Raw genomic sequence first — 108,085 nt, forward strand, 5'->3', positions numbered from 1 at the left:
TAAAATTTTAAATTATATTAAATATAAAAATTATATTAAAAAAACTAATCGTATGTGTTTAGGAACAAAAATCTAGTAATTATAAAAAAAAACTATAAATGAAAAAGAATTTAAATTTAATTGTCAAAAAAAATACATTTCAAATCTTATGATTACCGAGAGAAATTAAATAAAAAATTAAAATATAAAAAATGGAACAAAAAAAATAAATCTTAAAATTCATCATTTGTGAGAAGGAAACAAAATGCAAAATTATAAATGTATAAATATACTTTTATATATACATAAATATGTATATTATAAAAACAAAAAAAAGAAATTAAAAATATAAAATAAAATTTAAAAAATTAAATAAATACAAAAATAAATAAAAATAAATAAAAGTTCTAATGTGAATCTGTGAAAAAAAATAATCTTGTTTTCTCATTTACTTTCTTCTAACCCAAAATAGGGGTAGAACTCATATTGCGTTATTTGTTTACTAATTCCTTTAAAATTCCGAAATAATTACACGATCAAGAAGAGTAATTGTCACTCAATGTTTTTAGCCACTTAGTATTAGACAATTGTCTCGTATACTAATATCAGCAAACAAGCTATAGGAAATCTTGTTTCTAAAATCCGGATGAATTTGATGATTTTCTAAAATTTTAAAGAAATAAATTAGAAAAATTATTTTGTAAAAGAAAATAGAGCATTTTTTTATAAAATATGTACTTCCCGACAGAACCAATTCATTGAAAATATTAAGCATAATATTTTTAAGTGTACCTGAAACGAAGGAAGAAAACTGTATTAAATATATTGAGAAGTAACAAGAATTCTTTTGTTACCACAAACTAGGTATATTCCTTATCTATTGTTCATTAACGGGTTTAAATCTCCATAAATCATCTCCATAAACACTTTCAGATTCAAATTAACCAGATTAATTCGATTCGAAACTGCAATGAGCAAATAAATTTTTTTTCGGATTTCATTCTCGTAATTGCAAAAATTATCGGATTGCAAAGGAAGTTTTTCAATTTTTTTGCATTTTTGCCATCACAGCTACTGTCTTATTCAATTTCACTTAAAAACCGGCAATGAAACTACATGTGATGAAAAATATAATTTATATTAACATTTTCTAACAGACATTACGTACATTTGTATTTCTGTTAAAAATATTATTATTTCAATTTCAAGGTGAAATTAAGATCATTTTCAATACAAAAACTGCCTTAAAAAAACATGCAAATATAAACAAATGTTCAATTTTATTTTTGCAACTTTAATTTATTTCACAAACAATACACACTTCCCATGGCATAAAGCAAACCTTAAAAAAATCACAGCAGGTAATGTTAAACAATTAAAATTATTCGAATAAGGTGTGAGTAATAAGAAAATAACATAACCAAGAAAAGAGAAATTTTGAATTTTATCTCTCTAAATATTTATCAAATACGTCAGAAACAGACATGTGAGATATGTATATCTGTAACACTCTCTTATCAAAATATTTCTATTTAAGAATAGATATAATTTGTCTCTTATTTCACAATGCAACAAACGGCATACTATATACATATATTATATAAAATACATATAGTATTGTTAAATTTTAGGTAAAATTTCAAGAGCAGACATGGTCAAATTATTTCCTAATTTAATATTTTAAAACAAATTGTATTTGTAGAGTAAAGAAGGAAAAAATTAAATTGTAAAAAATTTCGCAGATTCCAACGTAATTCGAATAATGTCACTTTCTTAAAAGAAGGTCGAGTCATAATGAAATATTTTAAAGTTTCTAGCACTACAGCATACATTTTACGGTATCAACTAAAAACTATTGATTATTGTTTAAGCTTTATAGACAGGAAAAGTATAGAAAAACGAGCATATTGGGACAGTTCGGAAATATAGCGTAAGAGCAGAATTCAGCCTTTAAACATTAAACGTAGAGATTTAATGGTATTTCTCAAGTAAAAATGTTAGCAATAATCTTAACTACTTACTTAATTATTGTTAGAATTGACATTAGATATAGAAATGTTACAAATCTTATTCGTTTACTTGAAGAACATATTTACAAAATGCAATAAAGTATTTAATTATGAAATTTTGTTAGAGAAACCACCAAATAAATAACAAAAATTCAAAATTTTAAAATTTTTATTATTAAATTAAACGCTTCAACTGACTTAAATTATTTTTATAATACTCAATATTTAAGTTGAATTGAAGTTCACCATGCCATACCGAAAATAAACCTATGTAATAAGAGAAAAACATAAAGCATTATCAAATAATTTTACCATACCTGTTACTTATAAAGAGATTTTTAATTCGCTCTCACTCAAATTTATGTTTTTATTTTTAATCCGATTTTATAAAGCTGGAATTTAAACTCTCAAACATAACAATAATTTCTCAGTTGTGATTTAAAATTAATACGGTTAAGATGTAGTGTCGTCATTACTACGCTTAATATTAAAATCAGAAAGTTTGGAAATTTTTATTTTTCGTATTTTTTTTTTTTATTAATTTATTTTTTGAACCTTGCATAAAATTAAAAGGTTATCGTCTAGTTAATTTTTGACATCATTTTTGCTTTTTTAATTTAATTGTGTGATAATAATAATATTATTGAGAAAAATTAATAAAATCTTTATAAAAATAAATTGATTTCAGAATTTACAAGATTCATTGAATGAAAACAAAAAACGACAACCTTTAATACTTATTTCGCCTTAAGTGTTTTTCAATAAATACAAACAATATGAAAATAAATTATTTTATTGTGTTAGTCTGTTTTATAATAACAATTTCTTTAGAAACAAGTAAGTTAAAAAAACAAGTATAAGTTGTACTTACATTTATTAATAATCTACCTTTGAGAAATTTTCAATAAACTTGGATAATGGAAGTGATAACAAAATCGGAAAAGATTAGCAATAAAACAAGAATTTGTTGGCTGTATTTTGTTGGAAAAATAACAAATTTCTTATAGAATGAATTGATCAGTTTATGATCACTCTATGCCTGTTATTTCTAACGCAATTTTAAGGTTATGGGTTTGACAAAATGAAATTACAGTCATAATTCGATCTCAAGATTTCACTTGAATCTCGTTTATTTTTTATTGTTAAAATTATTGATTTAAGATTTTTGAGAAAAAAAAAAGTTTTTCTACTAGGTTGTTCAAGTTGCCGCACTATATTTCATTACTGTTAACCGTGATAACGAGTTAACACGAAATTCACAATAATTAAGAATATTAATCGTAATATCAAAAATAATTGCAAAATAAAAAATATAACAATATTATTCATAAATAAAAATTACGTTTTAATAAAATGTAATCATGTCTTTGACTACAACCCTGGAACCTATAATTATATTTGCATTTTAATCCTTAACAGAGTAGAACTTGTATAATTTGTAGGTGCGCGTTCTTTATTTTAAAGACACACTAAGTTTAATAAAAGAATAATAGTTGGGAGTTGTAATAGGTGGTTTTTTGGTCCCGAATAACTGAATTCCCGTATATCAGAGCGTTCTATTTGCAATCTACTCCTAACCATTATTATCATGAAATTAGAAAGCAGGCACTGCTGAATATAATCATAAATTAAACAGAGCTATTACATATTCGGAAGTATTATGGAGCACAATCTATGTAAGCCATAAACCGAAATAAACTTTTCCAAAAAAAAATAAAAAATAATTTAATTAAACTCAATTAGAGAAATTAAAATTAAATTTATCACATAATTTTTCTTTCATAATAATGACGCCAAGTAAAATTTTAATTTGCGATGTTTATTTTTCTGAATTATTAGAACAAGATCAACGATGTTATCAACGAAATAATTTCAAGTTTACTCGCTTTTTTCCAATGCGAAAATATATAGTGATGATGTCTGCTTATAACAAGGCTTTAAACAGAAGCAAGTTCACAAAGTGATTTAAATTATGAATTAAAAATTTCGCTTTTTTATATAGTCATGTTTGATTCCCATAAGTATAGATTAAAGGCAGTGAAAAATTTTGTAAAATTTTGTTGTTACAACATGTTTTTTTTAAAATTCTCCTTAATTGAGATCATTGTAGAGACTTTTAAATTGCTTAATTGAGCACATTTTTGTACATAGTCTATTTATAAAACGTTTGTAAATGAATATTTTTAAGTATGTGAAAATTTAAAGGTGTAGCTTCCGCATAAACAATTGATGTTTTGAGAAATTTTTACATAATTTTTTTTTTTGTATTTTTACGGTTTCAATAGTAATTGCGTTCCATTAAAGGGTATATAAAACTCGCAATGTTCCAGTTAAATAGCACTCCCATCTACAACAGCCTATATATCACTCTATATGTAGCAATCCCCTGATAATATCATTTACAACACATTAAATTTAATTTATATTTTCAGCTGTTCATTGCTCTGACTTTGAAAGTTTATCATATGGTCCAGATGTTTTATCTGGAAAAGTATCTCCAACTGAAAAACCACATGAAACTACAACAAAAAAATCAGGATTTTTTAGTGGAATAAAAAAACTTTTTGGTGGAGGAAAAACAACAACTACTGTTGAACCGCCAACAGAAAAAGCTGTTTTAACAAGTTCAACTACAGCAAAACCAATCAGTACATCAACAACTCCAGCACAAAAACCTAGTCAAAATCGTGATTTTGTTGCTCCCACTGCAAGTTCAAGTAAGTTGCCTAATTTTTTATAATATTTTTGCAAATACACTAAATTCTTGTTTTGAATTTTAGCTTCAACAACCACTACAACAACAGTCAAACCTCGTGTGAATCCCAATTTGCCTACAAATATTGGTGGACCTAGTGGAATAAATCAAATTAGTAGTTCAACAACAACCACCACTTCAAAACCGGATAATCGAAGAGATTATGTAGCACCACCTCGTCCACCTTCTCCTGGTATGCCACAAAATCCACAACAGGCTTCTACAATTACAAGTACTACAACTGTAAAACCAGATAATAGAAGAGATTATGTTGCGCCAATAAGGCCTTCTATTCCACCAAAACCTACAAGTCCGCAAGCTTCTCAAGGAAATGTACCTACATTCCCTACAGCACCATCAAATAGACGTGATTATGTTAATCCCAATATACCAAGCACACCAAAATTCCCTATTGGTACTCCATCACAAGGTCCACCTGCTGTTCCTCCAAGGCCAGGATCACAAAGTCCACCTGCTGTTCCTCCAAGATCAGGAGCACCAAATATTTTGAATGAAAAAGATTTTCCACCACTTGGACCATCTAGAGGCGGTAATCAAAAACCGACAGCTTCTCCGTCTGGAAGTTCTGGAGGTGGTGTGAGTTTTGTGCCACATTCTCCCGGAGCACCTACAAAATCTAGTAATAAAAATCAATTGGCAAAAGATGATGAACTTTCAACTTTAACAGAAAATTTACTGAGCAAAGATGTTAACAATCAAAATGAATTCGTAACAATAAATCTTCAAGGAAAAACAAAATCTACAGATCGGACTGATGAAGCACCTGAAAGGTAAAATTTACTTTTTAGAGAAAGAAAACAAGCTAAATTTATTAAATTTTTACTTAATTAACGTAAACAATTAATTTTAGTTTACTAGATGTTAAAGATCAAGCTTTACAAAGTCCGACAATTGCGAAAATGCGACTTCTTTACAATAACTATGAAGTAGATACATCCATAAATGAATATGTCACACCAATAGAACATAAAGAAGAGAATGATTTTGTAGATGCTATAATGGCTACAAGTGTAATGAGGGCAGCTATGCAATTTCTACAAACCAAAGGAATTGTAACACCAGATCCTAAAACTCATCGAGAATATGTCAAAACGTTATGGTTCACATTATACTCTAGAGGCGGTGGTCGTATTGGAAGTAGTGCATTTGAACACGTTTTCTTAAATGAAATTAAAAATGGCACAGTAATAGGAATGCATAATTGGGTCTACTATTATGAAGAGGAGAAATCAGGAAATGCTGATTATAAGGGTTATATTAGAAAAGTAGATTTAGGGACTGTAAGTTGTAAACAACTTTTCTAAATTTTTGAATATAAATTTTTAATTTTATATCATTTTACGTTTTAGAAAGGAACTATATTGAAATATCGATTTAATTACAATGGATTAGAAAAGTATGCAAATACATTATTCATTGGAACTTCACCTGAATTGGAAATGGCAATTTATACAGTATGTTTTGCTGTAAGAGCCGATCAAGATTGTCCAATATCATTAAATCAACAAAAAATTAATATAGTAACACATACATGGAAATATAGAGGAAAACAATTAATTGGTAGCGCATATCCTGAAATTTAAAATTTTTAATTTATAAAAAAAAAGAAACCGAATAGATACAATACTCAAATTTTGTATAAAAAAATTTAATAAATAAGATCTAAGTATGTATGTACATATGTTACAAATTATGTAATATGCATTAATTAATGGAATATTTAGAAAACTCCCTAAAATTAAATTCATCATCACATTAACACTCTTCAACATTTATGGTTACCTGCATAATTTGTTGATGTTCATAATTTTTCCTTCTGCGAGTGAATAGAACTCTGCGACATATAGGAAATATTCATTATTTTTTACACATTCTTGAAGATTAACAATTTTAAAATTATCAGAAACAAAATTAATTTAAAATATCGAATTTTCTTAATTATTAATTAGCAAAATTTCTTAATGAAAAATGTAGAACGAGTAGAAATAACACAGCGATATCTGCAAATTTTTTTGAAATCAACATGAAATTTATAATTATTTTAAATGTCTATCTAGTTATCATTTAGTTTTTATTACCAAATATTGAAACCATTTTCAAATAGTTCAAGTCTGTTTCATTTTACACATTCATATTTTTACAATGTTTTTGTTTCAATTTTATACCGACCCAACAAAGATAATAAATGAACAAAATGTGCAATGTAGTACTAAATTGTTTAACGATAATTTATATTAGTTTTTAATACAAAAAATATTTACGATATTGTTTACGATATTAAAATATTATTTTATAATTTTTAAATGTTGGCAATATTGTAAATCTTTATGTGGATAATTTGATATTAATTCTTTACTATTTGGACAAATTGGTTGTTGCTTTTGCTAAACTATTTACAGAAATATCAAATATGATTATGCTTCCAAATATAATTTGGAAGCATAAAATAATTTTCATTTCAGCATCTAACTTCCAATTTGTAATTTCCAATCTTACAACCTTTTTAACATTTTAATATATTTTTAATTATTGACAAAATCTGAGATTAAATTGTTAATAAAGCCTGATAACTGTTCACATATCAAACTGAAATTATTCACTGTTGTTCAGACCTTACGTCAGATTTAAATTAATTTCTTACTGTCAAATTTTTAAAAAGTAAAATGGTGACAATTAATTTTTTTGTGAAAGTTTTCTGATCAGTTCACTTTTGTTATGGTTAAAATTTTCATAGAAAAACTTTAAATTTTGACATAAAATCAAAAATGTTAACAGTGTTATCAAATTTTATCATAGATTTAATCTTATATTTTGTCTGAAAACTTTTCAATTTCTAAAATTTCTAAATTTGACAAATTTTTAATATAAAATTGAAATTTTTGCTTTTTTGTACAACTAAAAAATATTTGTTTATCTTTGATAAATATTTTGACATTTTAGACTTCACTTCTTATGTCTGCTTTATTTTTTTTTTTGTTTTAATAGGAATTTTTTTTTCTCTTTGTGACAATTGACGTGACATTGTTCTCCTTTTAAAATTTTTCGAAGTTTTATAACATAAAGAGCTTAAAGGTCTGTAATAAATAAATTTATACATTTTTGTTATTATATTCATTCACAATATGAAATTTCTAAAAGCAAAATAACAATTTTATCAATGGCAACATTTTTCAATATTTACAATAATGACAGCATTTTTAATATTATTTTTTTTTTGACATTTGAGCTGAATATGTACCGTAATCTCTGGTTTTTTTTGTCATTTTCTTATTTTGTTTTCAAACAAAACAATAAGAATAATTTATCGCTCTCTTTTTTTCCTTCAATTTTTTTGTTTTCTGTTTTTTTTTTTTTTGGTTAATCAAATGGTTGCTCTGCTCAGCTTTTTCAGTTTATCGAGAGAATTTGTACGCTGTAGAGTTAAAAAAATAAGAAAAAAGTGATTGGGTGCGTCGTCTAAATTGCACAAAAATTAACTTTTTACTAAAAAAAAGAAAAGAATAAGAAAACTTTTTTTTCTTTCAACTAATAAAAATTATGAAATTATTAACGAATTAATTAATTATTTAAAAAAAATACATTTTTTATATTAAAAATAATTAAAATTTATTTAGTGAATTATCCTTTTACTTTTTCTAAAATTAAAGAAGAAAAAAAATTTTTTTTTCTGTACAAGAGAAAAAAAAAATAGGAAAAAAAAGTGCATATTTCATTTTTCTTTTTTTTTTTCTGTATTCTTAACCATACATACACTCGCACACATTTATATAACTAGCACAGAAATACCAACAAAAACTACACGCTCGAAGAAGAAGAAAAAAAAAATTTTATTTTAGAAATAAGCAGATAAGAAATATTGTGTTAGTGTGGGTGTGTGAGATTGTATAAAAAAAGAAAAAAAATATTTTGTTTAAGAAAAGAAGTGAATAAGAAAAAAAAAATTTTTTTTTTTGTAATTTTATTGGAAAAAATCATAGCCAAAGAATAATTATTATACAAAAAAAAAAAAAAAAATTGATAAAACAAAGAACTCCATTTAAATTATTTTTAAAATAAATAAATTTTATCGAAAATTCGACAAAAAATTATCAAAGTTTTTTTAGAAAAAAAAAAAAAATTCAATTAAAAAATCAAAAAGAAAAACAAGAAAGAAAAAATGTCTGATAACATGAACGTGGTGGACGAAAAATTTCGCAGCTAGCCCAGTGTACAACCATGATATTAGCTGCCTATACTGTGTCTGGCTGGATTATATACACACATTTTTTAACAACATAATAAAATTGGTAGAAAAAATACAAAAAAACAATAATTTTCTAATTTTTCTTTAAATTTTCTATAATTTTAAGTTTTAAAACTTAAATATTTCTATTTGTACCTTGAAATTTTGGAAATTTAATAGAATAATTTAAAATTTAAATTTATAAGAGTAGAAAATATAAGTAGGTAGGTAGGTTGGTAGGTAGCTACCTTACTTTAAATACTTTGTCCTCTTCTGTTCGTTCTGTTTATACATTTATTTTATATTTAAAATCTAAATTTCTTCAGATCTAAATCTGAATATAACCTATAAGTTCAGTTGTAATTATATTGATGTAACTAGTACCTACTTATTAAGAAATTTATCCATTACCATATCATAATTGTACATACATACATAAGTATATTTACCTATAATATAAAAAAATTTTCAATACTTGGATTAAGTATACATAAATGTGAAATAATATATTCATACTTATATTTACTATGTAATATATATATATATATATATATATATTTAACATAGGTAAATTTTAGTATAAGTACATATACCAAATTGTATGTAAGTTGAATATTGTAAAATTTATGAAATCTGAAAAAAACAAATGTGAAAAATAAAGTGAGCTAGTTAGGAAATTTGTCAAAATTATAAATTTAAATTAGCGGCATTACTTAATTTTAAATTTTATCGAGGCGGCATTATACCGATGTTCATATTTTCGTAATTAATAATAATTCCGATTACAATTCTTATTTTGGCTTAACTGGTTTTTAAATAAAATTGGTTATACAAGATGAATTTGGTTAAAAAATCTATATATTATTTTTATTCTGACAATATTATTAAATAATCCAATGGTATTAAATAAAATTTTAATTCAATTTAATAAAATTTTATTAATGGGTAGATACCTACTTATTGTTTAAAATTAAGACCAGGTTTTAAAACCGAGTCAGTTGATTGAATTTGTTTTTTAGAAGATTTTTTAATAAAATTTTATATTACCAGCAGTTTACAGCACATATTTATGTACCTAATTAAAATCTCTGACAGAAGAGTTTTCAAAACCATAACGAGTAATTTAATTTAGGAGTTTTCAAATTTCAGTACTGTGATATCTATAACTAAAATAAATTATTACATATAATATGCTTGTGTATAGCTATAGAATATAAGTTAGGTAAATATACCTAGATAACTCCGCAGAAAGAAATAAAAATTCCCATTTTTCCACAAATCAAAATGTTAAAATCCCCATTTTTATGAACAAACACGCATACTTTGAGCTTAAATGATAGAACAATTCACTTATTTTAAATAAATCTTAGATAATAAGTAAATTAAATGAAAATCTTTTTATGTTATGCTCCCATGATTTATTTTGAATTTCTTTTCTTTCCGATTATTCTTTCAACTTTATTTGACAACCAAAAAAAAAGTTTGGCTTTGTAAATTATTATCAAAAGTAACTTTAGTACAAAGGTGTACCTATTAATTTTTTATGTTTAAGAAAATGGTATAAAGCATAGTTAGAAAATTTGAAAATGACTTTAAAATAAATAGACCATAACAGATGAAATTTTTTTTTACAACTATTTATGTACGTATATGTACGTATATAAAAAAAATTTTTAATTGTATAACAAATTGTAATTTTAAAAAAAAAGGTTATTTTTAATCTAACAAATCATAAATATTAAAAATTTCTCTTATAAGTAAATTGTAACCGGTAATTTTTTCCGCATTTTTGTTTAGAAAATTAAAAATAAAAAGAGAAAAAAACGGGGCTTGTAATTTGACTAAAATAACTTACAATTATTTTCATATTAAAAATGATATTGTAATATTTTCCAGATTTTCAGTTAACTTATAAGCAAGTATATACGTCAGTTTCGAGATTTTTCACGATAAAACTGATCAATTTAAGAAGAATTGGTATATTTAATACCGAAAGGTGGATTTTGCCTAATTACATACATAACTAAGTCACACTGAAAATATGTATAGTATTGTATTGTAAAATAAGTAATTAGGTATGCATTTATGTACCTACCTACCCAAAATGTTAAAGAACATGTAGATAGATCAAAGCACTTTAGAAAATTTGAGAAGTTCATTTACGATACTAACCATATCCAATGATATTTTAGGATGTGTTCTTTTTGTAGTAATAAATGTTCTGGTATTATCGGACTCCGCATAATATCTAAAAAGAAATTGAAAATTTTTTGTTAAGAATTTGATTAAATATGTTTGTATGTGCTAATATCTAGTTCACAATAATGATTAATTCAAAAATTCTTCATTAAAATAAAATTTTAATACTCAAGTAAGTTATTAAAACTCCAATAATCAATCCATTTAATATTCAATTATTACAATTAATTGTAAAAGACTTACCAATATTTGAAAAATTAATTTTTCCAGTAATTAAAAATTAAGCATTTAATTATTATTCATGTTTCTTATTATTTAAATAAGTATTCAAGATAGTATCATACTAAGTACGATAAAACAAATCCACGTACCTGGTACTGCTTACCTAACCCTAACGATTTAAAAGTACATACATTAAAATTTCACAAAATATTCCAATAATTTTTTATTGGAATATTTAAATCTTAATTTAATTTTGTGCATAACTTAATTCATTTTAGTAAAACAGAATAAATATGTATATATGCATATAGTTACTTACTTAGTGGCAAAATAAATAAAATGTCAATTCGCTGTCAAAATTCAAAATAGTTAATATGGTTAATGGTTTTAAAAAATGTCAAACAAATATCTTTTGTACCTATTTGAATAAATATAATTTCATTGCTATTATTAAATATTCTATAATAAAATATATAAAATTTTTTTCTTAAACTTAATATCTTACTATGTATACATATAAGTAACAGGGAAAATATTTAAAATATCCAAATATCTTATACTTACGCATATATATACCCATACTTGATATATATAATTAAGTGACTTATTTAAAATTAAGATATTTTTTGCATATTTAATAATACAAAAATTTTTTATGTTATATATAAATAATTAATTATTAAATATATTAATAATAAATATATTATTAAGTTTTTTGTTTAACTATTTAAGTAGATATGTATGTATGTATGTATACTAATGTATATAAATATATATCTATATGTATACTTAAAAGTATATTGTATAAAGCTATTTATTCTACTCTCTTTTAAAGAATTTTCAAGGTAAATAGGAATATTTAATTTAACTATTTTTAAAAAAGCAAAAAAAAAAATTTTTTTTTTTTGTTTTATTCTTATTTTATAAAGAATAGTATATGTATATATATATATATGGTATTTGTATACATATGTATGAATGAATAACTATGTATACTTGTATATATATTTTTATGTTATTTTTATATTTAATGTTAATAACTCATTTATTTTTTTTGGTTTGTTTCTTTTAAAATATTATAAAAAAGAAGTGCTTATTGTTACAAGCTAATTATAGTTATATTCATACTACCTTCATGCAATACAATATGGTAAGATACTTATATAGGTACAATAGAAGTTATATTTTATTTACTATACAATATTTTCGTATATTGTCTACCTAATGTACCTGCATATACAATATATACCATATTATATAAATAAGTTTTTAGATATTTTTATCCACAACCATGTATAACAGATTTAAGTATAAATAAATTTGGTACTTACCTAACCTTTATACTTTTACCAATGTATTTCAAGTAAAATGCGAACACAAAATAAAAAAAGCCAAAAAAAAAATATCTATACCTAATACCTAGATGTTAAATATGTATACATTTGTGTATATATATATATATATAGATATATAGAGGTTTTCTCCATATGTATACCTTTTTTTTTTTAATACATACATTACTGTTATTCATTTTTTCTACGTACATGTACGTAATACTGTTATATCGTATATTTATTTCTATATATATGTATATAAAAAAAAATAAGAAAAGAAGCGAAAAATAAAAACAAAAATTGATGTCACATTAAAAAAATAATAAAAACCAAAAAAAAAAAAAATTTCTCATCTTGTAGATAACAAGAAAATATTATATAAGTATGCATACATGTATGTAAGGTATATCTTATACTGATACCGTGTGTATACACTAAAAAACAAAACAAAAAATAATAATTAAAAAGGTAAAAAAATAAGAGAAATAAAATACCTTTTTAATAATATAAATAACAAATAAAAAGTAAAACAAAAATAATAATAAATAATAAAAAAAAATAAAAAAAAAATCATAAATAATTGGTGAATAAAATAATAATTTTTTTTTGTTAATTTTCTGGTATTATTTTTTCTCAGTGTATTTTATACATTTTATAGTGTAGTTTATATTACTTATTACTCTTGTATTTAATAAATTATAATTATTGTGTGTACCTACCCCTGTTTAACCATAAAATATATATGAATGTATATATGTACATCTTTTTTTATAGTGTATATTCTTAACACAATACTTAATTTTACTATTTAATTTTTTTTTGATATAATAAGAAAAAAAAAATATAAAAATCTAGAGAAAAATAAAAGAAAATTAATAAAAGTTTGAAGAAAATAAGAAGAAAAAATCAATAAAACAAATAAGAAAAAAATTTTATTAAAATAAATAATAAAAAAAAAAAAAAATCAAGAGAAAGAAAGGAAAAAAAAAAATTTATCAATAATGTCATCAACGACGATGATGCAGTTAGATCAACCCAGTATATTATCAAGGGTATTACATTCCATACCACATGTTAATATAACATTTCGTCATGTTAATGATACATTCGATCCAGACAGTGATGTTTATTTAGAGGTAAGTTATTAAAATATTAAAAAATTTTATATATATATATTTACATATTACATACACTAATATATACTAGTGTAGTATTATAGTTATAAATGCTTTATATGTAATGAGATATAACTTTGTATAACATTTATAAGCAGGGATGTACCGAATAAATTTATTATTAATGCAAATTGTGTATACCTATATGAATGTAATAAATACTTATGAAAGACAGTTAATGCAATCATCCATATAAAGTGGGGAATTTTTTTTAAATATATTAATGAATAAAGGCTTACAGACGCTACATAATGACAAATGCAGCAGAAGTGAGTATAAATGACATTTGCTTCTGTATAAATGAAATTCATAAATCGCTATGCGCTTTCATCAAATTTTCTGCTTTTTGGGAATAATTTTTTTTTTTGCTCTTAATAAATAGCAAATTATATATGTTACTTAATTATTAAAAATAAATAAATTAATCATATTGATATTATGGAATTAGTTAAAGAATATTATAATTGCATAGAGGGAAGGATGTTCTTTGAAATTTCAATTTTTAAAATTTGGATTTTAGAAACTCAAATATTTTTTAATATTTTTTGAGAAACTGAATATATTTTAGCATTAGTATATTTACTAAGTATTTTTGTACAACTATTTGGGGATGTATTTCTTGTCTAAATTATTTTTGAGCAATTAATTTGTGATTAAATGGTTCAATTATTCATTAGTTATTATTTAAATCAGGAAGAATTGCGATTTAAATTTTATATAATTTTATAACAATTTTTTATAAAAATTCCAATGCATTAAAAATTATTATTTTAAACGTTGTAATAAAATAATTAATTTAAAAATCGGTCTTATACGTATTACAATGAAAATGAGTTCTTAACCCTTTGAAATTTTTTGTTCTTAACATATTATTGCTTCGCCATATCTATATAATTTTATGCGAACTATAAACGAATAACAAAAATTTTAATTCAAATTGAAAATGACAATATAAATTCTGATGGCTATGCAATAATCTGACTCACAAGTTAAAAACCAATATTATCTATTGAAATCAAACATGAAGTATAACATGTGCATCCCTTAATTAAAAAAAATATTCTTAAATTAATTTTCTTTATTTGTTTATCTACTTGTATTTGCTTTCTAGCACTGTTATAAATATAGTAAATACTAGGTTATAAATATGTAAAAATACTTAATATTTTATTATAAATTTATTTAATTATTTAATAAAAAACAAAAATTCTAATAACAGAAACTTGTATAGCTATTGATATATTAAATACATCAAATTTTATGTAGGGTAAATTTTATGATAAATTATAGAAAAAGAAAAATGTAATATCAGCAGTCGATCTTATACACGACGAGTATAGTTATATGCACAATAATAATAATAATAATAATTGTGATTCGCAATGCTGTTACAGATAACTAAACATACAAATAAAATTTTTTTTGATTCATTTTTAAAATTATACTATATATATACATTATATATACAACATTGTTGGTTCTAAAATAGAAAGAGATAGAAATATATATATATGTGTGTTAAACCTTGTCCCCATTTTTATGGCTTGCGAATAGTATCTAAAATGTTTTCATAATAAAGAAAAAAAAAGAGATTTTTTTTTTGCTCGTTTGCTTGTTTTTTTTTTTTTGAAATTTCTGCTGTTTTGTGGTATATATAGGTAAATTATATACTTTTGTTCTATTATATATGTATATATATGCAAATATATACATATATATATATATATATATATATATAGAGAAAATTCATTAAAATTTATAATAATATATATTGATAACAATTAACATAATAATTTTTTTTTTTCATATATAATGAAAAATTATTATAATATTGAAATGAGGTTGAAAAATTGTGAAAATCTATATTATTCCAATAATAAGAAAAAAGATTTTCAATTATTGCATACATAATGTACATATGAATACATACTTACATATAATATGCATTCATTTAAATTAAAAAACTATGTAGTTACTTTTATAATTTAAATGTAATAATAATTTTAAAAAATAATCTAAAGAATTAAATAGAAAAGAAGGTTTTTGGTAATTAAGTATTGTAAAATAAATCATGTCAAGCGTATAAGGTAAGTGTAGCTAATACTGACAGTGGCGGTAATGCTGACATATATGAGGTTTTTTATAATTATTAAGAGATTTTCTCTATACAACATATATATATTTTTTTATTTCTAGATTAATTCAAATTATCGCAATACTTCCTTTTATTTAGTTTTGAAATAACTCCAAAATATTGAACATAAATCAGTTTTGTTTCCATAGACATAGCAAAAGTGGGTTGCATTGGAGAATTTCTTATACTTTTTGCTTAATTTTTCCGATTTTGTTTTTATTGTTTTTTGACTTATTTGAGGGTTAAAAATATATGTATTTATATTAAATTAAATATTTTGATTATTTTTTATCTTATTTTATAAGTAATTCGAAGTAAAAACGTTAAATAAATAAGAATTTTAACAAATAATTTCTATCAGTATTAGGAACATCTAAAATTCGACCCTGCTTCTATTACTGACATATGTGTCAGTAATACGTCAAAAATCCGTATTTTTATAAATGCCGTCATTTTTAAAATATTTAAATTTTTATTTTCGTATTTATTTAATTAAAATCAAATTTGAATTTTCTTTCTTATGTCCGAATTCTGACACTAAGAATTTACTACAGGTTCGGAGTATTTTAGCTTTAAAAACTGGTGTCAGTAATACGATCTAAAGAGGGTCAATATTATGAACAAAATTATGTCAGTATAAAGTTTTAATTTTGATATTCATTTTAATTAATTAAAATAATTTCTTTATACTTTAAAATTGTTTAAACTATTTCTGTCGAATGAAAATCGATTACATTTGTGAAAACTTATATCTGACTACGACCTTTTTACCTTTTTAATAGTGATATTCGTCTAACAAATTGTGTGTCAATATTGTATACAATACTGTCAATAAAACAGTACAATTCGCTTTCTAAAAAAATGCTTTGAAATTACTGTAAACGTTAACGTCATAACAAATATCACAACGGAAATGGTTCTCTTTAAATAAGAAAAGGAGTCCTTTTTAATAACCCGAAATGTTGTTCCAAAAATTAAGAATGGGTTGCTCTCGTTACGTACTTAATACACATAAATAGTCTTTGTTAAAGCAAAAAGCAGCTTTAGAATAGGCTTATTAGCAGCTTTAGAATATATTGATATGATTTCTTATAATTTCGTGTGATTGGTACATCATATTTTAGGTATTATTTATAAGAATACATCTGTAGCAAATATTACTTATAATACTTTATAAAAAATTATATAATTTCGAATTAGATTTTCATAAATATCTTTTAAAAATTTTTATTTATTCATTGTTGCATATTAAGACTACTAGCAAAAGTACATTCTACAGTAATAATAAATTCAAATCAGCTGAATTTCACATATTTTTACCTTTAATTCAATAAAAAATATGTTTTTTATTTTTGTTTGAATTATAATATGATAAATTTTTAATTTTTTTTTTTAAATAAAATGAAATATCCGTAGAAATCCAAATTATTATTCCATTTTTATTGAATATTATCATTTTAACCATTTTAAACCATTATTCATATATAGAATATGGATTACAGCATATAAAATTACATTGTCAGTATTAGGAACACAAACTGTCAGTAATAGACACAAACATTTGCGGTTATGTCAATATTAGGAACATTTTTTCTTTTCGTCTATAATCGAAAAATTATGAATTAAAAAATATTTTGATTAAATAATTTTATAAAAAACATTATTCTCAATTATCCAAATTATTCAAAAAATCGAAAATGCGATCATTTATTGTGTCCCACATATAAAATATCTCACGCCAAAGTTGAATTTGTTGCGAAATATGTCAGTAATAGGGACACTTACCTTATATAGTACTTATAGTGAAAATTATAAGTTAAATAAAAAATGAACTCTTAGTTACTTATTTAGAATTATAAAAGCAAGTATACTTTTATAAGTATAATTTTGATTTTTTATTTAAATTTAATTATAAAATTTAGAATTATAGAGCAAATCATAATTACTTTATAATATCGCGGAATGTGGGTAATTATACTTTTAGAATAAGTACAAAAAATTCTAAAATTATAGAGTATTAAAACTATATATAATTAATAGAACAAATAATAAAACTTAATAACAAAGCGTTCTGAAATTGGAGGAAGTATTTATTTAATGAATATTGGCAGTCAATGAAATACATAGAAATTATGATTTGTAGAATCGATAAATGAGAAACTTAAATAAGAAATCCTTGAATTTTGAAGAATCCAATTTAAATACCATTAATTTTCACCTAGCTAGTAAACTTAATAACGCAAGAAATCGGTTCATGATCATCTACATAATATCAGGTATCAGTCCTATGCTCAAGTACCAGCTCTAAGAGCAAAGTAGAATAAAAAAAAAATATTCTTATATCTTTAAGCATAAAAAATTAAAATGGCAATGAATTTAATTTTATAAAATTTTCTTAATTAATTAATAAATTAATAGGTGTACAACATATTATTACAAAAAAATGTGATTATATTCTAATAACTCAGTGATTACAATAATGATTACAATAATACATATATAAAATTAAATATTTTAAATTCAAATAGATACGAGTATATACCTACTTACTTAGATGTCTCTCTATTAAGTAACATTTCTATAATTAAATCTGCAAACATCTCATTGCATCAACATAACAACAACATTTTTATACCAGTACGAACGTATGTTCGAAGGGTATACTAAATTTGCCTTACCGTTTGTAACGCTAAGAAATAACGGTGTTAGATATAGACTCAAGTGTATGTTTTTGATCAGCGTCAAATTCTGAGTTGATTTAGCTTTGTCTGTCCGTCCGTCCGTCCGTCCGTCCGTCCGTCCGAACGATAACTCAAAAACTAATTGAGTTAAGTTCACCAAATTTTCACAAATGATTTATTGTAGTAAGTGCCAGAACCCTATTTAAATTGGACATGATCGGGGTACCGGTTCGGGTAGCTGCCATACAACTTCAAAATTTATTTGGCTATATCTCAGAAACTATAAAAGTTATGGTATTGAAATTTCACACAAACGAATATATTAGTAGGGCCAATATGCCACATAAAAGTCGTTGAAATTACTTGGCTCCTTCTGGTACCTGCCATACAACTTCAAAAATTATTTGGCTATATTTCAGAAACTATTAAAGCTATGGTATTGAAATTTCACACAAACGAATATATTAGTAGGGCCAATGTGTCACATAAAAGTCATTGAAATTACTTGGCTCCTTCTGGTACCTGCCATACAACTTCAAAAGTTATTTGACTATATTTCAGAAACTATTAAAGCTATGGTATTGAAATTTCACACAAACGAATATATTAGTAGGGCCAATGTGTCTCATAAAAGCCGTTGAAATTACTTGGCTCCTTCTGGTACCTGCCATACAACTTCAAAAGTTATTTGACTATAACTCAGAAACTATAAAAGCTGTGATATTGAGATTTCGCACAAGTGAATATATTAGTAGGGCCGATGTGCTTGATAAAATTATCTAAAATTTCTTGGCTCTTTCTGGTAGCTGCCATACAACATCAATAGTAGTTTGGCACAACCAGTATTTTGAATAACACATAGTACTGAAATTTTGCATAAATTAATATGGTAATACGGCAACTTAAAGTCATAGTCTGCCCCATAGTTAGTTATGGCACATTAGTTATTCGCACATAGGATAACAAATTCGTACGGGTATCACAGAGTTGACAAGGTCAACTCTATTTTTTTTCTCGTTTTTAATGAAAAATGCCGGTTTACAGTGATTTTATATGGTAATCTAATAAAATAAAGTAATTGGTTGATATGAGCATTTTTTTTTTTTTTTGTATTAAATTAATTATTTTTTAAGTGCTTATAATTTTATTATTTATAAAATATTCTAAATATATTCATTTATCACATACATAGTTTGTTTAAACCCCATATAGACTTGTTACATATTTTCTACACATATAACCAAACTTATTTAATTTCAATATAAAATTTTCTTAATAAAAATTGCAATAAGCAAAAAATAAAATCAAAAGACAGAATAGAAAGAGTAAAAATGTCAAAGGGAAATGCAAAAAGAAACAAAAATAACAAAAAAAGAAAAAATTCAAAATATTTTTCATACTAAAGTTCAATTACTTTGACTTTTATACCTAGATATAGTCATAAAGTTTGTATGTGTACACAATAAAGTACTCGCATTCTATTTGTAATAGTTACAATTTTTTTTTTTTATTTATAACGTAAGTATACTAACTTATGTACATATATCTACTGTCTACCTACATAAATATATAAATAATAATTGAATACCTTATTTAATAATAACAAGCAACAAAAACAAAAAAAAAAAAACGGAGTAAAAACAAAAAGAAAATAAGAAAATACAATTTTCCCTCCTTTCTTTTTTTTCTATATTTTATTTTTCATTTTTTATTGATTTAACGTTTTACTACTTTATTAAAAGCCTTTATTAAATCCGTTTTTTTTTCTCTTTTTCTTTTTCTCATTCTTTATTCTTTTATACTAAACGAATCATATATGAGCTCTATTTTTATACAAATATACATTTAATAAGTACTTACTATACACACCTACTCATACATACATATATGGGTGAATAAATGTACGTACTCGTATATATAAGAGTTTGCAAGTACACTAGAGTGTAGTGTGACCATTTTCTTTTAAAATCAAAAAAGAGTGCAAAACAAATTATGGCAGCTAACACACATAAACGGTAATTTTTGGTAACTCTTAAGAGATTTTAGATAATTCTTAGAAAACGGTAATTTTTGATAATATTAAGAGATTAAGACAAGTAAATAATAATTTAATATTAAGACAAGTAAATAATAAGGATTAAGTACTTTAAGCCTGATTAAAATAAAAAAATTTTCAAACACAATCCATAGATTGTATAGTGATGATGAATAACGGTAGACTTGATTTAAATTTTGACTTAATTTCAATAATTATTTTTATATTTTTGACATTTTGAAGTTTTTATATTTTTGACAATGACATTTTTGAAAATCATGACAGTGTTGTCGTAAAATTTACAGTAATACAAGGTAAAATTTATTTTCTGGAACTATATCAAAGTTTTATTGTGTTTGTCATTTCATTTCGTTTAATTAACATTAATACATACAATTAGTTTACTCGTATTTCTAGCTTACAAAATTCAAAAACGAATTCCAAATGAGTATATTAACTTCAATTTAGAGAAATATATCTTAGAAACTTATGAACAATAAAATGCTCAAATTTGAATTAACATTTATTATTAAAATTCTCAACAATTATACTAAAATTGTACTAATATACATAAGTATACATAATGTACATATCTTATGATAAAAGTGATTTTAACAGAATTAACTAACAATCAGTTAATTAAAAGAATCATTACTATTTTCTCTTACTTATTTATTGAACATACTATTCTTGGAGTGTGTTTGCTTAATAATATAATAATACGGATGTTTATAATTTGACATCTGTCAAAAAACTGAAATCATTTTATAGTACAAAATATGGCGGCGAAATTTACAAAACTAAATTAATCATTTGTAATTATGTACTTATTTTTGTAAATGAAAAGTTTTGTAATGTAAAAATAGGTAATATTGAAAGCCGATTAGGAATGACAGACAGTTGTTAAAAAAAAAAAAGAGAACGAATTTAATAGAAATAGAATATATGGTCACTCTTACTCTCCATTAATATACTTGCATAGGTACATATATACATACATATAAATTTTTAGTTTCATAAGAAACCCTATAAAAAAAATCTTTTCATGTTTTTTTAATTTTTCGATTAACATTCATTTTGTATTAAATTTTCTCTTTTTTATTTTTTTGTTTCTTTATACTTTCTATTTTCCTTATTTTTTTAACAAGTATTTTTGTGTTTTTTTTTTTTTTTTTGGATGATGGAGTAAAAAAAAACAGAGCACAGAACAGAAAGATCTCTGGGAAAAGCTATCCCTAACATATCTAATAGGTACATACAGAGGTATGTTTGTGGGTATATATATATATATATGTATGTATATTTACATAAATGCAAAAAAAAAAAAAAAACAACAAGAAAAAATATTATTAAACATGTAACTTTTTTAAAAGAAAAGAGAAAAAAAAATTTAAAACGAAAATCAGAAGAAAAAAACAGGACTTCTAAACAGGATTTTTTTGTTTTATTTTCTTTTGAAATATTGATTAAGGAAATTTTAGTTATATAATCATTTAGGACATATTTTTATACTAAACGGACATTTTTTTTTTCCAGTTTTGTACATTTTTATTTTTTATTTTTTTTTTTTCACAAATATTTTTTAATTTATTTTGTTGTTTTTCAAATCAAAAGTGTATTTAAGTATAAAAATTTTCTTTTGGGATTTAAATTCTGGTATATACCAATGATTACATACTTATATAATATACCAGTGATTCTCATACTTATTTTAATTTGAAGAGAAAAGTATACTTAAGTATTCAAAGGTCATTTCATTTGGGAATAAAAATAAATTTTTATTAATTGAAGGAAATTAATTTTTAATTAAAATGCTTTAAAAAATTTTTTAAATTGAATTTTCGATTCTCTTTTTATTTAAATACTTATAATTTGTATATATATATAACTGTATTTATATACTTAAATGTATACGGTCATTTAATATTCAAATATAAATTTAAAATGTTAATTTATATATGTATAGGTACATATACTAAATCGTTTACATATTTTATAACCATTTGTTACATTTTGTATGTTGTTACTAATAATACCAAGTATTCAATTATGTATGAATGTCCTTAAGGAATATTGTAAGTGTATACAATTGTTTTGTGTATTTTTTTTTTAATTTTGGAAAAATTAAGTTACTTAAAATGAATTTTTACTTTAATGTTATATCTACACACAGAAAAAATTTGTAAATACTTATGTATTTTTTTTTTAAATTAATTCAATTCATCTCAGATGCGAGCATTAATGGACCGGGTGCGGACTTGAACTATCATTTTCTTTTGAAATACATATACTTATAGACTATTCAAATTAATTAATTTTAAAATAGATTTACGGAAATCTGAAATAAGTATATGGAAAATACATTAATTTTATGTTTTCTATTTGAAATTAATTATTACTCTATTAATTAGTCATTATTAGTCTGAAAGAATTAAGTAAGACTCGGTTAAGAGCTATTTTCGGGTATTTTCGTGTCCGGAATTTTTGATTTCAATCAAAGGCTGTCAAAAATGCTGTGTTATGCAAGGCAACAATGAAAAATTCTTGAAATTCTTGATGCTCAAGAATTTCTTTTTGGCTCAAGATCCTAGCAAAGATTTTAAGTATGTAAAATTCAAGCAAAAAAGTAAAATTTGGTACCTATTTTTCAACTTGCCGATAGACCTCTTTTTTGGAGTTCGGACTTAACAAGCGAAAATTTAAAATTACTGTTGTACATTAGCTCATATTTCGTCTCTTTTTCAATTGTCACATAAGATTTCTCCCATTTAATTGTCATAAATTGCTACGATTTTTTTGTTACAAATTTTGTTTACCTCACAACACTTTAATCTAGTTTTAACCGCACTTGGATACCACTGAATTAAAATGTTTTCCTTTAAAAATTTCTACATAAATATATTTTTTTTTTCTTTATTTTGTTTTTTCAGTTTTTTTTTTACCTTAAACATAACACAATCAAAAAAAAAAGGGTTAGATTATCTATATACGAGTATAGCATGTATATATCTGAATAAGTAACTATGGGGTGTATAACTACGGTATCTCATTACAAATTAATTAAAAATTTAAATCGACAAAACACAAATACGAAAAAAAAAAACACAAATAACTTAGCTAAGTAAGTATGTAAACGTATATAATTATGTACATATAGAATCTATTTTGAAAATTGGTATAAAATAACAAAACATTAAAAATTCAATAAGAACATTTTAGCATGTAATAAGAACAAGTAAGTATATATACTTAAATAGTTGTACATTATATTTACAAAAAAAATATAATGGGGGGGGGAAGTGAATTACATTTCGGATTAGATGATTATTAAAACGAATTTTTAGAAATTGTATTCACTTTACTTACTTACTTACTTACATGTTTTGTAATTAATACCCATGAGCAAGTTTACATAAAAGTATACTGCACATTTAAAGTATATGTGAGACCCTAATATTGTAATTAAGTATTTTATAAGAATAACGTGTGAAAATATGTAAGGATTAAACTATTTTAATACTTATGTTTTAGTTACAATTTCAAATTAAATAATTAAATTTTAATACTATGGTAGAGAACATGAAATTTAATTTACAAGTATAACTTGTAAGCAATTGTAAATTGTTAACTATTTGCTATTTTTTTGCAGTTTGTTCATATATAAATAAATTTAGACCGTATATTATAAATAATTTTAGAAAAATTACTAAAATATCAATAATGATTTGTGATAATTATAAAAAATGATGTTTAAACATAAATTATAAGTCCAATAAGTACTCATTTAAAATCTTGAAATAAAAGGCTATGTGGAAGGGGATGATATATTTGTGTACTTAAGTATATGTAGCAACAAATACTTAAATATAATCCCCTCGAATACATTCTATATTTTTTTAAGAAGAATTCAAATTGATACAAGAGGGCTATTTTATCTTATATCTCAAATGCACTTTTATATTTCAAAATTTTATACTTAATAGTTCTTGTTATATGCAATTTTTTATTATAATTATCTTTGAATTTTTGTTGGAATAGGGAAATCGAACCAGTTGAATGGCATGCGATTGCCTATCTTTTATTATTGATTTATTATACTTAATGCTCTTTTGAATGTCTGAGTTATAATGTTATTCTTAATTGTAAAAATTTTATTAAATCCTTAAGTAATATAATTTAAAAAAAAATAATCTTGACAGATATAGTCAGCCATTTAACATATATATGTATATATATTTTTTGATAGATTTCTAATTTTAACTCTGGCAGTAAATTTGACAAATTTTCATGCTATAAATTTTTTTATTTGCCGTTGTTTTAAACAAATTATTACATGCCGTTCTAGATATTAAAACATAATTTTTTTGTAATACTTATGAAATTTAGTGAAAAGCAGATGTCAGTTATACTAAACTAATGCCTTTACCAATTTGATAAATAAAGAAATTAATTTCACGGTTATTAAGTATAGGTACTTTTTGCAATCAAATCAAGTATATAAAAAAAACGGACTAACATTTGCCAGTGCTTTTATTTTGAAATTATAATTTAATGGTTGCAAAAATAAAGTAACATATGCCGAATTTATTATGTCATTCTTTTTACTTTCATTTGCTGTCAAATTTTGATTAATGTACTTCAAATTGTTCCGAAATAAAAAGTAAGTATTTACTCGGAAAGTTGTTGGGTTTAAAGTAATGTGAACACTTATTTACTTAATTATTTATAAATACGGTAATACTTGAGTCACTTACAGCATTTTGCCATTATTGTCTAACTACTTTCTATCTTTTCACATGAGTAAGTGTTAAATTACTGTTTATATCGTATACATATAATTTAAAAATGGTGAATAATCACAAAAATTTTTAATAAGCACTCATGTTTAAGTATTTTAGTAATTATCAAGGAGTAATAACAAAGGAATACCATAATTTTTCAGATACTTAATTAAACAAAAAAAAATTTTTTTTAAATTTCCAAAAAAATTTCTCTTCATAAAATATTTGTTATCCTACTGTTTTTATTACACCAAAACCAAATTGTTTTTCTTCTTTTAATTTCAATTTTAAAGACAAAGGATATTTCGAAATTTCAAATATATTTTTATATCTCTTACACCTTTTTGAATAGTTTCTTTATCTAAATTTCAAGGATAACATTGTTAAATATTAAAGTTATCGGTATTTTTTCTCAATTAGTAACGTACTTAACATAAATTTCTTATTTAACAATAAAATTTATAAAATATGTTCAAAAACAATAAATTTTTACAAAAAAAAAAAAACAAAATTTTCAAAACCGAAAAAATACTTACGTAAATACAAAAGAGGACATCTTGAAATTAAACAAAAACTACTTAAAAATGTACGAAACACTGAACATAAATTATGTGTTTGTATTTCGAATTTCAAGTACGTATACCTATTGTAGAAATTTCATAATGGAAGCTAAATTTATGAATTCGTTTAAATTTGTTACGCATTTACGTAAAATATTTATTAAACATATTTCTTTTTAGCATATTTTCGAAATATTTTACGAAAAATGTGCTTTATTACCCTTATTTTGTCAATCTGTTGGTTTGTTTGCCGGCTGGAATTTTATACTTATAGGTGAGCAAGTATATTTTGATTAACAAATTATTTCTTTAGAACAAAATTTTTGCCCATTCTTTTTTAGTTATAGCAGTTCTTACCTTGAAAATTCTGAAAATGTAACTCTTTAAATACCTTAAGTATACTACATACACACCACAAATATTTTATAAATTCGCAAAGAAAGAAAGGATCCGACTTACTTCATTTTTTCAAAGAATGTCATACAGGGTTGCCTATAAGTATGTAGATCAATTAAATCAGTTTGTCTCTTAATTTCTACAATAGTTTTTTCAAATCATGGCAACTCTTTCATTTACGTACATCCTTCTCCAAAGCATTACTTCCGAATCGTTATCGATTTCTTTCAATTTTTACAAAAGCAATTTAAATTCCAGAATTCCTCCTAAAAATATGCAATATAACACGATAAAAGAATTAACTCAAAAGAACATCGTTTCCGGTAATTTAGATCTAATAATCTATGTACTTACGAACACTAGTTCCAAACTTAAATTTTTAATACAAAATACGTTATTGTACAAGCTAAATGGGTTTGACCGGCTACATTCTTTATATTTACGATAATATTCAACTCGCTATATTATATGTACAGCATTCTACACACCTATTTGTACTTATAAGTATATTTTTATAATTTTTATATGCAACATTACACAAACACCTATAAATATTTTTAGGTGTCTGCATAATTATCTACTTTACTAGGCAATTATATTTATTTATTTTTTTTTTAACTTTCTTTTCATAAAAAAAAATTATTGAACATATTTACACTATTGAATATTGCTTATTATGCACAATATTACCTATATATTTAAGTATATATATAGAAAATTTCCTCAATATGCAGCCGGATATTTGTATATATACTTTCTTATGCGCATTTATTTTTGATAATGACCGTCACTGAAAATATTCTTATAATGTTCTCTGAATGTTAAGTAGGTAGAAAGATGATGATGATGATACGTTACTTAAAAATAAAAAAAAAAAACTGGTTAACTAATTTTAAGTTAAAAAATATTTTGTATGTTTGTATACATATATAGAAATGCAATATGTACTTAAGTTATAAACTAAATGCACATTCAAGTTTATTATTATGAGAGCTACATATAGAGTTCATTAGTAAAATAAAAAAATAGGATCCATACAGGAAATGAAACATCTTTTACCTGGGTTCAATTGATTGTGTTTACTTACAATCATACCTAGATACGTTACGTTTATATTTATCCACTGTTTACCTATAGGAGTAAAGCATGCATATGTACAGGAACAAATGTATGTAAGTGACTAGAATTTGTCGATGGAAAGGAAGAAATTAAAAAAATTTTAATTTAAATAATTACTTATTTAAACCAGTAAAAAAATTTTTTTTGTGTTCCATTTTTTTTTTTTTTTGTTTTAGGAGCATAACGATTAGAAATAAGTACTGTGGGATTTTTATTTTCAAAATTTTAGAAAGGCGTAAACATTGTACATTGAACTTAAAAATATTTATAAGTGGTTGTCTTTGAAATTCAGAAAAAAATTAGAAAAAAGAGAATGAAATCATCCTACTTAAAATTTAATTATTTTGAAATTTTCAAAAGAAAGTTATTTACATACTTAATAGATTATCTAATTTATTACTTTGTAATAATTTTTGTTTTATGTATACTAATCACATTAAGGTCTTCGGATGTCTATCGATAATATCATGATATCTCGACGTTGGGGGATGTGGATCGTATTTTATGCTAGTGTCCAATATTTATATGAAGTAGGAAGCGCATATTGCGTGAATTGTTCCTTAGTTAATTCAAAGAAATATATTCGATATTACTTGTATTTATAATAGAGGTTGGATGATTTTAATAATCCGGAAAGTCTTTCTAGCATTTGTTGGGTTCTTCGCCAATTTTTGTTGGAGAACGAGTTTTCGGATTCGTTGCTGCCGATAAGATTCGTTTTCGATCAAGTGTTTAGTGTCATGACATACGATTCTGACTAAACTATGTGGCAACGCTTCGCCTTTTATTAGTTGGAATTAGTAATATTTAGGCAGGTACAGGTAAACGGTATGAAATCGAATTTTTATATTTCGATTGTATTGGGGTTCAATTTTCGAAATTTTAACCACTTCAATACTCAATAGTACTTTCTCTCTCTCAGTTATAATACTACCGTAATACTCTCATAATTCGATATAATATTCCCAATTTGAATTGAGAAGAACTTCATTTTTTATGCTTCAAAACCTCAATTATTATACTTGTAAGTAATGTGAATAACAAAATGAAATTGTAAAGTGCATACTTAATTTTTTTATTTTATCACAGTCCAAAAAATTTTTATTGAAAAAACAAAAGAACAAGAAAAATAAATTCTAATGGTTAATGCTCTTGAGACCGGAAATTGAATTAAAAAAAAAAAAAACAAACAAACAAAAATGTTTTATCGCTTTCAAGGATTTTCTGATAAGAATTTTTTATTTAATTTTTTTTTTTTTATTCAAATTTAACTAATTAAGTAAACAGACAATTCGATTGAAATAGAATTTAAAAATATAAAAAATTTTTATTTAAATTGATTTTCAATTTTTATTGACTTTTATAGACTTAAAAAAAAAAATGAATCATTCAAATTGATTAAATGAAATTTTTGAAAAAAAAAAAAAAAATTATGAATAATAAAAATGAATTTTTTATTTAAAATAAAAATGGGAGTGTATTCAATTAAAATTACATCATTTTAAAAATGGATTTTAAGTGTTACCCTTAAGTATTTCAATTATGTAAACATTGTTTCTTTTTTGTAGAATTTTAATTAATTATTAATAAAATATTCAAGGAAAAAAATTACATAACTTTTGGTACTTGGATTTTAATCGAAAATGTTACTTGCAAGTTGATTGCAAATTATAAAAGTTGTACAGCCAGAACTGAAGCCGCTTACATATTTGGGAGAACTGGATTTTATAAATTCTAAATTACTTAAGAAGACTGTATTCCACAATTATGCTACAAAAAATTGAGTATTTAATATTCTTCGACTTTCTAATTAACCCGTTTGTTCCTGTTCTACTCATTTGAGTACACTTTTTTCCCCAAAAATTTTGATTTTTATTGATTTTTCTTTATAACAAAAATATGTCAATTGCAAATTATTTAGAGAATGAAGAGCAGCATAACTACAAAAAGTGATAGTTCGGCATTAGGGCATTACAAACGCAATTTTAAGGTGACTAACACTCCCGGATATTGCAGTGTTCTATTAAAATTTTTTAATTAATTTAAAAAATCACTCTATTTGTCCATTACATATTACGGTCCTCAAGGTACTTACTCTAGAAATATCATATTTTTAAATATTCAACACTTAAACTGTCCACAATTGTATTTGTTGTAAATTTTTTCCCCACAATTAAATAATTATAAAGCACTTTCATACTTATGACTTAGAAAATGAAACTATAAAAAAAAAATTGCAAATTCTTTTCCATTGATTCTAATGAAAAAAAAAAATAGTTTGTGTACTTTTTTAATAATCGATCATTTAATAATTTTCCCTCCCAGTCCGCTCTCTTTCTTTCCCTTTCTCTTCATGGTTCTGCACGTAATAGTTATGCTCTTTTAACATCTATATAAAATAGAACATAGTTAGATAAACTGTGTGCAATATATTTTTTAATTCTAACCAAAGTAACTGAAGAGGTATTATAAATTTATGTTGTGAATTTTAAGTGAATAACTTATATATAAGTTATACGTGCATATATGCCAGCTATATAGAGTAACGAAACCAGCACTCGTGCATGAGTGTATGTTAGAATTTGGAATATAATTTCTATATATATTTCTATTGAATGAGTTCCAATTCATTAATTCCAATTCCAATTACAATTTATATTTTTTTTTTTTTTATGAATTTCCAATTCAAATTTAAAATTCTGAATAATTAAATCTTAATAACTTTTGTTGAAACCTTTAAACTTCTTGACATTTTCATTGATTTTAATTTAATAAAAAAAAAAAAAATTTGTTTTTTTGTACTTTTGTTAAAAAATGAATCATTTTTTATGTATTAATATATGTAACTGTTATACATAGTTACAAAATACTGTTATATGTATCTAGAATAGAGAAAATATATAAATACAAAATTTTGTAAAATTTTAATGCACTCAGAAAGAGAGGAAAAGTTAAATAGGATTTAATGAAATTTTTTATTTGTTTGAAATTGTTTTTTTTTTGTGTTAATCAGCGAATTGTGATTATAAGTATTTCACAAAAAGTTTTATATTTAAATTAGAGTGGAATTAAAAATTTTAATTGAACACAATATATACATTGTATATATATGCTCTTATAGTTGGTGTAATTTAATTTAAAATTGTTTTTCCCATAATGTAATATCAATAAAGTAACTAAAATGCATTACACGTACATAACGTATGCAAACACACGTACTTTAATAGATTACTTGAATTCAATTTACATTTTAATTTAACTGGGGTTTAAATATAGAATTTAATTTTTTTTCTATTTTTTTATTTTTGAATAAATTTAGTAATTTTACACGGTACTTATACTTATATACAATTTTGTTTTGCAATTTTAAATAAACTATATGAAGGTTAAATTGCAGATTATAGATAAATGTTCAACTGTACTTACAATTAATTAAGTAATTTTTATGTGCCCAGACGGCAATTAATTGTAATTAATTTTCATGTACTTAGGGCTGTAATTAAATATTAAAATTCCACCGGAACAAGTTAAATTAAATATGACAAAAAATTCAAAATTTTAATACAATTGGCAGATATCTAAATCATTTATATACCATATGTCAAGATGACACTTGTGAATAATTGGTTTTACTGGTAAAAATGGTGAACAATATTGACACTCTTATGAGTACAATTGTTTTATTTCACTTAATTATAGTTAAAAAAAGTGATTTGGCAGACGCGTAATGAGTTTTTGAATTTTCTTTGTATTTTCATACTCCTAAGCGGGTTGTATAAAGGGGATAGATGAATAGGAGTGGTGAATTGAAAATAGTGATTTGAGTTTTTCCTGTTAAGGCAGTAATATATCGTAATTTTATTGAAAATCATGAGATTAAAAATTACCTTCTGCATTATCTTCTGTAATAATATAATAATTTGAGAATTGATGTATTTGACATTTGAATGATGAAAGCACTTTTAAGTGTTGCCGTTATGAAAAAATTTATGCGCTTATTTTTTTTTTTTTTTTGGCTGGAATCAATCTTTAATAATTTCTAATTACAATTTTTATAATTTGTTCAGCTTTTATATTTTAATATTTCCATTTTTACAGAAATTTCTTGATTTTCAATAAATCCTTTAATTTTCAATTTATTTTATCATATTCTTAAACCTAAATAATTTCTATATATTTTATACCAATACGTGACAATTATTATAATAATTAAGTGCTATGATCTCAATATGTCAACCTTATTTTATTTTCTATTCAAACTAACAATTTAATTTATTTATTTATTTTAATTATTTAAATAAGACAAAACTTTAATCTTTCATAATAATAAAAAAGCAAGAAAAGGAAAATTTAAATGGTAACACTTATTTTACACATCCATGAATACATATACAAAAATGTATACTTATGTTGTATGCATATGCCATCTAGTCATATGTATATGACCTTTGTTTTATACCGTTATATCAAAAAATAACGACAACACAAAAACAATATAAGTGAAAGAAATAAGTAGAAGAAAAAATAAATAATAAGAACAGAAAAACTATTTTAAGTATGCCTTAACTTCCTTCATTTGCTTGGGCGTTTTGAAAAAAAAATAAAAGAGTCCAATGCAGCAAGCAGTTTTTAGCATAAACACATTCAATATTTTTTTTAAACATCAATTTATTTTAATATAAAATTAATAATATATAAAAAAAAAAATAACAATAATAATAGTAAAATAAAAAAAAATTTAAATTTTAATTAATTTTTTATATTTTTTTTGAAATTTCCTCTTAAAAAGAGAGCAAAAAACAATAAAAACACAAAAAAAAAAATATAAGAAAAAGAACAAAAAAAAAAAACAAGTGAATTTTTTTTTTTAATAAGTAATAAAAGAAGAAGAAGAAAAAAATTGAAAAATCTCTATAATAATATAGGGCAATAGGTTAACAATTTGCAAGTTTTCATATGCCATGTCATATATATACCATAAGTATACACACATTTAAACCTTATATTACAATCATATAAGCAATCAAAGCATGCACACAATTCAAACACAAACAAACAATTATTATTATTTTTTATAGATTTATATTTATATATGTATGTATGTAAAATGTAAGTAGGTATGTTTGTATGTAGCATTAAAAAATGTTGATGAAAAAAAAAAAAACTAAAAGATTTTTTTTTTTTATTTTTGTGATCTGTTAAGTTTACTCAACCTAAAATCCACTTCACTCTGAACTGAAACTACAAAAAAAAAGAAAAAAAATAAGAATAAAATGAAATGAAAATGAAAAAATTGAGAAAAAATAATCAGGGAGAATAAAAAGAAAACAATAATTCAAAAATTCTTCAATCATAAAATATAAAGCGCAAGGATAGGAGGATGATGCTAACAGCAGAAACGCTATACACATACACTTATACTTATATATTTACAAAAGAATGGAAGAAAAAAAATTTATAGATTTTGTACAGATATTGAAATATTTTGCGGATTTTTTAATTTGCTACATAATTTTTTTTTTCCTTTATTTTGTTTTTTGGCCTGTTTTTTTTTTTAATTTTTAAAATTTATTTTATTTTATTTCAAATTCTTTACTTTATTTTTTTCTCTGTGCTTTTTATTTTTTCTCTGTGTTATTTAAAAGTAAATTACATACTTCAAAAAAAAATATAAGATGAATTTTTGTTTTCCAAGTTATTTGAAATAAGAAACTATTTATTATGAAAATTATATGACAAAGAAATTGAAATAAAATTTAAATTATAATTATGTTTTGGCTTTAGAAATTTAGAAAATTTCAAAATCTATTATGTGTTTTATCTATTTATTAAAATTAGGACTAAGTTTTTCATGTGGCATTGCAATATATTGGCTACAAACAAACAATATTAACTAATAAATCAATAAAAACTATTCTTCACTTATATTTAGTTGTTTAATAACTAATTTTTTAAGCTAAGTAGGTGCTGACCGGTTAAATTCTTCAAACTCGAAAAATATGCAAGCGCACTCAAAAAATCGAAAAATTTTTTCTTAGTCAACTGCATATTATAACAATATTATTTAAAAGATTATATACACACTGAGAAAAAAATTCTGCTACAGATTCTGTTAATTCACTCTAACAGAAATTTTAGCAGAAATGGCTACTTAACACAATTAATAAAATGCAGAATAAATACTTCAATTAAACTCAAATTTCAAGAATAAATTTATTTTGAAAATTTTAATTCTATCACACTTAAAATTTTTTGTACAATTTCAAGTTTATATCTAAAATCAAATCACTGTTAACAAATTTTAAATAATTAATAGTGACATGACAACCAAATATTTTTCAAAAAAAAGAAAATTATGTAAATATTTGCAATTTTATATAATAAACACTGAAAATCAAAACAATTTATTTTATACACAAAGCAGGAAATATATCTTCTAAACTATTTGAAAAGCACACTAATACTTAAAGTGTGCATATAAGTAGTATAAAACAAAAAAAAAAACGAGAAAAAAAATAGAGTTGACCTTGTCAACTCTGTGTTACCCGTACGAATTTGTTATCCTATGTGCGAATAACTAATGTGCCATAACTAACTATGGGGCAGACTATGACTTTAAGTTGCCGTAATACCATATTAATTTATGCAAAATTTCAGGACTGTGTGTTTTTCAAAATACTGGTTGTGCCAAACTACTATTGAAGTTGTATGGCAGCTAACAGAAAGAGCCAAGGAATTTTAGCGAACTTTATCAAGCACATTGACCCTACTAATATATTCATTTGTGTGAAATTTCAATACCATAGCTTTAATAGTTTCTGAAATATAGTCAAATAACTTTTGAAGTTGTATGGCAGGTACCAGAAGGAGCCAAGTAATTTAAACGACTTTTATGAGACACATTGGCCCTACTAATATATTCGTTTGTGTGAAATTTCAATACCACAACTTTTTTAGTTTCTGAGATATAGCCAAATAAATTTTGAAGTTGCATGGCAGCTACCCGAACCGGTACCACGATCAAGTCCAATTTAAATAGGGTTCTGACACTTACTACAATAAATCATTTGCGAAAATTTGGTAAAGTTAGCTCAATTATTTTTTGAGTTATCGTTTGGACGGACGGACGGACGGACAGACAAAGCTAAATCAACTCAGAATTTGACGCTGATCAAAAACATACACTTGAGTCTATATCTAACACCGTTATTTCTTAGCGTTACAAACGGTAAGGCAAATTTAGTATACCCTTCGAACATACGTGCGTACGGGTATAATAATCGGTTTCTGATAAATTTATTTCGCACATTTAGAGGAAATAAAAATGAAAGTAACAAAAAAAACAAGAATTTTACAATGATTTGCAAATGAATTTTAATTAGAATATTTATGCAAATTTATGATAATTTTGAATAAGTCATTTATTAAATATTATAGTATTTAGTATGATTAGAAAATTAATATTAAAATAGGAATACTATATACTTACGCAAAAATCATCATAATTTCATTATTACAGGTATAATTTCAATTGGTACATGTATTATTCAATATTTGGTACATTTAATTTTATGTATACCACAAGATATTCCATATAAATTTCCAAGCTCACGCTTTTCACTTCATCTCATCGCAATATTTCAATATTTTTCTCAATTTTAGCTTAGATCGTATCATTATTCTCTTATATTTTACTTTTAATTATTTTCCATTAAAATTTTTTAATATTTCTAGAATTTTACATAAAAAATGAACTTCCTTTCAAAATATCAAGATATTGGATATTAAGATTTCATTCAAATTTCTCTAATACCCTTGTTTAGCATTTTCATTTTGATTTAAGCACTTAATAATATATTGAAATAATTACTGCTTATCCTGTTTTTTATGTTCTTAACTATTTAAAATTCTTATTAAATAAAATCATTATCTACATTTTCTACAGAGTGAGTACTCTGAAGTCTAGAGTCTATAGAAATTTACTTTAAAACTAGAAATATTAATTTCTTTTATCTAAGTAAGTATATACAAAAATATTTACAGTAATTTTTCATTCTTTATTATTTTCTATATTGATTTTTAATACTCAATTAAATTCCATTAATAAATAAAAAAAATTATTAATTAATGACTGTTTTTTTAAAGATAAAAAGCTAGTTAGAATAAAAAGCTAGTTAGAAAAAAAAAACTAACTATAAAGTAATATACAAAACTTGTTGTTAGTCAATGAAATTAAATTTCAATATTATAAGTATAAAAAAATAATCTTATCTTTTTTTTTTCCTATTTATTGAATTAGTTGTGTTAGTTTTACCCATATACACATTGCATATGTTTGTACATAATGTAATATAAAAACTTGCTTTCTATGTATAACACATGCAAACTATTTAAATGAACCACAAGAATTTAATTTCATATTACATGTATTATTTAGTACTTATATCAGAAGGTGTTCTAAATTTGTAAGAAAGCATTAAATAATTAAATTTATGCTTAATATTTTTTAATATTCTAAATTGTTATATGAAAAATTAAGTGACTTTTCTACCATTTGAATTTAATTAAGTGAAATGAAATTATAACACTTACAAAGTTTTATAAAATTTTTAAATAAAATATTAAAATTTATTTTAATTTTCCCATTTAAATGCAAATTTAATATTTTTTATCATTATTCATTATCGTAATTATTATTTTAGAATTTATATAACAGATTTCAATTAAGTATATGTAAGTATTTCACAGTAAACTTTGCAAATTCAGTAATTATCGTAATTACGAGTATACTTACATGCACTAACATTTGATTTCAAGGAGATTTACACTAGGTCGTCAATGAACTCACGCGATTACAGCTAATCCAATCTACAGATTATCTAAGTCGCACGGTTATTGTAAAGAATCTATTTAAATTCCCGATTCCAATTAATCTTCCATATCAAATTCAGCCTCATTATAACTGCTCTGCTTCACGCAACCTGTCTAGTTTCTCCCAGTTTCGCAGAGATAGTGAAAATACTCTCCTTCTTATCCATATCTCGTCTGCTACGACACGTCGTATTTAAGGGCTAAAACTGTCCTACTCCTCCTGAAATATCATCAGGAGCCCACCCGATTTCTTAAGACCGTATATTTCGCATCATTTTTCTTGCCGTTCCGCATGTAAACACAGCTAAGGTCGGTAGACTATAAATAATTTCTGTATAAGTATACTCATTTTCACTGTGTTTATCGGAATAAAAACTCGTTCCTCCATAAGTGTACTCATTTTCACAGTCTTGATGGGAATAAAAACTGCCCCGGAAATATCCATAGTTGAGACACACTTAACCAGCTCTATGAGTTAGAATGCAATTACAATTTGAACAAATCATTTGTTCAGTATTAGATGTCAAAATTTAAAGAGTGTTCCAATTTTAATGTTTAAATTTTTACTTAAACTTTTCCAAATAATTCTAATTCTAAACACACCGACCTAGAAATAAGAGGAGGTTCTTAAAATATAAAAGATTTTTGGAGGCGTTTATCAAAGGCTTAAGTGTTAGTTAATTTTATGCCTCGTATATGACTTTCCCAATCGCTTTAGCACTAACATTTTTCTAAATAATCGTCAATATTTTTTTTACAAATTTTAAAATGTAAGATACGATTTGTCACAATAAATAACCAAGATCAAATTCTCGCTAAAAATAACTATCAAACTATCTTATGAATTTGAAATTAGAACTACATACGTCAGATACATATAGGTAAACACAAATATTTTAACCAAGTGCTTGAGTATAGTTTTAAATTATGCAAAGAAATGAAAAAATAATATTAAAAAATAAAAATATAAAAAAAAATTAATGATCTCAGCCAAAAATAGTTAACATTTTTTTTTTAAATATTTAACGATGATTGTGTCAAAAATAAATAAAAAAATAACAACAAAGAAAAAAAAAACATTTATAAAACTGTAAAAATGCTCTTTCTCATTTTGTTGTTGAAAAGCTAATAATAGCTGTTTTTTTTTTTTATTGTAAATTTCTATACAAGGTAAGATCATTGAATGCCGTCATTTCCAATTATTTTTGATTCAACAAGTTTTTTTTTTTTTATTTAATTCAATACTTTTGATTTCTTCATAAAAAATTTTATGAAATTAATAAAAAATTGTTGTTTTTGCTTTAAAATTACAAAAAAAAAAGTTATTTATGACTTAAGAAAATATTCGATTATTAAAATTGATTTGTAGATTTCATGGCGATTCTACAACGTGACCCCCTAGAATATTTTTTAAACATTCCATTACGCCAATAATTTAAATTTCGTACAAGAATTAATCCCCTCCTATTCTTAAGAACCACGTTATTAGTTCTATGACAGTAATGGAAAAAACCCCAGATTACATTTAGAAATTCAAAGATTCAAACTCGTTTTTGAAGAAATTCGAGCAAGTTTGAATAACTAAAACCAATTTTGTAGAATCTATTAAATTCAACCACATTTTGAATTTCTTAAAGGCACCTCTTTTTGTCACCATAATTTGAAAACAACGGACAATTTTCGAAATTAACCCAAATTAATCTGGAATTTGATAAATTTGAACCCAGGGAATAAATTTGAGCACGATTTAAATGAAATTAATACATTTTAATTTGAGTGTTCATTAAGTTCAGTAAATATTATGATTTCAAAATTTTCAAGAAATTATTAATTTTTTGATTCTTTTTTCGTTTTTTTCACTTACATAATTAAAAAGGTGGTCTTAACATGACAAAATGTACGTATATATATGTATAATATTTATGGTGGTTTTACATTATACCGATAGTTGACCATTTTTATAAAGATATGGAAATTTTGTTTTTGTGATTTTGCTTTTAGAATTAATTTATACATTCACCAAGTTTATAATAAAAGCAGATGAGTCAGTTACTTTTCATAATAATTTTTCATATTGGTTTTGTGGTTTTTAAGTGTTTCTTTTGCCTCTAAAAAATTACTTTATTATCATTGAATTTTGATTTCAATTTTTCTATTGGTTATTTCTGTTTTACAAATGTTCATTGCTTTTGGCAGTACATACTTATTTTCTGCTGTTCTACTTTTAAAATAAATTAAAAAAAAATTAATAATTCGTAAATTTGTATAATCTGTCCAACTGCCTATTTGAGCAATGTTATATTGTTCATATATTTTAAGGCTTGTAATTATGATAAATTAAGGCTAGGATGCACAATTCAGCTTATAAATGTTAATTGCTGAATTATATACTAATATGATATTATTTCATTTTCAATGCTGGGGATAATTTTCAATTATCGAATATTGAATATTGAATATTTTTTCTCTAAATTAAAAATACATATTTTTTAATAACGTTCCATTTCCAACTCTAACAATGAAATTAGTTTATTACACTTTTCCTAGACAATTCAGCCTATCGGTTCTAATTGCTGAATTGTGTTGTAAGGCGGTATTTTTTTAATTTCGTTGTCTAAAACAATTTATGCTATGGTTAGACTAGTAATTTTCATAAGAATTAATAATTCAAGGAAAGAATAACAAATTTATGGTGAAAGATAACAAAAATGACTTTTTAATGTAAATAGGTTCTGACCCATTCTTTCGAAATTTACATAAAGTAAATTACCTCATAAGTATATATGTAAGTTACACAAAGGCATGGTTGAGGTATTCTACAATTAATTACCATCATAATAAGTATACCATCAAAATAACAATTCTCTTGTGTTCAAATATAAAAAAAATGCATTATACAACATTTATTTTTTTTATAATCCTCAGATCAGTAGTCTCGTCGCCATTTTTATTGTGCATACATACATTATGCACATAAATGTAACAAATTCTGACAATGATTTTAATATTTATAAAATTTTAAATGAAAATGTAGTACAATTGTGCAAAGCAAAAAAAAAAACAAATTAAGTAGAATTGTACATCAAAATTTTTGAAAATGTAATTTTAGACTAAACATTAAAAATATGTACAAAAGTATGTAACTAAAGCAAAAAAAAAAAAAAACAAATATACATTTTTGCCAAAAAACAAAAATTCTATAGCTAACAGTAAAAAAAATTTACAAATCATAAAATGAGAGAGGTTTTTTTTTTTGATATTTTTTTTTTTTTGCAGTTGTTCATGTTAATAAATTTTTCATTTTCAAAAAAATTATGTACACAAAAAATACCTTATAAAATATGCCTACCTTGATAATATTTTATGTTTGTTTAAATATATATGTGCAATGTGACATATACACGTACAATATGACATACGAGTATTACACGTATATATAAAAAATGTTAGTATGTATAGTTTATGAATTTGTGCAAGAGAAAGGCTACAAAAATTTATACAAAATTGAAATTTTGGCAATGATTTCACATTTAACTAGAATAAGTATTGAAAATTTGATCCAAATTTAAATCACGTATTGAGGACATAGTAATATTCAATAATAACTGTACATTTTCATACATACAAATATGCTTTCCTTTTTGGTTTTTTGAACTCTTTTTATAAGCTATGAACTAAATTTCAATTAAATTTTTTTATTGAATTCGAACAGATAACTACTCTCTTTTTTATCTTACAGTATTCTAATAAATTGAATATGGTATAGAGAATGACTATACAGATTATTATTGTTGTATGCACTTCTAGGTTAAATTTTGAAAATAATCAAGAATGATATTTGAAAATTCAATTCTATTAATCCCTTATGTTAGAGTAGATCAAACAAGAATTTAGGTTAATAGTGGTAAAATTATGAACTAAAATGTATATATTTCAAAATGTTTAAAATCTAAAAAGGATTTTGAACACATAATTATTATAATTATGATTGTTAAATGATAATAAATCGGATTATGATTTTTGTATAAGGTTATGGAAAACAAGTTTGGGAGTTGTGTTTTAAACAGATTTATTGACTCTTATACTTTGTAAATTTTTGTGATAGTTACTTAAAAACCGAGAACGATGAATAAATATTTGTTAATTGAAATATGGCATAAGAAATTGTTTGTCTATTAAATTCAGAACAATAGTCATACTTATGATTTAAAGACTTATCAATAAATAATTTGTTCAAAAACTTACTATAAATCTTTAAATAGTTGGGTAAAATCCCTAAAAATTATTATTATATGTGCCACGTAAATAATTAAACATAAACATAACGAATGAACTTAAGTAAATGTTAGAAATTTTCTTATCTTAGTACTTATACTTACTTATATATATTTTATTAAGGTTACCAGATAATTGTATTTAACATTTCAAAAAATAAACAACTATAATCATTAAGTAAATAATTTAGTATTGATTAATTTTATAAAAATCAATAACGTACTTTTATAATATAGAGAAAAATTTAATTTTTTAACTCTGTGTTCAAAAATTGCAGTAATACTTTATTAATACACAATTCAGCTTATAAGTTGCAATTGCTGAATTGTATATTTTCGCCTACTTTTTGATCCGAAGAAGTGATATTAGGTATTTGAATGATATCGTAGGAGTTTTGGCTCTGTTTTGTAGAATCAGTTTTTGTAACTTTGTGGGTTTAGCATTATATGAATATATGGTACATAATTGCTTTTATATCAATACTATGAGCTGATCAGATTTTGAACTCGAAACTGTTCGGCTAAAACATCAGGACTATAACCACTATTTCATTGAATAATTGGCCGAATTTTATTGAGTTACAGAAGATCAAATCGGATATCAATTTTTAAATGTAAAATGTTGTTAATTATATATTGTCTAAGTAAGTAAGTAATTAGTGAATAAGTGAACATATTTAAGTAATTATAAACTATAAAATCTCTTTCAATTTTTAAAATTTAATTAACTGACAACCACAATATTAGTTACAATATACTTATATACATTCCTAAACTTATTTAATTTCCTTTTTTCTGTAAAATTTTAATAAAAACTAAAGGAAGTTTATAAATAAATAAAAATTGTCACGTATTTAACTAAGTACATAATTTTTGGTTTGAAATGAGCAGAACATGACCTCTGTATATTAAAATAAACTTTTCACTTAATTATAAAGTGCTATAGGTATAGGTAAATTTAATATTTACGAATTCCTCCAAATTATCTATTTGCTCATAGTGGTATTGTGTGTATCTATATAAATATTGTTCTATTATAGGAATCTATTTTAAAATTTTTAGATATCACTAATGAAATAGTAATGTTTTTAATAATAAATAAGTATAATAAAAGTCTATGAACTATATTTGATAATTTAGGAAACTTATTGTTATATAAGTACACAATATGAAAATGATTCCTTATCAGAAAATAAATATGTATAAGTACTTAGGTATACCCATCTACTATGTACATGTAAGTACAATTTTTATCAAATATAAGTAAATGGTGATTCACGATACACTCATATGTATAAGTGATAATGTAAATGAAAAATCTTATCAGAATATTTGTTTTGTTGTTCTTTTCCTTTTTTTTTTTTATTTATTTTACAAAATATTTACTAAAGTTATCAAAAAAATAAATATTATAATTTTTATTACTAATGATTACTTACTTACGTTAGTATATAAATACTTTAATAGGAATAGCCATTTAATATTGACACACGATCATTTCTCTATAATTTTTTATTTCAAGAGAAGTACTTAAATACAATTCGCCTTTTTAAACTCAAAGATACTCGAATATATTGTAATATACTTCAATAACTTAGTCATCATTGTAATAAAAATTTAAAAGGAGGTGGTCACTTTGTATTTACTTTATTCAATTCATTCAAAAAAAACTTTCAATGAGTGTTTGTTGTTATTTATGGTTGAATGTTGTTTTACCGCCTATGTCTCAGGAAGGAGATTGTATTTGATCACTATTTAAGCGAATATTTCACTCCTTCTGGGCAAAAGTCTTGCAAAAAATATCTCTAGTAAAATAAATCAAAAAGAATTAGCTGAAATTTTCAAATCAGAAAGAATTAGATTTCAAACACCATAACAAAATGGTGATAGAAAAATATTATTACAGTAATAAATGTGGTCATCAGTTATTTCATGAAACAAGCATCCCGGTCGATAAAATTAAACGAATTTAATGCTATTTCTCTTGTATTGCCTTCTGTTTTTATAGTTACTCTTACATGACACCCTTTGCAAACAAATTTCAAATTTCACGTTTTTGTTTTAAATTCCAATAACACTAAGAATTTTAGATTTATATCTGAACAAAAATATAAAATTTAATTCAAAATGACAGAAGACACACTAAATGTATAAGAACAGAACAGCCTTTAAATTTAAAGAAAAATTATTGTTCACACCTCAATTTTTTAAATTTTAAAATATCAAAATACAATATAATTTCAGTTTCATATTACGACAGATTCTTAGAGTTTTTAAATTTTTCCCAAAAATTTTTTATATTAAATTTTTTAAATTATGAGTTCAATGAATCACACAAACACACATAATATGTTCATAAAAATAATTTTACTAAGAAATTTTTTTCCATGTCCCTCTTTCCATTCATTTTCTTTTCATAATTAATTAGACTTAAATTTCAATAAACATTTCATCTCTACATATAAGATAAAGAAGAAATTTTATGTACTTTTATTGTATTTTGTAAAAATGTTAATGAAAGTCAATAACACATTCAGCACAATGTTCTTCAGTAAAATGAATATAGAAAGTTTAATAATTTTAAATTAAATATGAAGATTTTTCTAAATTAATTGTTACAATTTACTATTAAATTTGAGTTTGCTCTACATTATTTGTGAGTAAGAGATGAAATATTAATAAAAATCTATCATATTTAATGTGAAAATTCAGCATTAAAGTCTAAAATTTTATTCAAATACACTTAAATAATTTTGTGAGTGTTAATCTTACTGCAGGGCATAATTATTTATTGAAAACTATTAATAATTAAATTGAAAATTATTAGAAAATTTTTTAACATTGCCAATAAACTTATTTTAAGTAATTTTTAAAATTTTCAGTAAAAAATTTTGGAAAAAATTTAATTAATTGTTGGGATAAACTTTTTCTTAATAATTCTTATTTTCCTACAATGAGAAGAATTATACAATTTGTGGCCTACATACCTTAATAATTCAACAATATTACGTACCCTAATTAATTGAATTTTTTGGTTTTAGTTATAAGTATGGTTATTCTACAAATTTTGCTAGAGTCATGCTATTGTTATACGCTCAAAATGTTAATGACTCTCTTTTTCTTAATTCGATTTTCGTGAAACCATTTTCGTATTTGCAGAAATGGTTAGGTAGCTAAAAACAATTTGTATGGCACTACCTTGTCATTTCTACAAATATGAAAACGGTTTCACGAAAATCAAATTCGTGACCGCTGCAGTATGCGTCCTAGGACGTTAATAAGCATTATTTTCGCAAATTCATAGATGGAACGGATTATTTTTCAAAATAGAAATGCATTTTTTGAATTTGATTGCTTGTATTTTAGCGAGTCGTACTTAAAACTAAAATTAATAATTCCCTCAAGAACAAACAAGGTACTATTTCCTTTGAAATTATTTTACAAGACACTCAAAACTCTTTAAATCAGAAACGTTTTTTTTTTATTATTTTTCATAATAAATTACAATGTTGTAAATCATTTGTAATTAATTTCAAATAACATTTTCATTATTGAATAATTTTTGAAAAGAATAAAAAAGAATCACTATTGAAATATTTCAATTTATTATTAAAAACCTTATTCTAATTATTCACTGTCCTCATTTTCATTTCTTTTAATTTAGATGAAGTTTTCCATGGACAAAATATCAATTCATATATGTGCATATATGTATATGTATGTACATATATTTATGGAAATGTAACTAATATCCCTGACATAAAAAATCGACAACTCTTCATGTTATACCGATAACATATACGACATATATATACGACGTTATACCGAGAGAGTAACTATAACTGAATATAATGGAAATTATTTTAGAGTAAAGTTCATTCAATGGTTATTGGATATTGTTTAAATTAAATTTTCATATTTGTTTTAGTTTAAATCATAATTTTACTTTGAATTTGTAAAAAAACAAAAATTCTGTATGAATAAACAAGTCCGATCGCTTGTTTTTTTTTTTTTTACTTCTTTTTTTGGCTCAAATTATTAAGGTAATAAATCTCGTTATTTTGGACAACATTAAAAAAATATTTATGATTAAAAATGAAAACGGAAAAGAAAGATACACCTACCTATTATTTTTGTTTATTATACGATTAAAATCACATATTAAGGTATATTCGGTAAAACAAGTAGATTTAGAATACGACAGCCAGGTATATATGAAGACGGAACATAAGAAATGTTTATTTTCCTCCTATTTCAATAAATAATGGATGATTTTTTGGTATTAGATTTGTCATGTTTTTAAAATATAACACTCTTTACAGTTTTAAACATCAAATCAAATCAATTCGGTCCATTATTTTCATAAATAATTTTGTTCACCGAAATCATACGATTTCTCTATTAGCTTCTTTGAAGTTGTACGGAATCTCTTATTTATACCGAGAATAGTAGCACCGATTACGACTTGGAAAACAATATTGGAGCATGTGTAGGTGATGATTTCCCAAATGAATGAACAAACATTCACGTTCAATCAAATTAAAAGAGGGATTCAATGGGAACGATTTATTTATCAATTCAAATTTTACATGAGAATTTGCAATTTTTCCGGATTCCGGATTTTCTAGATTTGATTTTTAAAAGCCGAACACTTAAAAAATCCCGCGTTCTATTTTGTTTGTAAGTATTAAATAAATTACTTAATATTTTCATTTAATAAAAATTTTTACATTCTTTTACAAAGTTAAGGAAAAAGAAAAACTTAAACAAAACTATTCAATCGTAAAAAAAAAAAATTTTTTTAGGCTTTTCGTTTTCATTTTTTACTTGCTCTGTTTTTCAATTGTTTTCTGTTTTTTTTTTTTTTTTTATTAATTATAGCGCAACATTTAAAAAAAGCAAAAATAAAAAAAAAAACAGTTTTTAAGAGATTTTCCGTTTCTTCAATTACTTATACTTTCGCCTCACGCCGACTCATAAATTGATTGAAATTGTTTGTAAAAAAAAATGAAAAGCAAAAATAAATGAAATAAAAAACTTTTTCTAATAAAATTTCACACACAATATGTACACATACACGCATGTATGTATACATAAATATTTATTACATATACTAACATTTTTATATGATTTAGTATCACTTTGAAACGCTTCAAAATAAAAAGAAAAAAAAAATAATTGAAAATGTTAGATTTATATGTAGACTAATATTAAACCATAAAATGGAATAAAACCAGACCATGCTACTTTATACAGTGCTAAAAACGATGAGCTACTTTTTAATTTCTTCTTTTTGTTGTTATATTGTTCTTAAAATGATCCATCAGTCCATCTATCTATTAGTGATTTCAATTTAGATTAAAATTTACAAAACGTATATTAAAATATTAATAGTATTCATAAATATATATATTTATAGTTCATTTATACCATAATATGCATTTAATTTTATTAGAACACTAGTTTAACAACCTAATTTTATTTAACATCAAATTTGTTTATTCTAATTCTTATTTTAATAATAATAAATAAGAATAACAGTCAAGTTTAGTTTAATTAACATGCACAACATATATTTAGAAAAATTTTTTCAGTAATATAATTTAAAACGAGAAAAAAAATAGAGTTGACCTTGTCATCTCTGTGATACCCGTACGAATTTTTTATCCTATGTGCGAATAACTAATGTACCATAACTAACTATGGGGCAGACTATGACTTTAAGTTGCCGTATTACCATATTAATTTATGCAAAATTTCAGTACTATGTGTTTTTCAAAATACTGATTGTGTGAAACTACTATTAAAGTTGAATGGCAGCTACCAGAAAGAGCCAAAAAATTTTAGCGAATTTTATCAAGCCCATCGGTCCTAGAAATATATTCACTTGTGTGAAATCTCAATATCACAGCTTTTATAGTTTCTGAGATATAGCCAAATAACTTTTGAAGTTGTATGGCAGGTACCAGAAGGAGCCAAGTAATTTCAACGACTTTTATGAGACCCATTGGCCCTACTAATATATTCGTTTGTGTGAAATTTCAATACCATAGCTTTAATAGTTTCTGAAATATAGTCAAATAACTTTTGAAGTTGTATGGTAGGTACCAGAAGGAGCCAAGTAATTTCAACGACTTTTACGGGACACATCTGCCCTATTAATATATTCACTTGTGTGAAATCTCAATATCAGAGCTTTTATAGTTTCTGAGATATAGCCAAATGACTTTTGAAGTTGTATGGCAGGTACCAGAAGGAGCCAAGTAATTTCAACGACTTTTATGAGACACATTGGCCCTACTAATATATTTGTTTTTGTGAAATTTCAATACCATAACTTTTATAGTTTCTGAGATATAGCCAAATAAATTTTGAAGTTGTATGGCAGCTACCCGAACCGGTACCCCGATCATATCCAATTTAAATAGGGTTCTGGCACTTACTACAATAAATTATTTGTGAAAATTTGGTGAACTTAGCTCAATTAGTTTTTGAGTTATCGTTCGGACGGACGGACTAACGGACAGACAAAGCTAAATCAACTCAGAATTTGACGCTGATCAAAAACATACAATTGAGTCTATATCTAACACCGTTATTTCTTAGCGTTACAAACGGTAAGGCAAATTTAGTATACCCTTCGAACATACGTTCGTACGGGTATAAAGAGTAATTTTGACACATAAGTAATTAAAAACAAGAAATTTTTGGATATTGGTTCTCTCTAAATGAGAGAATTTGTTGAAAATTGTTATTCATTTTCTCCAAATTCTTGAAAAAGATAATTATCATTTGAAACAAATCCAATGCTTTTGAAATAAAAATCTAATTATTGTGTCATGAAATTTACTGAAACTGTCAGTGATAAATTAACGCGGAATGCGGTATGCTACTGTCAAAAAAAATTTACTTCTATATATTTAAATGTGCAATATCAAAATTACCTCACGGCAATCGAACCGGATCCGAACATTTTCAAGCGAACGTTGTAGAAACTAAAGCAATATATTCAATATTTTTTAGACGTTTTTGACATAGATATCAATTATAATTTCATAACAGCAAAATGTGCACTGTCGCCCGGTTCAATTTTGATATACCGGACCGCATCAGGTATACCTCTTTTAATTTTCTCTCTCTCCCACTCTCTTTAAGTAATTTCATTATTTTTTTTACTCATTTTCATATGCTCTATAAATTGAATATTTCTTTTCTCATTATAAGAATTTGTCAACATTTTATTAAATAACTCATTCAGATTTGTTGTCTCTCCCTCTCTCTAATATGAATTTAATTAGTCGAGATTCTTCTGTAAACACTTTTGTGCATTCTCATTTTGCTTATGCAATTTATATTAAGAAATTTATATTAGCCTTTAATTTTTTATATTGTCTCTTCGCAACTCTATAAATATAATATAGAAATAAGACAATGTTTATTATAATATGTAGATCAAATTTCTGCCAAATATTTTATTGTAATAAAATAGAAGAAGAATCAAAATAATAAAATAAAATATTACACCATTTAAAATAACATTTATTACATTTTTTACAGATTTGTTTTCTTTTTTCTTAATTTGGTTTTTATAATTTTCAGCATTTCGAAATTGATAATTCGAATAAAGTTTGAAAGATTTGTTGAGAATTTTATTAGTCATATAATATTCTACAAGTGTTTAGTTAAATATAGCATCAAGTCGAATATATACATATATGTATAAATATGAAATAAATTTACGTATATATGATATTAAAATTGATGTAATGTTTTCAAAATTTACATGTGTACACACTTATGTCTCACGCAGTTGCTCATAGATAAAAAAAAAAAGAGTGTTGTTTTCTGTTCAGATTTTTTCTTTAGCCTCTAACGCTGGAATCAAATTCAATTCAATTGTCTTATTTTATTTTCTTTTCTAATTTTTATTATTTTATAAATTATTCAAATATATAAACTTGATATAATATTCTCTACTTGTCTTTGAATTCAATAAACGAAAAATAGACGTTTTACTTATAGAATTAAATTAAATTAGAATTTTTTGATATTTTTTTTAGTGTGCTAATTTTTTTTTTTTATTAATTGAATTGAAAATTGTTTAGATCTTGAAAATTTTTACTTAAAAGGGTAAATGTTTTATATAAGTATGTAAAAAATAAAAAATGTGATATACAATTTGTCTTAATTGGTTTATTTATTTATTAAAATTTTCAAAATGGCCAGGAATTTTAAAATTAAAACAATTATGGTCTAGAAAAGTGAGCTATTTTAGTAGGAAATTTATAATTGCATTTATAAATGATAATATGAAAAAAATAAGCAAATATTAGTCTAGTATTTAAGATTCGATTTTAATTGTTCGCATAAAAAATTTTAGTGGCGCCTGACGTGGGGTCGTAACGGACGAATTTTGGATTAGTTAGGCGAACGCGGCTACCCGAAGGGTATACTTAGGCCAATTGTGATTATGCCGAATATTCTGCCCTTCCTCTATTGGAAATGTTTGTTTTTAAGGTGCTTTATTTTCGTTGGGCGTTGGCGCCCGATATGGAACTCTATATTAAAAAATGTCGTATTTATAATTTAAGTTTACAGTTTAATTTAAAGAAAACTCATTTTAAATATTAAAATTTTTAAAATACAAAAACGCTATTTAATTTTATCCCGTTATACAACTGAAACTTCTGTATATATTAAATATTTAAATACGGAATGAAAGAAGTGAAAATTTAAACGAGCATAGTAAGTATAATTTTTATTTTATAGTCATCCAATAATTTTATTCCTTTTTATTTTAAAAAGTAAAAAGAGCTTAAAATTTTTTTTTTTTTTTTTTAGGAAGACACTTTTTTTTTCTTATTCATTATTCCAGACTATATACGATATTTAAATGATATGCAATCTACAATCACATGTACCTATTTAAAATGGAAAACAAAAGAAAATAATTTTGAGTAAAAAATTCAAAAAGAAAAAAAATTTAAAACAAAAAAAATAAAAACAACAAAAATAATTTACACAATATCGTATTAAGTATATAAAAATCAAAATGTGTACATATTTAAATAAATTGTGTGTATATATATGTAAAATTTCCACAAATATCATATAACGTAAGTGTATATATATCTAATATATTCATATACATAAAGAGGAGGTCAAGAACCGAATTTCCCTTTCTTCACAATTCCATAATTTTACATACATACTATCTTATATATATATATATACCCATATATAGTACCCTACATGTATTTACGTTGCCTCCGAACATACTGCATTTCTTTTATAAACTTCGACTTCGCATTGTATGTATATGCATGTATATATATATATATGCAATTTATATAGAAAATATATATAGACTTACCTACCTATTTAGTTTTTCATCCATAAATAAATTATCCTTATTTATAATACATATGTACATGCAATTTACATATAATATTAAGTATGTATATTTTACATACAACCTTACACATCCCGTATATTAAAGCATCCCGTATATACACTAATAGACATATATATATACATTATATATATGTATATGTATATATAATAAAGAACGGAATGATAGGTGAAAATTGGGAAAAGGAAGCAAAAAGGAATAAAATGATAAAAAAATGTTAAGAATAACAACAACAATAATAATAATGAAAGAAAAGAGCACGGCACAAACAAAATCAAGAAACAAAAATAAAAAAGATTTTTTCTTGTATTCACTTTAATTTGGCCTCAACCAACCAACAAAATATACCTATATATCATGCATGCATGTATGTACAACACTTTCCTTTTATTTTTTTTTTCCTATATTTTCTAAACATCTCATTCGAGCGTCATCGTCATCATATTATTATAAAGTCTCGCATCATCTTCATCCAAAATAAAATATATCTGCAATATATTTATTTTTGTTTTTTTTGCTTTAAATAATTATACACGCATACGTACATATATGTCTATATATATGCAATTCAATATAAGAAAGACCAATATACTCGTATTTAAAAGAAAAATTCAAACTAACTCTATAAATATGTAAAAAACTCAAAAGAGAATTGAGATGAGATGAAAATTATCCTGCAAGGATTTTATGTTTTACATTTTAATTTTTATATATGAAAAGAGGAAACTTGAATATATTTTTAACATATTTAAAAAAAAAAATATTTAAAAAACAAAAAGTTTATTCATTAATTAGACACGATTCGGCTGTCCATTCGTTTATTTACGAAACCTCTATAACGTAGAAATATTTAGTAAATTAAAATTTTTATTCAACTTTCGAAAATTATATGTATATTGTCCCTCAAACTCAGAAAATTTTTAATACTCATCTAATTTCAAATTGTTTTCGATTAACTTATTGTGTAAAAATCAATATTAGAAAACGACGGCTCAAATTCAACATTACTTCTCTCTTAAAGTGTAAATTTTAAGAGCCTAAAATTAACAAAAATCCCGTTTGAGTCTCTTTAAATGAGCAAAACTACAATTTTCGGCAAATCATTTCTCTGAAATTATTTAAAAGTTTAATAAGTTTTGTTATTTAGGACTGTTATTTCTTAACAGTAAAATTTTCCGTTTAATTTGATCATTTTGCATTTTCCCCTAAAAATATGCAAAAAAAGCAAATAATAATGTAAACAGAAAAAGGTTATTTTAGGCTCTGACAGCCGAGAGTATTGATAATATTATTATAATTTATTATATAATGTTATATGAATAAATAAATAAGGTTATTTTAAAAGAAAATTACATTCAATAATTTTAGTGAAATGTGCTACTTCAAAAGACTAAGCCCATTCTGAATTCGTAATTTCAATTTCTTTGTTTATATTCAATTTATTTTTTGGTATATACAACATACTTACAACAAAATTATCACAATCAAGTGAAAATGTCCTTAAATATAGAAGTAAGTAAAAAGAAAATAAAAACTGATTATTTAATTTTATTTTACTTATATTTTTTATTTTTATGTTAGTCCACTTATATTTTAAGTTTGTGTATACACTTATAGTTTTTATAAAAGAGAAATCACTTGACAAAGAAACAAAAAAAATTTTTTTTATAAATCTAGCCATAAATATAATATAGTCTTCTATTAATATTTTGCCATCAATAAATAGGAGTAGACAGTATACGACAGAAACAAGGAACAAAATCAATAAAATGTCGTCAATTTTCAATATAGAAAGGATAATGAAATTATTGTTATAGTTTGTAGTAATGTACAACAATGACAATACATTATGTATAAGCATATATATAAAAAATTGCACCCATGAAATAGAATTTTCCTTTTTCTTTAATTTAATTTTCTTTTTTTCTTATTGGAAATGCACCCGTGACACGTTCAAATTGACTTTCAGAATTTCCTCCTGTTTTTTTTGTGTTCTTTCAAATATTCAATATTTTTTTACTTTTCGTCGATTTTCTTCTATTCTTTTTTTTTATATTTTTTATTAAATTTTTTATTATTTGTTATGGTTGTTGTTATTTTTTCTATATTATGTATATACATATAAGGTCCTTGTTCTCATACTTTTTTCTCATATTTTACTTATACATTTTTGTTTTTTTCCAATATTGAATACAAATATAGTTTGTAGTAATAAAACAGGGAGAAAAACTAATATTATATCCTTTTAAAATTTGAAATATCCCTATAAGTATGCAATATGCATACATATACATTATATGAGTACATACTGAGAAAGTACATATATATAGATATGGATGTGTATTAAAAGATAGTTTTGTTTAAAAAAAGAAATTTTTTTTAAATTTGACATAAGAACACAAAGTACGTATGTATATAGAAAAAATATGAGAAATTCAATACAAATTTTATGTACCTTTTTTAAAGAATATAAGAACAAAAAAATAAGTTTAAATTATAAAAGGAGAGGAAATGAAGAAGGAGAGAATGTAATGAGAAAAAAATATCAGAATTTCATTATATATACCTATACAATATAAATGAGAATGTAGAATGTATAAGGTAAATTAACTGATTATTGGGATAGTAAAAATTTGATTTTTTTGGAAATTTTAGGTTTTCAAATGAAATTTGTGAAGAATTCATTAATATATCATTTTGTCATTTGATTTATTAAATATTAGCATAACTGATACTACTATTCAATAAAAATTACATTAAATTAAAAAATTACATACATATTTAAATGGTAATAGAGTGGTCAGCTAATAAGAACCAGCAACATCCTATAAACTCCTTTTGAAAACTTGCGAGATATTTTAACTGGTTGTTAAAATAAATTTAAACTAATTGACTACAACAATGTGCCCACCTTTAGGAACTCCTTCTTGGACACTAATTGTTAGTTTTTTTATATTTTCAGTTTTTCAGTATTCTTGCATGTTTGCAAATTATTGAACTCTTATAAATTCCAAAAGAAAATAGTTCTAAATACAATTTATAATTTGAATTAAATATTTATAGAAAATTTTTTTAAATTCATGAAATCTTAATCATTATTAATAATTAGTTTAAGAAATGCAAATAGGCAACCTAATAATATAATCGTCACATGCAATACTTGCATTCTTAATTATGATTTATGAAAAAAATACATATATAGATATACATATATATAGACGTGAAACAGGACATTTACATATTTCCTTTACACTTGTGTTTATACATATATACGTGTGTCTATGCCTTTTCTTTTTTTACTTTTATTTTCTATTTAAATATTGCTTTGTTAAATAAATTCATTTTTATTATAAATTCTTACATGTGTATGTGTTCTATATACTAATAAAATTACGTAAATTATGTAAGTGTATTTGTGTTTCCGTTATTATATTGTATATAGTATAGTTTTGACGTAAGAAATCGAAAAAAAATCTGACATTTTTATATAAAAGAAAATTTTTTTTTTCTTTTCCATATTTTCAATAGGAAAATGCTACATATGTATGTACATATGTAATGTACAAGAAAAAAAAAATCCAAAAACAAAAACTTGAAGTTGAAAAAGGAAAAATCTAATTTTTATTTTCATCCTCATTTATTAAACTAACTACCTTTAAATAAGAAAATAAAGGAAACAAAATGAGAATTTTTATTTTTGTTAGAAAAAGATTATGCGCACTTATGCAATATATTGTGTTTGCTTGTATATTTTATATGTGTATTTTGTATAATACGAATAACATTACACAATACTATTAAAGAAAAACCATTCTTTTTACTCCTAGATCCTAAAATATCACCAACATATTCCACAACATCTCTTATTCTACTCTTCCTATAAAATTATTCTCTTACTTTTAAAAAACTCTTCTGTTTCTTTTTGTTAAAAAGGACAATGTAATTTAAAAAATATACAGACTTAGATTTGTATAGATATCTCGTTCTTATACATTTTACACAATAAGAGAAAGCATTTACGTATTGTAATAAGCTTTGTAATATTATAATGAGATATTCAGATATTCAGCGCTGCATAAAATTTTTTTGTGTATGTGGATTGTAATATCCAGCCATATTTTTCATAAAATCCTGTATAAGTACTCATTACTTATGCTCTATTTTGATATACCTAGAATATAAAATATGATTTGTTAGGTATTAATTATTTGTATAGGTATACACGGAAATGTAAATACATAACCAGTATACATTCCAATAATGTGTGTATGTGTGCATAATTATAAAAATTTCTTATAAAATAATAAATATTTCATATCATGTGATTTTATTTATATGTAAATTATAACAATATCACTTAATATAAAAATTACAGTATAATTATAATATTATTAAAATAAACGATAATAATGTCTTTTAATATAGACAACCTGATTTTTTTGCTATACAATTACTTTTCTAAAAATTGACATAAAGATAGAAATCAAAGTATAATATGGATTTTGAATTTATTTTCTATCATATGAACTGATTTGCCGAGCCTAAGATGCTTTACAGAACGATATTAATTTTTTTTGTAATGTCGCCCAACATAGGGTTTTAGTATAATGCGGGGAGAGTAAATGAGATAAATGCTTCTGAAATAATGTATTCAGAATTTTTTCAAATGGCGCCCTGCGTGGGGCTATAAGATATACTTTTAAAGTTACATTAGTTTTAAAAGTTTCTGTTGATGGCGCCCGATGTGGAGTTAGAAAATATTACCAATTTGAATATCGTACTAATATGATAAATAAAATATACTTCAGAAATAAAATGTCGTAGTGTGGTACTCCGTCGGGCGCCATAAAAAAATCATGAATACTATATAAATGAAGTGTGCCTCCTTAATAATATATTTATATAAATAAACAATAAAATTTTATTAATTACATCATTCCATATATAGGATTTTCCGCTTTTTAGAATTTTTTAATGGCGCCCGAGACATCTTAAATGAAATTAGTGAAGAATTTTAATAATTTAATATTAATAAATATTTAATAAATTAATAAATATTAATAAATTAATATTATACAATATTAAAAATATTTTTTAATATAAAAAAAATATGAAATTAGCTAGGAAAATTTAAAACCTAATGGAAACAAGAAAAATTTTTTTTTGTACAATCCACATTAATTTTTTTAAAATCCACTTAAAAAACAAAATTGAAATAGGGTATTGTCGTAAAACTGTAGCAGCTGGAGTTTTTTATATTCTCACATCCTTATAATTTTTTTTTTTCTTTTTCATTTTCTATTATTCAAAGAGGGCCCAGCTATAATGAAGAGAGAAAATATTGAAATAAATCAAAAAAAGAAGAGAGAAAAATTTTTTTAATACTTACAAAGTATATAGATTGCGGTGATTAGGTTCCATACATGTGTGTATTATCCTCTCGTGTATATATACGTACATACACGTGAACTTTAATTTTTTTTATAATTCAATGTATTTGTTTTTGTTTTCATCTTAAAAAAAAATCTGCTCTGATTCCATTTTTTTTTTTTTTTTTTCATTTTTCTGCAAAAATTTCTTTAAATTTTGTTCTTTTTTTATCCTATATGATTTTCTCTTTTCTCTTCTCTCTACTTTATCTCGTAAAAGAAAAATATTTCACGAAAATTTTATGTATACAATATGGACATTTTTGTACTGTGTATACACATCCAAATGGACCGACCGCCGGTGCGTTTTTTTTAATGACGTAAATGTTTCCAGCAATATCATAGTATTAGTTCAAATTTTTCAGGTCCCTATATATACGCACACATATAGAAATAACATAATATATAGAAATTCCTATCGGCAATTCTATTTTAGTATAATTTGTAAGTAAGTAATATTGTATTATTTGATCATGTAATTTTTATACAAAATTTACGATATAGATACTATATTTTGCGTGTACAATTGTACATTTCTATATAATTTTAAATTTTATACGATAAGTGTGTGTAATATAAACGTATATCAATTAGGAAGCAATATTCTAAGAAAAATAAAAAAAAAAATTATGCTTACAAATTATTGCACACATTTTTACAATCATGTTATTATTGTATTTGTATTACAATAATAAATAAGTATGTATGTGAGTATATAAAGTGTGTACATGTGCTTTTCCTCTTAAGGATATAAATAGGATACGTGTAGAGGAGTAAAAACAAAAAAAGAAAAATTTTTTTTTTACAAAAATATAAAAAAAAAATTTATTTTATTATTTTATTTTTTATTATTTGTACCTTTGTGTATGTGCGTATGTGTTTACATAAAAAAAAAATTTTTATATTTTACAATCTGCAAACCATTTATGTATACTATATTTTTACGTAGATATTTGTATATTTTAAAAGGATAATAACCAGCGTACGTATTTACGTACGTAATTTTGGAAAGGATACTTGAAAAAAAATATTTTTCTTATTTTGTTCTTATTTTTTGATACAAGGGGGAAAAAAAATTAATCAAAAGCCTAGAAAAACATAAGTTTTCTTTTAAAATAGAAATGAGAACAACATCAGGGTTGAGTATATTTTCTTATAAAAATACTTAAAAAGCTTTAACATAAAGTGTTGTAATTCTTAATTTATGGAATTCAAAAAAATAATTGCGTTTTGTTATACGATTTTCAGTTTAATTAATTAATTTAATACGTAAAATATCCGTTATTACCCTAAATTTATTCAAATAGTTCGAATTATTATCATTTTGAATTATTTTTTAATGGCGCCCGATGTTGGTCTATATGAATTTTTAAGAGAAAATGTAAAATGAATACTTTTGAATTGCTTCAAAATTTTTGAATTTTTCAATATTGTTCAAAAACAGAATAATTCACAATTTTAGAGGTTCGGTCGAACAAAAATCACATCTCCGCTGGAATAATATTTCCGAAAATATTTTCTTACTATTAAAAATTAAAAAAACGCATTCATTCCGAAGGTTTACTGAAACTTTTTGCGAAAAATCTGTAATATCCGTCTGGTTTTAGGTCTAGCTTCCTGTTCTCTTACAGTCTACAATGGTTTAATAACAGAATCGAAGAGAATTTTCCGCAATTTCTTCACAATTCCTATTATTCTTTCATAAAATCGTCTTGTAAATCTTATAAAATATCACATCCCTAGATTATATATCCTAAAAATTGAAGTAAACAATGTATAATGTATATATTTAATAGTATATTATACGCATTTCTAACTTGTCTAATTAAAAGAATCCCCCTATGTATGTTTGTATGTATTTGTATATAAAAGGGAACTGAAAATCAATTACTCTATCATAAAATCTTTCAACCCTGAAATGACTACTTACATATGCATAATATGTACAAAATAGTCATCTTGTGTTTTTCATTTTTATTCATTTTACTTCAATTTGCAATATTATGTATATATTATGTGTATAAGAAAATAGAGAAGTAAAAATTCAACTCTTCAAATTAAAAAAGAATAACGAAAAAAAATAGTAAAGTATAAAAAAGAGAAAACAAAAATTGTAAATCTTTAATTTTATCTTCAATTTTTATATTTTATTTCTATGATTTCGCTATATTTTGTATTGTACTCGTATATATATTTGTGTATTTATACGTATACTAAGGCATGTGTGTACTTCAATTTGTTATGATATGATGTTGATGATGATGCGGGAGGATAGGGAGAATCGGATATATAAAAGAGGTTTTTAATACCCATGAGACTCGTTTTCTTCAAAGTTTTCCTTTTTTTTTCGTTTCTTACTATACTCGCAAAAGTATAAGTATAGAATCATAAAAAAATATACTAGAATTTTTATTTTATAAAGACATTTCCTTTATATTGTATGATTTTGTCTTTTGTTTTGATTTTTCTTTTTTTTTGTTCCCTAGTATATCGCTGTCTCATAAATAAGACAAAACAAAAAGAAAAATTTTTAGTTATTCTTTTGTGTTTTCTGATGTTGTTTTTGTTGTTTTTATTATTATTATGGATAAATATCCTTTATGAATAGCAAATAAAATTACAACTACTCGTATATATCTTAAGTAATTTCCTATTTTATTTACTATATCAGTATTTAGTATAATATTATGCTATCGTTTTTCACATAAGTATACAAATATAATTATTCCAATGCGAGAGCTATTTATACTCTATTTAAATATATGGAAAGTATATTTTATATATTTCATATATGTATGTATGTATGTTCCTCATAAGAATAGAACATAATTTCATAGATTTCGTATCATTTACAATAGCTGCCAGGGTATAAAACAAATATGCATATTAATTTTACTGTGCCTATTATTTCATTCGTTCATGTGTTTATGAAAATTGTACATTTATGTAGCTGCAATTTTATAACTAAAATAATAATTTACATTTTTAGAAGAAAATTTAAAAACCTTATCTCCTACCTTCTGCTGCTTCTTCTCCTGCTTTGAGTAGTCAAATTTTTTTAAATTTCGGGAATGATACACAAAAATTTTTCTTTCATTAGAAAATATTTACTTATATGTAAAATTAATCAATATTAGTAAACAAACAAAAAAGTATCGAGCCCTCAAACAAAAACAATACCGGGTAAAATTCCTTGTTAGCCGAAAATAGTTATATATATATAATTTAAATCACATACTTATAATTTATCGCACAATTCAATTACATGGTTGATTATATTAAATTTTAAATATTATTCTCCTAAAAGTATGCAATAAGTTGATAATTTGCAATACTTTATAGAACAATATAATAACTACTTGTAATTTTTAAAATAGCATGTGTTTTTAAAAATTGCACTCTTATTCCTCATATATTCTCAATTACTGAGTTTATTTCTAAAAAATCCTCCTAAATATATGCAATTTTAATGAAAATTTTAATTATTTACACATTTTCGTCTTTAGAGTTCTTAAAAAAAGTTTTCAACAACTTTTCTATAGTTTCATATCGAAATCGAAATGAAATTTACTTATTTAGAAATCAATAGTTTTATCCGAATTTATTCTCCTGCTTCTTTCTTTACTCCTTATATTTTCATATTGATTTTTCAGAGTAAAATTTCTCTTTTTAACCTTTTTTCCTTAAATTTTTTTTCCATTTTTGCCATTTTACTTAAGTTTTTATAATATTTTTAAGTTTTAATATGATAGTTAGGGGGGGGGGGGGGACGATAATTTAACCGTTTGTTATACCAAAAAAAAAAGAAAAAAAAATATATAATTTTTTGAAGTGTTGTTGAAAAATATCATTTAGGTACTTACTTACATAATATATATTTGTGAAACATTTAAGAAAATGAAATATGAAAATGCATTGAATTATTAAAAATATATAATATAGATGTTACATGTATGTATATATATATATATGGAAATGTGTTATTGTTGTTATCCTTCTTAAATATACATACATATTTTTTGATTATTATTAAAATGAAAATGAAAAATGGAAAATGAAAGTTTTTCAAATTCACCTTCAATATTCTACTTATGTATGTAACAAGAAAAATTAAATATACATTTACTTATGTATTTTAATAAAAAAAAAAAAAAAAGGGAAGCATATAAGTGCAGGTAAGGAAGAAAATTTTATTGATTTTCTTTTCCTTGTTTTTTTCTTTTTTTCAAATGTCCTTCTATATTAAGTATAAACAATTCCTTTATTTCATCTCAATATATATTGTATATATATATTATGTATATATAGTAAGTATATACGAGTATACGATATACAACTTAAATATTTGAATAAGAAATTGTACATACATACTTACACACAAATATATTGATTTGTGATAATTGTAAATGTTAGTATATATGTATATATTTATAAGTGTTCATATATCATAAGAGTATATGTCTGTATGTGTACATATTTAATTGGAAAAGATATATATGGGATTTGATGAAGTGTTGTAAATGTAAAATGAAAACCATATATTTTAATAAATATGACCCAATTTAATTTTTTTTGTAAATATTTGATATTATAAAACTTTGAAATAGAAATTGTTGGTATATATATAAACTAAAAAATATAAGGTAAACCATTTTATTTATTGATATTTTTGATAATATGTGGGTAGGTGAAAAATAATTAAGTGTTGATTTTATTTATTTTTCTTAGATAATAATTTTGATTTTAATGAAATTTTATCATTAAGCACCACACCGTATGTGTTTACTTTTACAATTGAAATTTTTAAGAGACCAAAATTCTTGTTATAATTTAAGCGTTCTTAATCCTTTCTCGTCTCTCCCCACTACAAAATTGTGATCTCATCCCCCCTCGTCTCTCCCCACTACAAAATTTTGACCTTATCCTCCCTCGCCTCCCCCCACTACAAAATTTTGACCTTATCCTCTCTCGTCTCTCCCCACTTCAAAATTGTGATCTCATCCTTTCTCGTCTCTTCCTACTACAAAATTGTGATCTCATCCTCTCTCGTCTCTCCCCTTTAAGAAATTGTGATCACATTAATTAACATTGTTTTTTGATGCAAATTTTTCTTTCCTTTCGCGTTCAGCACTATGAATGAAAATAATTTACAGTTTTTCTTAACAATATCATGGAACCTTTACAATCTTATCAATTTAATGTACAGAATTATAATGCATATATATATATATATATATATATATATATATATATATATATATATATATGTCATTCCTTTTTATTGAATTCAAAAAATATATTCCAATTTTATGCTTCTGAATTTTTAAATTCTCATGCCTTATTAAGTTTTATGAAGGCGAGAAATATTTAAAGCCTTAATTTTTATTACGATTAATTATGTAAACTGCGTTTATCATATTTCGCTCCAAAAAAAATTAACAATATTATCTCACACATAATGAAGAATTTATAAGAATTATCATATCCTTTTGAGTAGTTATTCAATTATATTACCTTGTGTCCGATATTTCATATATGCCCTAAATCTCATATATTCTATAGTATAACAAGTTTGTATAAAATTTGCAAGTATAATAATTTATTTATTTAAAATAAATTAAAATTTAAATAATATTAAAAATTAATTACAAATATAATTTAAAAATTTCATCAAGTTCAACAATATTTGAGTAACTTGTATACGTATAACATAATACGTATATGACGTACATGTACACATTTTATAGTATAGATATTGAATACTGTATACAATTAAATCAATATTAATACCATATAAGTAGTGTAAACTAAAGGCATGTGTACATAAATATTATGTACTTAATAAAAAGTTCACAGTATATCAATTGTGTTCACAGTGTTAATCTTCTTTTTCTTCTCATTCTACTTTAGCAAGGATTCTGTTTTAAACTGAATAATAAATTAACAACATCATCCATTCATGATTTAACGTCGGCGTATTTGTTTAATCTATATATACACATATATATTAGTAGTTATCTAGTATAAGTTATATATATAAGTAGTACATATACACATATATATATGTATATAACTAGTTGTCTTAAAATCTTATACAATATTATCAATTATCGACAAAATAATCTTAATTATTTTTAATATTTATCCTTATTTAAGTAAATATCTTATTTTATTCTTTTATATATGTAAAATTGATATAGATAATAATATATCTTCATATTGATGAAGATATAGTAAAATATTTCATATATATATATTGTTATACACGTATAACAATTTCATACATATAAGATTTAATATTTTGTTGATAGCACGCATATTATATGAACTCTCAATAAGTCTTTTAAAATGATTTCAAATAGATTTTAATGTACATGCTATAAACATAGTAAATATATATGTGGTATAATAGTATACAGTCGAATCTCCACAAAACGAATCATCATATTATATCAAAATGAGCTCGCGATTAAAGAATTTCGCGTTAAGGAGGTATGAGAGTAAAAATAAAGTAAGAATTAATAATTTTTAAATCCATTTAATTGTACACACAAATCTAGGTACATGTCCCCCCACTCAACCTAACTTGCAGTTACGATTTACGATTTATACTCGTATAACAAATATAAAAGTAATTCAGTATTCTTAAAATTTGCAAATCAAAATTTTTTAAAGAAATATTATTTACATCAAAATTGTTTGGTGTTCAAAAAATTTTGGCTTAAAGAGAATTTTCGCATTACTAATTTTGTTAACTTCGTATTGCAGAGGCAATTGTCACTAAAAGATGTAAATGTTAGACAAAAATTCAGTTAATGGAGATTGCGTGTTAATATCTTTGTTTTTTAAGGGAGAATAAAAAAAAATTTTGTTTATGATGCAAAATGGAACAAAATGATTCGTGTTCAGGAGAATTTCGTATTCCGGGTATTTGTGTTATAGGGGTTTCACTGTATATTGTGTAAAAGTTATAAGTACCCATAGTTAACATGTTATAAAGATAATCGGAAACAAATATTTTAAGAGATTTTTTATTAAATATTCAATGTGAAATTTAAAATTTAAATATCAGATTTTTGTTGAAATTTTTTTTTTACAATATGTACTTAAAATTCTTAATGATATTTGAAATTTGTTAAAAAATTTTTGTTTAAATAATGGAAAAAAAATTTGATATGTTTGCATTATTAAAGTAATTTTGGTTATAGAAAATTCAAATTATATTATAGTAAGTAGTTGTATAAGTTGTTTATTGTATTCATTAACAAGTTCATTCTAAACTTTTTTAAGTTTATGACTCATTATCAAGGATATATCATAAAATATGCACTAGTTTATTTTACACATAACATTATCAAGTGCCTTTTTTATTAAAAAATATCCTTTGGAAAGAGGATATATTATTATAAGTATTTCGTGATTTCGTGAATAAGTGACCTTATGGTAAAACTTGTTGTAATTTGAGTGCACCAATATATCGAAATGAAATTAAATAATACTAGTTATAAATATCATAAGTAATGTTTTATAATTCATAAGTAGTGTTTTTAAATAAACATAAGAGAAACATAAGAGTTATATAGGAAAATATCAAATATTTTAGTATTGAAATTCTAAGAGTATAAAGTTCTAATTCAAATTTTTGTGAATTTATCTACATAATTTATCTACATATTAATGATTGTTCATTTGTCCATTTATCCTGGATTTGAAATCATATATAAAAATTATTTAGTATTAAATCCTGTACTGCTCTGAATAAAAAATAAATGAAGCGTTGATACATTCTTTTATAACCAACGTTTATTTTAAGAATTTTCTATTTCTAGTTTAAGTCAATGAGAAAGAATAGGACTTAAATTAGAAATGTCATACAAATTTGATAGTTTTGTCATGTATTTAGAGTTCGATGCTTGGCTTTTAATGAAATTTTTATTAATCTTTTGAATCAATCAATTTTTACTAATTCTTGTTCGCCTTAAGTTTGTATAAAATACTTAAGTATAAGAAATTAATGAAATTGGATTTGTTAAGTTGAACAGTTGGTCAAAAATAATTAGAATTTTTATTTTATTATTAATTTACAACCATTTAAAGGTTACTTAGTCATTTTTAAATCACTTTATTAAAAATTTTTTGATTTTTTAAAATTTAAAATGGGAAAATAAAAATTTTCAAAATCTCTCTTTTATATGAGCAAACTACTGCTCCCTATCACAACCATACAAACAAAAAAAATAAAATTTAATGGGAAAAAATACATAAATAAAGAAAATTACTTTGGTTTGGTTTTTTTTTTTTTTCTCAACCATAATCCTTAAAAGTAAAACTTTAAAATCCTTATTTGAATTTTTAATGTTTTTCCTCTCATTCTCTCTTCGTTTCCTCTACCATTTCCATTCTTATTTCTATTTCCTCTGCCTTCTCTTAAAATTTTCCTTATTATTTTCTTTTTTTCTCCTCTCTCATCACTTTTTATCTTCAGTTTGAGAATATTTTGTACATATATTCCAAAACTATTCAATACAAATGTACAATAAGCAGGCATAATCATTTACTATAAATATTATGATTTGAGAAACTGTTAAAAAATATACAAAAAAAAATGTAGTCCTTTTCTTGTCCTGGCTTTTCTTCTATAACAAAAAAAAACAGAAACAGAAGTGTTAAAAAATATAATTTTAGAATTGAAAAGGAAAAGAAAGAAAAAAATCCAAAAGTATTAGTAAATAAGTATGTTTAAGAAGAATAAAGAAGAAAAAGGATATTTTCTTAAAAAAAAAAAAAATGTTCTTATATAAAAAATGAATCCTTGTGTTTACAACAGTGTAAAATATCTATAAGAAAAAAAAATTGTATGTACATGAATATTGTGTGTATGTGTGAATTAATAAATATATATATATATATATATGTCTATAATTATGTGCATTTACTTATGATATATTTTCCGAATTATATTTTAGAATCTTACTCTTCTATTGTAAATATAATAAGAGTACCTTAGTGCAAATTCACAAATTTTATTTCTTCATAAGATAAGTACAAAAGACGTACACGTACGTACACACAATGGAGGCACCATAGAAAAAAAAGATTGTAAGAATATTTTCAATAGGGTTTTGAAAAAATTTTTTTTTTCTTTTCAGTAACAAGCTTTTACAAGAAATTAATATTATGATAGCTATATTAGAAAATTGAATATGGTCCTTAAAATTTTAAAAATTTTCAAGGACAAAATATTCAAAAAAAAAAAAAAAGAGATTTTATTAAGCGTTTCTAACTTTCAAGATTTCTAAAATTTTCATATATAGTAGTAATTTTAGTGTAAAAGTACATAAAAATTATTGAAAAATGAATTTATTTTGGTATTTAAAATTATTGTCCCTAAAAGTATGCAATATATAGAATTTATATAGTATCTGTGTTGACCGGACATTGAGCAATAATATCATAACTAATTAATAATTTCGAATAAATCGAATTCAAAGATCTTAAATAATTTTTCGAAAAAATTGCTGTAACTCAAAATCGAATTTTTCGAATTTAATTTTTAAATTAAACTTTTCATTAAATAATTTCTATGGTTTGTTTGTTTAAAAATCATGTCGTTTATCAGCTTTAATTAAAATTTTTTTAAAATTTAATTGAATTTTCGAAATCATTATGATTTTCGAAAGAAAAAATAATTTCTTTTAATTTATTTTCACTTTAATTTTATGGTATTGGCTGTATTTTAATTACTTTAATTTTTTGATCACGTACATCGTTCGAATTGCCCGAATTTTTTGAATTTTTGTCCGAATTATCCGAATTGTCCGAATTGAACTAAATTTTACTGTGGATTATTGATTTGAATACAACAATTATTAATTCAACCTATTTAAAGTTAGAATAATCTATTTGGTTTTGTCAAAAATAGTTCTTCCTATTTCTAAATATGTACAGCTTCATCTTTTTAATAGAAAATATCGAAGGAATATACCTATGACAATCCTAATTAAATTGGATCCGCAATTTATTGAGATTTTTCTAATACATTTCTTGTTCTTTACCAGACTGTATACTTTACGAATTACGAAACAGAATATTTTACAAAAACAAAAATATTATAGTTACAAGACGTGCTAAAGAAATTAAGTATAAGTAAGTAAGTAATACATTCTTATGTTGTAATCATTATTAAGTTACTTAATTTTAAAAAAATTTACAATTTAGATAAACAGAAGAGAAAAAGTAAAACAAAATTACTTTAAAATATAAGAGAAGAGTACAAAAAAAAAATAAGTAACAAAATATCATTTGGACTTTGAGTAAATAGATTTTTAAAAGGTGGGATTTGTTTTCTTGGTTTCTCTGTGTTGTATAAAAAAAAAAATCCTTCTTTATTTTTGCTCTCTTTCTTAATTTTTACTTTTTGTTTTATGTTTTTTCTTCTTTATTTTTACTTTATTAACTTTATATTGTTTGTGTACCTTCAATTTTATGTTTGAGAAATTACATTTAATTTTTTTTGTTCTTTAAGAATTTAATTTTGTGTTTTCTATCTTTGTTGATTTTTGTCATTTTTACCTTATAAATTTTTATTATACTTTTTTATTTTATTAAATTAAATTTTATTTTGATTGTGTGTGAATATGAGTGTGTACATTCTATATGTACTCGTATGAAAAAAAGAGTAGAACAAAATGTAAAAATAGAAATAATTTGTTGGGACAAAATTAAATTTCGAATTAATTTTTTTTTTTTTTTTGATTATTTTTCCATTTATTCTTTATATTTTTGTGTGTTTTCTTTTTATTATTGTAAAAGTACCTAATGATATTTATTTTAATTACATAAAGAGAAGAGTTTTTTTAGGACATTACTTTTTTTAAATGTCTTCTTCTATATTGTTATCTAGGATGAATCAAATGTTAAGTTCAAATGTGATCGTTTATAACACATTGTTGATCGGCAATTTTACTGAAAATTTATCTCATGCCACCTTTATTTATCTCATGCAATAAAAATAAACTTTAATAAATGTTATTTATTATTCAACTTTTAATATTTATTTTTTGATATTTTGGTGGTCTAATATAAGAGTCGCTCTCCCCTAATGCAGTATCATATTCACAGTTATCACAATTTGATTCATAGTCATTCGGAAAATCAGATAAAGTATCCGCGTGTTATTCATTGAAAGATGCTTCATTATGTTTCGTCATCGTTTTTTTAAATTTTTTAAATTATTAAATATTTTTTATAAGAAAAGATTTGTCGGGTCTTATAAGCGAAAGAAACAGCTTGTGTTATAATGATCAACAATTGCACTGTATGGAATATAGAATACAACAGATAGAGAAAATAACAGCGATGCGAAAAAAAATGCATCACGAGTTCACTCGTGGTCGGTCAACAACGTTTGGTCATGAAAACACGAATTAACTACTATATGATGAAATTTTTTTGCAAATACTTAATTTTCGCCATTTTATTAATATTATATTAAGTAATCATTAAGTTAAATATGAGTCTGCCTGTTGTTTATAGTACAATTTAAATTTTAATATGTAATTTTAAAATTATGATTTTGTTTTTTTGCAATTTTTATTAAAAATTTAAAATTATTCAATTTGCATTGAATTTAATAAAAGATGATTATTGAATTTTATTAATATAAACAATAAATTGGGCTCAGCACTTAATTTATATATAAAATGTATGAAATTTCCATTTTTCACATGTTTTTCCAAAAAATTTAACACGTTTTACTGGCGAAAAAATGACAAAAATTTTTTGGGAAAAATCTGACTTTGACGAACTTTATCTCGAAAATTGTGACTCAAATCAAATTGATTTTCAGACTTAAAATTAAGAGCAATCAATTGCCTGTAAAACAAGTCCCCGATGGTTATTCTATGATGCAGGATTCTGAAGCTATAAGCATTTATTTGTATGCAGGAAAAATCTGGTACCTTCCCCCCCTCCCCCTTTTTTTATTCATCCCTCCCACACTCCCGTCCCTCTCTATTCGTAAAATTTTTGTTGGAAATTGATCGTCCCTGAAATTATTTAGCACCTTATACGAAATACCCTTTATATATAAATACGGATTTTGAGAACATACGTCGCAAAAAACTTAAAGAGCGTGTGTTTATTTAAAATTAAAAATATTTTATGACACAATGTAATAATGCTAAATTTTGACTCATCATTTTAAGTGTCACAATTTTTACATTTATAAGTAATATTAATTTGGAATTTCTGATTACAATTTCTACTCACTTGCAGAATAATAAAGTATTTTACAAAATTTTAATAATTTTCTAAAACTAATTTTGAAAAAAAAAACAAAAGATATGTGAATACAAATATAAAATACTTAAAAATTAATTCAAATTTTATAATAAAATTTTCAATGACTGCTTTCAATATGTGCTAAAAATAAACTTAGTGGTATGCGCAACCAGTTACAAATTAATTTCATTTGAATAAATAAATAAAATAATAATTTTTTGTGGTAAGGTTTTTTTTTTAAAAGAAAAAAATTATTTCGTCATTTCTGGAGTTTTTTTTTTTCTCTTTCTTTGTTTACGAGTATTTCTGCAACTATACAATCTAACCACACACCCAAAATCATAACAAACTTAAATTTGTCAGAATAAATATGAAAACAGCATAAGTTCCTTTTATTTTTTTGTAGGCACTTATTTAATTTAATTCATTTCATATTTACATATGTGTAAAGATGTATGTAATTTAGTATAATTCACACAATTATATTACTTAATCAATTTAATATTCATTTTAAGTAATAGCAATTATTATTAAATATGGCGGTAAAATAAAAAACGATTTCATAATAATTCTATAATTTTTTAATATGCAATAAAATGTGTAGTTTTACAATGAGTAGTAAAGCGAAAAATTTTTGGTCTATATTATGATTGTTTCATCTTTAACCGCTTGATTATGATTTCTTAACATAATAAAGCGTTCCAACTACTTATACTTGAATAACAGATGTGTTCAAAATACGAGTATATACATAAAACGAAGTTATACTCTCTATTATAATTCCTAGAATAATCCTAATTTGTATACCACATTGGAAAATTATTTTAGGCTGCATATATACTGAATATACATATATCAGGATCGTGCGGAAATTACTTGTTGCAGAGCCTTCAGCACAGTGTGCATAAACGAAAACCCCCTCTCCCCCAAATAGTCCCAAATGATTTCAATAGCTTATGAAAGGTCAGTAATCCATAACATAAATCATAATTTATTGTCATAAATTCAAAAATTTTGTATAAAAATCATTCTTATACTACAATTACATTTTTATTACCAAATCATTTCAAAAATCACAAAATTGCAAAAATAAACATTCTATATGAGTACGTATACATTTGTTTCAATATAAATTTTTACAATAAGTAAGTAATAAAAATTTGAACTTGAAATATTTTAAACTTGAATTTTTTTTTTTTTAAATTTTAATAGCATTTTGTTATATACTGAATTGAACTGCAAAAGAACTCAAGTGAGCCATTATTTTAATTTACATTATATAAAGCTTTAATTTTAAATCAAATATTTGAAATATTTCGACAATATTCTCAATTGAATAATAATTTTAATGATTCTTATTTGTAAGTAGTATAAAAGTTAGTATAAAAGTATAAAAACTAAAAAATTTATTGAAAAAATTTAAAGAAAACTTTTTAACAAATAATTATCAAAAATACATTTCAAATAAAAATTTGTATTTTACACCTTTTCTCTCTCTCTCTTTACCACAATAACTGTTATACAGAATTTATTGTTTCATATAAGTTGTGTGAGTTGAAACAAATACTTATGGTTTTTGTTTTTCAATTTGTTAACATACCTTAAATTCCTATATTTTCATATATATATATATATATATATATATATATATATATATATATATATATATATATATATATATATATATATATATATATACGAGTATATATACTTAATATGCAAATATATATACTTGTATATTATTTGTAAAATTTTAAATTGAATAATTTATGTAAACTTTTACTATACATGAGTATAATATTTAAGTGTATATGAACTTAAAATTTTTGATTGCAATACATTTGTGTATTCGAATATATACGTGTATATACAGACAAGTTATAATGACATACTTACTATATTATGTATACATATATATAAACTCTTAGGCTCTTTATTATTCATAAAAAAAAAAATATTTTATTGTAATAATTTATAGCGTATATTTTGAATATACTCAAATGATGTAATCTTAAATCACAACTATGATGTAAAATTTAAAAAAAATGATTTGTAAAATGAATTGAATACTCTTAATTTAGTCATCACTTAGTCAGATATTGAAATGTTGTAATAATTTTAATGATGTAATAATTTAAAATGCATGTAATTTAATAAATTCATTGTCAAGGAATGTGTAATACTTAATTACTGTGCTATAATGCACGACATTTCAAAATATTATTCATTTACTAAGGAATTACTTAAGTTTTTTGATGTTATGACTTTGAAATTATGTGAAAATTACGTATTGATCCTGTTGTAATTTAAATGTCAATCAATAGCGCACCCTACTTGACAGATTATGCTTACGACCTACTGAGATTCAATTATATAAGATTACAAAATCAAAATACGTAATTTAAATTTTTATTTCAAGTTGTTACGCCTGTTACACAAAACTGTTTGGTTTTGTAAAAAATTAAGAAATTACAATCAAAAACTGTCTTAGTTTAAATTTTAGAATTTTCAGTTTTGTAATAAATTTGAATCCTAATCCCTATGTTATATAGGGGGCTCAGAAGCAGAGTGGCGTAAGCCACAAATACAAAAAAAAATTTTTTTTTTTGCTGCAATCGGTTACGTACATCTTCTAGAATCAGTGATATTAGTTTCCAGTTTCGAAATAATTTTTTTTTTTCTATTTATTTTCCACAAAACTACTTTTGCTTTTGTAAAAATTTTCTGATTTTTCAAAAGCAAAGTGGCATAATCCAAATTGTGGCTTAAGCCACTCTGCTTCTGAGCCCCTCAAATAGTTTATATAAGATTCATTATATGGAGTCCCTATATTAGAGTCTATTATAGAAGGTCATAATATGTTCTGTTAAATTTTGACTAATTTATCTCCAATTAATTCGGAAGAGAGTAGTGGCCAAAAACTTAAAATTTTCAACTTTTTTCGAAAAAAAATAACTTTAGACTAGGAATTAAATTTGGCCTTAAATCAAGTTAATTAAACAAAATTACGTATATCGTGCATGTTTTGGAAGTTACTGATAATTTAGTTTTTATAGTAAATTAAAATATCTCATTAATTTTATATATAAATTTGTATATCATTAACTATAATGACCTTTAAGTTTTAATACTATGAACTTGATTTAACCCAAATACCGATCCCAAAGCTGATTTCATCTTCAGGCGTAGAATGAGCATGTTATATTTGAGAAACGTGATAAGTAAAATTTCTTTATCGAAGAAGGAGGCATGTAAAATTAACGCTCAATTCATAAGTCAAAGGACAATATTCCAACTAAATTAAATAAAAAATATATAAACAAATAAAGTACTCGTTTTAAAATCTCCTGACGGAAACATGTTGCTGAAAATCAAAAAAGATTTAAATCGAAAAAAAATTTTATATTTAAAAAAATTGACCTAATCCCTTAATTATAGCCCTATAATTGCATAAGTTTTTTTTTTGTTTTTGTACTTTAAGATCAAACAATCAAAATTTTATTTATTCCATTTTCTTGATTTAGTTAACAGATGTGTATAAAACTCAAATGTCCTTTTGTCCAGGAAGAAAAAGAAATTTTTATAGTAATTTTCTATTTTTATAAGATCTCATAGAAAAACCCAAAGAAAAAACAATAAAAACAAGAAACACGTAAATAAGAAACTTATTTTTTAATGTCCTTTCGAAAGAAGGAAGCTCGTTTTGTCTTCCTCTTCCCACTTATAATACTTACGATTCTGTTAAATCAAAATATTTATTTTTTTTTCTTTTTGAATACAATAGATACTTACTACTCTCAATTTTATAATTCCAAAAATAATACTTAACGACAGCTTCTTTTTATAAACATAAAACTATAAAACAAGTTTTTATATCTGAAAAAAAAAAAAAAGTTCAAAAAGTCAAACACTTTAAAATATAAAGGATAACAGAAATAAAATAAAAAACTATAATAATATTTTTAACCCTTTATGGTGCGTAAAAAACAAAACAAAGAGAAGGAAAAGTAGAAAAGAGGGTCACTTTTTTAATTGTTTTCTCTCTTTCTCTCTCTATACTTGTTCTTTAAGTTCCTTTCTTTTGTGTTTTTCTCGTCTTATACACACATCCTTTCACATCCTTTTTGGACAATAATAAAATGAAATTATAAAAATCAGGGAGAAAAAAAATTTTTTCTAAGAACAAAATATGGTGGGGGGGGGGGGTGAGGGGGGGGAAGGTAGAAGAGCAAGAATAATAATTTTAAATATTCCTAGACATTTTAAGGATTTCAAAGATTTTTCAATTATAGTTGTTATAAAGAGGAAGAGGGTGTATATAAAAGGGGTTCAAAAAATTTTCAATTTCTTTTGAGAAGAAAAAGTAAAATTTAATTCATAGTTACATGTGCTTTTGTTGTTGTATAAAAGTATAAGAAAATTTTCAAGATGCTTTTTTCTTTTTTTACTTTTTCCTCTTGTCCTTTATGTCATTTTCTACTTATTAACAATATTTATAATGCATGTACAATTGAATGTGTTTGCATAAAATAATGAAAGTATTCAACAGTATTTATTCAATTACTTACACTTATATAAAATGAAAATTATGTTAATAGTTTTATTTTTGTGTCCTTTTTATTTTTTTGTTTTTTTTATTGTATTCAGAAAGAGAAAAGTTAAGGCCAATAATTATGTACAAAAATACTATTTGTAACTAATAAAAATGAAAATTTTTTTTTAATTATGATTTTAGAATTTTTCGTAATTTTATATAAAAAAAAAAAGGTGGAGGAAATTTTAGTGCTTAATTATAAGTATAATTTTAAAAAGAAATTAAGAAATTCTTAAAATTTACGAAATAAAAAATTTTTTGTTAAAACCACTGCATTTTAAATTAAAATTCTTAATATTTTAATTTACATTGTACGGTACATTGCACGGTATTACAAACATTGTACGGTATTAGTATTTACAATAAAACTAGATCAATAAAATTCGGAACTATTTAAGAGTTTTTTTTTTCCAAATTATTAAAGGTTATAAACACCCTAATCGTGTATCCTGTTTTTCTACTCAATTTTTATTCACTTTCAAATCAGAATTTTCCGTTTTTCTAAGATTACTAATTTTTTCAATTTAATTTTTTGCATTTTTTCTTAAATTATCGACTGAACAACGTCTCACTTTAAAAAACAAAGTGAATAAATTTTGTTGACATTTTAGAAAAAAATACAATAATTCTTGGCAATCTTATAGTATTTAAAATAAACAAATTAGTATAGTATTTAAAATACATGATAATTACTAAATTTCTTCTTGCCGAGTAAAATAGTGAGGTAGACGACAAGGCTCTAAAATGTAAGTTATTCACATATCTTGTGTTTTAATTTCCTTTCAAGTTGGGACATATAGATGATATATGATTTCAATTTTTAAATTTTAAGATTTATTTAAAAAAAAAATTTTTAATAAAAATGCGGCTCATTGCACCATATTTTTTCGACTACTGTATATTACTATTCTGTTCCTTGTATTTATGGAATTCATTACGCCTTTTTGGAACAGCTTAGTCAAAAAATGAATGACTTTGTTACATACATGTTGTTATATAGTTCATCAATATGTAGTATTAGTTTAATATGTTTATTAAATTCCTGATTAAAAGTCGATTACATTTTTTACATTGAATAAGCTCTGTTTTTTTTTGAGGCAATCGTAAGTAATTGAAGAGAATTTTTATAGCCATAATTTGTATTTTTTTGAAGTACATTTGTTAATATAGTTTCTTTGGTAGTCGATAACCCATATTTTGATTCCATAATTTATATGACTATAAGAGAGAGAGAATAAAACACTAGTTATTTGGGAATAAATTTTGGCTGTCCTTTAGTTACGCTTTAAAGTTCCTTAGTTAATGAGCATATGTGTATGCTCCAATTCAAATTAGAACAATATCACAAATCAATATGTTCAGTATTCCTCAATATACACTCCAAAACTTTAATTATTTATATTAATATTTAATTCAGATTTTAATGAACCAATAATTATATATAAATAGATTTACCCACTCAGCTATCCAATTTGAAAAAAATTGAGCCATATTTTTTTTCGTTTCTGCTCATCTATCCATTTGTCAATTTTACTAAATTCAGCAGCTTCATTATAGAATATAATGCGTATCGAAATTCATCAAGTATACCAATCTTAATTTGAATTGAGCAGTCATATACTGTATTACCGCAATTATTTTCGACTCAAAGAATATTATATCTATACCCCTTCCACATGGACTATTTACCACAAGTGATGTGAATATGAAATTAAAGTATTAAAAATATCATAAGATTTATTTAAAAAAAAAATCAATTCTAATGAAATCTTGTTTATAAAGAGAAAAAAAATTCAAATTTTCTTTTTTTAAATATTTTTATTTGCATTTTCATCGCAAGTAACTGCACCGTTCACATATTACCTTGGAAATACACACTTGTATGTAAAGAGTTTTCAATTAAAATACCATTATTTATCCACTACCTAAATGAGTGATGTTGTGTGTGTACATGTGTACATTAAATATTCATTTAATAAAGGTGTGCATTAAAGTGTACAGTTCATTATATAAGAGAGCATTGTCCAAAAAGTATATACATACGTACTTAACTCAGTGCCATTTTATTGTCTTTTTTTAACAATTTTTGCTTTTATTGACTAAGTATAATAGTTTGCCACACCATACATGACTGTACATTTGATATGAGTGCGTACAATGTAAGTACACACATAAATTTTGTAAAATTCCAATAACATTTTTTTTTTGATAAAGATTTCAATTTAGAAATCAATTAACATTTTTTAGGCTTGAAAATTTTTTTTTTTGTCTCTTTTTAAGGTCCAACAGAAAGTATTGTTGTTTTTCTTTTTACATCTCATATATTGAAATTATTTATGCATTTTAAACTTTCCATATAAAATTTTCACATACTTACTTATTTACTTACTTGTTTTGAATAGTTTTTATAGTGTTAAAATTCAAAAATTAAAAAAAAAAAGACAAGAGAAACAAAAATCTTAACCTTTTTCTGACCCATAAAATTTAATATTTAAATTATTTCGTTATAATTTTTTTTTTTAAAGTTGGGCTTATATACAAACTGGGTGGTTTTTAGCACATTTTCAGCTAAAAAAAAAAATTTGAAGAAAATGTCCCTATTAGTTTCACTCCATTTGTCCGTCTAGTCGTCTGTTTACCGAATTTCTGAATGGTTTAAAATACAAAAAAAATATTTTTTAATTCACAAGTGAAGCTTAATTGCTAAGACTCCATTTTTCTCTAATAAAATTTGTGTATGCATTCGCCTCCCCTCCAATTTTTAACTTGTCCAAATCAAAAATATTTCGCAGAAACTGAAAATTCGAAAATTATTTTTTCTATCATTAAAAAACTATAAGCAAATGTCAAGTTGCCGTATGGACTCTTCCAAATTAATTTGGACGTTTGCTCAAATTGATCTTTTTCATGAATTTTCACAATAATTTCACCTCCTAAACGATAAATCAGATAAATATCAAATTTTAATAGTTGTAAATATCGATAAATATTTTATTTAACTAGAACAACAAATGCATGTGGGCGGCAGAAATGTGTTACTCTAATATACTATCTATAATTTAATTATAAAACAAAATATAATTTATTTGTAAACTCTCTCCCCTTCGAGTTATTTCCTCTTACAGGCTTGCAAGATCTCGTTTTTAGGTGCGGGCACTAAAATACGCTCTATCAATGAAGAAAGCTCTGGAAAATTACATTCTGATGTCTTGCAAAAAATCAATTGACTTAAAGCAATCAACATATATGTAATTTTATAAGCTCTAGTTAGACCCATATAAAAAGAAATGTGCTATTTTACCAAACACTCCGTTTGATCGACTACTCATATTTTTTGTTTTATTATTAATTAATATTGAGGACAAAAATGGATACCTACACACACACACACATATTACATATACATATATGCATATATATATAAATTTACTGTTATAAATTTTTAATTAATTACAATTAAAAATTATATAGGAATAATTATGATGTTTGTGTCTGTATGTATACAAACATAAATATGCTTACAACTTATATACATTTGATGTAAAATTAAATTTTCTAGGTTAATTTATTCATAACAATAAATTTTTAATAATAAAATATATAAAAGAAAAATTTTTAGAAGGTTAATAAAGGAGAAGAGGGGGAAAAATAATTTTTGTTTTTTAAAAAAAAAAAAACTTTGTTAACAAATTAGTTAAAAATTTATATTTTAATTTTTTTTTAAAAAATATTTAAAATTTTAATTCAACGTGAAAAGCACATAAAGCCCGGGTTTAAAATGAATCGAAATGGTTTATAGTGCCGCCTTTAAGAAAACATCTAAAATGTTGAAATTCCGGTTCTTGCTCATTATATGTCACATGCCAGTCTCATATTTTCCTGAAGTTTCCTGAATCAATTCCCCAAGAATTTTTTTTAGTTACAATTTGTAGTTAAGTATTGCAGTTTTAAGCTATACTCCACGATTTCAGGAACGCAATGAAACTACTTACTATATATAGTGCAATATATGTGTTAGTTACAGCTACAGTCGTGATTTCTCAATTGTAATGAAATAAGAAATAATGTTTTCTTAACTGAATGCGGCAACACTTCTACAAAATTATGTTAGTGCTATAATTTACTCGTATAATATAAAAGTGTGAGTTTTTTTTCATATGCATGTTTAAATGAAATATGTTTACATGCATATAATTGCGTACATATGCACAAAAAATGTATAATTGCAAATTTCAAAAATCATTATTTTTACTTTAAAACAATGCTGAGCACATTTTCATAATAAAACACAATGTTCTGCTTTAATTATAAATTTTTTCTATATTGTTATACAAAACCTTTTCTTCTCATATACTCGTACTTATACATTTTTTTTTTTGGAAAAGAGTCCTAAAATTCCATTATTTTTCTAATTATGTACTAGTTATACATACTTGGTTCTATGTAGAATTTAAAAATTATTTTAATTCTACTATTTGCAACACTATTCTCCTATATGGTTACGCTAAATGAAGTTAATATACTTGTACGCACCCGTATTATAAGCAAACCCTTATAAAAATTAAAAATTTCTATTTATATATAAGAAATTATATGAGTTAAAAAGATTGTCGTGTATAAAATTTACTCATTTCTATTTACTCAAAAATGATGAAATTTTGTAAATTTACTGGATTTTGTTGAATTTAAAAGCATAACTATTCGCACTTATTTAAATGAGATTATTCGAACTTGATAACTTCGGTTTTAGGGTATAGGGTGAAGAAGTTTTAAACTTATTTTGACAAAATTTGTTAGAAAAATTCTCTGAAATGCACAACAATTTTTTTCTTTTTTTTTATTGTTTTTCTTGCTCAGAATACTAAACTACGTTTATAGATGCCGAAATTATTTTTTCATTATTGAAGTCTTATACAACCCAGGTTATCTTACCTTACACAAGGCGAAGAATCTGAGAAAAGTTTTCAAAACTAACATAAAAACCATTTAAGTAATAAATTGGTTTAATTATCTGAAATTTCTTTATAAAAAGACCAGACCCCACATTAAAAAAAAAAATTTTCTTTAATTAAACATACAGACAAAACATACAATTATGTTTCTTTTAATTTAGACCAAGATTACAGTTATGAACGTGAATTATTGGCGCAATAATTCAACCAAACCATTGACAATGAAAAAAAGCCTCATAAATTATTTTCGCGCCAAAAATCACATGCAAATATTTTGATTGTGTTCATTTTTACATGTGCAAACATCATTTCCAATGTACAAACACACAAAATTTTGATTACTTATGATTTATTTTAAAAAAAATGAAAAAAAAATAATAAATTTTTCACTTTTTAGAATCTCTTTATGACGACTTTCTTGTTGCTTTTTAATGCAAATTCTACATGCATAAGTAGTTTAATTTAATTTTTGTATATTTTAAAAAATTTAAAGTTGAAACTATTAACAGTTTAATAAAATTTGCGACCAGATGTTGAACATTTTTTATAATATGGCGATACAAAAAAAATAATAAGAAAAAGGAAGAAACAAAAATTGCAATACATTATGCACATATTTATTTAATTAACTTTAAAAAAGACCTTTAACAAGAAATAATTTCCTTTTGATTGTAATTTTTCAATGCCGGGAACTCTACAAAAAAAAAAAAAAAAACACATATATAGAAAGCAAGGTACAGGCAACATTTTGTTAAATAAACATTAAATATACACTTCGTATAAATATATACATATATATACATACATATATACAAATTAAATTTAAATTTAAATGCAGATGTTTGACCATAGAGCTACCACACTGTTGTGTTGGTTTCATTTGAATTATATGCGTTCATAAATTGAGCAATTGTGAAGGAAATGAAAATTACACAAAAGATTGTGCTCTATCAAATTAAAATCAAATAAATGAACCGGATATTGAAATTGGATTTTGGAAATTAGGGACAATGTGAGTCGTATACAAAGTGTGGTTACAAATGTCAGTTGAATAAAACTTTTGGTGAACAAAATTGGTGTAATTCTTTTAAAAAACTAAGGTGAAAATAATTAAATAAAAGCTTACAAAAAAAATTCAATGAAACAAACTCACTCATAGCATTTTTTTTAAACATTATCACTTTTACGATATTAAATATTTACGATATAAATTTTTACGATATTAAATTTTATATCACATCAGTTACGATAAAAAAAAATCAAAAGAATATTCTTTATAATTAAAAAAAAAATGAAAAATATTAAACTAATTTCGACCGTTAAACACTTCTAGAGCGTGGAGCCCAAGCTTTAGACAATAATATTCATTTTTAGAGCAGTTAGGTCATGAGGTTGGCTTTCCCATAAAATCATTAAATATGTAATTCATAATACGGAATAAATATTTAAATGATTTTTGATTAGTTTGTGTCTAATTTTATAATGATTTTTATATAATTAATTAAAAAGTTATTAAGTAAGAATTCGTGCCCAGAATACCCAGTCTCGAATTCAGACAAAATGTAAATTGAAATCATCTTTCCTTTCTATGCTTGTTTATTAATTAAAATATCAAAAGAATGATTTTATACAAAATTTGTCTTTTAATCGAAATAACTTTTAAAAAATTACGATATATATTCAAATATGACAAAAGTATATGGCATTTCCTACATTATTTCCACAGAAATGTCAAATAATTTCATTGTGTGACAACATGTAATTGCAGCATTACAACAAATATTTTCACTATAATTGGAAAAAACTGCATTTCTGATGAAATTTTTTTCTCTCATTCCTGTTAACCTATCAAATTAAGCACAAAACAGAAAAACATTGAATAACTCTAAATTGATTGAATGAATAAGGTCTCCTTTCCCATTTTTATTTTGATAACAAAACAAAAAACGAAGAAAAACACCATAAACTAAAAATAATAAAAATTTTCTTATCATTATAAAATTATTTTGTTTGCATATTTTCAACATTTTAGTAGCAACAACTTAAAAACCATACACTCGGTTATCTGACATTTTCATATATACTTATGCAATTTTTTTTTTGTTATTTTCGCGAATTTCTTCTTAATTTTTGTTTTTATAATGTTATCAGTATTTCTTGTTACAAAGGAGTAAATTTTTTATCGTTCCTTTTTATACTTATTGTTCTACAAAAAAAAATGAAAGAAAATTAAAAAAAAAAACTGGAATCAGAATTCAACCTACACTCATTTTATTATCAAAAGAAAATAATGAAGCACATTTACCCCGTCCAGTTTATTTATGCTAAAAAAAAATTAAATGAATAAATATTTAAAGAAACATGCATTATCAATTGTAATTTTTTAGTAATTTGCGACTCCAAAACCCTGCCAGTACAAGTAACAAAACTGCAAATCAAATTTTTAAAAAATCCCGAAACATTAATTTGTTGCTAAAAATAATGTTGCTAGACATTTGCATTTACAGTTCTCCCCGGTTAATTGAACCGAGAAAAGTTGCACACTTTTTGTATCAATTAAGCGGGTAAATCAATTAAAAAAATCCCGTTTAATTGAACAATTGGTGCAATAAAACGAATTTTTTTAACTGAATCGTTTACGCATGAAAACGAATACTCGCTATTGAAGATCAGGCGCAAAAACGAATTTGATCCTGCTACTGCATAAAATTAGTAAAAACAATAGGAAGCATATCCTATTACATATACTTATCAAAATATCCTAGGTAAAAAGCTATATTTAAAATAGGGGATACACTAATGAAATACTAAAACTCAAATTTTTTTTTATTTCAAAATTTAAAAACTTAAATTTTTCTTTATTTTAAATCCATCTAAGTAATGTAACTATGAATTCAAATTCAAAATATTTAAATCATAATATTTTTATATCACATAACATAACAAAAATTAAAAATAAATATTTCATATTACAAAGAAAACAAAATATTTCATACGTTATATCTAATTTTTCAATAAATTTACTATTGCTAGTTTAACAACAACAAATAGAATAATAAAAAATTAAACCTATTTAAAAAAATTTGTAATTTTCGTTTGGTTATGTTTGTAATGATTCTTAATAATAAAGGTTTCCATTTCATCTAAGTTTTCAATAAATTTATTTTGTGGGATAAAAAATTTCCGTACAATGTTTATGCCGTTATCAGGTCAATAAACAGGGGAATTTTTCACAGTTTTTATAAGGTAATACCAAAAAAAGAGATTCATTTAAGCGAGTTGTTCAATTAAACGGGACTCAATTAAACGATGTTATTCATGTATATTTTAATAGGGATTTAAAGTTGCCTTAGTTTTTCGTTCAATAAAAGGGGAAAATCAATTAAGCGTGGTGCATTTAACCGGGGAGAACTGTATTTGCAATAAATTTGATGAAATGAAAAATTCAGTGTTACCATTTTGGGTTGCATGGCGTATTTGAACTCGATATACCGAATTTTTGATTTTTACTTGTTCAAATTAATTTTATAACAAAATTCGATTGTATTTTGTGTTGCAATATTGTTTGAGTTCATTCTAAGTACCAATTTAACCGCGCTTATTTGCCTGTTATGTAATAAATAGACTTGTCAAAATAAATGTCAAAATTTTTGTTTAAAAACATATTTTATTTATCATTTCCAAACATCGCTAACAATTACCCGTCTTTCGCTTTGTATAATAAAAAAAATTAATAATTTTTCTTCAACGTAAACCTATAAATTGCTTTGAATCTTATAATATTAATTTGCGATTCTATTCTACAATATATTTCTCGTAACGTATTTATAGTTACCATAAATAGTTATACGGTATTATATGCAATCACCATAATAAATTGTTATAAAAGGCTTAATAAAAATCTTGTACTGCTTTACTATAAACTATGAATTCTTTGAAATTTTTATATAAAAGTTCTTTTGCAAAATTTATTGCTTTAACAATAAAAGCGAAAGGCAAATGGTTTCTGTTATATTTTTGCTTCTTTTAACATAAAATGAAAAAACCATTATCAAAGAGGGAAAAAAAAAAACACAAAAATATTATGGAAAAAGATTAAAGGTCGGTCCATCCTCACAACCAAATGGCATAATTTAAAATTATGTTTACAATATTTTATGAATGTTCGTATGCATGTACTTATATGTATAACATATCTTAAACATATTATATTCTTCCGGTTCTAATTTTAGATAACTAATAAATAAAAAATTTTTAAAAATTTTTAAAAAAGATGAAAATAAATAAAATTTTATTAAAACAGATCATAAATTTTGTTGTTTTGTTTTTTTTAATTTTTCTGTTATACGGTTTTTTTGCTTTCCAATGAAATGTGCGAAATTTTCAAAGATAAAAATTGTTGCATTTTTCGGTACTTGCATATTATAGCGTATATGTAAGTGTATACCAGATTTTGTTTGTTTGATGCAAAAATTATTAAAGTGAGTAGTGAACTGGAAAAAGCAGAAAAAAACCAACAATTTTCTTTTTTGAAATTTAACAGGATATCAAAAAATTGCAATGATTAAATATAATGTGTACTTACTTAAGGTTGTTGGTCGATAGTATATATATGCATATATTTTTAGAATTAAAAAAAAATAGTGCTTTGATATACTTATGAGAAATCAGATAATTGCTAATAATTTTGAAAAATATTTATAAATTTTTCAAAATATCATAAATTTAGAATCAATTTTAGTCTTTTCTGAAATAAAACCAAATACGATATTTTGTCTATGAAATGAAAACGAAGAGAATCACATATCCCATTTGAAAATTCGATTACGAAATATTCAATTCTTACGGGATTCGATTTAGAACCCCAAATATATTACAGAAATATACCCATACTGTTCGTATAACACTTTACGACCAGCTTTAATTATGATTGTTTAAATACTGTTTCAGAAAATCTAGATTCCTTACAAATTTTTTTTTTTTTTAAAGAAGGTGCATTTTACATAGCGTCCCCGATTGAAGCAAAACACAAAATATTTCAATTGTTGTTCTTTCATTGAATACTCTTGAAGCCAATTGATTTGGAAGTTGCATTGTAATAAATTTTCTTAGCATATAAAGAGATAAAGGTGCGATGACATCTTGTTTTTTATGTTACAAACAGTATAACCATATTGAAAATGCAACATTGAAATAATTTATATTCAAATACTTATATTTTTTTTATTACACATACTTAATAAATTAATATACTTACTTAATATTTACGTATCAAATTCAAAACTAAATTGACATTTAATCAATAAAATATAGTGACAACTTTTACGAATCTGTTGAAAACTTTAAAACAACTGTCAATTTTATGTCATTATATTAAATGAAATTTTAAATAAATTGTATTAAAAATTTAAAATATAAATTTAAACATTAAACTATTATACCCAACCATATTTTATTATTTTGTCATTTAAAAAATAAAAAAAAAAAAAAAAAAAAAAAATCAAAAATAATTCCATGTAAATTTAGTTTTAGGTGCTCCGCTAAATTAGTATTTCTAACGAGTAATCATTTTGCAATTATGCCTTACGCATATCAATTAAATTTTCATATACAAATTATGTACGAGTATTTTAATACGTTCTACACTTTTAATTCTTCAAGTATGTATTAAAGTAAACTATTGTTGTATAACAGGTTTGTATAATAGTTGACTGTATTAAATTTAAATTGCATATAAAATACAGTAAAATTATCGATTAAATTTTAAATTTTTCGAATTTACGTTCTTAATAATTTTCTATAAAAAAAATATTGACGGCAGCAAAAACTGTAAAGTTATACAAATAAATCTACTTTATTTATGATATTTTAATGACATCTACTTAATATTGTGAATGTAATCGAATTTTATACTAGTTCACCCCATTCTGAATTATTGATTGTTAACTTTCATATTTACAATTAGAAATCATTTAAATTTTAATAAGTAAGTATTATAAATAAATTTCTTCAATTTTATTCTTCTCTTCATTTTATTTGCTCTAATTTTTTTAAATCATTAAAAAATTATTTATTATAATAAATGACTTTTATAGTTCAATAACTGCATAAATTTTCAGAATTAATTAATTATTACTTACTTATATACTTACGATACTTATTCATTTGAATCGATATTTATCATTTGATTGGGCTCTATGCGTGTCTATTTAAGTGTTGCCTATATTATTTAAATTATAATTTTAAACTGTGGGTAAAGAGTAAACATAATTTTTCTTTTCTTAACATTTAAAATTTATTTCATGAGATAACTATGTATAACAATAAGTATAACAATATAAATTCAATAATTCTAACAATAGTATACTTGCAAATCACTGATGACTGAACCACATAGTGTTTTATTAACAAAAAAAGAACAAAAATAAAATGAAAATTAAAAGAAACAAAATTTTTTATTAACTTCTATTTTAAGCGGGCATTTTTAATTATAAATTCAAAATTAGTTACAATATAATTGTAACCATCTAGGTATATGTGTATATATATATAACACTTATACTTAAATTTTTATAGTGTTTATTATTATTTCTATTTATAGTGGTTTTCTGCGCACATTTATGGTACTTAATAATTTGCGCCTTTAAAAATTGGAAAATTATAGGATAGTTTTAAAAAAAATTTGAATTTATTAAAATTTTGTTTATGTTGCATATAAATTTAAATGTAACTGTAGTTGTATACATTGTTTATTACAAAGTGTTTCGGAATTGAAATACAAATTGACAGATTCATGGTTAATATTTGATGTCATTTGATTGGGTTGATTAATAAAATTTTAATTTAGAATAATTCATTTATTTGTAATCGATTGAAGCAATTATTTGAATATTTTGCAGTTCAAACACTTGATGTTGCTAATACGTGTTTTATATTATTTAAGAGTACATTTCAATTTGTATTATAATTCTGTTTGTTGATAGCTGTCATTCAATTTTTTAAAATATTCGGATGAAAATCTCTGATATGACATTTCTTTCTTTATACATACATGCTTATTAAAATTGAGAACTACTAATGTTAAATATTGTAATTGTAGCCACACATCTGTGAAACGCGAGAAGTTACGGTAATGCGCTGCATAATATTTCTTATATGGTGTTGGATGAAATGAAACACTGTATAAATTATTTATTACGCATATTGCGGTTCTGTTATCTTATAATATTAAAGAATATTAAACTTTTTATTTTTTTTTTAATTTCATATATTCTTCAAATTTTATTATTCTTCTTTTAGTCTGGAATTTATCAATCTATTTCCGTTGCAATCCAACGCATTAATAAAACTTTAAAAATAAAAAAAAGCGAATATTTATTAATATACTTATATATACGGGTTTATTCCTTTGCCACATACCAACCAATTCTGAAAAAAAATTTTTTTTTTATATTTTCTTTTCTACATACCAGATGGCTTATATTTTAAAATTATGATTCGTATTTTTGTTATTTTTTCTAAAGTATTACCAAAAATTTGGAATTTTAAAGTTTAAAGCTGACAGCGAGCCCTATCGGTATACAAGTATATATACAATGTACAGATGTAAATGAATAGAGATAGCATAGCCAGAATATATTATTATAAAATTTACACCAATTCGTGCGGTTCCAAAAAAATTTTTTTTATTTTTTTTGTTTTTGGAGTTTAATTTTTATTTATTTCTTTTTTCTCTTTTTCCAAGTAAATATCTTTTAAGTGTAAATTTTTCGAATTTAATTTGACAAATATACACACATACATATGTAAGAATTTTTATTTTTATGCAAATACTTATGGGGATTGAATACAATATTTCTAATAAAATAATTTCTAATATTAAATAAAATCGATTATAGACCTAAGATATCAAGAAAACAAAGCGAGCATTTTGTTCATTCAAAAGCAACAAATATGACAAATGTAGGAACTTATACGTGAGTACTTACTTTAAAATGAGTTGTCAAATTGCGTTCCTTTATTGTCTTTAATGATCAGTATTCCCTGCCAAATTATTACCAATCGATTCAAACATGAACCAGAAAAACAATACAACATTTTCAAAGTTAGCAATTTAAAATTAATCGCTGATTCACGTAACTTATTTATCTTGTAATCGAGTAACTTGTGTCAATATGAAGTTATAATAATAAAGAGAACACTCTATGTGAACTTCATCATATAGTTCGGTTTACTGCAAGTAGTATCATCGCATGTGGTTCTTTTAAAAAATCTTAAATCTTATGTTACTCTCAATAGAAATAGTTCAATGGTTTTTTTTTTGCTGTCAAGAAGATGGCGCTACGTTTTACGACATACTATATAAGTACAACAATTTTTGAGATTGATTTGGAGCGAAATTGATTTAATTTCGAGATATTTGCACATTTCGGATTTTCGAAATTTCGATTCGGTTCTGATTGTAACGGTGTATTTCGGATTTTCGAAATTTCGATTCGGTTCTGATTGTAACGGTGTGAAGGTAATAATTCCAATTTATATTAAATATCAAATGTGAAAAATTTATTAAATCATTTTCGAATAAATGCTTGAATACCGTAATATTTAATCCTATATAATATGTACCCATTATTTTAATGAATTAAAATAGAATGAAATTATTATTTCTATTTTTTCTTGAAATGGTCAAAACATGGTATAATATGCACGTAAATCTGCTGGTCAAGTTAAATAAACAAAATTAATAAATATTTATGTATACATATATACAAGCATAGTTTATGGTATACTAGGTCTCATGTACCACCATAACAATACTTACTTATATACAAATATATCTTAATAGGTATATGAAAAATATGTGTGAAACATAGAGGGAAAACAAAACTGTTAAGTATAGTAATACTCGTACTTTATTAAATGAAAACAAAAACAAAACTGAACTCTTAATGAAAATATAGGAAGAAACATTAAAAATGAGACTATTTAAATCCTTAAGTAATCAGTTATAAGCGGATTTATAAACGGAAATTGGACGTTAACTTTTAATCTTTTATAATTTTGTTTTTTTTTTTTATTTTTTCTATTTAAGCATAAAAAGAGAATTTTTTCAAAATAAACACGATAAAATTTTCATAGTTGCCTTTCTTTGCTCACTTAATACATATATAAAGTATGTAGATCAGAAATATTCTAAGTTACATTTTGAAAAATATTCAGGAAAGCAATTTGAAATTTTCAAAAATATCTCTCCCTCAATTCAATCTCTCTCTTTTTTTCAAACTCTCTCTCTTTCAATTATTTCTCTTACATTTATGCGTCAAGGTAAAATGGCAATTGGTAAATTTTTATTACTCTTTGAATCATACTCTGTCATATAGTTAGAAAACAAATCCTATTATTTTTTGAAATTGTTGTCAATGTTGTCAATGTCAATACACATGAGCAAAAATCAATTTTGCTCAATAATGGACGTAGAATAATTTTGATCTAGAGTTGCAATGTGCTTGTACCCTGTACGTATTAAAAAGGAAAACATTAAAAAAAAAAGACATTCTTTCTGACCAAAAAAAATAAATTTTTTTTTTTTGATCTTTCATTTACACTTTACTTACATTTCTTACGTAGTTATTGTATTCTTATTGTACATTTGCTTTGTTCTTTTCAATTTCATTTTGTAGAAAAAGAATGAACAATAAAATGAATTGAGTTGACCAAAAATTACCATTAGAAGTCTAATCAGGTGTATAATAAGCATAAAAATATGTAATTTTAGCTACTTAAAACACTAGTATTTCATTTCAAATTTAAAATTTATGCAAATTATTATACTTTATAGTGTGGAGGCAAGAAAAATTTGTTATTTTTAAGTAGTGATGAGTAAACTTTATATCGGATTATATAATAAGTATAATACCTTAAGTTTTTAAATAACAACATGAGCAAGTAGTAGTAAAATTATTATGTTGGGAATACCATAAAAAGAATTTCTGCTGGTCATAAACATATTTAAGTAGTTATACATAATTATGTAGGTATATTTGTATTGTGAATATATTTTAATTAAAATTGGAAATTCAATATTCTTCTTTTTTTTGAAAAAATTTTTGAAATAGTTGGGTAATTAAATTTTTGATTTTAGTGTAATGTGCTGATATCTTAGATACTTAAATGTAAACATAATCTGTAATCGATTTTATTCGAAAGTTATTTTACTGAGAATCGAAATTGTCAATATTGTCATAATATAATTATAACCAGATCGCTTTGAAGCCAAATTTACTGTGTCATTATGTTGGCAAATTAAAGTAGTTTGAGAATTTATTCGGAATTTCTTTAGAACGTAATAGGAACATTAAAACTTTATATCATAACCTCACAAAATTAATTTAATTTTTATGAAAATTAAAATCTTAATTATTAGTTAAATTGCAATTGATAATTTCGCCAACAATATAAGTGAAGTTGTCATTTTGTTCTTTATTTTTGTACATATATACCCTATATGATTTGTAAATTAAACAAAAATTCTAAAATTTTGATCCAGTTACTCAATAACAATTACAAATTTAATAAAAACTTCACTTAAATTACATAACAATATGTCAAAAAAAAATGAATGTCAAATTGTGAACTACGTATATAGCAGTAATATGACACATTTAAAAATTCACTCATTCAAATTATTGAAAAAATAAAATTTTTGACATTATTGTGGTTTAAATTGTCAATTATTTTAACTTAATTAAATCAGCAAAATGTCCTCCTGTTGGAAAAAAAAGTAAAGTTCGGAACAAAAATTTTTGCAAATAGAATGACAGCGATGTGATTGAAATTTTTACTACACGATTGGTTATTCGTTACTGAATATTTTGTTTTTAAGTAATTAAATTATTAAAATAGTTAGTTAGTTTAAAAATGTTTGTATATTTGGAAGTATTCCTGCACAAATAATTAAGTATATACCCACATATTAAGTCAAATATGTTAAATGATTCTAATTAAGATTCTCTAAAATGCATTTAATAATTATGCGTGTTATTTATCACAAATATCCAATTACTTGACCAATAATTACATTCATATATATATATTTACGTAAAAATCCTTATATACTTATATCTATATGTATCTGACTGCATATGTATGTATATATTTTATTTATTAAAATAATGTTAATTATTTTATATTAACAATTTCTTTTTGTTTTTTTTTTTTTGTATAATTTCAGAGTTTAGGAATATTAGCATCAATACCAGCAACATTATTAATTTTAGCATTGTTTGGATTATTATTTTATTTATTAACACGTTGTTGCGATCGTAAGCCACGTAAACCGAAAACACAAAAATGTCAAAATTGTACATTATTTATAATAACATTAGTCTGTTGTGCAGCAGTAGGTTTAGGTAAATTTATTTTAATATATTTTAATGTAATTTAAATTTATAATAAATTTTTTATATATATATATATATATATAGGCCTTTATGGAAATGATGATTTCCACAATGGATTATTACAAGCTTTTGCTGCGGGGAAGCAAGTTGAAACTTTAGTTGGTAATTTAAAAGTACAGGTAAGCATTTAAATTTTTTTATTATATACATATATGTAATTATACATTAATAATATTAAATATTTTAAAAAGTTTGGGCCAATTCCATCACATTCTATCCGGCTCGGAGCAAAAATTTAAAAAACGAGAATTAAATTAAATTTTATTTGATAGTCTATTTGTTGTTATATTTTGTATAACAAAACTTCTAAACCTTTAAAATAAATAATCTAAAGTTCGAAATTTTTTTTAGGTACATATGTTGCAGCTAATAAAATTAGCAATCATACACTTAGCTCGATTCATTTCTCACGCAGGACTACATGTTAACTTCAATTTGTAACTACATGTTAATTTCAATTTCGCAGCCATGGCTTGGCACATGTAGTCTGATATAATAACTATAAAATATGATGAACAATATTCATAACTGAAAATAAATCAGAAAAAGACAATAAAATTAGCACAAAACCAATAATATTTTCTTTATAATTAAATCCAGCAATTAGAAAACACTTAAACTAAGACAATAAAATGCATAAATCAAAGAATTCTATTACTTATACTTACATATAAAACATAAATAAAACCTTATAAGTACATTTGAAATTTTTTTTGCTCTCTAAGTAAAATAATCTAATATTTTGTGTTCATTTCACTTTAAAATACTATGTAAAATATGCTTTCCCATAGCTTATTATTTCAATTATATTATATGGCATTGTTAAATATGTGCTTAGACAAACAAAAATAATATAAAAATGAAAAGCTAAATTCTTGACTCACACAAGCCAATTTACCGGAAATAATCTTTTGTAAGCTCTTTTATTTTTTTTTATATTTTCCTATAATATTCTACATATACATATATAATAATTTTGTTTATAATTTTAGAAACAAAAATTATGGTGAGTCTAAGTAGACCTAACAATATTGCTAACATAATCATAAATTTTTTTGTTTTAAATAAAAATGTTGTTTATTTTCTATAAAATGTTTACAATATTTTTTTTTAGTATAAATCAACATTTTGATATAGGGACAAAAAAATATATTAATAATTTTAAAGAAATTATCGCGTTATTTCTCAACCCTTTTCTGAATGATATTATAGAATGGATTTTATAATATGTATATGCGAGAATAAAATTACAATTAATTGAATTATAGTTAAAATAGTTGAGATAAGGTAAGTGTAGCTAATACTGACAGTGGCGGTAATACTGACATACATGAGGTTTTTTATAATTATTAAGAGATTTTCTCTATACAACATATATATATTTTTTTATTTCTAGATTAATTCAAATTATCGCAATACTTCCTTTTATTTAGTTTTGAAATAACTCCAAAATATTGAACATAAATCAGTTTTGTTTCCATAGACATAGCAATGGTGGGTTGAATTGGAGAATTTCTTATACTTTTTGCTTAATTTTTCCGATTTTGTTTTTATTGCTTTTTGACTTATTTGAGGGTTAAAAATATATGTATTTATATTAAATTAAATATTTTGATTATTCTTTATCTTATTTTATAAGTTATTCGGAGTAAAAACGTTAAATAAATAAGAATTTTAAAAAATAATTCCTATCAGTATTAGGAACATCTAAAATTCGACCCTGCTTCTATTACTGACATATGTGTCAGTAATACGTCAAAAATCCGTATTTTTACAAATGTCGTCATTTTTAGAATATTTAAATTTTTATTTTCGTATTTATTTAATTAAAATCGAATTTGAATTTTCTTTCTAATGTCCGAATTCTGACACTAAGAATTTACTACAGGTTCGGAGTATTTTAGCTTTAAAAACGGGTGTCGGTAATACGATCTAAAGAGGGTCAATATTATGTACAAAATTATGTCAGTATAAAGTTTTAATTTTGATATTCATTTTAATTAATAAAAATAATTTCTTTATACTTTAAAATTGTTTAAACTATTTCTGTCGAATGAAAATCGATTACATTTGTGAAAACTTATATCTGACTGCGACCTTTTTACCTTTTTAATAGTGATATTCGTCTAACAAATTGTGTGTCAATATTGTATACAATACTGTCAATAAAACAGTACAATTCGCTTTCTAAAAAAATGCTTTGAAATTACTGTAAACGTTAACGTCATAACAAATATCACAACGGAAATGGTTCTTTTTAAATAAGAAAAGGAGTCCTTTTTAATAACCCGAAATGTTGTTCCAAAAATTAAGAATGGGTTGCTCTCATTACGTACTTAATACATAAATAGTCTTTGTTAAAGCAAAAAGCAGCTTTAGAATAGGCTTATTAGCAGCTTTAGAATATATTGATATGATTTCTTATAATTTCGTGTGATCGGTACATCATATTTTAGGTATTATTTATAAGAATACATCTGTAGCAAATATTACTTATAATACTTTATAAAAAATTATATAATTTCGAATTAGATTTTCATAAATATCTTTTAAAAATTTTTATTTATTCATTGTTGCATATTAAGACTACTAGCAAAAGTACATTCTACAGTAATAATAAATTCAAATCAGCTGAATTTCACATATTTTTACCTTTAATTCAATAAAAAATATTTTTTTTATTTTTGTTTGAATTATAATATGATAAATTTTTAATTTTTTTTTTAAATAAAATGAAATATCCGTAGAAATCCAAATTATTATTCCATTTTTATTGAATATTATCATTTTAACCATTTTAAACCATTATTCATATATAGAATATGGATTACAGCATATAAAATTACATTGTCAGTATTAGGAACACAAACTGTCAGTAATAGACACAAACATTTGCGGTTATGTCAATATTAGGAACATTTTTTCTCTTCGTCTTTAATCGAAAAATTATGAATTAAAAAATATTTTGATTAAATAATTTTATAAAAAACATTATTCCCAATTATCCAAATTATTCAAAAAATCGGAAATACGATCATTTACTGTGTCTCACATATAAAATATCTCACGCCAAAGTTGAATTTGTTGCGAAATATGTCAGTAATAGGGACACTTACCTTATAAAAAAAAATCTGATATGGTCAACACATAACCGGCCGCAACGTATACTGTCGAATTTAGCAAAAGAGCCCCACAAAATTATGAAAATGTTATTTAAACACTTCTTTCAAATTATAAGAACTTAAGCAAGCTTTTAGTTAACATGCCTAGAAAAATTAAATTTGAGTTTTAGTTGAGAGTTTCGGGTAGCAAACAAAACTCGAATTTGATTTCCGAGCCATTATATTTCCTAGTTCGTTTTCCGAGCCCTGATATTTCTAAAAAAAAAATTATAACTTTATTATTTTAATACCCTGAATTTAAATATTAAATTTCAAGGAAATTAGTTGATTATTTCTCTTTGAATAAAAATTTTAGACTACAAAAATGAATTAGTCTATAAATTTAGGAATAGTTTTTATCAATGGCTTAAGACTTTCTTTGTAGCCTTTTTATACAAATTGTATTCAACTATTTCTAGAATGTTAAAATCAAAATACTTATTCATATTTGCAATTATTACATTGCTTAAAATTTAAGTCTTTAAAATACTATAATAAAAAATTATAGTTTAAAATTAATTGCAAACTAAAACAAAGCAAATATTATATAAAGGAGCCGAAGTTCATATACACAATTTATTAAATTTTTCTTTTCATTTAACATTGAATTGGTCACATAAAATTTTATCCTATATACTAAAAGTTGAAATTTGCTATTTCGCGATAAGAAAATTCCATTGTCCCATTATTCATTTTATATATTTTTAATTTTATTGTACTCTTGCTACTCTTGCTTGTTGTTTTTGTAGCCCCAATTCTAAAATCTAAAAAAAAAAAAATGTACAATGAATAAAGAGCTGAGCTGTCTAATTATTATTCATCAACATGCCACATTTTATAGTTTTTGTTTTTTTTAGTTATTTTTGGGGTTTCTTTTATTATTCCTAGTTTTTTTTTTATAGTTTCCTATCTGGATAACTAACTACAATATAATATCAGTCAATTACAAAAAATATATAAATGATTCACACATTTCATTCGATTCAATTTTAAATTGTTAAAATTCTACTCATTCTAGTTTTTCTTTTTAGTTTTGAAAAAAAAATAAAGAAAAGGAATTCCAAAATGAAGATGAAATTGAAAAAAAATTTCTTTAATTTACGTTTTTCTTTGAGTTTACAATTAAAATAATGTTTTATACTGCAGAATTACATGTCCTTGTTAAAAGATTTACAATAATCTAATTCTAATATTAAATTGGCAACAAAATAATTGCGTTAAAAGTGTTAAACGTTATGCTTAATCAATTATATTATAAAGAATTTTTTCATGGTATTCATTTTTATTTTCTAACACTCCACAATATAATGGAAGCCGCCATCGAGGCGTGCCGTAAACTGATTAGGTTATATGAGAGTTAAGTTCAACTACTGATTACTATAACTAAATTAAAAAATAAGACTTCGCATTACTAGTTTTATATTTCGAAACTCTATCATGAATCAAATTTAACCTTACATTTATTAATTGCCCCTTATTTTCCTCATTCTTTATCACCCGTTTTTCTGATGGAAATATCTACTTATGAATATTCAAATTGCAAATCATGAGCATGGATCTTCTATTGTTGAAATTGTGAATCATAACCTCCTCATTCTTAAAAAATTTCTAATACTATAATGGATAATTGTTTTTCTTCAAAAATCAGTCTCGACAAACACGCTATGTTTCATTACTCCCCATAATTAACTTGTGGAATTATCATTTATCCTTTCAAAAAAAAAAATAATTTTTATGCTATTAAAACCAAACAACATAAAAATTGAATTCCCTTAATTATTTTATACTTGTATTTAAAAAAAATCGCAATTTCTTATTTATTATTTTAAGGTAAGGTTATTGTTATTGTAACAGTAATGAGTTCTTATAAAGTAATAAGTTTTCTTTTTAGGGTAGATAACAAGAAATTTTTCTACATAAGCAAAAATAAAATAAAATAAAAAATGTACCTTCAATGGTACAGAAAATTCCCTAAAGAAATGTTAATAACCTTAAGTAATCCGTAGATTATTTAAAGGATTTTCCTTTACTAATCTTTTTTTTTTTAAAATTGAATACAGTGTGGTTTATTCTTCATTCTTCATTTGTTTGTTTTTTTGACCCACTTGGAGAATATGTGATATTTTTAAAAATGAAATTTTTTTTTTGTTACTAAATAAGTAGACCTACTAATTTTTAATTTATATAATTGTAAATCTTATTATAAAAAAAAAAAAGAATAACTATGTCTTCTTTTTTTTTCTCCTTTCAGACTGAGACTATTAAAAATGACCTAGAAACCAAAGTTAAAAAATTTAATTTGGAAGAAATGATCGATAAACCAAATTATAATCAAACAGTTGTAACAATGTTATTAGAGACATGTCGTCTAATACGTGATAATGCATCTAGAGCAGTAACAAGTTTAGATATGGTTGTATATTTTATGAAAAATCATAAAGCTGAAGCAAATGCATTAATGGGACCGGATTTATCATTACAGAATATTTTATATGTAAGATTTATTTTTTAATTTTTTTTTTGTAAGACAATTTAAAAAATTTGATTTTTTTTGTTTACAGAAATCCGAATTGTTTGAAGCGATACGTTGGCCTACAACATTAACATTTCTAACAATTTTATTACTTTTATGTGCAGTTTTATTAATTGCAGTTGCAAGACGTTCAAGATGCGCTTTAATATTTTTTAGTGTTTGCGGTTTATTCGGTATTATAATTTGTTGGTTTTTAGCTGGTATTTATTTGGCAAGTTCAGTTGCATTAGGTGATTTTTGTATGAAACCAGTTGATCATATGTGTCGTCAAGTCGGAACGGTAATTAAATATAAAATATTATTTTTAAATATATATTTTCTAATAAATATATTAAATTTTGTAGAAAAATCCGGATGATGTTTTTTATTTAAATTGTGGTACACTTAGAAATCGTTTTATTTTACGTTTAAATGAATCAAGAGATTTTGTTGAAAGATCTAGGGAATCTGTTTATCGGGTTTCGAAGTAAGAATTAAAACAAAAAAAAAAGTATTTTTTTTTTTTTCAAATTTCAATTAATTCAATTTTTTTTTTCAATTTTTTTTTTAGAATGAGTCGTGAAGTACGTCCGACTATTGAAATACAAGGATCATGTGAAAGTATGATTAAAGCATTACAAGAAATTAAAGAAAAATTAACAACATTATCGGCAAGTTTAGATCATCGTAATATCGATAAACATTATTTAAATGCTTTAAGCGGAATCTGTGGAAATTCTCTATTAGGTTTAAGTTTAATGATGGTAGCTGGTATATTAACAGCATTTTTATTAACAATATTAGTTTATGCTGCTTCACATGCATGGATTTATTTAACTAAAAAGTAATAATAATGATTGAGTATAAATTTATAATATTTACATTTGAATAATAATATTAAAAAAATGAAAAAAAAAAAAATATTATTAGAATATTTATATTTAATTATTTATTTATTTTTTTATATTTTAGACAAAGTGATATTGATAAATCTGAAACAGCACCATTATTCCCAGCATCACCGGCACCAACAGTTTCTTCACCAACAGCACCAATATTAGGTTCTGGTACATTAAATCGAACATTATTACATTCGGCTAGTGAAGAAAGACAACGAAATGGATCAGCAAGAACAGGGTTGGCAAATATTCCTCTACCTACATTGAATAATAGTGGTAGTGGTGAATCTCCACCACCTGGTTATGATGTTGTGGTGCATGGCACAAGGCATGCTTATTTGTTTTTCATTTTTAGTTTTTTTTTTTAATTTTTTTGTTTAATTAATGTATTAAATGAAGATCTTCAATTTATATCAAATTATTATAATTCTGAGCTAAATTATGTTAGTAATTAAATTTCAAATTTAATTTTTCATGTGTATTCAGTGATGACAACTTGTAAGCAAATTACTTATTGATTCTTACTACACGAAAAATAATTTATTATAATATTCATTTTTAAATATTTTCGAATAATTGTAAATAACCCGCTTAAAAACTTCTAATTTTAAAAAAGGAAATTTTTGTCTCTTAAAATTTGAATCAATTTTCCGTAAGGTCTTTTATATAAATTGCAACAATAATAAAATTGTTGATTTTCTGACAGTCTTTTTCTTAATTGAAGTCCTAAACTAAGTGTAACAACTTCTTTTGAACTCAAAGTGTAACTTCAAAAAAATGATATTTTTGGAATTTGAATTTCCCATATCCCAATGCAAATTAAAACTTTAGCTCATAATAAATTATCCTTAAGTTTTTCAGATAAGGATTAAGGAAAACTCAAAAATTAGAAAAAGCAGCGAAGGTAGAATAAAATTTAAAAGAATTGAAAAAAAATGCGCCTTCCAGTCTACTCATTTTGTTTTCTTCAAAAATTTAAACTTTACTTTTTATTTCATTTGATACATTTTGTTTTATTTTATTTTTTATATAAAAATATGTTTTTGGTTGATTTCACAATTTTAGTTGCATATATAATTTATTTATTTATTTATTTTTTAAATAATGCCACTAATAAATAGGGATTTTGCTTGTTTTTAGCAATTTATTTTATTAAACACATTTTAAAATCAAATTCATTTAACAACACATCAAAACATTTTATTTTTCAAAATCATATTATCATGTAATTTAAAAATTTTTAACATTTCAAATATTTTATTGCTAAATATTCAATTAGAAATGTTCATTTAATTTTTTTATGCTAGAATTATGATTTTAGATCATTTCTGTAATTAAATTTTTTGTGTTGTTCTAAATTACCATTTCTTGTACCATTTATTTAAATTATTAAAATTAAAATCCTAAAGCACCTCACTAAAATTATGTGATCACCAATTTGAAAAATATTCAATATTAATTGCAGTATGAAAACATTAATATTAACGTAGAACAACAGAATTTTGTTGGAAATTTATTTTAAAATATAAATATTTTTATAATTTCTCATTATTTAGAAGAAAATAATGAAATTTCCAGCAAAGTTTTATATAATATTTTTTCAAAACTATTAAATTTTACTAAAAGCAAAAATTTTTCTTTTTGATATAGAGCATCATCAGGTCATCATACTTTAGGGCGTTTACCATCACAAACATCATATTTAGCTGGTCCAAATAATGGAAAATATGCAACACTTAGTAAACAATGTAAAACTTTAGAAGCAAACGACTTTTACTGAGAATCGCTTGCCTGCAATCAAAATGCAGGCAATAGCAGCTCTACGCAAAATTTATCTAGCAATTTAATTAAACCACAATATTTATCATCAACATTGCCACGTTCGGCAGCAATCGCAAAAAATCAAACAGCAATTGATCCAATCGCAGCTTTACAATTGGAAAGAGATCCCAGAGATGTAACATGTAATGGTTTCAATCGTTTTGATCCAAAATATATCAGTATTGGACCTAAATCAATTAGAAGTAATGGTTCAAGTTTAACAACCAGTAATATGAATAAATGTGCCACATTGAGACATGGTGGGCGTTATGGCGGTTCTTTAGTTGCAAAAGTTAGTGGTGTAGGCGGAGTAAGCCCGAATGCAAATTTGAAAAGTGCAAAAATTCCAAGTATTGCTACAGTATCAACAAATTATTCATCACAACAATCAACAACATCTTTCAATACCCCAAATATTACAACTGTACAAAATGTTGTTGCACCACCTATACCACCGGTTTTACCACCATATTTACCAAAGAAAAGCAATTTAAATACTTTCACTGATATACCTGGAACCACCGGTGTTGGAAGTTCCGTTGCAGCAGCGGCAGCTGCAGCTGCTGAGCTACGTGAAACTGAAATACATCTTCACCATCAACAACAACAAGAACAGGAAAGAAGACAGCAGCAACGTGAACAACAAGAACTAGAACGTAGACAACAACAGCTACGCGAACAACAGGAGCAAGAAAGAAGACAACAGCAATTGTTGCAACAACAAGAAGAACAACGTAGATTACAACAAGAGGAGCAACGTAGGCAACAACAGCAACGAGAACAGCAAGAGCAGGAGCGTAGACAGCAGCAATTGTTACAGCAACAAAGAGAGCAACAAGAACAAGAAAGAAGACAACAGCAATTACTACAACAGCAAAGAGAACAACAAGAACAAGAGAGACGGCAACAGCAATTACTACAGCAACAACGTGAGCAGCAGTTGCAGCGTGAGCAGCAGCAACGAGAACAACAATTGCAACAACAACGTCAACAGCAACAACAACAACAAGAGCAACAGCGGCAATTGCAACAGCAACGTCAACAATCGCATCATCACCAGCCTTCTCACGTTTTTAGCATCGAAACAACAAATAATTTCAGATCACAACCATCAAAACAAACCCAGGCTTCGCAATCAATTAAACCAGCATCTATTTTAAGCCAGCCGCTACCGGAAATTCCTCAACCTCATCAAACTCCAAGAAATATTGTAGAACCGATTCATCAAACTCAACAAATTTCGAAAATTTCTCAACAGCCGCTATGCGCAGCAAATCTTAATCAATATCGTTCATTACAACGTTCTTCAAAAAGTACTATGAGTGTACCAAGTCATCGTGAACCAAGAGAAGAGCGTAGAGAACCAAGAACAGAAATGCGAGAGAGCCGTGACTTTAGAGACTCTCCAAGAGAATATAAAGGTTTCTTATAAATCTTATATTTTAATTTTCTAATTTAAATTATATTACTTTTAGGTGATCGAGTTGAACAAAAATTAGTTCCACCGTCTTTACCACCGAAAAATCGCCACAAAGAAGAAGCACAACGATCTCTTAGATCAAATACTCAGACACTTCCATCTAAACGTCTTCAACAACAATTCTCTCAACAATCAACACATTCTTCATCTTTCACTAGTGAACGGAGCGGACAAAGTCTTCAACGTTCGGAAAAATCAAAATTCCATCAACAAAATATGGATAGCAGCCAACATTCTCAACCGCAACAACGATTATCTTATGTTGAGCAATATAAGACTCAACAATCGAAACATTCCCAACATCAGCAACAGCCAGTTCCGCCACAACGACATTCATCAAATTCTGTTTCTTCATCTCAAACCACAGGTCAAAGCTATCATCATTCCTATCCCATTTCCCACCAACAAAATAATAACCTTCCATCATCATCATCAAACTATCATCATTCTAGCAATAAAACACAATCATCATCATCATCATATGATAATCAGTATTATCGTTCATTAAAACGTGGTGGTACACACGCAAATAGTGATTTATATTCTGTAACAGAATTGTAGGAGTGCGCCTGCTGCGGTGATGGCGCTAATATTGCCCGACGTTGTCCCGCTCTCATTGTTACAACATCTGCATCTACATCAACTTCAACAGCAACAAATGTAACTTCATCTATACCACATAATACAAAGTCAACTAGTTTTTCAGTTACAAAAAATAATAACACAAATAATGGTAATCGTATAAATACAACCAATATGCTTTCAAAATCCTCTTCAAATATTTCTGAACCAAAAAGTCGTAAAACTAGATTAAGTGCTAGTTGTTCATCAGATGCAATGATAGGTTCAACATCAAATTTAAGTATAAGTAGTCGCGGTGCTAAACAACGTTCATATTCAGCATCAAATGTTGAACGTAAATCAAATTATGGTAATAATAATTTATCAGGAGGCGGTAGCGCTAATGCTAAATGTCATCAACGTTCGGCAACAATTGATTGTGGTACAGCAACACGTTATGCAACAATTTTATCAGCTGAAGAAGCTGATCGTCTTTTATATTATAAACAACAACATAAACATGAACATAAACATGCAATAAAACAACGTTCATTAAATGGTAATGGTAATGGTAGTCATGGTAATAATAATACAAATAATATTATAACATCATCTCGACATCAACATCATCATCATCGGGACAATAGTGGACAACATCAACGCCATCATCGCCGGGAAAAAACATTTAAGGTATGATTTTTAGAGACGTCATAAAATTTAATTTTTGTGGCGTCGAGAAATCAAATAAAATTAATTGCAATAGAACAGGATAAAAAACCAAAATTCAATGAAATAACTTGTTAAAAGGAAAAAAGAAAACAAAACAAAAAAAAACCAAAAAAAAAAAAGTTAATTATATTAAAAATAGTAGAAAAGGATTTAATATAATATGTATATATATAGATACATAATACATTTATATATATTTACAAATACACATTCACACAAAAATATATTAAATTATTATAACACAAGTATTTAAGAATAAAGCAAATTATATAGAAAGTTTGTTGCCAAAATTATTTTTTTTAAATTTTAATTTTTCAAAATTTTACCATTTTATTTTATATATTTAAAATACTAAATTAAATAAATTAAATAAGTACTTAACGAATATTAAATTTACATAACCATAATAAAAAATATTTTTAAGGTAATTTTTATACTTACATTTATTTCCGGAGAATATAATATACTATTTCATTCGGTTAGCGCGTAAATTAACTTTAAATTAATTAAAAAAAAAACAAAATTTTCTAAAATAAAATATTCAAGAATATAATGTGCCAAATTAAGAAACAAAAAGACACTTTTACGTTTCTTTATTCAAAAATTTTCTATACAATCAATCTCAATCTGCACTACCAAAGGCTTTGTCTTAATAAAATCGTTTATGTTGTAATAAATTGCAAAGACTCATTCTTTTCTAATCAAAATTAACTAATAAAACTTTATAATAAAATTAAACTCTGTACAATTTAAACTAAAATCATATTTATTGAAACCAAAAGTAAAAAAAAAAAACAAAAACAGAGAGGGACCCATTTCATAAGTTCCTAGTGTGGTAGACATTAATTAGAATTCTTAAAAGATTTAGAGTATTAGAACTGATAAAATAAGACTTTTTTTTAAATACATTCCAGGAAAAAAAAAACCTTCTATTAAATTTCCATTCCTTTTTTTTTTTTTTGTTCTTTTGGATTCTTTGCAAACAAACTTTCTATGAATTATGTTTTAAAATTTTTAATAGAAAACAAATATTTTTAGTTTGTTAATTCATTATTTTCTTTTCAAATTAACTCTAGAATAGAAAACATCACTCCAAAATTAGACTTGCATTTATATTAAGTAACACAAAAATATACATATATATAAAAATATATGCATATATATATATGAATCCTATTCTTTTTTTCTTTTCCTTTAAATAAAATAGAATAATAAATTTTTAAAATTTTATTATATACATAAAATAATCAAAAAAAAAAATACTATATTATATAGTTTGTTTTTTTAAAGTTAACATAAAAATTTACAAATACCATTTAAATACCTTAAATGTTTTTAATACCCAGCCTGTTGTTATTATCATACCAACATTTCATACATTTCATTTTAATAAAAAATTTTCATTATTATCATATTAATTTCATCACCATTATCATTTTCATTTATACACACCAATCTTCTTTTATAACATTTTCATTAAAATAATTTTATATAATATTATTAAATATACAATTGAATTTTTAAATCAGATAAATAAAAAATTTCAAACAAAATTCAAATGCTAAACAAAACCAAAAAAAAAAAATACAAATTCCCAGAAAATTTTCGTAGCGCCACAAGTAAATAAATTTATAAAAATAAAAAAAAAAATTATATTAATGAAAAAAATTAATAAAATTAATTTAAAACGAAAGAGCAAAAATATATAAAATTAAAATAAATTTTAAAAAATTTAGAAAAACAAAATATGTATTTGCAATTTAAAACTGTGTCTGATGACCAGTTTGATATTTAAAAGAAAAATTGTATTAAAAGAAAAATTAGTTATTAAAATAGAACGAAAAATTTTATAATAAAAAAAAAAATTTACTAAAAACTAAAACCATTAGAATTTTAAAGAAACAATATTGAAAATCAAAAATGTTAGCAAAAACAAAAAAATTGTTTTTTGCCTTATTTCAAATTTATTTTATTTCAATGGTTAATTTATAAAATTTTATTTATGTTAATTCGAACGTTGTTTTAGAAACGAAATTCATTATTTAAAATAAATCAAAACGAATTTACTATAACAAGATAGAAAAAAAAAGCAAAAAATAATAATGTTCTTACTTACCTTTTTTAAAATTTTTTTAATTTTAATAATTTTAATTTTGAAATAATAACTATGTATATTAATTCTATTATGAATTTAAAATAATTGTATTAAAAATAAGACAATTTGTATTAAAAAATAATTAAAGAAAGTTGGAATTAGTAATGCAACAACTTAAAAACTTAAAAATCAGAATTATACCTAATAATAAATTTGAAAAAAAAAAATGTATTGCATTTGAAATACATTCTGTTTTAATAATAAAATAAAATTTTGTTAATTTTGTTCCGAAAATCTTGTTCAATACTCAAATTAATTAAAATATTTTATTCAAAATAATTACTTTATAATAATATATTTAAATATTATTAAGTATTGTAATTATCCGTAAATGAATACTAGTGAAAGTAGACAAAAAATGATTTTTTAACTTGAAATTTTAAAATATTTTTTATGTTTTCCCTAAAAAAAAACAACAATTTATTTTTTGCTTTTTTTTCCAATTAATTAAGAAGAAGTCATAGTAAAAATTTTCGCACAAGAAAAATTATTTATGTAGCTTTCTTTTTTTGTAGCTTATTTGAAGAACAATTTTATTTTATCTATTTTAAATTTTTTTTTATGATTAAATTTAAAAGATAAGAAAAATAAAAATATAATTAAAGAATTTAAAAAAAAAAATTCTTACAATTTCGCAAATAATAATCAAAAATAAAACGATTGAAAACGAATAAGAAAAAAAAAAAAATAAAAAACAAAATTATTTTACATGAAATTTAAAATATAAAAATCTTTAAATACGAAGAAATGTTACATCATTTTTAAAAAGAAAATTATAATATATAAATAGATAGTGTTGATACCTAAAGATTGTTTAAAATCATTAAATTATTTGGCTTAATATGGAAGCTTAAGATATTAATATAAAATTAAATAATTACAAAAAAAAATTTAAAGCAAAGTAATTGAAACTTTGTATTAATTAAAAAAAAAAAAAAATCAATAAAATTTTGAAAACAAATGATATACATATAATAATATTTAAGACCAAAAAAATTAGGCAAAAACACAAAATTCAATAAGACATAAAGAAAAATTTTGATAAAAAAATTATCAAAAATAAAAATAACACCACGGTTGTAATATAAACAGCATTTATGAAAAAAACACAAAATTTAAACACACACAAAAAAAAAAAAAACAATATTACAATATACTTACAAAACATAAACATACACAAAATGTGGTACAAAAATTGTTTTTGTGTATTTAATAAATAAAATATAAAATAAATAATGTAAAATTCATTTTGAAAATAAATTTATTTAAATACATAAAATATAGTAACCACATTATTACAAATATTACAAAATTGAAAAAAAATAAAAAAATAGAAACACAAAAATCGAAAATGTTTTTAGTATTATAAAATTTTTAAAACTATTTATTAAAACAAAAAAATTCTTGTTATATATATACATATATTATTATATTATATAAAATAGTATATAGAAATCATGGAAGAAGTCAAAAAAAAGAAATGGAATGCAAAAAGATATTTAAGAACAAATCATTGAAAAAAAACATAATAAAATTGAAAAGAATAAATAGAAAAGAAATTCACCTTGTTGCATTGTCTTAACATTATGTAAATTTGAAAATAAATGAATGAAAAACATTTTGTTTGTTCTATGAAATTAAATATTATGTAAAAACATAAAAAGAAGAAAAAATATAAATATAATGTAATGAATAAAATTGAAGCTGTCTATATAATTTTATAAATTCTTGTATTAATATTTTTTATTTTTAAATGAGATCTAGAAAAATAATTTAAACAATTTTGTTATTATATCAACTATTTTTAAATAATATGAAATAATTTATTTTTTTTTTTTTTTTTAATTTAATATATATGTATATGTACTCTCAAATAATATAAATTCTTAGATTTGTAATTTGTTACAAACAAAAAACAAATGTTACAATTAAAAAAAAGTACCAAATAAATTGTTAAAAGTGTACATGTGCCATAAAAAATCTCCTAAAATACACTTTAATATTACCTTTTATTGTTTTTTTTAGCCTCTATTAAATCTTTTATGATTTATTGTAAATTCTTTCAAACTTCAAGAATATTTTACAAACAATATTTGAAATGGTACTTTTTTATTTTTAAAAAATTTTATAATCTATATAACATTGTAAATTTTGTTTTGTTATATTTAATTTTTTATTAAAACTATTTATTAATGTTGGTGGTTAGACGGCTACCAAAATGCAGATTTAACGTCGACTTGGCTTATTCAACAATGTTTTTTTTTTAATTTTAATTTTTAACAAAATAAATCAGTTTTTGATGTTAAATGTGTGTTTTAGTAGACGAAATTTATTTTTCCATTGCGTTTTTACATATCCAATTTTTTTTTTTTATTTTTCTATAAATTTAATAAAATTTATTTGAGAGAATATTGCATATTTGATTTATATTGAAAATTTTTCATATAGATGAAATTTTCATATAATTTGAATAATAATAATTTTTAACAAAATAATAATTTTCAAAAATTCATTGTGATCATTTATTTAAAAAGTTGATATAATCTGATATAATTTTGTAAACAATAATTATAAAAATTGCTTTAAATTGTTTAAAATTTATTTTACAAAAAAATGTTTAATTATTATAATTATATTTATCTTTAAATAAATATAATTGTAACTACACCAAAAAATATACTTTGCGCTAATTTACAGCAAATTTTTAAAATATTGAAATGAAACGAAATTAGAAAAAAAATTATTCTAAAATTTAATTGTATAATTAAATTATGATTTTAAAATATAAATAGAAACAAAATAATAAATCGATATAATTATTAAAATTAAAGATAACAAACAATACACACTGTTTAAAAAAAAAAATAATAGAAGCATTTAACAAAATTTAATATGAAAATGTTTTATATAAAAATTGTTTTGTTAAATCAATTTTTTAATCCCAATTAAATTTTTTCATATAATTTATAATAATATGTTGATTTTATTTTAAATTGTGGTTTAATTTTAAATTGTAAAAAAAAAACTATTTTTTTTTCCAATTTGTTTATTGTAGAGCTCGTTATTCCAGACCTTCAATGTTTTACTATGTAATAACCAAAAATAAAAAAAAAAAATAAAACAAAAAAAAAATTAATATATATAAATTTTAATAAAAAAAATTTAAATAATTAATATAAAATGTAGATACATAAGTTAGAAATATTAAAAATAAAAGTAGTTATTAATTAAAATAAAAAAAAAAAATAACTGATAAATTGTTGTTAATACAAAAAAAAAAAAAAATAAGAAAAAAAGAAATGGAAAAAAAAAAACAAGGAAAAATGTTAAAATTATATAATCATTTTATTTATTAATATTATGTATAATATTATAAAATATATTATTATTAAAAATATATTTACATAATAATAAAATAATATATATACACGTACATACATTTATATTAATATTATTTTGAAAAAACAAAATATGTAAATTTTAAGAAAAACAATATTAATGTTATATTTAAATAACAAAAAAAAAAATAATGAAAAGAAACAAAAAAATTAAATTAAAATGGAAAACAATTAAAAAACACAAAAGAAAAAAACAACATTAGCCGATAATATACATATTATATACATATAAAAAATTAAAAAAAAAATAAATTATATAAAAATAATTAATTAATAAATAAAATTATATACTTTAAATTCAAATTTATCTGGTAGTGAATGAATTTAGTAAAAACAACAAAAAACAACAAAATAAATTAAAATTCTTTAATTAGAGACAACAAAGAAATGAAAAAAAAATTAATTATATAATAAATTTACATATGAATAAAAATAAAATCAAAATATGTAATTAATATAATATATAAATACCTATATTTATATATATATATATAAATAAATATATTATAAAACGTATATTATTATGTAATATTATAATTCAATATATTATAATAAATAAGTTTATTAGAATTTAGAAATTAGAATTTAGAATGGCGAAATGTTAAAGCACAATATTATGTTTTTTTTTTTTTTTTTTTATTATTATAATTTTATTTTATATAATATAATATATAAATATTATTTTATTTTTTAAATTCATAAAACGTATTTATTATAAAACAAAAAAAACACATTTAAATTGAATAGATAAAGAAACGTACTAGTAAATATAATTGCATTAAAAATAAAAAATAAATATAATTTAAAAGAAATAAAAAATCCAAAAATTATACATAATTTTGGATAAAATGGAAAGAAACAAAAAAAAAAAAAAACGTTATTAAAGTTTTACGAATTTTTAATAAAAAAGTAAATTGAAAAAAATTAAAAAAAAAAAAAAATCCCCTCTCTATATTTTTAAATGAATAAATAAGAGTAATTTAAATAAAAAAAAAATGAAAGCGATAATAAAAAAAAAATTTTCTTCAAAATTATACAATTTTTTTTATTAATTTTTAGTTAATTAATTAATTGAAATTTTTTAAATAAATAAATGATATGAAAATCAAATAGACAGAATAAATTTTGTTAAAAAGAAAAATAATTAAATTTAATTTTTTTATTTTTAATAAATTGAAAATGTAAATAAAATTTATATTTATTTTTAAATGTTTTTAATTTTTTTTTTTTAAAAATTATTATTATTTTGTTTTTTTTTGTTTCATATTTAATTTATTGTTTGTTCCTACACACAACTCTACATTTTTTTTCCACCATCTTGAATGAATTTAGGGATTTGAAGCAAAAATTTTATTTGAAGCGATTTTCAAAAATATTCTTTTTACATTTTTAATATAAAAATTTTAAATTTTTAAAATTAATATTCCTGAATTTTTTATTTATGAATAAAAAATTTATTCCATTTATTATTCGAAGACCAAATCAATATGCAAATAAATAATCTCTATATTTTTAATATTTTAATTAATAATTAATTAAAATTAACAATACCCTAGCTCAAAATAAAAAAATATTATATATTTCAAACAATATATGTAAAAATTCCCAATTTATGTATTTTAAAATTATATTAAACTTTCGCTTCAAGTACATTTCAAAGCATAAAATTTTTGAATCATTTTAAATATATTCCAGTTCCTTTTAATTAAATTGTGTTATTTTTTTTCAAAATTTCTTCTAATTTTTTTTTTGTATTTCACAAATAATTTTTCAAACAAATCAAATTTATATTTTAATATAAAAAAAAATTCATTATTTTAAAAGAAATATAAACAAAAAAAAAGAAATCGATTTAAACTTAATTGTATTTACGAATATATTTAAAAATTTTATAATTATTTTAAAAAATTAATTGCAATAAAACGAAAAAAAAAAAAAAATATTCAACTGGAATAGAAATAGTTTTTAAAAAAGAAAATTCGAAATAAGTATAAGAAGAAAAATGTCATAATTATTGTAATATAGAAAATAAAAAAAGTGAAATTTTCTTAGATTAAGAAATAAAGCGAGAAACAAAACAAGAAACAAATTTTCATAATACCTCCTACTTATAGTATATTTAAATTTTATATTAAGTTTTTCTTTTGAAATTAAATTCAAAATAAAAATAAATGCAAAGAAATATATAGGTTTCAAGATTTCTGAAATTATTTTTAGTTTTAATTTAATAAATTATTAAGGTACTATTTCTATGTATATTTTATGGTTTTTCAATTTTTTTTTCCTAAGTGTTATAGTGTAGCCTAAATTGCAATATAATTTTGATTTCAAAAAAATATCAAAATATTTCAAGAATTCTTGTAATATTTTAATAAAATACTTACACATTATACACAATAATATTTATTAATGCATACTATTTTATATATTAAATCTAAAACTGAAAAATTAATTAAAAAACAATATTCAAATTC

At 23.3% G+C, this 108,085-nt stretch overlaps 4 protein-coding genes across 7 annotated transcripts; all 4 read left to right on the forward strand.

Moving 5' to 3' along the window:
* Positions 1-4,413: 4,413 nt before the first annotated feature.
* On the forward strand, positions 4,414-6,468 carry LOC129616839 (endoribonuclease CG2145-like; the record flags this gene model as incomplete). The annotated part of the gene is made up of 4 exons (XM_055532386.1): positions 4,414-4,705; positions 4,769-5,534; positions 5,615-6,044; positions 6,114-6,468. Coding segments are annotated over 4 exons (1,722 nt in total), but the record flags the coding sequence as incomplete, so codon positions are not given.
* A 2,309-nt stretch (positions 6,469-8,777) lies between these two features.
* LOC129618461 (protein tweety-2-like) lies at positions 8,778-97,390 on the forward strand. 4 transcript variants are annotated; one of them, XM_055533235.1, is made up of 11 exons: positions 8,778-9,050; positions 13,102-13,209; positions 13,516-13,877; positions 88,667-88,844; positions 88,920-89,014; positions 94,308-94,550; positions 94,618-94,869; positions 94,934-95,055; positions 95,140-95,412; positions 95,541-95,795; positions 97,118-97,390. In XM_055533235.1, the coding sequence occupies exons 3-11, from the start codon at positions 13,743-13,745 to the stop codon at positions 97,245-97,247; spliced, it is 1,683 nt and encodes a 560-aa protein (XP_055389210.1). In that variant the 5' UTR covers positions 8,778-9,050; positions 13,102-13,209; positions 13,516-13,742; the 3' UTR covers positions 97,248-97,390. The 4 variants fall into 4 exon arrangements, with proteins under 4 accessions (XP_055389210.1, XP_055389209.1, XP_055389212.1 ...); XM_055533234.1 differs by lacking the exon at positions 13,102-13,209; XM_055533237.1 differs by lacking the exon at positions 13,102-13,209 and having other exon boundaries at positions 95,541-95,705.
* LOC129616854 (putative uncharacterized protein DDB_G0268364) lies at positions 97,254-99,329 on the forward strand (the record flags this gene model as incomplete). Its single annotated transcript, XM_055532387.1, has 2 exons — positions 97,254-98,709; positions 98,764-99,329. Coding segments are annotated over 2 exons (2,022 nt in total), but the record flags the coding sequence as incomplete, so codon positions are not given.
* A 189-nt stretch (positions 99,330-99,518) lies between these two features.
* On the forward strand, positions 99,519-101,205 carry LOC129618462 (sex determination protein fruitless-like). The gene has a single exon (XM_055533238.1). The coding sequence runs from the start codon at positions 99,525-99,527 to the stop codon at positions 100,023-100,025; it is 501 nt and encodes a 166-aa protein (XP_055389213.1). The 5' UTR covers positions 99,519-99,524; the 3' UTR covers positions 100,026-101,205.
* The last annotated feature ends 6,880 nt before the right edge of the window (positions 101,206-108,085 follow it).

The sequence above is a fragment of the Condylostylus longicornis genome, unplaced genomic scaffold (assembly GCF_029603195.1).
Source record: "Condylostylus longicornis isolate FDR11 unplaced genomic scaffold, ASM2960319v2 ptg000006l, whole genome shotgun sequence".
NCBI lineage: Eukaryota > Metazoa > Arthropoda > Insecta > Diptera > Dolichopodidae > Condylostylus > Condylostylus longicornis.

Excerpts from the sequence above, each read along its gene's own strand:
- LOC129618462 (XM_055533238.1), top strand. The coding sequence starts at position 99,525 with ATGCTTTCAAAATCCTCTTCAAATATTTCTGAACCAAAAAGTCGTAAA.
- LOC129618461 (XM_055533235.1), top strand. The coding sequence starts at position 13,743 with ATGTCATCAACGACGATGATGCAGTTAGATCAACCCAGTATATTATCA. Across the intron at positions 95,056-95,139 it reads TCTGTTTATCGGGTTTCGAA|AATGAGTCGTGAAGTACGTC; the intron begins GTAAGAATTAAA and ends TTTTTTTTTTAG. Across the intron at positions 95,796-97,117 it reads GTTGTGGTGCATGGCACAAG|AGCATCATCAGGTCATCATA; the intron begins GCATGCTTATTT and ends TTTTTGATATAG.